Source organism: Lithobates pipiens, unplaced genomic scaffold (genome assembly GCF_037356315.1).
Source record: "Lithobates pipiens isolate NorthernLeopardFrog02 unplaced genomic scaffold, aLitPip1_a1.2 Scaffold_30, whole genome shotgun sequence".
Lineage (NCBI taxonomy): Eukaryota > Metazoa > Chordata > Amphibia > Anura > Ranidae > Lithobates > Lithobates pipiens.
Genome location: NW_027507791.1, coordinates 182,391,707 through 182,535,885, shown reverse-complemented (window position 1 = coordinate 182,535,885; position 144,179 = coordinate 182,391,707). Strand labels below are relative to the sequence as shown.

The 144,179-nt window shown below is 45.9% G+C and overlaps 1 protein-coding gene and 1 long non-coding RNA gene across 2 annotated transcripts; both read right to left on the bottom strand.

Annotated features, from left to right (window-relative positions):
- Nucleotides 1-26,310: 26,310 nt before the first annotated feature.
- LOC143942299 (uncharacterized) lies at nt 26,311-55,133 on the bottom strand. Its single transcript, XR_013264749.1, has 2 exons — nt 54,976-55,133; nt 26,311-27,097 (listed from the first exon to the last, which is right to left on the bottom strand). It is a non-coding gene; the product is annotated as an uncharacterized LOC143942299 (long non-coding RNA).
- Nucleotides 55,134-63,025: 7,892 nt separating this feature from the next.
- Nucleotides 63,026-134,296, bottom strand: LOC143943376 (receptor-interacting serine/threonine-protein kinase 3-like). The gene is made up of 10 exons (XM_077465104.1): nt 134,154-134,296; nt 117,145-117,472; nt 113,369-113,508; nt 93,309-93,358; nt 82,250-82,408; nt 77,556-77,662; nt 75,624-75,678; nt 66,152-66,231; nt 65,022-65,073; nt 63,026-64,937 (listed from the first exon to the last, which is right to left on the bottom strand). The coding sequence occupies exons 1-10, from the start codon at nt 134,285-134,287 to the stop codon at nt 64,711-64,713; spliced, it is 1,332 nt and encodes a 443-aa protein (XP_077321230.1). The 5' UTR covers nt 134,288-134,296; the 3' UTR covers nt 63,026-64,710.
- Nucleotides 134,297-144,179: the final 9,883 nt, after the last annotated feature.

Here is a 144,179-nt window from a genome sequence, read left to right as displayed (position 1 = left end):
AGTCGAGGGGGCTCCTGAGGACATTCGTAGCTTCCCTAATGAGGCACAGTGATGCCTCCTCTGTCACTGTCCCCTTCCTGGGGCTTTTTGTTTGAAGGCGGAGGGGAGGCACCTGTGATTTGGTGTGGCTCCTACTGGGCCCGGCCACCTCCTGGCTGAGACAGGGCACAGCCTCCTCCTGGCTGTCACTGGGCCCGACCTCCTCCTGCCTGCCACTTTCTACACCTTCCTCCTGGCTGGCCTCATCCTGTGTATAAAAAAGGGACATAGTTTTAGTTCTTGGTTCATCAATCATACACAATTTTCAGCTCATGAAATTTAATGTTAATACATATAAAAGAGTATCATTCTGATCCCAGCATTTTTTTAAAGCTGGTGACAAACATTTTTTGGCCACTACTGTCAATTGATATGTATACATCATTTTTTTGGATAAAATCATTAATAGGTAATCAATTATAACATCTAGTTAACATCATTAATATTAGGACACTAAATATGTAGAAAAATAATATACCTGGTTCCAGCTGGGCGCATCCGCTTATTCCTGTATGGAAGGCCCAGGTTGTTCCTCGTCAGCCTCTGATGGGGTGGAGGGAAGGCTGCAGGGAAGGCTGCAGGGAAGGGTGGAGGGAAGGATCAAAAGAGATTCCCTGGCTTCAGTCTAGTCATCAAGAATATGCAGTTTTTGGAAGTACCACAGCTTGGGTACATATACATCATCTGCTGATGCTCCTGATCTGAGGGAAGCCTGGATCTTATTGTGCTCCTTTCTGTACATATTCCTCAAGATCCCAAATGTAAGTTCCAAAAACTTCATGGTTGCTTCTGGGATCCAAGTCTGCACAAATCCCAGAAGTTACTCCAGCATTGCCTTCCTCATTTGTTTGTTCACCTCCCACAGATTGCTCAGCTTCCTGTACTTGTCAATAAATTGGGACATAAATTCAGGGTCCTTAAACTTATTATTCATATTTTCTGCAAAAGACAATACACAAGACAAAAACACTCACAATCTTATCCCAACATAGGCCTCAATCTTTAAGCAGTATAGGCCACTGATGTTCGAAAATTGTTAAAAAATTACCTTAGCTTCGGACGCTCGTGACGTTCCTCTTTCCTCCGCGCACGTACGGCACATGCCTGCTAGCTATATATACACTGTGCATGCGCGAAACTCTGCCTGCTTCGCCCGCCCTTGACATTCTTTTTCATGAATATTCCCCGCCCCTTCTCTCTACGGTGCGCAGTAGGATCAACATGGCGGAGACACAGCAGGTTAATTATTCCAGTAATGAGGAAAGCCCTGACCGGTGGTTGTGGGGGTCTGCGGGCGGGGGCTTATCAGAATCTGGAAGCCCCCTTTAAGAAGGGGACCCCAGATCCCGGCCCCCCCCTGTTTAAAATGGTAAGGGGGTACAAATGTACCCCTACCATTTCACAAAGAAAGTGTACAAAATAGTTAAAAAAGACACACACACCGTTGCAAAAGTCCTTTATTAAAAAATAAAAAAAAAATAAAAAAAGATTCCAGTGGTGGTAATCCACTCTTGCTTTCCAGTGATGGATGATCATCTCTCCGGGGTCCAGCGATGGCTGATCAGATCCAGTGATGGGTGATCTCTCCCTCCAGCGCAACGCATCCATCCTCTGTCTCCACCAGAGACACTGCGGGGATCTCGGCAGCCTGACACTTCTTATATGAGGGCAGGGCCACCCGTCACCTGACCCCATCCCCTCTCTGACGCAAGGGGAAAGCCCGGCTTCCCCAATGATGTGAGGGTGACCCCGATGTAACCTGCGTTTGTCCGGGACCAGGGGGTGGAGATGTGAGTAGTTCAGTACAGGCACTTTGTATATATATATCTTCTAATTGTTTTCAATATATTGATTTGATATTTTGTGCTTTCAGAGAGTGGCTTCCCTATAGAAGAAATGTTATGCATTATTCAAAACGCGTTGGAAAAGCCGCTCTTTTTTTTTCGCTCTATACCTATATAAATCGCATATTATACTGTGTAAACATTTTGTATGATTATATTTTTGTATTTTTTACTTTCAATAGATTTTTATTGAAAATACAATGAAATACAGAACAACAGAAGAACAGTGCTCATATTAACCACTTCAGCTCCGGACCAATAAACACCTTAAGGACCAGAGGTCTTTTTGCAATTTCGCACTGCGCTGCTTTAACTGGTAATTGCGCGGTCATGCAATATTGCACCCAAACGAAATTTGTGTCCTTTTCTTCCCACAAATAGAGCTTTCTTTTGATGGTATTTGATTGCCTCTGCGATTTTTTTTTTTTTTGCGATATAAATGGAAAAAGAGCGAAAATTTCGAAAAAAAAAGATATTTTCTTCTTTTTGTTATAAGAAAAATCGAATAAACTAAATTTTAGTCATACATTGAGGGCAAAATTTATTCAGCCACATGTCTTTAGTAAAAAAAATGTCAATAAGCGTATATTTTTTGGTTGGCGCAAAAGTTATAGCGTCTACAAACTAGAGTACATTTTCTGGAATTTACACAGCTTTTAATTTATGACTGCCGATCTCATTTCTTGAGGTGCTAAAATGGCAGGGCAGTACAATTTCCCCCCAAATGACCCCATTTTGGAAAGTAGACACCCCAAGGAAATTGCTGATGGGTATGTTGAGCCCATTGAATATTTTATTTTTTTTGTCCTAAGGGATTGAATAATGACAAAAAAAAAAAAAAAAAATTTTTTTTACAAAAAGTTGTCACTAAATGATATATTGCTCACACATGCCATGGTTATATGTGGAATTGCACCCCAAAATATATTCCGCTACTTCTCCCGAGTATGGGGATACCACATGTGTGGGACTTTTTGGGAGTCTAGTCGCGCACGGCACCCCGAAAACCAATCACCACCTTCAGGACTTCTAAGGGTGCAAATTTTTGATTTAACTCCTCACTACCTATCACAGTTTCGAAGGCCATAAAATGCCAAAATAGCACAAAACCCCCCCAAATGACCCCATTTTGGAAAGAAGACACCCCAAGCTATTTACTGAGAGGCATGTTGAGTCCATGGAATATTTTATATTTTGCCAAAAGTTGTGGGAATATTATAAACTTTTTTTTTTTGCACCAAGTTGTCACTAAATGATATATTGCTCACACATGCTATGGGCATATGTGAAATGACACCCCAAAATACATTCTGCTGCTTCTCCTGAGTACGGGGATACCACATGTGTGGGACTTTTTGGGAGTCTAGTCGCGCACGGCACCCCGAAAACCAATCACCACCTTCAGGATTTCTAAGGGTGCAAATTTTTGATTTAACTCCTCACTACCTATCACAGTTTCGAAGGCCATAAAATGCCAAAATAGCACAAAACCCCCCCAAATGACCCCATTTTGGAAAGTAGACACCCCAAGCTATTTACTGAGAGGCATGTTGAGTCCATGGAATATTTTATATTTTGCCAAAAGTTGCGGGAATATTACAAACTTTTTTTTTCGGGGGGGGGGATCGGGGGGGGGTTTGTGTGCCTGTGTGTACCTACATGTCAGTGTAGTGTTGGTGCACACTTACTATTAGTCTTCTCCTCGTAGTCCGGTCAAAAAGACCGCCCCGAGGAGAATGACATCACTTCCTCCTTCCTGTGTAAACAATACACAGGGGAGGAAGCTTCTCATTGGCCAGGAGCGATCCAGAGGGGGTGGCCGAAAACCAACGGCCATCCCCTCATCACGGAGCGCTCCTGGACCGAATCGGACCGCCGTAAACAGCGGGAGGGGGTCCGATCGGACCCCCCACCCGCTGGAAGGCAATCACGTAAATCTACGTGATTGTGCCTGCCTGTGCCATTGTGTTGACGTACAATGGCAATACGGCGGTCCTGAAGTGGTTAATAGCTTACAACAAAGTTTCACATAGACCGAAAGCAAAGCATGAGTTTTGCTAAAATAATCTATCATAAAGGAGATAACTGAAGTAGGCTAATAAGATAGTAATCAAAAACAACATCTCGAGAGATACCTGCAGGGATGCATAACATCACTTGGGTTTATGAACCTATATTACCTTCAGTGAAACAATAGTGGCAAGATACCCGCATCCGGCACCCCAAATGGGATCACGCTGTGCCGGACACCTGAAGGCTCAAATCCTGTTTTTTCTTGAACCATAATCCAAGATATCTTTCTTTTAACCAATCGCAAGGAAACAGTGGGCTGCTTCCAGGCTTTAGCAATGGTAAGCTTGGTACCGATGAGAATAAATCTAATGAGGTTTTGTGTTAATTTTGGGACACCCTGTAGGGAGAAATTTAGTAGGGCTATTTGAGGCGTTTTGTGGATAGGCAAGGCTGTGATCTTACGGATAATATGGAACACCTTATTCCATAGATTTCAAATTTTGGGACACTCCCACCAAATGTGTACCATAGAACCAATATGACCACAGTCGCGAAAACAAAGGGGAGAAGCGTTTGGGTATATTTTTGCTAGTCTCAGAGGAACCATATACCACCTCATAAGAACCTTTAAGTTAGCTTCAATTAGAGTTGCATTGAGTAAGCCTTTAGATGCCGCACGAGATGCCGTGTGCCAATCCCCTAAAGACCATTGCTGGTGGAGATCATTTTCCCATTCTCGCATTAAAAAGCGTTTCAGAATCTGTTTGGGCAAGCGCACGATAGATCACAGAAATCCCCCCTCTCTGCTCCATGGCCTGGCCACCCCAAAGTTCATATTCAGTGGTTGAGAGAGGAGAGCCTGATGACAATCCTAGAGATTTGAGGAAATTAGAAATTTGTTGGAATCTGAATTTTTCCGAGACTGGCATGTGCAGTTTCCTCAGATAATGACTTAGAGAAAAAGGACCAGAGGGGGAGACTAAGTGGCCAATCCTATATATTCCCTTATCTAGCCACCAACGAAAGGCCTTAATGTCCTGGCCCGGAGGGAACAGGGGGTTCCTGAAGATGTGTGAGAGGGGCTTCCAATTGGAGGTAATATGGAGTCCCAAAGAGCAATTGAGTGTGAGAGTGTAGGTGCTAGTATGGCCGGTCTAATCTTAGGTGCACACCATAGAAGATAGTCAAGTGTAAAGTTGGGCACTGCCTGTCTTTCCATATTAACCCAATCCGGGTGAGCGGTTTTTAAGTAGACAGTAGATAGTTGGGAGAGTTGTGCCGCCTGATAATACCAGAGGACATTAGGGACCCCTAGACCCCCTTGATTTTTAATACGGAACATAGTTTCCTTTGATATTCTGTGGCTTTTGGATCCCCAAGTAAATTTCATAATTCTGGACTGAAAGATACGGTCCTTAGGGACAGGGATAGGTAGAGACCGAAAAAGATACAAAATACGTGGGAGAAGTGTCATTTTAACTGAATTCACCCTGCCTAGCCAAGATAATTTAAGTGAATCCCAAAAGACGAGATCCTCCTCCAATTTGCAAAATGTCGAGGGAAAGTTAGCAGTGTATAATTTGTCAATGGAAGCCGTCAGGTGTATTCCTAAAGGGAGGGATGAGTCTGACCATGCGAACTTGAAGCTAGATTTAAGACGTGAGACAAGTGACAAGGGCAAGTTAATGTTAAGCGCAGAGGATTTAGCATAATTGACCTTAAGGCCCGAAATTTCGCCAAAATCATTGAGAAGTTTGCATAGGACTGGGAGCGAGGTGGTCGGAGAAGTAATAAAAAGCAAAACGTCATCCGCAAACAAGGCACATTTATGGGTTTGTGGGCCACACCGTAAACCTTTCATGTCTGGGTTCGCTCTAATCGCTACTGCTAGAGTCTCAATGATCATGGCAAAGAGCAGAGCAGGGGCGATAAGGGACAACCCTGTCTCGTGCCCCTGAGAATCGGGAAGGGGCTGGAATAGTAACCCTGCATCTTTATTTGGGCTTCTGGGTTCGAATAGAGGGCATGAATAATGTTCATGAATGACTGTCCGAATCCCCATCTTTCAGTGTAGGAAACAGGAAAGACCAGGATACCGAGTCGAACGCTTTCATAAGATCAAGAGAAAGGAGGCAACCCTGTTGGGGGGGTCCCCCATCCCACTTAGAACCCAGTAGCGAGATTATGTCCACTGCCCTCCTAATCTGATCCGGGCCTTGTCTTCCCGGGATAAAGCCCACTTGGTCAGCATGAACATAAAGACTGATGAAGTTAGAGAGTCTATTAGCTAAGAGTTTCGTTAGGATTTTAAGATCGTTATTGATCAAGGATATCGGTCTATAATTAGATACACAACCGGGATCTTTCCCCGGTTTAGGGATGACCGTAACGAAAGTCGAGTTCAGGGCTTTATCCAGGGAAGAACCAGACCGGAGGTGGTTAAAGAAGCGTGCTAAGTAAGGGGCCAGTGCATGAGAAAAGTGTTTGTAGTAAGGGACAGAGAATCCATCCGGCCCAGGAGCTGAGTTAGTCTTAAGATTTTTGATGACCCCTTCTATTTCCTCAGCAGAAATCGGAGCGTCCATTTCATCCCTATGGTGACCTTTTAGATTGGGGATTTGTATCGATTGTAGAAATGAGTGGACATCATCTGAGGATGAGCAGGCTACCTTGTTACCGTAAAGAGAAAGATAAAAGTTGTGGAAAGCGTCCAATATTTTACGGGGATTCTGAGAGTGAGAACCGTCTTTCAACCTTATTTTGGGAAGTGTAAACAGTCTGGTTTTAGGGGTTAGTCGTCTAGCAAGTAGTGTGCCTAATCTGTTATTGTGGTGATAGAAGCGTCCCCCTTCCCATCTGAGATCTTTTTCCGCTACAGCTGTTAGTGCTAGGTTTAGATTGGTGCGGGTAGCATTAAGTTGGTCAGCAGTGAGTTTAGAGGGATGGGCTTTGTGTAATTTGCTTAAGGAGGAGAATTCCCTCTCCAGCCTGTCTGTCTGCCTTGCGAGCCTTGCGAAGTCTAGAGGAAATTTGAATGAAAGTACCTCTGATGGTGGCCTTATGAGCCGCCCAAAGCGAAGAAGGGGAGATATCGTCCACGTCATTGAGGCGGAAATAATCCTGTATGTGTTTCTCTATCTCCGTCACATGAACCGGGTTACTAAGTATGGAAGATTTCAGGCGCCAATGAAATCCAGATCGAGGGATTGACCCACCCTGGAGAGAGAGAAGAACCGAGGAGTGATCCGACAAAGCAGAGTCCTTAATAACCGCCCGTTGAACCAGCAGAATATGTTGTTGGAGGATGAAAAAGTGATCGATTCTAGCAAAGGTTTGGTGAGGGCTAGAATAATGAGTATAATCCCGAGTTCTGGGATTAAGTTCCCTCCATATGTCTACTAGACCATAATGAAACAGTTGTCTAGCAACTTTTAGACTCTGCTTGGTCGGACGAACCCTGCCCTTTCCTGGGGGACGTGTTTTGTCAACACCACAGTCGAACGCAAGGTTAGAGTCCCCAGCATAAATGACTATACCTTCTGTGATTGGAGCTAGGGTACTGAACATGGATTGAAAAAACTGCGCTTGCCCTTTATTCGGTGCATAATAGGAAATAAGAGAATAAATTTGTTCATCTATGAGAACCTTAAAGAGGAAGTAAACCCTTCCAAACAACTTGGACCTATAGGTAAGCCTAGATTAAGGCTTACCTGTAGGTCCAAGCAATATCTCCTAAACCTATATGGTTTAGGAGATATTTGCCCGAAAATGGGCACCGCTGTCTACGGCGCATGCGCCGTAGACAGCGGCGCGCAGGCGCACTAAATGCGGCAAATCCAAGAATGGATTTGCCAAATTTGTCGACTCCCGTGCGCATGCGCGGGAGTGACGTCATCGCGGCTTCGCCGTATGACAGCGGCGGAGCTGCGAGGCGTGACTCCCGTGCGCATGCGCGGGAGTGACGTCATCGCGGTTGCGCCGCTGTGATTCGTCGGAGCTGCGAGATGCCACAAGCAACATGGATGCGGCGGACTACAGGGGACAGCGGCGACTTCGCTGGCTCCTGTGTCAGGTAAGTGACACATAATGAGCTACTATGAGATGCATAGTAGTCCATTATGCTTTACCTTTGCAGGGAAAAAAAGAGGAAGTAAACCCATCAGGGTTTACTTCCTCTTTAACAAGAAGGAATCTGCCACCAGGGTCTCTAAAGTTGGAAACCATGGAAAACTGAATCCTACTTGAAAAGAAAAGACCCACCCCTTTCGTTTTGTTGTCAGCGTTGGCTAAGAAAAAGTTGGGGAATTTGGCATGAATGAAAGATGGCTGGTACGATTTAGGGAAGTGTGTTTCTTGAAGGAATAAGATATCAATTTTTTGGCCGTGATACTGTTGAAAAATCTTTTTCCGTTTGACCGGGGAATTAAGGCCTTGAACATTATGAGAAGCTAAGCGTAAGGTAGGGCCGTCATGGGGAGTATTAGCCATGGAGCAGAGAGGAACCGAAGGCAGGAAAGCCCTGCAAGCCTACCTTCGCGCTAAATGCCAGATGCGAGTTCCAGGAAATCCATGATGGCCACCAAGCGTCATTTCGTGTGTCACAGGTGAGAGGGTCCACTTCTTGAGCTGCATAAAGGGAAGACAAAAAGGGGTAAAGAGAGAAGATATAGAGAGAAGAAAGAGATATAAAAGAAAAACGATGGACCCGAGGCGGAGGAAGGGACAGAATCCCCCCGCCTGAGGCCACCAACATCATAGTCCCCCCGAAGGAGGAAGTGCCCATCCTAGGCAAGTACAATCCACTAGGGAGTTCCTCACCCGGGATGGAGTGAGCGCGCAGGAGGTTCGCCCCAACCCCCACGACACCAAGAAATAAGCATACAGTATCTAGAGAAAAACTGAACACCAATATCCAACATTTGAAAAACTAAAAACCAAATAATTAAGACTTAAGACCGGAGATAAGGCCTGTACTGAGGTATAATAAGGAGCAACAAAAAAAAACAAAAAAAAAACAAGGGGGGGGGAGGGGGGGTTGGAAAAAAAATATATAATTTTTCAACTGGCCTTGAGGCCAATGGTCAGTGAGGACTCTGACCTAAAAACCGTGTCACAAAAATAGGAACCCGAGAAAGGAGAGTCTCAGATTCATGGAGGAAGTCCATCTTTCGCCTTCTTGTGCTTGGGAGAGATCCAGAGGGAGGTGAGCGGGCTAGATGGTGGTGGTCGCTTGGACATCCCAGAAGAGGAGGTCTGCATGGGTGAAGGAGGATCCGCGGGAAGAAGACCAAGCTTACGTAGCAAATGTTCCCCTTCTTGCAGTGAAGTGAAGCGATAAGGTTTACCGTTAAAGTCAAATTTCAGACCAAACGGGAACAGCCACCAGTATTTAATATTCTTCTGTGTCAGGACCGTCAGCAAGGGCTTGAGGGAACGCCGCTTTTGAATGGTGAAGGGGGAGATGTCAGCGTAAATTTGTATTTGATGACCCATTAAAAGAATTTGGGGTGTGGACCGGGCCCTCTTCATAACCTCTTCCTTAACGCTAAAGTAGTGAGGCTTGACCACTATATCGCACGGGAGTCCATCCTTACGAGGAGGACCCAGGGCTCTATGTGCACGGTCTAGTTCCAATCTGTGGGATCTTATGTCAGGGATAAGGGTCTTGATGAGTGAATGCACTGCTTCCTGTACATCTCAGGCAGATGCGAAAGTTAAGTCTGCGGGACCTATTTTCCAAATCATCAATTTTGGCGTACGCCCCTTCAAGTTGCTCATGTAATTCCTGAAATCGATCTGTATTCTGGTTCACTCGATCAACTGTGGCATCCAATTTGAGTTCAATATTTTCAATTCGGTTCCCCAGCATGTGGGGATCAGCTTTGATATCAGAAGTGATTACAGATGCAGTCTGTGCAAGCCCCCTATCAAGCATTTCAGCAAATTTAGAAAAGAGCACTGACATGTCCTGTGTCTGAGGAGACTGGGATGGCTGAGGGATGAGCAGGGCTGCCTCCTTATAAGCAGTTGTATTCTGAATCCTGCATGAGTGTTCCCCTCAAGGGGATAGCCCCTGAATGTCCTCCAAAGTCTGGTTTAGCAGGGAGACAGTGGTAGCAGGGGATAAAGGACCTCCCTGGGATAGGTGTGAAAGACCCCCTCCGCATACCTCCTCATGAAGCCTGTCACGCCAGGGAGAGGAGCCTGAGGAGCCTGTGTGAGCCTCGTGAGGCGGCCGCTCTGCCGTCATCTTGGATTTTTCGTCCGCTCCCGGGAGTCCCGCAAAACGGGAGCTTAGCCCTCTCCTGGCTGCCCCTCCGCTCATGAAAATGTGCCCCCGTGTCAGTGGGCACCTCCGCAATTCGCCTGGTCCCTGTCAGCTGCGGTGTTCGGCCCCTAAGTGTGCGGGCTGGCTGGGCCGATGCGGAGCCCTGTGTTCAAGCGTCCATCACAGGGCGCCACGCATGCGCACTCCTATTTTTGTATTTTTTAATTATTTTGTATCAACAAATATTTTTGTATATAAATATGAAAAATCATTGATATGGACTTTAAAATCCCACCTTTTGAGGTACTCAAATATTAGGTTATCAGTGGTGTACCCCAAGGTACAGTGCTGGGACCCTTACTTTTTAATATCTTTTTAGGCTCTGGGATAAAAGTACCATTTCAGTGTTTACAGATGACACTAAGCCATACAGTGGAATAACATCCTTACATGATGTCTTCAACTTACAAGCTGACCTCAATGCACTGGTTAGTTGGGCGACTATATAGCAAATTAGGTTTAATGTTTATAAATGTAATTTTCTGCACTTCAGCGCTAAGAAAATACATACTAGAGTGAGTACAACTGGGGCATCCATAGTGGAGAAGGATCTGGGAGTTTTCATAAGCTTAATAATAGCATGCAATGCCAAGCTGCGGTTTCCAAAGTGAGCAAAGTCCTTTCTTGAAGTAAGAGAGGTATGGACTCCAGAGAGAGAGATATCATTTTGCCCCTGTACAAATCATTAGTAGTAAGACCTCCCCTGGAATATGCAGTTCAGTTTTTGGGCACCAGTTCTCAAAAAGGATATCGGGGAACTGGAGAAAGTGCAGAGATGGGCAACCAAACCGATAAGAGGCATGGAGGAGCTCAGCTATGAGGAAAGATTAGAGGAACTGAATTTATTCTCTCTTGAGAAGAGGAGATTAGGGGGATATGATCAACATGTACAAATACATAAGGGGTCCATATAGTGAACTTGGTGTTGAGTTATTCACTTTTAGGTCATCATAGAGGACAAGGGGACACTCTTTATGTCTAGAGGAAAAGAGATTTCATCTCCAAATACGGAAAGGTTTCTTCACAGTAAGAGCTGTGAAAATGTGGAACAGACGCCCTCCAGAGGTGGTTCTGGCCAGCTCCGTAGATTGCTTTAAAAAAGGCCTGGATAATATACCTAGGTACTAATATTTATAGGGAAAGTTGATTCAGGGAATTCTTGCCTTGCTCTGGATCAAGTGTGGGTGAAGGATTGTATATATGGGATTGCATGGTTGTTGTTTTTTTTTTTTTTTTTTTATTGGTTGAAATAGATGACTTGTTTTTTTTTCAACCTGACTAACTATATAACTATGTTAAGTTTGGCCTCCGGCATTCAGTGGTGATTCATGTACAATGTACATTTGCACGTAGCTGCTCTCCAGTTAACCCTCAGGTTCCTGGGCCAATGAAAATCATCCCAAAGTAGCTTGAAATTAGGTGAGCCATGCTGAACACTGATCATAGCCCCTTGTCTCTTAGGCCGCGTACACACGCGGGGACTGTTCGCCCAACTTTGTCCGTCAAACAGTTTCGGCAAACAGTCCGCTCAAAATTAGCATGGACGGACATGGCCACACACGACGAACGAACAGTTTGCTGAAACCGTGCGCGATGACGTGAACGGCACGTACGACGGGACGAAAAATACGACGTCCTATACACTGCATTATAACTTTCGGCGTGTAAATCCTTTCTGAGCATGCGCGGAACTTAGTTTGACGAACAAGCCTACACACGAGGGGACTGTTCGCTGAAACAAAGTTTCAGCGGACCGTTTTTCGGAATTTCCGAAAAACCTTGTTCAGCGGACTGTTCGCTGAAACTGTCCGCTGAAAGCCCACACACGAGCGGACTGTTTGCCGAAACACTGTTCAGCGGACAAAGTTGGGCGAACAGTCCCCGCGTGTGTACGCGGCCTTAGCAAACAGAACCCATACATGCACCTTGGGTGGGCTCCAATGTGCACTTGACTGTGTAACTCTTGAGCTTCCTTAGCTCTGTGCAGGATGGAGAACTCTGCAGTGCAATTCTGCTCCAGTTGCTGTGAGAAACGGAATGCGGCGTAGGGAGTGTCAATAACATCTCCCTTTCAGCTAGATTCTGTTCCACCTACAACAGGTACATGCTATAGAAAGGCTGTTTGCTGACTGTAGCTCCCATGACATTTGTATTGTCTGACACTTCCACCATCCCCCCCCCCACCTTTTGCCACATACCCCCCATCACCCCCCCCTTTCCTCCAAACCCCCTCCCCCCATTAAACCAGACCAGACTGCGTTTGGAGTAAAGGGCCAAAGGCCTTGATTTATTAACCAAAATATATAAATATAAAATATAAACTTTTTTAAATAACTTTTAATAATAATAACTTGTAAACTTTTCCTTTAACACTGGAACATGGGTCATTAGCATATCCAAGACCCTACTGGTCACTGCACCATCTATTTTACCTCTTGACCTCCAGACGGCATCCCCTGTCTCGGAGGCTAAACCCAAACCAATGCAGTGACCTACCCCTTTTCTCCTCCGGTTACCCCCTTGTAACCAGGAAGTACATCAACAACCATCCCCATCCCCATGGATGGGTACAACCTAATTACCACCTGCACCACTTACCCTTCTAAACTGACCCCCCAAACAACCAGCCACAGCTCGAAAGGTGGTAAAGCCTTACCCTTTCGAGCACCGCCACACGCACAGTCCCCTCTGGATCCCCTCCTGCAGGCCTAACGCCCACAAGTCCGTCCCCACCTCATTTAAATGAACCCCGTCACTTCTCAAGTATCGCCAGGTCTCAAACTCCAATTCCCGATGCCTAATTGCCAATCCCCCATTCCTAACAAAAAAACCTGCTCACCTCCTTGTTAACCTTAACCCGGGCCCTGTCCACCTTCTTGTCAGACTGCGCCCACCTCCACGACATCCTGCCGACCATATCCGACCATATCAAGACCATGCCCGGGTAGGCAGCCTTCAACCGAAGGCTGTCGCACTTAATGTCACGTATGAGGTCCCTCATGGACCTGACCCCCATGTCATTGCCCCCCACATGTAGGATCAACACATCAGGCGGCCGGTCCAGGCGAGCAAACCTATGGACCTCACCCAGTACCCTGTTCCACCGCATGCCAGGGACCCCTATCCATCGAACCTGGGCTTCATGTCTGGGAATCCCAAGCTGTCTCCCGTTTGGACGAACATCAGCTCTCTTCGAACCCCAGAACACATATGAATGGCCCAGAATCCAGACCAAAGCCACTTCCGAACCTGTAAACAAAAACCAGTAAATACACAAAACCCAACAACAGACGTCCCATACCAATACATGTCCCCCCCCCCCCCCCCCCCGCCCAGGCCTAACTCAACAAATGAGGCCGAACGTACAGTTTAAACCTCCCCGATTCCCACCGTCCGATTCTCTTCACCACCTCCGCACTTAGCCCGGCCCTGGACGCTTCAGTAGCCGCCCCTATACGGAAAGAGTGCGACGGAAAACTGCCCGGGTCAAACCCCGCTGCCGCCACGCACTTCTGAAAAATGGCATTGAACTGAAACTTGGACAAAAAGGAACCATCCCCATGCATAAAAAAGGGGCCCGCCACCCGTGGCCGTACGCCCAGGAAAGCCGCCACCGCCCACACCGGGCATATGTCCCTCTCCGCAATGGGGGCCACTTCCACCAATACCCCTCTCCCCCCCTGATCCGTCTTAGACCTGCGCAACCAAATTCTAACCCCATCCTGACCCCATTCCACATCGCCCGCATCCAACCCCCCGACCCGATACCTGGCCGGGCAGAACAGCTCCCCAATCCGGAATGCCCCAAAAAACGACAAAGAAAAAGCCACCCTAAAGAGCCACCGTTCGTAAGAGGACCCGCACACCGCCTCCACCGCCGTGCACAGGCCCCGGAGCATCTGAAAGGAAACCGGACGCCGCCCATCCCTCTGTCTATGCGCCTTCCGGTACCCCTTCACCGCTTGCCGCAGCCAAAACTCCTTGGTAAAATCCCGACTCCCTTCCCATTTAAACAAGAAGGCCAACCCAGCCAGCTTCCTGTCTATGGAGGCCGCCGAAACCCCCCTGTCCATATCCCTGCAAAGAAAGTAAAATACAGCCTGAGCCATGCCCGCCTCACCCGGGGCCATGCCGATCGCCGCAAGACATTCCGACCATTCCTGCCAAACCTTTGAATACGCCCGCCATGTCGACTTACACACAGACATCTCAATCAACCGCGCTGCAACTCCACCGCTATGTTCCACATCCAAGCCGGACATGCGATCCCGTGACGCTCTGCCTCCGGTGCCAGCCCACGAAACCTGTCCCACTGAAAACGAGACAGAGCGTCAGCCAAATTGTTCTCCACCCCCGGCAGATGCACAGCATAGACGAATGCATTAACCTGCAAACAACGCAACACCAGGTGGCGTACAAGCCTGACCACCGGCCCAGAGGCCGCCGTCAGCCGATTAACCACGTGCACCACCCCCAAGTTGTCGCAATTAAAGCGTACCTTCAAATTCCTAAAAGACTCCCCCCAAATCTCCAAGGCCACCACAATGGGAAACAGTTCCAGCAACACCAGGTTCTTCAGGAGCCCGGCCTCGGCCCACTCCGCAGGCCACGGTGCTGCGCACCACTGACCCTTGAAGTAAGCGCCGAAACCCGACGACCCAGCCGCGTCGGTGAACAACTCCAGATCCCAATTGCTAATGGGACCCGACATCCATAGGGCGCGTCCGTTGAAGGAGGCCAAAAAGGCCTGCCACACCCCAAGATCGTCCTTGTGCTCTTGTTTCAGAGTCACGAAATGAGTAGGTGACCGGACCCCCGCCGTGGCCGAGGCCAACCGGCGGCTGAAAACACGCCCCATCGGAATAATCCGACACGCGAAATTGAGCTTGCCCAATAAAGATTGCAACTGCCGCAATTGCAGCTTGCGAACCCCAATTGTCGCCCGCACTTCCACCTGCAAAGACTCCAATTTGTCCTGGGGCAACCTGCATTCCATCCTTTCGGAGTCGATCACGATCCCCAAAAACGTAATGCAGACTGTGGGCCCTTCCGTCTTCTCCGGCGCTAACGGGACCCCAAAGCGGCCCGCCAAGTGCTGCAACGTCCCCAAGAGGACCGCGCAAACATTCGAGCCGGCCGGGCCTACACACAAGAAATCATCCAAATAGTGAATGACCGAGTTGATGCCCGACACGTCCCGCACGGCCCATTCCAAGAAAGAACTGAACTGCTCGAACAGAGCGCATGAAATGGAGCAACCCATGGGCAGGCAACGGTCCACGTAGAACCCCCCCTTCCAACAGCACCCGAGAAGCCAAAAGCTATCAGGATGCACTGGTAAGAGCCGGAAAGCCGATTCGACATCCGACTTCGCCATTAAGGCCCCCCGTCCATACCTCCTCACCCAGGACACCGCCGCGTCAAAGGATGTGTACGTCACCGCACAATCCTCCGGCGAGATGCCATCGTTAACCGAGCCCCCTTTCGGAAAGGACAGGTGATGAATCAAACGGAACTTGTTGGGCTCCTTCTTGGGGACTACCCCCAGCGGCGAAACCACTAAATGGGGGAGGGGTGAGTCCTGAAACGGGCCGGCCATGCGGCCCAACGCCACTTCTTTGCTCAACTTGTCCGTCACCACCTCCGGGTGTTGCATCGCGGACTTCAAATTGTTGGCCACGGGAGGAGGGGCCGCCAACGAACAGGGGATCCGAAAACCCACCGTAAAACCCTCCTCCAGCACCCGCGCCCCCTCCCGGTCCGGATATCTATTGAGGAAAGGTCGCATCCTTTCCACCCGCACCGGGGTCGTCCCTCTTCGGGACAGCATCTCCCGCGCGCCCCTTTCCTTTTTTTAAACATCTGGTGAGGGGGTGGGACCCGCCGCAACCCGAGCACAAATTCTTGAAGCGGCAAGTGGATCCGAATTTACAGGTGCCCTCGTTGAACTGCCAGCAATAACCCCAGCGCTTCTCGGTCGGCTGTCCGGGGGTAGCTGAACCTCCGACCCCTTGCTGAAAAAACGGGTTGGGAGCCCTCGCAGCCGTCATCAACTTCATCCACAGGCTGATGTCCTTATGGTCCCAGCGCAGCGAGGGTCGAACCGCCATCCGTTGTCGAAACTGTTCGTCATACCTGAGCCACGCCACCCCGCCGTACGTCCTATGTGCCTCACTGATGGCCTCCAGATACACGAACAACGCGGAGCAATGTTCCGGCGCCTTCTCCCCCACAACGCTCGCCAGAATGGCAAACGCCTGGAGCCAATTCGAAAAAGTACGCGGAACAACCTATACCTCCGCTTCTCCTCGTCCTCCTTCTTCCGTTCCTCAGGCTTCAACCGGTCCAGGTTGAACTTTTCCAGCGGAAGCAGGGTAAAGATCTCGATGTACTCACCCTTCCAAATCTTCTCCTTCACCTCCTGCTTCAAGTGCGCCCCCAAGGGTCCCTCGAAGCAAACGTACACCTCGCTCTTAGCCGCGTCCGCCAGCCTGACCAGGTCGGCGCTCTGTTCCCCCGACTTCGCTGAAACCCCGTCAGCCGCGGGGGCCGCCGAGCCCGCCGGCGCTGCCCCCCCAGCCGCTGGGACCCCCAGGGCTGCCGCCGGAGCGGACTCCACGCCAGACGGGCCCGCCCGCCAAGCCCCCCTCAAATTTCTGAACCAGCTCCTTCAGGCCCGCCAACAACCCCCCCCCAAGGCCCTCCTGCCTCCCACCCGCCGCCGGCTCCGCAGGTTTGGACACGCCCGCCAATCCCGCAGACCCACCGCCGGCCGCCGGCCCACCCCGCAAGCTACCCTGCCCCAACAAGTCAAGCAACAGTGTAGATATAGAAAAAGAAGTGTCACACTCACCGGGCTGTCCAGGACTGGGCCTTGCAGCCGCCGCACAGGGACCCATCGCCGACTCCGCGTCATGGACATCACCACCATCAGACTCCGACAGCTCGCCCTCCGATCGGTCGCTGGCCACGGCCGACACCGGTCCGGAAGAAGGACGCCCAGACGGGCCCGCTCCGCCATCCGGGGTTCTGCGATGAACATCTCTGGGGGCCCGGCCCACCCGACCGCCCGCTCCTCCCACATTGCTAAGTGAAGGGCTCCTGCGCCTCGCAGCTCGCCGGCTCTTCATCCCCCGCCCCGCGGCCAGGCTGTGTCCACTGTCCAGGCCGCCCCCGGAAACCCCGCCATCTCCCCTGGGACTGGGGGCCGCCACGCCGGGCCGTGCCCCCACCCGCTGTTCAGCTGACCTCTGCGGACCGACCTCTCCATCCCCCCGGCCTGGCCCATGCATCTGCGCCGAGCAGGGGGCGCTGAATCCAGGGGCGATGCCTCCCAGCCACGCTCCCCAGTCCCCTCCTCCTGGCCCCGCTCCTGGCCGAGTACCTGCTACTCCCTTCCCCCGATGGGGTGGAGGTCGGTGGCTCTGTCCTCCGCTGTGGATGCCGCTTGATGTCGCCCCCGCTCCCTGCAGACGTGAGCGCCCCCCGCGGCCCGCTCCAGGACTGTACCGTTCGGGCGGCCTGGAACACCGCGCCCGAGGAGTCACCGGCGTCCCCCCGTCCGTCGCCGCCTCCCGTTCTGCCGCCAAGGCCGCCACTTGCCCCTGTAGCCATGCGGCGCCCTCCTGTGCGATAACGGCCCTGAGCTGGGCCAGCACGTCCGCGGACGCCATCTTGGAAAGGTGGAGGAGCAGCGAGGGTCCGTCTAATCTCTTCCTACTCCGCTCTCCAAGTGGCCTGGCTTCCGCTCGGCTTCCCGGCCGAACGTGTTAGCTCCGCCCCCTGGCCCCGCCTACCCGGCTTCTTAAAGCGGCCCCACGTAATGTTAAATAAAGCGGCAACAGTGCATGCAAACAATTGTCATGCTGTCCCTCCACTTAGCATCCTTTGGCTGCTGCTCCGTGGCCTCTCTTTGCTCATGGCAATCAAATGGCTAACTTACATTAAGGTGACTTCAGTATGTTAACTCTTCATACCCCAAGTGCTAATGACCCAAGTTGTAGACTCAGATTGGAAAAGTGCCGGTTACTTGCATTGTACTTTTTTCAATAACTTCAGACCACACACATCTGACTGCTGGACTCTGGTTACAGCTGACTATCATGGTTCCAGGCCACTGTTCCGTTTTATAGCATAGGCTCAGTGGGCCAGATCCACAGCTATCCCACCAAAGCCAGAGACCCGGGAGAGCACCTGACTAACTTTGACCTGCTTACAAACAGATTAAAGTATCTCTCATTCAATTTACTGTTTCTTTTAATCTATTTTAGCACAAATTAGGCTTACTCAATCCATTATACAGGGGTTAAGGGTGAGAAAATGTTGTCTGGGTTTAGTTTGCGAGCAGTACCAATCACTTGCATGTGATGGCTGCATGAGCAATTACATGTGAGTGACTGCGATTAGCTGTGGGAGCCGGTAGATTCCCATTGCTTTCAATGGGGGCTGACTCCTGCAGCAAATCGCAGGAACCTGCGCTGGGGTTGTGGCATTTAATCTGAATGTGGGTGCGTTCGCATCTGTGAATGTACCCTTAGGGCCCTTTCACACTGATCAGTTTTTGTTGCGCTTTGTGTTTAAAAAGTGGAACAAAAATTCATGAAAAAAATGTATCCCTTTAAATCCTCAGGAACTCATCCCACAAATGCACTACTGGACTACATGCAAGTCCTACATGCTGCATTTTTAAAAGTGCACCTCCCCATTGCAATGATTTTTGGTGTGTTTTTTCAATCACATGCCCGAGTTTCACAGGTTCATGCTAGGAGACAGGAATCCAGAAAACCGCACAAGAGGAAATGCAAATAAAATACGTTAAACATGAGGTAAAAAAAAATATGCGTTTAGTAGAGCAGTGTGAAGGGGCCCTTTATTGCCGTACCTGGGCTAAATTTGCAGGCTTTTCTGGGTCCTGTGGTATTATAAAAGGGACAAGGGTTAGGGTCCTGAGGGTTACAGAGAGAGGAGTCAGAGCAATCTCTGGAAACTGCACACTATGTAGAGGGATTGCTGACACTTGCACTCTGCTCTGAAGACACCATCATCTGAGAACCATCAGAATGGACTACCACCATCTCGGACTTCTACTAATAATGGACTCTTCCTATGCAGGTATGCTGAGGCAACCACAGCCAGAGTTAGTTAGGTAAAAGACTATTTGCCGGTTAAACTGTTATTCTGGGCATTATCAGTAAAGCCTTTGAACGTTGTCCTGTCTGGTCCCTAGTTATTTTAAAGGTATGTATGAAAGGAACCTGGCACACTACACATAGACTTCTGCTGCTCGGGTCAGTTAAAGCACATTGGGGTATGAAGTCAGTCTCTACAAGAGTTAAAATGATGCAGCATACACAGGGCCGACTTTAATATTGATTGGGCCCTGCGCACATTTTTTTTAGGGCCCCGCCCCCTTCCCCCATGCAATTTCGCTCTCCACCTTCTCTGAGACATACAATAAATAGCAGCTAGACTTAAAATCAGTTTACTGTATCAGATCAGGCAGCGATTGCGATTAGTTGCCAGAGGTTACAGCATATCATTACTGCTTACTGACTGGTTGCTAGAGGTTACAGCACTCCTTAAGGCTCACTGAGTAGTTGCTTGTTGATTGGCTGCTAGAGATTACTTACAGTAATACTGCTCACTGGTTGTTGTAGATTACAGCACATCATCTCCTCACTGCAGGGGGGCATGATATACATATGAATGCTGCCTTTATTTACATATCAATGCTGTTGGCCTCAGCTATTTACATATGCATGTCACTGCTATTTACATATGAATGCCGGTTATTTACATGTAAACACAGGGTCTGCAGGTGAGTCATCTGTACACAACAATAGGGCAGAGCTAGGCAGCATTAGTAGCAGCACTTCACACTGAGATATCAGGACACAACACAGGACTAAAATCTCAAGGGACAAGGGAATGTAAACTGGGATAGTTGGCAAGTATGAAGCAGCTGCTTTGGTCCCCACAACAATGACATGGCCCGGCGCAGCTGGTCCCTTTTGCCCTGCCTTAAAGATGGCCCTGAGCATACAAGTCAATAGTTTCCAAGAATAATGGAAATCTAATAACCAGTACAAGCAGCCTATCGTGAAGCGTGGTACCTGTGCTAGGTGAGGTGTCCTCCAGTAGCCAGGGGATTGCTTCTTGGGCTCTCTTTAAAGTGGTCCATCTCCCATAGCAAGGTACAGTAGAGCAAGTGGAACAAAAGGCATGCATGAGGTTCATGCTAGGTGTACAGAGGGATCCCATTCTGTCACTGGGAGTGAGGTGACAGAAATATGCTGGACGGGTGGATTGAGCAAAATCTGCCCCTTCTAGATGCCAATAGTTACAGTTAGGGTGTGCAATGACAGGGGACCAGAGGGTTAACTGCAGTCCAGTTTATTCACTCAATGTACACAGTGTATGGCTACATCTAAGTGGGAAGACTGCCCTAAGGTTGATTTTCCCTGAAAGCAGTCTCTGCCTTGTCCCTGGGCATTGATGAGCACAACACAGCATGGGTACCTCATGTGCAGGGTAAGTGACCCTGTCCATGGTTCCTAGAGTAGCCCAGAAGAACCCACCCTGGGGTAGGCCTCACCTTACAATCTGGCGGTCAACAAAAGGGAGACAGAGAGGCCGCTTACCGTACAGCCCTTACAGTGTATGCTTCGCTTCATGTTTTATCAAATGAAGGGTTGGTTGGCTGGCTGTTGTGCAGGAGACTGCAGGTTAATGGACTGACACACCCTGGTATACCTGATTGATAAACTGGAGTCATGAGGGTCTAGACCAGTGTTTCTCAACTCCAGTCCTCAAGGCGCCCCAACAGGTCATGTTTTCAGGATTTCCCTCAGATAAAATGGCTGTGGGAATAACTAAGGAAGTGAAACTGATCAAATCACCTGTGCAAAATAATGGAAATCCTGAAAACATGACCTGTTGGTGTGCCTTCAGGAAAGGAATTGAGAAACACTGGTCTAGACTTGAGAGAAGCATTCAACCTGTGTCTGGAACAAGCTGAGAGTGGGTAGTGGCTGCTGATTAGATGGATTAGCAAAGAGCTAGCAGGCTACAAGACCTCACCTACATTCACATGGCTCCAGCTGACAGCAAGAATCGGTAGATTGTCGCCGATGGTTATAACTGCTTCGCTCAGCAGCGGATCCATGAACAGATCCTCTGCTGATTCAGAACAGGATGAATGTCACTTTTGTTTTTTTATATCCATGCTTTGACAGCAGACATTTGAAGATCCGTGTTGGCTCTATGGACTACCAAATTGAATTGCACTTGTGTCCATTTACATGAGGCTGCCACCGGTCCGTAATTTTTTTATTTTTTTTCTTGGACAGACTTGGAGGTAGGCTGATGTAAACAGCGGACACATGTCCTGTCCATAGACCTACATGAAGCTTACGATCAGATTCTCCTGAAAAAATGACCAGCAGATCTGATCAGAAAGCCAGTATGAAAGGGCCTTTATATTGCAGGTTGGTTTTCTGGCATCTCCTTCAAGGGTGGACTTTCCTTGTTCAATTTGGTCTGCAGGGCAATACAAGTTGGGTAAGAAGCCCTTAAAGTGCTGAGGCTATCACTTTAATGGATATTCACAATGCTAAAGGTGTAGTTTATTTTCATTTTGGGATATAGGGATAATGCACTTTTATGTTTAGGAGTGCTGGATATTGAGACATGTATTATCTGAGCACAAATAATGTGGTATGCAGCCAGATCCATTGCAAGCATTTTTGTCTACTCAGACGAAGGTGCATTTTGTGAAAATTGCAATTCACTATGTTCTATCATCTATCATCAGTGGGAGGTTCCTTTTTTAGACATCATCATCGAAAGAAAATACAGAAGGGTTCCTTTCTACTGCCATGTTCTGTAAGCCCACAGTGGGCAACACTATATTACATGGCAGCAACAGAAAAGACACACGCCAATGCAGGCTAGAAAGTGCTGCTCATCCCCAAAGTACAAGAAAAGATTTGGGAAAAGCTCCCCCAGAAATGGGATTTTTAGGCAGCAGAATTAAGGGTCAAATCCTATTTATAAATATTCCAAAGTTTATTGATAAAAAAGAAAAGAAAATGTAAACATAGGGATTTAAAAAATGAGCTCCAGTAGGACAATAGTGTTATAGAAAACTATATTACATGTAGCAAGGTCCCAGGCCCCAGAGGCCCAATGGTGACCTCAAGGGTTAGGGAGAGCTGACATCCTTCCTTGTAGAGTGGGTTAACAGGCATAGTGAGTGTGATGCAAGAAGAAATGATGGGCGCCAGTCACTTTTGAACAAAATATTTATTGTCTCTTAACAGAACTGTGGGAGAGAGGGTTAGGGCCAGGACAACCTTGAGTAGATACAATGATAATTAGCAAACTCTGAAACTTCTATCGTTAGACAGCTATACAGTGGAAGGCCTCCAGCTGGATAACACTTCTGTATAGGTAGGACCGCTGTCTTCTATGGGAACTAATCTTGCAACAGTCACTAAAGGTAGGTGTACATAACCCTTGGTAACACAGAACAGTCCTTTACTTATCTCACAGTATCCCACTGTACATCTTCACTTTCGCTTCACTTCCTGAAGAATTCTGAAATCCAATTGAGATTCTTCAAACGTGCGAGCCGTGGTATATCCACCACCACCAACTATATAGAGATTGGCTCCTTACCAGAAAGACATGACCCCCTGTTACAGAGGGTCACAACAGATGTAAATATGGTATGCAGGCTCTCACGCCGTCAGACCATCCCTCTGATCTTGTAACTTCCACAACATGGAATTAGCTCAGTCCTTCACAACTCCTCCCCTCCCGTGCAGAGCTCTCCACTCGATACAATAGCACATAAAAGATAGGAAGGCTCCAGATAGTGTAAAACCTTTACTGAGAAATGGCCATAAGGATGGAGTTGAAGAGGAAGCTCATGGTTGGTTGGTATGTAAGTCTGTTGATTGTCCTGATTGCATAGACCCCGCAGTCCAGGGGAACTTCAGTAGAAGTGGTGGGTGGGATCTTCACATGTCGGGTCCAATCCTTGCATGGCACTAGGGATGAGCTCAGGCGTGTTCGCATGGAACACGTGCAGGGAAGTGAGCGCAGCGCTGCGCTAATCACAGGCAGTGAGACATTGCCCGATCTCTGCAGCCACGCATCGGGGCAATGTCTCACTGCCTGTGATTAGCGCAGCGCTGCGCTCACTTCCTGGCGGGCTCTGCACGTGTTCCATGGGAACACCCCTGAGCTCATCCCTACATGGCACTGATCCACACTGTCACTTCTGCCCTTCCTCTCCCAACAACCACATTATCCTTCCTCAGGATATCTAAAAAAAAAAATTTTTTAAGCACAATTATTGCCTTTGGAGGTAGGGTTTGACACAATACCAGGTGAGGGGTTTAGGACACTTGATTTTGAGTTATTTATGTGACTGGTGATATCAGAATTTGTATATTGCAGAAGCACAAGGTAAAATTTGTGATTTATTTGCATTTTCATATTATTTATATAATTCACTATTTTCCCTATTCTTTTTTCTGTATAATTGGTGTACAGCAGAGTTGCGGCTTCCAAAAGGTATTTTTAGATCTTTTTAGAAATATCAATCCTGTAGCGCAGTTTGTTTTACCTTTTTTTTCTCTGACCCTATCGAAGGCCTTTTCCACATCTGTATTCACAAAGATGCTCAGCAGCTTCCTTTGATTTGCATATTGGATTAAATTCAAAACTTTAATAGTGCTATCTCTAGCTTCAAACCCCACTTGGTCCAAATGTACCAGCTGCATCAGCAAGGGTTGTAGGCGAGATGCGATTATCTTTGTGAATATTTTAAAATCCGTATTCAGTAATGATATTGGGTAATAGGTACTACATACTGATTGATCCTTTCCATCTTTTGGAATTAATACGATATGTGCTCTAAATGCTTTTGAAGGGGGAGCCGATACTTGTCCTAGTGATTTAAATGTTTTAACCATATGTGGGCCTATTAGTGGAAATAGACTTTTAAAATATTGCAGAGAGAACCCATCTGGGCCAGGTGCCTTCCCATGCCTCATCATCTTCATTACTGTAGATCCTTCTTATATTGTTATTGGTGACTCTAGTTTTCTTCGAGGCGGAGACGGCAGTCTCGCTAAGTATAATGATTCCAAATATTTTTCCAACGATGATGAAGACTGGGAGGGCAACGGGAGATCATACAGTGAAGTATAGTACTTTCTGAATTCCTCTGCAATATCTTTCGGTATTAAAGATTTTAGACCACCTTTTTGTTTTAATATAAGGTATATATGAACGTGATTGTTGTTTTTTTAATTTTCTAGCCAACACCTTGCCACACTTATCTCCCGATTCGTATATTACCTTCTTCCCTTGTTGTAATATTGCCGTTGCCTTATACCGGAGATCAGAGAGTTGTCTTCTTAGGTGTGCTAATTCTGTTCCCATTTCCTTCCCCAATGTCTTCTTGTGTGGTATCTCTATTTCCCTTATCCTTTCCAATAACCTACTTATCTGCTCTTCTCTGGCCCTCTTTAATCGAGATCCATGTTTTAATAAAATTCCTCTAATTACCGCCTTATGGGCTTCCCATAGTATCCCCACGTCAGTCTCCCCATTGTCATTGATTTGAAAATGCAAATCGATTTCTTTAACCAAATCTTCTCGGATTTCAGGACACTGCAATAGGCTTTTGTTTAACCGCCAGTTCCAATCCATCTTATGGGTAGCACCCTTCAAGGAAATACTGATTATAACTGGCGCATGATCCGACCAAGTTATATTTCCTATTAGGGTATCCTGTACTAACGGGAGCATTTGTTGTGGTAGTAAAAAGAAATTGATTCGTGAGTATCGTTGGTGGGAGTTTGAGAAATATGTAAAATCCCTCTCTTCTGCATGAAAGGCCCTCCAGGCATCAAACAATTGGAATTCATCCAGCTTCCAAAGGATATTTTTTCTAGTTCCCCTAGGAACAGAAGATGTCCCATTGGAGGTATCTAATTTAGGATCTAGGGGGACATTAAAGTCCCCCCCCCCAGAATCAATATTCCCTCCCTGAATTCCATTAATTTGGATAAAGCTTTATTCAAAAAGCTATCTTGATGTACATTTAGGACATAGACTGTTGCTAGAGTCGCTTTGACATTTCCTATCAGCCCTTTAAGGAATATATATCTTCCCCCTGGGTCTTGGCATTTATCCAGCAGAGACCACGCAATACAGCTGGAAATTAATATGGCCACTCCCTTAGTTTTAGCCTCTTGATTAAAGGAATGATAAATGTTTGGAAAATATCTGTTTTGAAGATAAGGGAATGCTCCCACCTTCAGATGTGTTTCTTGAACCATACCAATGTAAATTATAAGACGTTTTAAATCATTTAGTGGCATTTTACGTTTTTCAGGGATATTAAGTTCTCTAGCGTTTAATGTCACATGTAATCCCTCCAGCTTGTCCATAGTTGTTATACTGGCCTTTAAATGTGTATTATACATTTTCCTTGGGGCACCTTCAAGTGTGGCAACTGCAACTATTGTAAATGTATCAATACTGGCAAGAATGTCATTCTCCTTAATGGAAAAAAGCTACATCCTAGACATTTTGTTAACTGCAATATTCAGGCAGTGGTCTATCTTTTTCTGTGCGAGCGTTGTTCATTCTATGTTGGTAATATGATCCACGAACTATGGCTTATGCTGCGTAAACATGAGCGGACTTTCCGTCAGAAAAGGTCAGACGGAACGATTCCGTCGGACATTCCGCTCATGTGTGGGTTTCATCTGACTTTTTTTCCAAAATTCTGACTGACCTAGATATAAAATATGTTTCAAATCTTTCCACCGGAACTCTGCCAGAACCAGTTCCTATCGAGAAAAGCAAAGATGACGCATGCTTTGAAGCAAGTACGAGATGGAAGTGATCGGTCTGGTAAAACTAGTGTTCGTTTTGGAGCTAGCACATTCCTCACGCTGCAAATTCTGTGATCGTTTATGCAGCGCATTATTGTCTTCTTGGTGTCCCTTGTTAATTTGACATTGTCTTTAGAAATGTATTTGAATAAAAACACATAGGCAAGTATTTTCAGAAAATAAAATATCAATTTATTCTGGTTAACAAAATAAAGATGAAGGCAATGCTGGAGAAACTGCTGAAATTTTTGGAGCCTTTTGGCCCCAGGGCACACATCAAGTCTGTGGAAAAGAAAATTTGGATCTTGAGGAGTTCATATCATAGGGAGCACAATCTGGTCCAGGAATCCCAGAGATAAAGACCAGCAGCAGATGACATATATGTCCCCAGGCTGTGGAACCACGCCAGCCTGCGTCTTCTGTCAGACCAGACTGAACCCAGGTCATCACTTTCTTCTCTTGGCTGAAGCCTTCCCTCCACGCTGCCCTGCAGCCTTCCCGGCAGCCTTCATTGGAGGCTGTGGCTCTGGTGGGGGACTTGTGGCAGGAGGAGGAGGAGGGGCTTGCTCAGATATCTGTCTGGTCTCAGTTAGCTGGCCCCTCTGCCCCTTCTGAAAGGCATAAAAAATAATTCTCTCACAGAGGAGGCGTTGGCCTTTCTCCAATTCAAGCAATCTGGTGGCTACATAGAAGCCATAGGCTTCTTCAAAGTCGAGGGGGCTCCTAAGGACATTCGTAGCTTTCCTAATGAGGCTCAGTGATGCCTCCTCTGTCACCGTCCCCTTCCTGGGCCTTTTTGTTTGAAGGCAGAGGGGAGGCACCTGTGATTTGGTGTGGCTCCTACTGGGCCCGGCCACCTTCTGGCTGAGACAGGGCACAGCCTCCTCCTGGCTGTCACTGGGCCCGACCTCCTCCTGCCTGCTACTTTCTACACCTTCCTCCTGGCTGGCCTCATCCTGTGTATAAAAAAGGGACATAGTTTTAGTTCTTGGTTCATCAATCACACACAATTTTTAGCTCATGAAATTTAATGTTAATACATATAAAAGAGTATCGTTCTGACCCCAGCATTTTTTAAAGCTGGTGACAAACATTTTTTTTGGGTTCCGACGCTCCAAAGACTAATTAAAGAAACGCTGGTCCGACCTTAAACTGAGGTAGCAGGATCAGTACAGAAGAATAAAGAAAGTGCTTCAAAAAAGTAAGTACTTTTCGTGTGTTTGTCACAGATCAGCTGGCACCTGTTGTTCCACTAGCTGGTGTTCAGCTCTGTGCACTCTGCAGCCAGGGCCGGTGCTACCACTAGGCAAACTAGTACTGCTGCCTAGGGGCACCCGGCCGCCTGTTTCCCTCCGCATCTGCATTCTCTGCAGGCTGCAGCATGTAACGAACTCAGTTTCAGGCAGCTGCTCTATCCAACAGGTAGTATAACTAGAGGCGCAGCACTCGAGCCAGCGCTAGAGGAAGCAAAGCCGATGCTTCCTGTATAGCGCTACCCTCTGTCACATAGGCAGGGCAAAGGGGGGTGGAGTCAGGGGTGTAGCCAATGGGGGCAGCAAAATTAGGTTTTCGCCTAGGGTGTTAAAAATCCTTGCACCAGTCCTGTCTGCAGCTATCGGTTTAGCCGCCCGCACCTGTTGCCTAATATATGATTCCTTCCTGCTACTTCCTGTCCAGCCTCTTATGTGCTTCTCGATTTAAATCCCTTTCAAACTAGTTACAGGTTGCTTGAGCAACATTTGTTTCTGAGCTCCCTTCGTGTAACCTGTTTTACCTGACCTCTCGTGAAATGATCTCTTGTGTACCGACCCGGCTTGTTCTGATTACGTTGTCTGAAGCCCGTCCTGACCTTGGCTCACTATCCGGCTCTCCTTTGCTTCATCCATCCATCCATCCTTGTCTAACAGTGTCTTCTGGTAGTTCCCTAGCGAGCAGGGTGAACCCGGGGGTTGTGACCTGGGGTCAGCATGCAGCTAAGCCCAAACCCTCGTGAGGGGGTCCCTGGCAGAATACCGGCTGGCCCTTCGACTCCACTCCCTGGGGGATCCCGTGTCACCTGCTCGCCTGTGGGCTCACTGTAATTAGTACCGTGACAGTTTGCTCAAGCCATGAGCGCCTCTGAGAATTGCCCACTGACCGAGGATCAAATGCAACATCTAGTTCAGAGACAACTCCCAGCAAGCAAATCAAGAGCAAATAATGCTGGTTCTTCAGGATCTTGCCTCCCGTCTGGATCGTCTTGAACTTGCTGCAACTTCAGCACCTCCTGTTCCTGATCCTGCTTCAGTTGCTCCCATCTTACCTTCTACACATGGCAATCCCTGCCTCCCTCTGCCGTTGCCACCTTGTTTTTCTGGCAACCCTAAGGCTTGTCGGGGCTTCATTAATCAGTGTTCCATCCACTTTGAACTTTCCATCCACCATTTTCTAACTCATCGTACAAAAGTCGCATATATCATCTCTCTCCTCTCCGATGATGCTCTAGCTTGGGCCTCTCCACTCTGGAAATCACACGATTCTATCACCTCAGACCTCCAGCTCTTTTTGGATGCATTCTGGAAAACTTTTGATGAGCCTGTCAGAGTGTCTTCGGCTGCTGGGGCCCTCCTTCGTCTTCGTCAGCAAGGAATGACAGTCAGACAATACGCAGTTCAATTCCGTACGCTGGCTGCTGAACTCAAATGGAATAAAGAGGCCCTTACTGCTAACTTCTGGCAAGGCCTATCTGACTGTGTCAAGGATGAACTCGCTGGACGCACCATTCCTACCACGTTGGATGACTTAATCGTATTGAACATTCAAATAGACATTCGCTTCCAGGAGCAGGCCCTGAAGAAATCCAGAAACAGTCATCCCCCTGGTGGCCGTCCAGCACAGGTAGTCCAAAGACCTGTGCAATCCTCTCCGTCTTCAACCTCTCACACGTTGGAAGAACCTATGCAGCTTGGACGAACCCGTCTCACTCCCGAGGAACCTGCCCGACGCATTGGGATTGGGCTTGTGTCTTTACTGTGGCGATAAAGGACATCTTTTGAACTCCTGTCCAGTCCGTCCGGGAAACTCCAGGGTCTGCCTCACTCGGAGGGAGGTGATCTAGACCGATCCGTTAATTTTGTCCGCTTCCCTCGTTTCACCCTTCCCGTGGCTATCCACTGGGCTCAAAATGCCTATCAACTCTCTTCATACGTGGACTCTGCTGCTGTGGGGAATTTCATTGAACAATCTTTAGCTTCCGAGTTGGGCATCACCTTTGTTGCCTTGGCTATATCCCTCTCTGTGACTGCAGTAGATGGCTCCTTCTTGCCTATGAGTCCCATACAGTTTAAAACCCCTCCTATTGAGTTACGCATTGGGGTTTTGCATGGTGAGGAGAACTCTTTCCCAATTTTGCCTAAATCCTTCAGTCCCATCATCCTGGGCCTTCTATGGTTGCAGAAACACTCCCCTCATCTTGACTAGAATTCTGGACAAGTATTGGCTTGGGGTCATCCATGTCAGCAACGATGTATTTCCAAGGTGCTACCTCCTCCTTCCATTCCTCTTGCTGAAACCCCTCAACTCCACAACTCCTATGTTGCCTGCCCAATGTCAGTCCTTCTGAGATGTTTTCTGCAAAAAGTCCGCTGATCGCCTTCCTGTTTTTACTAAACTGGATCTTAGAGGGGCCTACAATTTAATAAGAATCCGGGAAGGAGACGAATGGATGGCCACCTTTAACACCAGGGATGGACATTATGAGTATCTTGTGATGCCCTTTGGCTTATGCAATGCCCCAGCGGTCTTCCAAAATTTCGTTAATAAGATCTTTCGTGACCTTCTGTATGTCTGTGTTATGTCTGTGTTATTGTATAGCTACATGACATTCTTATTTTTTCACCAGCCTTACTTACCCATCGTCTTCATATGAAAACTGTGCTACAGCATCTATGAGACAATTGTCTATATGCAAAATTGGAGAAAGGTCTTATTTGAACAAACACAAGTTCCATTTCTGGGCTACATAATCTTGTCACAAGGCCTCCTCATGGACCCAGCCAAACTTTGGGCCATTTCCGATTGGCCCCAGCCCTCTGGTCTTAAAGCCGCCCAATGTTTTTTGGGATACACCAATTACTATCCCCAATTCATTCGTAACTACTCCACTTTGGTGGCCCCTATTACATCTCTCACCCGCAAAGGTGTCATTGCTCGGGTCTGGTCCCCTAAAGCCATTGATGCTTTCCTCAAACTCAAGGCAGCCTTCTTTTCCGCCCCAATTCTTCTACGTACGGACATTACTAAACCCTATTCTTTGGAGGTAGATGCCTCTTCAGTAGGAGTCGGTGCTGTCCTACTCAAAGCTCAGCAGGGCAAGTCTCAGCCTTGCGGATTCTTTTCCAAGAAGTTTTCTGATGCAGAGAAGAACTATACCATTGGGGACTATGAGCTACTCGCTATTAAACTAGCTCTTCAAGAATGGCGACATCTTCTAGAGGGTTCTCCCCATTGTAATAACATCTATACCAGGGATATGCAATTAGCGGACCTCCAGCTGTTGCAGAACTACAAGTCCCATGAGGCATAGCAAGACTTTGACAGCCACAAGCATGACACCCAGAGGCAGAGGCATGGTGGGACTTGTAGTTTTGCAACAGCTGGAGGTTCACTAATTGCATATCCCTGATCTATACTGATCATAAAAATCTGCAGTATTTACAATCCGCGAAACGCTTGAACCCACGTCAAGCTCGCTGGGCCCTCTTTTTCGCCCGCTTCAATTTTAACATTACTTTTCATCCAGGTGCCAAAAACCCTCAAGCCGATGCCTTGTCCAGGTCGTTTAATGTCAATGATTCTGAGAATCACCTAGATCCTGGTCCCATCATCCCTCCACATCGTATTTTAGCCACTACTCAGCTCTCTCAGCACTTTTGTAGTTCCCGCACTTCGTCCGAAACTCCTTGCTTGGGCACATGACGCCAAGTTCCCTGGACATCCTGGTATACCTCGTACTTGTGATCTTCTTCAGCATCATTATTGGTGGCCATCTCTTCGTAAGGATGTCAAGGAATACGTTCAAGCTTGTACGATTTGTGTACTATCCAAATCTTCCACGTCTGACCCTGCTGGGTTGCTTTTGCCCATGTATTTCCATGGATTTTATCTCAGATCTGCCCCCCTCAACAAGTTCTACAGTCATCTGGGTAGTGGTGGATCAGTTCTCCAAAATGTGTCACTTGATTCCTCTCCCAGGCCTACCTTCTGCTCACAGTCTTGCCACAACTTTCATTAAGGAGATCTTTTGTCTTCATGGGATGCCTTCACATATTGTCTCTGCCAGAGGAGTTCAATTTACTGCTCGGTTTTTGGGAGCCTTGGCCAGCTCCTTTGGGATTAAATTGAATTTTTCATCTGCATTTCATCCCCAGTCCAATGGGCAAATGCAACTTGTCAATCGAAGTGTAGAACGTTTTCTCTGTGCCTTCATCTCAGCCCACCAAGATGGCTGGGTGGACCTTTTGCCTTGGGCAGAGTTTGCCTTAAACCATCACTCCAATGCCAGTTCTCCTTTCTTCACTGTTTTCGGCAGCATCCATCTGTTCCCTTTCCTGTTTCCATTTCTCCTCTTGTACCAGCAGCATCTGAGACCCAAAGGTCCTTCAACTCAATCTGGGAATCTTCATCTAGCTGCTTCCAGGCATAAAACGGCAGCAGATCGTCATCACTGTCCGGCTCCTAAGTTCCTGCCTGGCGATAAAGTTTGGCTCTCTACCAAGCACATCCGAGTCTGGGTGCCCTCAATGAAATTTGCCCCTCGCCTCATTGGTCCATTTCCTATTCTCCATCAGATCAATCCAGTTGCTTTCAAGCTCTGTCTGCCCTGTCATCTCAGGATACCCAACACCTTCCATGTCTCCCTGTTAGGCCACTGGTCCTCAATCGCTTTTCTTGCCCTTCTTCTCACCTCGCTCCTGTGGCTGATACCTCGGATCAGTATCAGGTAAAAGAAATATTGGACTCCAAGTACTCCCAGGGGAGGCTACGCTATCTCATTGATTGGAATGACTATGGTCCGGAGGAGAGGTCTTGGGTTCCTGCCACCGATGTCTCAACCCCATGTTTGGTGACCAGATTCCATTGGAAATTTCCCTCCAAGCCATCCCCCAGAAGTGTAGGGGGAACCTTGTAAGAGGGGGGGGGGGGGGGGTACTGTCAAAGATCAGCTGCAGAGCTGATCTGTGTCTAACCTTTACCGCTGTAGGTCGGCTGGCACCTGTTGTTCCACTAGCTGGTGTTCAGCTCTGTGCACTCTGCAGCTATGGGTGTCGCCGCTTCTCACCTGTTGCCTAAATATGATTCCTTCCTGCTACTTTCTGTCCAGACCCTCATGTGCTTCTCTGTATAAATCCCTTTCAAACCAGCTACTGGTTACTTGAGCAACATTTGTTTCTGAGCTCCCTTTGTATAACCTGTTTTTTACCTGACCTCTCGTGAACTGTTCTCTTGTGTACCAACCCGGCTTGTTCCGATTACATTGTCTGCAGCCCGTCCCGACCAGGCAACTGCAGCACTTACAGTGGGTGTATAGAGCCTCCTGCACCGTATACATCTGAAGCTACCCCCAATTGCTGGTGTTGTTCTGTTTCTAAGAGCAGGAGGGGTAGGTCGCGCTATGGAACTATTAGATATAGTTTTAGTAAGAGCGGCCTCTATTTAAATTTCAGCCCAATGTGGGTGAAACAATGAAATTAAATGGGGGGGAAAAATAGACTTGGCGCTATACCATTTGAGATTCAAAATAATTATAATTTACATAAAATTTCCAGCGTGCTGGTAAGTAATAAAAATTTAAAATTTAAGAAGTATACGAATAACAGTGGAGATCTCTCTGTGTGATACCAAATGGTAGTCTATAGTAATTGTTCTTAAATATATATATATATATATATATATATATATATATACACGCTTATCAATAGATGTCATCAAACCATATTAATCAATAAACCATAAAAATCAATGAGCCATAGATAAATCAATGTAACATGCAGTTCCTAAATTACAATATTAAGGTGCAAGTGCCAGTGAACAAATATGTGCCAGTGTCAAAATGCACAAAAAATCAATTGCTAAAGATATAGAAAATGAAAAAAATATAAAATGAAAAATAAAAATCAATAGTAATATAAAAATGAGTAACCTTTCAATTTATCTATTTTGCATATCAAATATTCATTTGTGCATCTGTGACTAAAAGTCCGTGAGTGAATGGTATATGAAATTGGATAAAGTAGAAAAAATGTAAAATTAATGATGAATATAAAAATAGAAATAGAAAACTGTGATAAAAATTGATTAAAAATTTGATAAAAACAGTGAAAAAAAATAGTGAAAAAAAGGTGAAAAAAATAGTGAAATTTCTTCTATAAGTGGGGGGGAGAGGGGGTGACTTCAACTGTTGCTCCCGGTGCTCGGTGACCACTTATGTAATTGCTCTCACCAGAGGTATAACCCCGTCCGGGGTGGATCAGCCTTCACAGTATGAGCCACTGTGTTGCTCTCTGGCTTGCCTCTGTTGTGGTTCTGGGAGTCCCTCGTTCCTCCGTTTGTATAACGTGCCCGGTTATATGCAATAAGGAAGAGGCATATCCATGGTGTAGTACGTTTAAAATTTCAATTTTTATTTAAATGAACGGAATTACTCACAAGAAATCAATGAATGCAAACTCGTTTGTTTGTGCTGCTTGGTTTTTTTTTTGAAAGGAGGAAAGGTCCCGCTCAGCTGCCTCGCCATTTGAGTTAAAGGTGTATGCTGTCTGGCCACGCTCTACGCGTTTCGTCATCAAGACGTCATCTGGAGCGGCCATCTGCATGCACCTTTTTCTTTATATAGGGTGTAATGTGCCAACACGCATGCGCGGAAAACCGTCGCCATTTTTATTGATGGAATGCCCTCTATTAGCGGTGATATAAAACATATTGGGCTAAGCAGGAAATTGTTTAATGCGCCTGCGTTGATACTGTTGTTTGGTGCCGGAATAAGGGTTGGACATTACTCCTGTATATACAGAATCTGTGTATATGGGACTGTACTATAAAACCACTAACACTTCATAAAGCCAAAACGAAACATAGGTAAACTCTAATAAAAGCATTAAGTAAATACATTAGTAAACTTAGATAAATAAAAACATAGTGAGCTTAGATGAATAGAAAAGGAAGGGAGGGGAATACAGCAGAATAGATGTAGCAGAATAAAATATAAAAATTATGATTGCATGGACATGAACTTTTTATGCGCAAATACCCCTTAGTAAAAAAGTGAAAAAAAATTCATAGGAAGTAGTGGGAAATATTAAAATTAGGTTGTGGAGTGTGTGCCTGGGATGTTGTCCATTTGTTTATACATTAATTGCAATATAAAAAATATTTTTAAATTGATGAACTTCGAATAAAAATAAAAATGAGAATAAAAGTCTGATGTTAAATACCATAAAATGATTAATTTTTGGGACTAATTCATATCTGGACTTCATAGTTATAATATTTATTTTTTGCCAGGGAGATGATAATTGTTTTATGGGAAGAAAAAAATCCTAAACTTTTATGTTTGTCATTAATTAAAAGAGGATGGTTTATATATTATTTATTATTTATTATTATTATTATTATTGGGAACTCTGAATAACATTCGACCCTTGTATGATGAAACTGCCAGTGCAAAAAATATATAAATAAAGATAGAAATAGTAAAAAACTGTAGAAACAACAAGGGTGGAACGTAAGGGAGATAAGCAGTGTTGACGCTTTCCCCATGTTTTTACCCCTGTGGGTGAAATAGATGAATAAAAATATGGAATTAATATAAATATAAAAGTTTGGTATCGATGCAAGATGGTAGTAGGAAGAAAATATACTGGCTTATGGGTATATTCTAGACCTTTGCCTATATATACTTTAATTACTGTCTTTATCTATGGGTATGGTTCTTTTTATTGAATGTATTACATTCGATCTATATAGAGTATTGGATATATTATTGTTTAGAAATTAGTTAGGAAGCAGTTAAGATCTAGATCAATGTTCATTCCTGCGGGATGTAAAGTTTCCATGTTGAAAATCCATCTGGTTTCATTCTGTGAAACTTTTATGGTCTTGTCTTCTCCTCTCCAATGTCCCTTGATCTTGTCAATTGCATAAAATGTCATTTGTTTGGGGTCCTGATTATGAAAGTCTCTGAAATGCCATGAGACACTGTGTTTGTCATATCCATTTTTAATGTTTTTAATATGTTCCCTAATTCTTTCATGTAGTTCTCGCGTGGTTCTTCCTACATATTGTTTATGACAGGGACACTCTATGACGTATGTGACATGGGTGCTCTTACAGGAGATGAGTTCTTTTATGGAAAATTTCCTTCCATTGGTAGTAGAGATAAAAGTTGTAGTTTTTCTGTTGGTTTTCTTGCTTTGGCGACAGGGAAGGCATTGACCGCATTTGAAAAATCCTTTTCAATTTTTAGCAATCCTAATGTCTCTTGGGGGGTCAGTTGTGTTCTTGACTAGTTTATTTCTTAGGTTGGGAGCCTTCCTATAGATAAAAGAGGGGTTGTTGGGTAAAAGTTGTTTCAGTGAATCATCTGTTTTTAGAATAGGCCAGTGTTTTTTTATAATTCTTTCAATTTCCTTATGCTGTCTGTTGAATCCCGTGAAGAAAGCAGTCTCTATATTCTTTGTTTTTTTGGTAGTTGTTTTACTTTCTAGCAGTTTTTTTCTTTCTATTTTTGTTATGTTTTCTTTGAGGGCTCATAGATGTGATTCTTTATATCCTTTCTTTATGAATCTTCCAATAATCACTTCAGCCTGAGTGTTGAAATCATCTCTATTGGTGCAATTCCTGTATAGTCTCAGGGGTTGCCCTTTGGGTATGTTGCCAATCCAGCGTGGATGGTGGCAACTTGAAGTGGGTATGTACCCATTACGATCCGTGGCTTTGAAGAAAGTTCTTGTGCCCAAGGTACCCTCTGATTTGAAAATCTGTAGGTCCAGATAGTCTATACTCTGGTCATCCCAACTTCCTGTGAAGGTGAATCCATATATATTATGGTTAATCTCCTCTAAAAAGGACTGTAATTCTGAATGTGTGCCTCCCCAGATGATCATAATATAATCAATGTACCTTTTGTACATCTTGAGATTTTTCCTCGGTACGCCGTAGATCTGTTCTTCTTCCCAGTGGTCCAAGAAAAGGTTTGCCACACTGGGTGCATATTTTGCCCCCATGGCTACCCCTTTTGTTTGGACATAGTATTTGCCTCTGTACCAGAAGTGGTTGTGGCTCATTGATTATATATTAGAGGGATTAGATTTGGCAATCTGTTCTTGCTTGAGTTTAGACTTTTTATGGAGGGCCCACTCAACCCCATTCAGTCCATCCTTCTGTTTGATATTCGTATATAGGGAGTTTACGTCAATCGTTACCAATATGTCCTTCTCTTCTATGTTGATGTCTTGAAGTTCCTTCAGAAGCTGTCTACTGTCTTTCAAATATGATTTACCTTCAGCTACTAGTGGTTGTAAAAATCCATCAACGTAAGCTCCCAGTTTTGAAAATAAAGAGTCTATGCCACTTACTATAGGTCTTCCCGGGGGGTGTGTTTGACTTTTGTGGATCTTTGGGACATAATATATTACTGGGGTTTTTGATACGTTGGGTGTTAGATACCTCGCTTCCTTTTTATTCAGTATTCCTTTGGTAAGACACATATTGACATAATTTTTCAACTTTTTGTTGTATTCTTCTTTTGGATTTTTCTTTAGTTGTTTGTATGTATCTGGTATGTTGAGCAGATTAGCCATCTCTTCTTCATAATCTGTTTTGTTTAGTATGACCGGTCCTCCTCCTTTATCCGCCGGTCTGATTACTATATCTTTTTTCTTTTCCAATTGTTTGATAGTCTTCCATATTCCCTTTCTTTTTGAGGTTTTAATTGTCAGGTTCCTTAGATCTTTTTCTACCATCTTCTTGAAAACTTTGATTCCCTCATTCTGTTATTGATTGGGGTTAAAAACAGAGTTATTTTTCAATTGAGAGTGTTTAAACTGTGACTCCTCTTTCTCCTTCTTGGCCAAATTCTTGGAGGCAAAAATCTTTTTGATATTTAATTTTCTTATGAATTTTTGTAGATCAATAAAAGCTTCGAACTTGTCCAGGTCCTTGTCTGGAGCAAATTTTAGGCCTAGGTCCAGTATTTTTAGTTCTTCTTCGCAGAAGATGGCCTGGCTCAGATTGTAAATACCTTCCCCTAGTATTCTCTCCTTCTTTTTCTTGAGGCCTCCTCTCTTTCCTCTCTTTCGTTTTCTTCTGCCCATCTTGGGGGCCTGTATTCCCTCCTCTGGTTCTCTCGATGTTCTGGGTATTCCGCGTGTTCCCTTCTCATGTTTGCTGGCCCTGTCCATCTGGGGTTCCAACCTCCATTTCTTCTGGGTTGCCCCTGATGTTGATTTCTTATTGGGTACCGAAATGGTCTCCATTCTCCTCTCGGACCATATGGGGGAATTCCTGGTGGTCTGTGTCCTTGACCTCTGTGAAAAAAATCCCTTTGGTATCTGTTGTTATATGGAGCAGCTCGTGGGTATTCCCTAAGAGGGGAATATCTGTTTTGATGTGTCGGGATATTAAATGGGTCTGGTCCCTGATTTTGATTCCCTCTGGGGGTATCCCATTCTCTTCTCCTGTGATTTCTATTATTACTTGTTTCAGGCCTTCGATAGGTCGGCGTTTGTGGTTCTACTGTTCTTCCTATTCTATTAGGTATTGGTGTAGGTTGTTGCCATATTTCTTCTGTTCTGTTGGTGGGATCTTCTTCTGAGTCCTCTCCCATGGATATGTAATTTTCCTCTTCTGTATAGGTGGTGTCCATCTGCCATTTATACACTTGTTGATTAGTTAATTGCTAGTGGATTGCTTGTGAGTAATTCCGTTCATTTAAATAAAAATTGAAATTTTAAACGTACTACACCATGGATATGCCTCTTCCTTTTTGCATATAACCGGGCACGTTATACAAACGGAGGAACAAGAACCACAACAGAGGCAAGCCAGAGAGCAACACAGTGGCTCATACTGTGAAGGCTGATCCACCCCGGACGGGGTTATACCTCTGGTGAGAGCAATTACATAAGTGGTCACCGAGCACCGGGAGCAACAGTTGAAGTCACCCCCTCTTCCCCCCCCCCCCCACTTATAGAAGAAATTTCCCTATTTTTACTTTCAATAATTTTTATTTGATGGAAATATGTATATTACAGTAGAAGAAGGTTACATTCACAGAGTATCTGTAGCAGTACAACATATGCTATCAAAAATTACAGATTACCATAAAACATGTAATAAACAGAGTATGATGTCAATACAATCGTAAGATCAACATGACAGACCAGAGATGTTAAGGGAGGTCAACACCTTGCTCCGTGTACCCCAAATGGGAACTCACTGTACACAGGAACAAGGAGATACTCCTATGTAAAAGGGTAGCAATGATGTCGAACATAGTAACATCTCCAGTATATATAATAGGTGCGATGTGAAAGGCAAATCGCTTTATGGAAAGAAAACATGAAATAGTAACAGTAAAACCTGAGGGTTAATGGGGGGGGAAGAAATGTCTGGATGTGAAGAACCGGTAATGCCCAAGATATATATTTAAGAGGAAGGGGGAGGGGGAGGGGAGGAGAATGGCGAGAGAGAAAAGGATGAAGAAGAGAAAAAAAAAAAAAAAAAATTTGGGAAAGGTACATGAGGCCGTGTGTGATATGCTTCTCTCACTAAACGGTATGAAAGTTTAAGGGATTACAGGCATGGTTGATTCGTACCATTCTAGCCAGGGTTTCCAGCGGTTAATTGATTTAGGCAATAGACCTTCTGCGGAGGCATACATACGTTCATACATGCCATGTAGGTGCGTTGCTCTTATGGTTTCAGTGTGTGATGGGAGGTCAGGGGATTTCCAATTGCGTGTAATGGTCAACCTAGCTGCTAGACAAATATGTGTAACAATGCATTGGAGATGATGTGGATAATTTTCAATTCCAATATTCAGGAGCGCCAGTTCCGGATTAGGTGGGGAGGCAATGTGAGTAAGAGCAGATATTATTAGAAATAGGTCCTTCCAAAACTGGGTACGTTTCGGGCAAGACCATAGAATGTGATATAAGTTGCCAGGGAGACCACATAGTCTCCAGCAGGCAGGATCTGTTGTGGGACTGTATCTGTGCAACTGCATTGGAGTGATGTACCATCTAAGGTTTATCCTGTATGTGAGGTCCCATAGGTTTGCCGACTTTGTTGCTAGGAAAGTGGCTCGTAAAGCAGTCTGCCATTGTTGTGAGGAAAATGAGGTACCCAATTCTGTTTCCCATTTTAGCAGAGGGGGTAATTTCTCAAAGGTGTCTTTGCCGTCTAATAGTGCATAGAAGAGGGAAATACCCTTGGTGGATGATGAAGCATTAGAAAAGTATGCCCAAGCCACTGTAGGTATAGTGCGACGTATGGAGGGGGTTTGAATTAGGCAGTGTGATATTCTAATATAGGTAAAGTATTCCTTAGCAGGGAGTGAATATTTATTCTGTAGGGAGGTGAAAGAGTGAATGAAGTCGCCATCGTATAGATCAGTGATGTGTGAAATACCCTTATTCTTCCAAGAAGATACCTGTATGTCTTGGGTTAGAAGGTTAATAATTTCAATGGGGAGGGGAATTGTGCAGGTGGGAGCCGTAGTATGAAAGTGCGTTGCGAAATAAGAGAATGCCGCTACCGATGCTTTTATGGTTGGTGACAGTGAGATGTCAGATAATTTAATTTTGGGGTTAGAGATTAACCAGTTACGTAAATTATTTCCCACCACCTGAGAAGCTTCTATGGCACTCCAATGAATGTGAGGATCTGGAGTAAACCAGGCCTTGAGTTGAGCCAAGATGGCTGCAAAGTAATAATCTCTAACGATAATATATCCCAGACCCCCTACCTTCCTATGTTTCATGAGTATACGTTGCGCCACTCTAGATTTCTTACCTTGCCAAATAAATTTGTGAATTATTGTCTGAATCTGCCTGAAAAAGGAGGTTGGTATAGGTATGGGTAATGTGCGGAACAGGTATATCAATTGGGGGAGCTTGAGCATTTTGAATGCTGCAAGCCTGCCTGAGCTGGACAGTGTAAGTTTGGAGATGGTCGCTAGGTCAGTAGAGAGTGTGGTGAGAAACGGAATGAAATTCGATTTGTATAAATCCTTGGTAGTGCTTGTCAGGTTAATGCCCAGATATGTGATTGAATTTGTAGACCATGTATAGGGGTATTGGTCGCTCAGATGTTGTTGCTGTTCAGGAGATATCGCTAAGGGCAGTATGTAGGACTTGGATGCATTAATTTTATAGTAAGATACACAACTAAATTCATCTAACAAATTTTGTACTGAAGCCAGGGAAGAAGAAGGGTTGGACAATGAAAGGATCACATCGTCGGCAAAAAGACTAATTTTATGTTCATTATCTCCAATGGGAATACCTGAGATGCTTGAATGGGATCTGATTTTAGTTGCAAGGGGTTCAATTAGTAAGTCGAAGATTAATGGGGAAAGGGGGCAACCTTGGCGAGTGCCATTAGATATATGAAATTCGGTAGATAACATGGAAGAGCAGTATACTTGCGCTGATGGGGAGGAATAGAGGGCTAAGATTGCCAAGAGAATATGGCCTCGGAATCCGAATTTTTCCAGCGTTTGTTGGAGATATTGCCAGTGAACCCTATCGAATGCCTTCTCCGCATCCAAAGATAGAAGCAGAGAAGGCATTCGATGGGTCACCGTGTAGTGGATGATATTGATCATACGGCGGGTCGCATCAGATGTTTGGCGCCCTTTGATAAAGCCGGATTGATCAGGGTGTATCAGTAGCGGCATTAAGTCGTTAAGCCTGTTTGCTATTACTTTTGCATACAATTTTACGTCATGATTGAGCAAGGAGATAGGTCTGAAATTTTGGGTCGATGTGGGTTCCTTCCCTGGCTTCGGTATTGTGACAATTAATGCTTTCAACATTTCTTGGGGGAAAGAGGCCGAGGAGGCAGCAGAATTAAACATTGGGGTAATATATTTGGTGAGAATATAATCAAATTTTTTGTAATACTCTCCCACAAAACCATCAGGGCCCGATGCTTTGTTGGCGGGTAGCGATTGGATAGCCCTTTTAATTTCTGTTTCTGTGAAAGGTGCATTCAGGTCTTCTAACTGAAGAGGGGTTAAACTAGGCAGATCAATCGAATCCAAAAATGTTTTGATTTGTGCTGATGAGGGTTGGGGTTGAGTCGGGTCGTCTTTCAAGTTATAAAGTGAGCTGTAGTATGCACTAAAGGCATTGGCAATGGCTTGTGGATTGGTCAATTTAGTGTTAGTATGAGGGTGGTAGATAAAGGGCGGATGGGTTTTAATGGAATACCCTTTGATCCGATGGGAGAGAAATCTACCGGGCTTATCGCTCTCAGCATAGAACCTCATTTTAAGCCGTCTTTGGTACTTGTCATGAGTTTCTAAGAGTAGGGATCTAAGGTCCAGTCTGAGAGCGATAAGTCGTGATTTAAGCGTTGGTGTAGGATTTTGCTTGTTAAGGAAATCGGTGGATTGTATGTCTGCTAGCAGTTTGTTCATTCGCTGCCTCCTCTGTCTCCTATCTTGAGCACCCAATTGTATAAAGAGTCCGCGCATAAACGCCTTATGCGCGGACCATAAAACAGCCGGATCATCAACTGAGTTTTCGTTAAGTTCGAAAAAGGATTTTAGATTGTCCGAAATGTCCCTATTTTTGTCACCATTTATTATAATAATTTTTTTCACAATATTTTCACAATTTTTTTCACTGTTTTTATCAAATTTTTAATCAATTTTTATCACAGTTTTCTATTTCTATTTTTATATTCATCATTAATTTTACATTTTTTCTACTTCAATTTCATATACCATTCACTCACGGACTTTTAGTCACAGTTGCACAAATGAATATTTGATATGCAAAATAGATAATTGAAAGGTTACTCATTTTTATTGCATTTTTATATTACTATTAATTTTTATTTTTCATTTTATATTTTTTTCATTTTCTATATCTTTAGCAATTGATTTTTTGTGCATTTTGACACTGGCACATATTTGTTCACTGGCACTTGCTCCTTAATATTGTAATTTAGGAACTGCATGTTACATTGATTGATCTATGGATTTTTATGATTTTTATGGTTTTATTGATTAATATGGTTTGATGACATCTATTGATAAACGTGTGTGTGTGTGTATATATATATATATATATATATATATATTTATATTTATATATATATATATTTTTTTAAGAACAATTACTATAGACTACCATTTGGTATCACACAGAGAGATCTCCACTGTTATTCGTATACTTCTTAAATTTTAAATTTATTTTTATTACTTACCAGCATGCTGGAAATTTTATGTAAATTCTTGTTCTGTTTCTATACCACAGGTATCTGCAGCAGTTACAGTCGGTGTATTGTGCCACCTGCACAGAATACCCCTGAAGCTACCCCCAATTGCTGGTGTTGTTTTGTTTCTATACCACAGGCATCTGCAGCAGTTACAGTTGGTGTATTGTGCCACCTGCACAGTATACACCTGAAGCTACCCCCAATTGCTGGTGTTGTGCTGTTCCTATACCAGAGGCAGCTACAGCAGTTACAGTGGGTGTATTGGGCCTCCTGCACTGTATACACCTGAAGCTACCCCCAATTGCTGGTGTTGTTCTGTTTCTATACCACAGGCATCTGCAGCAGTTACATTCGGTGTATTGTGCCACCTGCACAGTATACCCCTGAAGCTACCCCCAATTGCTGGTGTTGTGTTGTTCCTATACCAGAGGCAGCTGCAGCAGTTACAGTGGGGGTTTGGGCCTCCTGCACCGTATACACCTGAAGCTACCCCCAATTGCTGGTGTTGTCCTGTTCCTATACCACAGGCCGCTGCAGAAGTTACAGTTGGTGTATTGTGCCACCGGCACAGTATACACCTGAAGCTACCCCTTATTACTCGTGTTCTTCAGATCCTATACCACAGGCAGGCAGCTGCAGTAAATACAGTCGGTGTACTGTGTCATCTACTCAGTGTGCACTTAAAGCTACCCCAATTGCTGGTGTTCTCATCTCCCTGCAGGCCATTAGTATGTCTGGAAGGCTAACAAGGAGACGCAAACAGTCACGAGCCAATAAGAGGGCAAGCAGGCTCTGTGTCTAGAGGCATCCTCATCAGCACGTGGCCATGGGACACGCTTGTCCTTTTTTTCGGCAGCTGGACACGTTAAAGACTTGGTAGATGGGATGACCAAGCCGTCCTCATCCTCCTTATCCCCTCTCACCCAGGCTCAGGGTACCGGCAAAGCAGCTGCCAACGCGTCCTCTTCCCTCATCTCAATGTCATCAGTCACTCCTTCCCTAGACCCACCATGACCGCCTGAGGAGTCCCCCGAACTATCTGAGCACAGTGTTGGGTACATGCTCCAGAAGGATGCCCAGCGTTTTGAAGGCTCTGATGATGATACCCAGCTAGAGGAAGGCAGTAGCGTGAGCCCAGAGAGAGGGGAAGCTCAAGAAGGACCGCAATCTGGCAGTCATGTTCCACCAGCTGCAGCATACTGCCAAGTTCGCTCCAGTGATGAAGAGGGAGGGGATGATGAGGTCACTGACTCCACGTGGGTGCCTGATAGGAGAGAGACTTTGACTGCAACGAGGCAGGATGCCCTCCAGGGGCCAGCTTAAGGGCATCACACCGACTGAATCACACCGCAGAGCTCCACCTGTGCAGGGCGCTGCCTCTGCACGTTATTCCAAAAGTTCTTTGGTGTGGGCCTTTTTTGAGACGAGTGCATCAGATCGCACCGCTGCTATTTGCAACATATGTCTCAAGCGTATCTCACATGGCCAAAACATCAGTCGCTTGGGCACCACATGCTTGACCAGACATATGTTGACCTGCCATGCAGCTCATTGGCAAGAGTACCTTAAAGACCCACACCAAAGAACAAAGCGGACCTCTCCTTGCTCCTCATCAGCTGGGATCTCCAACCCCACTATACCTTCAGTCCTCTCTGAAACCTGCACTGAGAGGAATGAAGGTGTAGAATTAGGTGTGTCACAGCCAAGTACTTGTGCCTGACGTCCGATTGCACCAGGCAAATGTCCCTGCCCCAGCTGCTGGACCATCAAAAGAAGTTCACTCCCAGCCATCCACATGCCCAGCGGTTGAATGCTAGCTTGGCTAAATTGCTAGCACTTCAACTGCTGCCTTTTCAGTTGGTAGACTCAGCCCCCTTCCATGAGTTTGTGCAATGTGCGGTTCCTCAGTGGCAGGTTCCCAAACGCCACTTTTTCTCACGGAAGGCAATTCCGGCTCTCTACCGGCATGTGGAAGGCAATGTCCATACCTCGCTGCACAGTGCAGTCAGCAGTAAGGTGCATATTACCGCTGACTCATGGTCCACCAGGCATGGACAAAGATGTTACCTATCTTTCAAGGCCCATTGGGTCACTCTTCTGGCAGCTGGGAAGGATGCAGGACAAGGTGCAGTAGTGTTGGAGGTTGTTCCGCCACCACACCTCCAAAATGCTACTACTGATTGTGGGACACCTCTCTCCTCCACCCCCTCCTCTTCTTCTTCCTCCATGGCCTCTTCCTGTGCTTTGTCCTCAGAAACCAGCAGTGCTCCGTAGGTGTTCAAGGGGCTACGCAAGTACGCAGGCAAAAAGATGCCATGCCGTGCTTGAGCTGGTGTGCTTGGGGGACAGGAGCCACACTGGGGCAGATATTTGTCAGCTCTGCTGGGGCAGGCTGAGAGGTGGTTGATGCCACACCAGCTTAAGCCAGGAATGGTGGTTTGTGACAAGGGCACCAACCTCCTCTCCGCCCTCCGACAGGGACAACTGACCCATGTGCCCTGTGTGGCTCACGTCCTTAACTTGGTGGTGCAGCGGTTCTTGGGCAGATACCCGAGCTAACAGGATGTCCTGAGGCAGGCCAGGAAAGTCTGTGTGCATTTCCACCGATCATATAATGCCAGTGCTCAGCTGGCTGAGCTCCAAAAGGAGTTGAACCTGCCCAAGAACCGCCTTATCTGTGACATGCCCACCAGCTGGAACTCAATGTTGGCCATGCTGCAGCAGCTGCACACGCAGCAGAGGGCCATCAATGACTACCTGTGTGACTATGGCACCAGGACAGGGTCAGGGGAGCTCTTTTTATTTTCACCACGCCAGTGGGGCATGATCAGGGAAGCATATACTGTCCTGTCACAATTTGAGGAGGCCACGAGGATGGTGAGCAGTGACAGTGCATGCATCAGTGACACTGTACCTCTTGTCCACATATTGGAGAATACGCTGCGGGGAATAATGGATAGGGAACTTGAAGCAGAACAGAGGCAGGAAGAGGAGGACTTCCGTTGCCTCTCAAGGCCCCCTTTATCCAGACAGTGTTCCTGCTGTCCCGCCGATCACACAGGAAGAGGAGGAGGAGTGTGTCAGCATGGAGGTGGAGCCTGGCACTCAGCATCAGCAGCAGCAGTCTTTAGGAATGATTTACAGTCCCAAGAAACCCATGGACTTGTACGTGGCTGCAGATCATGTCGTCCCTAGTGACCCAGAGGACTCCGGAACGAATGCCTTAGCTAACCTACACTGCATAGCCTCCCTGATCCTGCAAAGCCTGTGGAAGGATCCTCGTATTCTTCGGATCAAGGAGAGGGATCATTACTGGCTGGCAACTCTCCTTGATCCAGGGTACAAGGGTAAGGTTGCGGACCTTATCTTGCCGTTGCAGAGGATGAGACATCTCCAGGAGGCCTTGCAGAAAGGTCTGTGCAATGTATTCCCAGAGACTGGGAGGTTACAAACTCCTGGTCCTGGACAACGTGTTGCTGAGGCTTCGGTCTGTCACAGAAGGAACGATGGAGAAGATGGCCGTCTGACCGATGTGTTTAATAGTCCGCAGCCCCCAGGTATGATTGGTTCCAGCAACCATCGCCAGCATCTGATTTACATGGTGCAGGAATACCTAAGAGCTTGGTCAGACTTGGACCCCTTTCCCACAGAAAATACCCTGGGTTACTGGGTCTTGAAGATGGATCACTGGCCAGAGCTTGCACAGTATGCAATTGAGCTACTGGCCTGTCCTGCATCCAGCGTTCTTTCGGAATGCACATTCAGTGCTGCTGGAGGCTTCGTAACCGATCACAGGGTGCGCCTGTCTACCGACTCGTTTGATCGATCGACTGACCTTCATAAAGATGAATCCGTCTTGGATCACCATCAGCTACCAAGCACCTGAAGCTGATGTAACTGAATATATTTTTTTTGAAACGTCACATCCCTTCAAGACTGCCTATGCTGATGCTGAGTTACTATCTGTCAGAAACCATGAAACAGACTGAGACAGAAGTACAATCAAATCACACTTGTTTATTAATAAAAATAAAAAGGTAAATGGAAAGAAGCGTAGTCAAGCATAGCCAGAGTCCAGTAGCCAGATAGGGTAGTCAGCCAGGCCAGAAGTCATGGACTGTTGTGATCAAACTCTGCACAAGGTAATAGGTCAGACCAGTTGTTATGATGGTCAGAAATATAGCAAAGTAGGAATTGCTCCAAGGACTGATTGGCTCTTTCTGCGGCCCCATTAGACTGCGGGTGATATGCAGAAGAGAACGCAAGCTGGATTCCCAACTGTGCACAAAAGGCTCACCAGAACTGGGAGACAAACTGACTGCCCCTATCCGAGAATCACCTTGGGTAGCCCATGTAAGCGAAAGAACTCCCGAGCAAAAATGGAAGCCAGTTCCTTAGAGGTGGGCAACTTCTTAAGTGGAATACAATGACACATCTTTGAGAAGCGGTCAACCACCATAAGGATAACAGTGTTGCCTTGGGAGTTGGGCAATTCCACAATGAAATCCATAGACAGGTGAGTCCAGGGCCGCTCTCCATTGGGTTCTTACTCTGAGCACACACGGGACAGGCAGCGAAGAAGGCATTAACATCAGCCTGTAGACTAGGCCACCAGAATTGTTGGGAGATGGCCCAAATTAGTTGATTCTTCCCGGGCTAGCTACCTTGGGAGAATGGTAAATCTGGAGCACTGCAGTACGGAGACAAAGCAGCGGTCACAAGGTTTATCAGGAGGAGAAAGGACCTGAGCAGCAAGAATTTTGTCACCCAAAGGAGAAGTAAGACTGGTGCGAACCATAGCCAAGATACGATCAGGAGGAATCATAGGAACCGGAACCGACTCAGACTTGTAAGTGGAGGAAAATTGTCGTCACAAGGCATCAGCCCTTACATTCTTAGTACCGGTTAAGAATGAGACAATGTAATTAAAGCTCGACAAGAAAAGAGCCCATCGCGCCCTTCTGGGATAGAGTCGCTTAGCCTCAGACAAGAATGTAAGATTCTTATGGTCAGTAAGAATAAGAACGGGCACAGTGGTACCTTCAAGGAGATGTCTCCATTCTTTCAGGGCTAAAATGATCGCCAACAGCTCTCTGTCACCAATCTCATAATTGCACTCAGCAGGTGACAATTTCTTGGAAAAGTAGTCACACGGATGCAAAGCGCTCTCAGATTTAGGACGTTGAGACAGAAGGGCGCCAACTCCAGTCTCAGAAGCATCAACTTCTAGGATAAAAGGCAACGTAGGATCAGGATGTGCCAACACAGGAGCAGAAACAAAGGCAGCCGAGAGTCTCAAAGGCCTTAATGGACTCCGGAGACCAACTCTGTGGGTTACCGTCCTTTCTGGTCATATCAGTCAGAGGCTTGACCAGAGACGAGAAGTTACGAATAAACTTCCGATAGTAGTTGGCAAAGCCCAGGAAACGCTGCAGAGGACGTAAACCCTCAGGTCGAGGCCACTGTAGGACTGCCGACAGTTTCTCTGGGTCCATCGAAAAACCAGCAGTGGAAATGACAGCCCAGGAATGTAACCTGTTCACGATGGAACTCGCACTTCTCCAGTTTACAATAGAGATTGTTCTCTCTTAGTTTCTGAGGTACACGACAGACATCTGTGTGGTAGCTCTCCAGGACTTGGAAAATATGAGGATATCATCGAGATAAACCACCACGCACAATTGCAACAAATCTCAGAGGACATCGTTAATAAATTCCTGGAAAACTGCTGGGGCGTTACAAAGGCCAAAAAGGCATTACCAGGTATTCATATTGACCTGTTCTGGTATTAAACGCAGTTTTCCACTTGTCGCCTTCCTTAATGCGCACGAGATTGTATGCCCCTCTCAGGTCAAGCTTTGTGAAAACCGTTGCTCCCTTGAGGCGGTCAAATAACTCTGTAATCCATGGAATCGGGTAGGCATTCTTAATAGTGACACGATTGAGACCCCTATAATCTATGCAAGGTCTTAGTTCACCGCTCTTCTTTTTCACAAAGAAGAAACTAGCACCAGCAGGAGACGAGGACTTTCGGATGAAACCTCGAGAAAGTGCGTCAGCAACATACTCCTCCATGGCCTTATCCTCCAAGACCGACAAAGGGTAAACCCGGCAACAAGGAGATATGGCACCAGGTTGAAGGTCAATTGCGCAATCATATGACCGGTGTGGAGGCAAACTACCGGCTTGACCTTTATCAAAGACATCGCCAAAATCACGGTACTCCTCCGGCAGGGAGGGGAGTGAAGCGGTGCACAGGACCTTGGATACCTTCAGGAAGCATGCCTCACTGCATTGTGGTGACCAGGAGAGAACCTCAGCACGGAGCCAATCAAAAGAGGGGTTGTGCCTCTGTAACCAAGGATAACCAATAACCAGCGGAAATCTGGGTGAGGAAATAACTTGAAATTGGATTATCTCATGGTGAAGAGCCCCTACGGCCATGGACAACGGAACCATCTCATGAGTCACATGGGTAGGCTGTAAAAATCTCCCGTCAAGAGCCTCAATGGCAAGTGGAGTGTCACGCAGCTGCAGCAGAATTGAGTGCTGCAAAACAAAATGCAGCATTAATGAACAGGCCTGCAGCCCCAGAGTCGATTAGAGCCTGTATCTCGATGGACGACTCAGCCCAAGAAAGGGTGACCAAAACCAGGGGCTTATCCTTCGGGATAACTGGGGATGAAACAACGCCACCTAAGGTCTGTCCATGACAGGACCTCAAGGTTCGGGCATTCCCTGGACGGGTAGGACAAGACTTCAAAAAGGGACCTGCCTGGCCACAATAAAGGCACAATCTCTCCCTCCTCCTAAAGGCTCTCTCATCCGCAGAGAGACACATGAAGCCCAGGTGCATGGGTTCATCCTCAGTGACCAACTCGGTACCAGGAGGCATGGGAGGTGAGGGAGGCATGGGTGGGACTACAAAGCTTGGAGGCAAACATACAGGAGGCTTCCGCAAGCGCTCCTTAAGAGAGAGTCTTTCTCTGAGTCTGGAGTCAATGAGGATGGCAAAAGAGATCAAGCTCTCCAGCTCTCCAGCGGGTATATCTCGGGCTGCTTTCTCATCCTTGACGGAGACCATGAGAAAAAGCAGCCACGAGGGCCTCATTGTTCCAAGCAACCTCTGCTGCCAGAGTATGGAATTCAATGGCGTAGTCAGCAACAGTTCTCGTACTCTGTTTAATGGACATGAGGCACTTGGCAGCAGAAGCGGAGTGTGCGGGAATGTCAAAAACCCTTTTAAAGGAGGCCACAAACGGAGGGTAACTCAAAACAACAGGTTTGTGCGTCTCCCATAGAGCGTTAGCCCAGGCGAAGGCTCTCTCAGAAAGCAAAGATATCACAAAACCTACTTTGCTTGTGTCCGTGAGAAACGCCTGGTGCAGCTTTTCGAAGTATATCTCAACCTGATTGAGAAACCCTCTGCATTGAACTGGATTGCCCCCAAATCGCTGGGGAAGCGGAGCAGAACCAGACATACCTCTTATAGAGGTAATACTCGAGGCAGGTGCATGCAGAGAGACTGGCGCAGCAGCAGGGACAGCCTGCAACTCAGGTTGTACCGGAGCAGCCACCGTGGGGGATTCCAGGTGAGCCGTGCGATTCAGGGGCGTTTGTAATGCCAAGACAAACTGATCCATGCGGTGATCTTGCTCATCCAATCTGGAAAAAATATTACCAACAAGTGGATTGACTGTATCTTCTGAATTCATGGCCTTCGCATACTGTCAGAAACCATGAAACAGACTGAGACAGCTGTACAATCAAATCACACTTGTTTATTAATAAAAATAAAAAGGTAACTAGAAAAAAGCGTAGTCAAGCATAGCCAGAGTCCAGTAGCCATATCGGGTAGTCAGCCAGTCCAAAGTTAATTAACCAGATCGGGTAATCAGCCAGGCCAGAAGTCAGGGATCCAAGGAGAGCAACTGCAAGCAGGATAAGAAGCCAGGAGGGATGTCAGCAAGCCAGTCTTGAAACAAACAGCAGGAGATGGTTCCTTGTGATGTGACCAATGCGAAGGCAAAGGAAAAAGGGAGCTGGAAGGTTTTAAATAGGCAGGTCAGACGAGCATCATCGGGAACAGCTGATAACTGTGGAAAGAGAAGAGAGCTGGCAATTAGCCGACAGCTGAGCGGCCAGCCCAGAGGAGGAAGGGCTAAGCCAGCCCTGACACTATCCTGTTATGTTGACCGACTATCCTCTTCCTCCTCAATAATCCTACTGATAGCTTGGAAGAAGATTTTTGGTTCTGGGCGCCGCCACCAGTGGCTAAGGCCCAATTTTTCAGCACCTGTTTAACAGGGGCGTGTAATTAAAATTTTTGATGCAATGCTTTGCAGCAGGGCTCATTTCTGCATTCCAACTAGAGTATCTGGGAGAGGTTGCAGTGTCATGGCACCAACACCAGTGCCTACGGCCCAAGTTTTCAGCCCCTGTTTAACGGGCATGTAATTAAAATGTTTGATGCAATACTTTGCAGCAGGGCTCATTCCTGCGCTCCAACTAGAGTTTCTGTGAGGTGTTGCAGTGTTGTGGCAACACCAACACCAGTGCCTAAGGCTCAATTTTTTTGCCCCTGTTCAACAGGGACATGTAATTACAATTCTTGATATAATATTTCACAGCAGGGCCCATTCCAGCGCCCACCAAGAGTAACTGTGAGGACTTTCAGTGTTGTGGCACCAGCACCACCACCAAAGGCCCAATTTTCCTACCATTGTTCAACAATGGAATGTAATTACAATTCTTGATATAATAGTTCACAGCAGGGCGTTCCAGCACCCACCAAGAGTAATTGTGAGGGCTTACAGTGTTGTGGCAACACCAACACCTTAGGCCCAAATTTCTTCAGAGCATATAGGGCAAGCCCCTACTTTCAAACATCCAACTTACAAACGTCTCCTACTTACTAAACGGAAGGAGACAACAGGAAGTGAGATGAAAAAAGATGGACGGCCAAAAAAAAAATTACAGGGGTGAAAACCCTTCCCTATGTTTTCCAAAAAGCTTAAAAATTGATTTTTTGACTGGAGCTACACTTTAAAAATGTACCAGTTCAAAATTACAAACAGATTCTACTTAACACAACAAACCTACACAGTCCCCGTGTTGTTTGCACCGCCTGTATACTGCTGTTCTGAGTATATAGGGCCTGGGGGCCCCACACCTTTCTTTTTTTTAATTTGGGTACGGGGTTCCCTTCAATATCCGTACAAGACCCAAAGGGGCTGGTAATGGTCAGGGGGGGCTACCCATGCTATTTTTCTCAATGATTTTCATCCATATTGCTGGAACCAGATATTAAATTAAAAATGCAAGCAGTTTTAAATTACTTTTTTTCCGTTAAATGTCATTTTGTGCAGGGACTGTTCTAAACACGGCAAACACGTGACACTTCACATGCATACTATAGACACCCCCCAGGCATGATATTTAAAGGAATTTCACTTTTTTTTTCACTTTAATCGTCATTAAAATCAGTGCTCCCGAAAAAAAACGTCACCAAAACCAAACCCTTTTGAGGACAATAACTTGCATATTAGCTTTTAAAATGAGCACTTTTGATTTAGAACATTCGAGTCCCTCAGACTTTAATGGGGTTCTAAAGTTCGTACAAATTTTCGGTCCGTTCGAAGGTTCTGGTGCGAACCGGGGGGGGGGGGGGGTTCAGCTCATCCCTACAGTATGTGGGATACCAGAGAACATAAAAGAAAAAATGGTGGTGCTGTGCTTCCAAAAAAATGGGACCTTACACAAAAATGTTATAGAGCTAATTATTCAGATGGAGATATGTCAGATGGTGTATATATTCAAACTAGTATGGTAAAGTAGTAAGGGAGAACTCTTATCCTAATGTAGAAATTCTTCTATCAATAGTGCCTGCAACAGTGTGTACACAATAATAACTGTCACAATCCCAAGTGCAACTTATATCTCTATGATATAAAAATAGTGCTAAGTGCAAAACCACATACAGTGGTCTAACTATAAATCAGACTATAAATTGGACTATATCCAGCTGTTAATGACGTGAACACAGTCCCGTGATGATGTCACATAAACAGGGGCGGACTGACAACTCATGGGGCCCCCGGGCACTAGGGAATCATGGGGCCCCAGGTTTAAAGATGACCACCACACGGCAGCCATCTTTCTGATGCAACATTAATGTGGAAGGGCCTCATGAAGGGGCACCTAGCTTGGCGACATGCAGAGTGGCAGGAGACTGTTATAGGCCTAACTGTAGGTACAAGTGGTAGTACAGAGTTTACTACCACTTTAAGTCAGATTTTTTACAATAGTTTTTTTTAATTCAATTTTTTTTCACAACTCTGTTGGGGGGAGGGGGGATTGGTGAGATATCAGGGGTCTAAACAGACCCCCTGAAGTCTCACTTTTGAGACAGAGATAGGTATTGAGGACATAGATTCCACAGTCCCTTTCTCTGCAGCCTCAGTTGCACTGAAAATGAATGATCAGGAGACAGAGGCTATTGCCCATTCATAAACTGAAGAATAATAAACATAGTTTACTATGCTCAGTTATGAATGAATACAGTATCCATCACTCACTGTGTTCACTTAGAAAAGAAAGGGGCTGGTAAATTACATATTTACAGGCCCCTCCCCCACTCTCCATCCTGACAGATACCCCTATGTGCCTGCAACTGCTGCTGATGGGAGAGAAAAGGAGGGAAGTAGGCAGTGCTGTGGGTGGCAGGGTTCAGGTAGTGAGAGAAATCCATCTTTCAGCTGCTGCAGTGAGAGCCACAAAAGATCAGTTTCAGTTATTCCCCCCCCCCCCCCCCCTTGCTGCAGTGATTACCTGCTCTATCCACACATGATCCTCCTAGTGGGAATAACTGCGGGTGTAGGGGTGCTCCCAAGCACCAGTGGGATGGAGTTGTGATACAGTTGGTGGGGGTGAGTTAGTTGTGGAGGGATTTATTTCAGTGTCTGTGGGGTGACCAGGAAGCGATGTTAGGAAGGTAGAGAATGAAAAGTGACCATGGAATAATGTCCCTGGGGGGTAGGAAGTATCTCAAAGTGATGTCTGTCAGCTGGATGTATGAAGTGGCCTGTGGGTGATGCAAGCTGGGGGGAGGCAGGGGGTGAGAAGTACTCAGATAAAGACGTCTATAATCAAAAAATGTCTGTGCTCATCTGCTAATAGGTAAAACAATAAATAATACAATGGTACTGCTCAAAGAGAACAACCTTCTGTTAGAAGAGATATATGCAACCCCAATCACTCTGTGTATATCTAGATAGCAGTTCTATTATTGTTAATGGCACCACCATGCATCTGCAAACGTGCCCATCAAACTGGACTCTTTCATGACTTTTCCATGTTGCTTGCGTGTAGGGCAGCCCATTGAAATGAATGGGCTGCCCTACACGTGACATGTGAAAAACATGCCCATGCTTGGTTGCACCTGCAGGTGTGAACCAAAACTGTTAGGCCTCTTTCACATGGGGCACATTTGTTTTAACGGGCTCTGCTTTGCTCAGCGGGGGATTGATCTGCTGATCCCCTCTGAACAGGTGGATGACAGATCATTCTCCACTCACTGTGCAGAGACGGACCTGTCAGAGCCCCGCTCTCCTCTATGGGGAGATTGGATGAAAACGGGACTGCCTGTCCGGTTTCATCTGATCCGCCAGATGGATGGAAAATAGGACCACTGTCCACCATCCATCTGATTTGATGGACAAGATCAGATTGGATAGCAGCGAGTGTAAGCGGACATGTCACCGCTGACATCCGCCGCTCCATATGGGAGACTGGAGGGTCCAATCAGTACCACCTGAAAAACTGACAGGTGGACCTGATCGGAAAGCCCGTGTGAAAGGGGCCTTAGTGCATAAAAAAAAAACAATCCTCCTTAAACATACATGATTCTCTAAATGATCAGTGTTCATACAGTTGTCGTACCATGCAAATAGCCATGAACATTGTGCTCTGGTATGTTTATTGATGAATGTGGTTTTCTATATAGTGTGTATAGTTTATGTGGTGAGTGTACACTTCATTATACAGGGTGTGCATAACACAGGAGTAAATGGAAAGGTCATAATTTAACTTCTCCTTATCTGGGACATACAGAGTGATGGGGGGATGTTTATGTAGATAGATAGTGAGGAGTCTGTCCCGATGACTGTCAGCTATGGGGAGGGGGTGGAGGGGCTGCAAACTCTGCCAGCTCAGACACACACACACACAGTTCCCTGCCAAATTAAACCCTCCTTAACACCTTACTTAACCCTTCACATGTTGCCATAAACATTTCCTCCTGAGTCCTGACATGAAACCTTCTATTGTGTGCACCGCAGCAGCTTACCTCCATGAAACTTTCCTCACTCGCTCAGCTCCGCTTCCTCTCTACATACAGTGTGCAGTAGTCTGCAGTAGCTACACCGCTCCTCCGGGTTCTCCCATTACACTGCACTGAAGGGGAGATCTGACTGAGGGAATGCAGAGCGAGTGTGCAGGAGATCACTGAGGGGTGAGACAGAAAGAACTCAGAACTTCTAAATACATAAACCACCAGGCAGTGTATGTATTTAGAAGCAATGACACTACTACTAACAAATCCCGGGATTGAGCTGTAATGGAACACCTATTTACAGAGTGTGACTGTCCCTGCAGATGGGGCCCCCTACTGGCCATGGGGCCCTCGGTCGGTGCCCGAGTGCCCTAATGGTCAGTCCGCCCCTGCACATAAACATCTAAAGTGATTCTGTGCTGGGAAATATCTCAGAGGTTCTTCCTCCACATAAGTGATTCCACACATAAGTGTGCACACTGGGTAATTACCTTCCCGCTATATAAAATATAGCGTATATGCAGCCTCCTCTTGGATATACCAGGAGTCCCAGGAAAGGGGGTGGAAGGGGGGCCTCAGGGGGTCACTCTCAGATTTCCGTCACAGTATAAAACAAAATGGGATAAATAGGCAGCATTAGCAGCAAAACAGTTCAGATCGACCGCTCTGGTGCGAGCGTCACTTCCGGTCTCCGTATCCTACGCGTTACATCACTTCCAGTGACTTCAACTGGGATAGAGGAGCATAGGGCAGGAAGTGCAATATAAAGGAGGACTGGGCGGGGACGAACCGCCCCACAATCGAATACTGACGCCCCTTCCCGGAGTGTCAGCAAGATATACATTAAAAAAAAAAAAAAACACACCAGGCATTAAACATAATCACTGGTTATATATTCGCTATACCACCAACAGCGATGGGCGGCTGTGGTATATTATGAGGCAGGCCATTTATTTGGTTATCTACCGGCCGTATTAGTATATTAGTCTCCATAATGTGTGTAGTCTGACCACAGACTGGAAGAGGGGAAAGAAAATTAATTAAAAAAAAAAATTGACCAAACAATTTTTGTTATAATAATAAATGTTAATTACACTACTTGTATAGTAAAATCATTCAAATTACAATCAAATAGAATATAAAAAAATATTAATATATATAAAAGAATATATATAAAAATTATTTATAAAAAAGGGGAAAAAATAAAAATTTAAAATTTATTTTTCTTATCATTTTAATTTCTTATTGCTTCTTGTACTTAGGATCTATATCATGGATCTCGGAAGTGACGTTTGCATTACAATAAAAATATATACATATTCCAAGGAAGAGAGGCAATTGAAATATTATCTTATCTTATTCAAGATCTCTGGAGGGGAGGGGGGGGGGGGGAGAAGGGGAAATTATCTAATTAGGGGAGGACATTTTTTTAAAAATCACTGATAAAGCAGTTCAGATCGAATTCTATATTTAACCCTTTTGGGGTAAAATGTATCCAGAGAAAATATCCACTTGGATTCGATCTGACTCAATGTTCTCACCTTATGCCCACCTCTCCAGTGCTTGACATGAGGTACAATCCCCCAAAATTTAAGATCACGGGGTCCTTTTTATGGTGTATCGCGAAATGCTTTGAAACACTGTGCTTGTCAAAACCCTTAATGATGTTCTGCACGTGTTCCTTTATTCTAACCCTCAATGGTCTTTTTGTGCGGCCTACATATTGTAGGCCGCAACTACATTCAAGCACATACACGGCTCCTTGTGTGTTACAGCAAATAAAGTCCTCAACCTCATAAGTATTGCCTGTGCTAGTGGCTGTGATTCTTGTGGTTCTTGTGCAAGCGAAACAGCGCTTGCAAGGGTAAAAACCCTTACCCGAAAAGAAAGTATAATTCTTTTTAGGTGGATCTGGGATGCTCTTAACTAGTCTATCCCTCAAAGTGGGAGCACGTCTATATATGAATTTTGGTATCTTGGGTAAAACATTCTGTAGGTCTTTGTCATTTAATAAAATGTGCCAGTGTTTTTTAATGATTTTTTCTACGCTCTTATATTGGACATTATAGTCCAAAATAATGGCTCCTTCATTAAAACGTTTTCTTGTTACTTCTTGTCTGGTCTTATCTTTTACCAAATCTTGATGATCCATGTCTTCTACTTCCAATATTTTATCCTCAATAAAATCCTTTTCGTAGCCTTTGTCCTGGAATCTTTGACCCATCAGTCTGGCTTGTTCTCGGAATTCCTCCTGCTTACTGCTGTTCCTCCGCAGTCTCATGAACTGACCCTTTGGAATATTGTAAATCCAGTTCTGATGATGGCAGCTGGTCACCGGGAGATAACTGTTCCTGTTGTGGTGGCGATTTTGAAATATCATATTTATAGCAAGGTGTTTAAAGGAAACCATTCTGAATGCAGGACTTAATATTTTCAGAGGTTTTAATACAGCTAATGGGAACCATTGAATGACCCCAGGTGCTCACTGTTCAGCATATTTCCCTTTGTTCTGTCTTGTACCTGTGTAGACAGTAAGGCTCCATCCCAGCAGGGGACATTGACATGCTAATGTCGGAACTATTTGGGTTTAAAGATCAAAGGAGGTGACATTCAGGCCTGATCTATGAACATTTCTTGGGACTTGAGAATCGGCCAATCAGAGGTTGATGTAAACTCAGAGCCAATGGGTGCGTTCCATCTTCTGATTGGCCCAGAATGCATATAAAATAGGGCTAGAATTAGCTGATCTGCCCTCTTGAATTCCAGACCACCGGAAGTCCATGTAACGTATACTTGTATCTCTCTTCCTCTCTTCCCCTCTCTCTCTCTCTCCCTCTCTCTCCCCCCCCCCCTCTCCCTCTCCCTCTCTCTCTCTCTCTCCCTCCCTCTCTCTCTCTCTCTCTCTCTCTCTCTCTCCTTTTTTATCATGTCTCTTCTATTTCTAATTATTTCTTTCTTAGGACTTATCTTGAAATATTGATAAATATATTGAAAGTGTATGTTTGTTGTAAGCATATGACCTAAATCATCTTGGCAGCTCTGTACTTGTAACATCACTTGAGTTATATGATAAGTTCTAATTATTCTAAAGTTTCTTTTCTGTATAAATAAATGTAATTGTTTATCTTTTCGCACTGTTATCGTTCATTTTTATTCTTATGTAGACAAAGGTTTAATCACTTATTTCTTGTATCGTTAATCATTTAAGTGAGATATAAAAATCGCCATAACACTGTCTACATTCTTGAAAAAAGTTTTTGTATGAAGTTTCCCCTCTTCTTGTGAGATCCCTAAGTCCAGGAAGGTGACCTGTGTTTCACTGGAGTCCCATGTGAGCACTATATTCAAGTTATTCTTATTGAGTTTCTCTTGAAATTCATCGAGACTGCTCTTGCTGCCTTTCCAGAGAACTATAATGTCATCTATATATCGTTTGTATATGACCAATTCGACTGGTGGGTTGGAAAACACCATCTTATCCTCCCATTGAGACATGAATAGACCCGCTACGCTAGGGGCAAACTTGGCACCCATAGCGATGCCTGTAGTCTGGTAAAAGTTTTTGTTATACCAGAAATAGTTGTTCTTTAGACAAAAGTCCAAACACTTAACCAGGTATTTTCTTTGAGCACAGATCAAGTTAGAATGTTTTCTAAGACCCCATTTGACTGCTTCACAAGCCTCATAGTGAGGGATGATAGTATACAATGAGGCTACATCAGCTGTAGCTAAAATATATGGACCTTCATTTGAGCATTCTTCCAGAATTTGTAGAATGTGTTTGGTGTCTCTCAGATAAGCTTTAGTATTTTTCACCACCGGTTGGAGAAAATTATCGATATACGCCCCCATTCTTGAGGTAAGCGAATCGATACCGTTCAACAATCGGTCTTGGCGGGGGATTGTTCTTGTCTTTGTGAAGTTTAGGTAGATAGTAAATGACTGGGGTCCTCACCGACTCTGGTATCAAAAATTGAGCTTCCTTTTTATTTAGTATAGATTTTTTGAGACCTAGATGAACAACTAGTTCCAGCTCCTTCCTACCTCTAAACACCGGATTCTTCGGTAGTTGTTTGTAGGTGTTAGTGTCACTTAATAGATTTACCAAATTTTCATTATATTGCGATTTTGACAAGATCACAATTCCACCACCCTTGTCCGCTGGGCGAATCACTAAGTCCTTCCGTTCATTTAGCCATTTCGTTCCACATCTTATGTAATTTAACTCCCGTTTCTTCTTTATGTCCAGTGTCTTTAAATCTTCTGTTACAACTTTTTTAAAAACATCTATAAATTTATTATTATTGATCTGAGGGTTAAAAACTGATTTGTTTCTCAAAGTGCTGTGTGCGATTTCATTGGTTGTTGTTGCATGAATATTCATAGGGTTATTGGTTAGATATTTTTTAATATTCAGGCCTCTTATGTATTTTTGAATATTTACGTATGTCTCAAATTTATCCAAATTCTTCTTAGGGGCAAATTTTAGGCCTTTAGCTAACACAGCTATTTCTTCTGCTGATAACGGAGTAGGGATAGACTAGTTAAGAGCATCCCAGATCCACCTAAAAAGAATTATACTTTCTTTTCGGGTAAGGGTTTTTACCCTTGCAAGCGCTGTTTCGCTTGCACAAGAACCACAAGAATCACAGCCACTAGCACAGGAAATACTTATGAGGTTGAGGACTTTATTTGCTGTAACACACAAGGAGCCGTGTATGTGCTTGAATGTAGTTGCGGCCTACAATATGTAGGCCGCACAAAAAGACCATTGAGGGTTAGAATAAAGGAACACGTGCAGAACATCATTAAGGGTTTTGACAAGCACAGTGTTTCAAAACATTTCGCGATATACCATAAAAAGGACCCCCGTGATCTTAAATTTTGGGGGATTGTACCTTTATGTCAAGCACTGGAGAGGTGGGCATAAGGTGAGAACATTGAGTCAGATCGAATCTAAGTGGATATTTTCTCTGGATACATTTTACCCCAAAGGGTTAAATATAGAATTCGATCTGAACTGCTTTATCAGTGATTTTTAAAAAAATGTCCTCCCCTAATTAGATAATTTCCCCTTCTCCCCCCCCCCCCCCCTCCCCTCCAGAGATCTTGAATAAGATAAGATAATATTTCAATTGCCTCTCTTCCTTGGAATATGTATATATTTTTTTTGTAATGCAAACATCACTTCCCAGATCCATGATATAGATCCTAAGTACAAGAAGCAATAAGAAATTAAAATTATAAGAAAAATAAAAAAATTTTAAATTTTTATTTTTTCCCCTTTTTTATAAATAATTTTTATATATATTCTTTTATATATATAAATATTTTTTTATATTCTATTTGATTGTAATTTGAATGATTTTACTATACAAGTAGTGTAATTAACATTTATTATTAGAACAAAAATTGTTTGGTCAATTTCCTTCTATAGAATTAATTTTCTTTCCCCTCTTCCAGTCTGTGGTCAGACTACACACGTTATGGAGACTAATATACTAATACGGCCGGTAGATAACCAAATAAATGGCCGCCTCAATGAGAGGAGACAAGTATACATCATTTAGCTGCATAACCTCCAATAAAATGGCTGCCGCCATAGTAGGAGACACTTTTATTTCACCCCCGAGATAATAGATATGGTTAACAGATTTGTCTTAATATAGTGTGGTATGGCACACTCATCACATGATAATATGCCACAGCCGCCCATCGCTGTTGGTGGTATAGCGAATATATAACCAGTGATTATGTTTAATGCCTGGTGTGTTTTTTTTTTTATGTATATCCTGCTGACACTCCAGGAAGGGGCGTCAGTATTCGATTGTGGGGCGGTTCGTCCCCGCCCAGTCCTCCTTTATATTGCACTTCCTGCCCTATGCTCCTCTATCCCAGTTGAAGTCACTGGAAGTGATGTAACGCGTAGGATACGGAGACCGGAAGTGACGCTCGCACCAGAGCGGTCGATCTGAACTGTTTTGCTGCTAATGCTGCCTATTTATCCCATTTTGTTTTATACTGTGACGGAGATCTGAGAGTGACCCCCTGAGGCCCCCCTTCCACCCCCTTTCCTGGGACTCCTGGTATATCCAAGAGGAGGCTGCATATACGCTATATTTTATATAGCGGGAAGGTAATTACCCAGTGTGCACACTTATGCGTGGAATCACTTATGTGGAGGAAGAATCTCTGAGATATTTCCCTGCACAGAATCACTTTAGATGTTTATGTGACATCATCACGGGACTGTGTTTACATCATTAACAGCTGGATATAGTCCAATTTTTTGAACTCAGCACTTTCTGTTTATGGAGTTTTGTTCTATAGTTCGATTATTATTATTTTTTTTTATTCCATAATATTTTATTGAGAAATCAAAAAAAAAAAAAAAAACATGGAACAAGGTTTACAACATCTTAGTTATATAGACAAAAGCAATACAAAGATATCACAGAAGCGATGAGTGGAAATGATCAGCAATATCAGACGTAGGATATTATCTATTTCATGTTATTATTAGTCGAACACGTCAAAGGCCTGAGGTGTAATTGTCGATGGTCTAGTAAACTTTTAGGACCATCTGTTGCATAGAACTGCTTGTGGATAGTCAGCGTGTTCGTTACGAGGATCTGATTGGGCAATTGCTGGATCTGAGAATATTAGCCAACTTTGACTAGGTAGCTTTATCTAGGGGCTAAGCCGTCAAAGTCGGTTACATGACATTGCTTGGGAGCAGGGAGTTTTGTCAGATGGGGGAGATAGATGGTGGTGTAAACCCAGAGGGGGAAGAAGTACAGAAGGGGGAAGAGAAGGAGAGAGGGGGAAGAGTAAAGATAGCGAGAGAGAGGAAAAAAAAAAACAAAAAAAAAAAGGGGGGGGGGGGATCTCCGCCACCAGTCCCGGGGGATTGAAAGGACGTATGTAGAGGAATCTAGTCTAAAGATACTTGGATGTTCTTGAGGATAATTTGACAAGGGTCCTCCCTCTGTCTCCCCTTGTTTAGGTGAGGGAGGTCACTTGTCTCGTGATTTGCTGCGAATACTTCCTAGATAAGGTGAGGAAATCATTGGGGGTCGTCATCATTTTGGGATGTGCTGTTGGAAGTGGTTTGGCTTGTCAGTAGTTTGTATTGGTCAGTAGTACGGAAATGGGTCCAACAGGCCCATGTGCGGGAGAATTTAGTTGGACAGTCCTTGGCTATGGAGATTAATTCCTCCATTTCCGCAATTTTCCCCACACGTTTGAGCCATTTGGGGATGGTTGGGGTATGCGTTGTCCCCCAATGCAGCGGGATACATAATTTGGCTGCGTTTAATAGTGGAGGAATCAGCGTTTTACGATAGTGGTGTGTCGGTATATCTGAATGGTGCAAAAGAAGTTGTGCTGGGGTGTGTTCTAGAGTGTATGAGGAAATTGTGGACGTCAGTTCTCTTAATTGAGTCCAGAATGGTTGGATAAGAGTACAGGACCACCAGATGTCTTCTAAAGTACCTGTAGTTCTGGCACATCTCCAGCATTTCTCTGAGACGGCAGGGTTATATTTGTTGAGAATTGCTGGGGTTCTGTACCAGCGCATTAATAGTTTATAGTTGTTTTCTTGAATTGAGACATTTAGGGAAACGCTCCTGCTGGCTCAGCCCTGCCTCCCACTCCTTCGTCACTGGATTTGATTGACAAGAGAGGAAACCATCTACTCCCACTGCTATCAAGCTGCCCAGTGAGAAGGGACAAAGCCAATAGAGCCCCAGCTCTCATGCACAGCACTGAATTGCAATGAGGCTGAAGTATAAGGGATAAGGGGGGTCGGTGAGGGGTGAGACTGTTTCACAAAAGGTTTTTTACCTTAATGCATAGAATGCATTAAGGTAAAAAAAAAAAAAAAAAACTTGAGGCTTTAGGACCACTTTAAGATCTTCTCAGCAATGCAATTCTAGGTAGGAGTGGCCATGCCCCTAAAATTAACATTTCTGGACATGACACTCAAGTTTAGTAACACTAAAGTGTTACTAAACCCAGGACTCTGCATTCACTCTATCTGGTCTCCCAAAGTACACAGTATATATAGAAATGTAATTATTTTATTAAATATGAACTGCTAAATACCTTTTCTCATGAGCAGTATATAGCAGTCTTGTGACTATCAGTGTTTGGTTAAAGCTTGTAGGAGGAGTTTTTCATTTTGCACTGACTGTCCTACCAGGATGCAGGACCCCTGACCCTCTATCTGGACAGTGCTGAGTGGCCCTGTTCTATAAACATGCACCCTGGCAGTGGAAGAAGGGGGGGGGGGGATCAGAGAAGACAGGATCAAACAGCCTTTTTAGACAATGCAGATGACTAACCCCTTATGCTCCACAGTGAGTATAACAAGCATGCTTTACTGCACATACAGACAAATTTTACTACACACCATACAGGCAGAAAAACAAATGGAAAAAACACAGATTTCAGATTACATTCGCTTTCATGAGCGTTTCAGTGACTTTTAAACACGTTGTGGATTCCTGTGCAGAAAAAAATCTGTATGTGATACTAATGTTGTGGTGTGAACATAGAACAATGGTTTTCTTTGTGCCCTTGCAGAACATATGCAGAAAAACTCACATCTCTCTCAGCAAATGGTGTGAATGAGGCCTTAACCCCTTCCCAACCAGCTGCCGCAGTTGTACTGCAGCAAGTTGGCTCTCCTGAGCGAACCGACATAACTGTACATGGGTTCCCATGCACACGCGACGGTAGCGTGCCGCTGCAGCTGATGCGTGTGCCCCACGATCACTCCACACAGAGACAGAATGGAGATCTTTCAATGTAAACAGACAGATCTCCATGCTGTCAGGGGTGAGCAGAGCAATCTGTTGTTCATACTAAGTATGAACAACGCTCGCTCTCCTCACCCAGTCAGTCCCCCTCCCCCCACGGTTATAATCACTCCCTAGGGAACACAGTTAACCCCTTGATTGCCCCCTAGTGTTAACCCCTTCCCTGCCAGTGACATTTACACAGTAAGCAGTGCATTTTTATAGCACTGATTGCTGTACAAATGCCAATGGTCCCAAAAATGTGTCAAAAGTGTCCGATCTGTCTGCCATAATGTCACAGCCCTGATAAAATTCGCTGATCACTGTCATTACTAGTGAAAAAAATAAAAATTCCAGAAATCTTTCCCCTATTTTGTATATGCTATAACTTTTGTGCAAACCAATCAATATATGCTTAATGCGATTTTTATTACCAAAAATATGTAAAATACATATCAGCCTAAAGTGAAGAAAAAAATTGCCTTTAAAAAAAAAAAAAAAAATGGGGATATTTATTACAGCAAAAAGTACAAAATATTGTGTTTTTTTCTCAAAATTGTCCCTTTTTTGTTTATAGTGCAAAAAATAGAAACTGCAGAGGTGATCAAATATCACCAAAATAAATCTCTATTTTTGGGAAAAATGGACGTCAATTTTGTTTGGGTATAACGTGGCACGACCACACAATTGTCAGTAAAAGTGACGCAGTGCCGTATCGCAAAAAAATGGCCTGGTCATTGAGCAGCCAAATCTTCCGAGGCTGAAGTGGTTAAAGAGAAAAGTCAAAAGAAATACCTTTTTCCCCATGGAGAAACCTGTATGTTTTCTAACCTTAGAAATAGTTATTTGCAGATTAATTCTTTTAGTCTTAGCAAACTGTAGGTCATGGCTTCTTCCTTTCAACCACTTGGCCATTTAGCAAATGTGCTTCTGTAACATTTAGTGTAGATTATAAATTCAAGATTGATTTGAGCACAGGTAAAAAGTGTTCAGGATTTTGTGTCAGTTTTTCCCCAAATACTTTTGCTGCGTCTCTAAAATCTTTTGCGTTCTGAGAGGAATTTAGCTTTTGTTGATCTTCTTCTGAAAGGACACCTTCGTTGTTCAGCTGGCCAATGAACTTTTTGTAGCCACCAGAGTTCTTAAGCACCTCTACAAATGTATCCATAGTGCATCCTGAAGGGAAGACAAGACATTGTTAGAATGTCCTTTCAATGACTTCTACTACCTACACTCTACTGTACATAAAAGTTTACAGACCTGGACTGGAGGAAATCTTGTGCTTATTGGTTTCTCCAGCAGTCTCAAGAGTCTACAAGGAAAATGAAGGTAGCATAAACATTCAGTGCGTTTATGTTCTCTATTTTTAGCAAAATATCAGAATGTTGTTACCCCAATTTTTACTATGAATGGACATTGCTAGTGTGCTAAAAAGACTCAAGGCACCCATGGTACTTGAAGCACACCATGACAAAAAGTGGTGGAGACAGAATTTTTGTTCCCCATCCCATCTCTTCCTAGTCCCTTCTCATTCCTTTTTTCTGTCTTCATTCACTTAAGTCTCGTTCCCGTTTATTACTGCACTCCCTTAAACTTGAGCTGATAGAACTCTGGCTTTTTTTCTGACAGGAGTCCCAGACCCAAGGGAAAAAAAGAATACCCAGACCTTAGAATGTCACGTAATCTGAAGCTTTGGAATCCTTGCCATTGGTCTTTGGGTCAGATCTGGGTCCAATAAAAATGTTTATTCTGAAAAAACGCTTTGGTAAATTTTCAATGCTTATAAAATAAATTTTAATCTCTATATACAGTACATACACGTTCAATTTCAAAAGGTATATTGTGTACTGAATGGATATACAAGATACAATCTTTGAACCAAAGTTCAAAGACTGAAATTTAATTGCCATCAAGCCAGGTATTATTCTGTTGACAAAGGAGACCTAGGGCACTTAGTAACAGACCATGGGTAGATGCTTTGAGTGCCAGAGTCTAGCAACCTGCCTGCAATTCGGCTAACATAACACTTTACTATATTATTTATATGCGTGTTTGCAAGCCAAAAAAAGAGCCAAATAAGGTAGGCTACCATTACTAGTACAGAAAATTGTCCAAGTAGTCTTTGGCTTAAAAAGACTATTGATATTCCTTTTGTGATCCTAGCCAACAGTATCTATACATAGCGGACATTGTAAGTTCTCTCTTGCACGGTTGAACCCCTTCATGCTAAAGCTGAATAGATTTTTACACTGAGTATCACAGCTTCTACTTTACTTTTGGAAGTCTGATTCCAAAAGGTTTAAACTAGACCCCAACAGCCTTCCTATAACCTACTATAGACTCCAAAAAGATAAAGTGCCTGCAAGAATTCTCAATGAGTTTTAACTTACCATAGGGGGCTTTGGATCTTCTCCAGCTGCTTCCAGGTCTAACTGTTGGAACTTTGGACCCTTTCCTCCATTTTCTGGTGCTAAAATGTGAACGAATATACATGACATGCTAAATTGTGCAATAGGTTTCCAGGAAGATAAGTAAATATACTGTAATAACCAAATAATTAACTTTGTAAATCTAAAACCATTTTTTTTGTTTAGGATAGTGTTAGACCCTAAATGTTTATTCCTGTGTCCCAGCTGGAGACATGTATCCTTTTATTTGTCCTGGTAACCATTGTCACTGAATCAAAAAGTAAGAGGAAATTCAAAAATTTCACTAGTGATGGGCGAACTTCCGATGGGACGTTTCGTGAACGTGACCAAAAGTTCGCGAACCGCAAGATTCGAGGCGGACCCCATTGACTTTAATGGCAGACAAACCTTAAAAATCTCCAGGTCATATTTTCAGCCACAAAATACTTACTAGCTGTGCACACATAGTCCCACAACATGGACACTGGCATAACAAAAGTAATAAGTGAATCTGAGATCGACAACGACAAGCATTCTTTTTTTTATCTGTGAAATATTGAAAATTCAGGAGCGCATGAAGGCCATGGAGGAGAGGCAAGGTCAGGCCAGGCTATAAAGGGGGTGCAGGAGATGATCAGTGCCACAGTCAGGGCAGTCCTGTGCCAGTGTCCCAGTGTGCCAACCTGTGCTTGAGCCCCTCTCTCTGCCCGGCCCTTACCCCCACTTATGCAGGGCTCCACTGCGGTGGTCCGGATGTGCCAGTCCAGTGCTGATCCTCAGCCATGGTGCTGGCACTGCCTGCTGATTGGCTTCTCCGCTGCTATCTCCCTCACTGTCTGAAACCAGCACCAGGATAGAGACTGAGCACTGACACCAGCACCGAGATAGAGAGCACTGACACCAGCACCGAGATAGAGAGCACTGACACCAGCACCGAGATAGAGAGCACTGACACCAGAACCATGATAGAGAGCACTGACACCAGAACCTTGGTAGAGAGCACTGACACCAGCACTGTGATAGAGAGCACTGAGACCAGCAATGAGATAGAGAGCACTGTACCAGCACCGAGATAGAGAGCACTGACACCAGCACCGTGATAGAGAGCACTGACACCAGCACCGAGATAGAGAGCACTGAGACCAGCAATGAGAGAGAGAGCACTGAGACCACACCAGCACCGGGATAGAGAGCACTGACACCAGCAATGAGATAAAGAGCACTGACACTAGCACCAAGATAGAGAGCACTGACACTAGCACCAAGATAGAGAGCACTGACACCAGCACCGTGATGGAGAGCACTGACACCAGCACCGTGATGGAGAGCACTGACACCAGCACCGTGATGGAGAGCACTGACACCAGCACCGTGATGGAGAGCACTGACACCAGCACCGTGATGGAGAGCACTGACACCAGCACTGATACCAGCAACTCGCTGCGGGAGCCAAAAATATGACACTGCTCAACCTCTTCAAACAGGAATAGTACGGTGTGCTTTTTTTGTACAAGGAAGTGAGCCAAAGGTAGAAAAAAGGTCCGTGTGCTTAGATTAAATAAATCATTTATAGAGTTAAGCATATACATGGTCTACTGGTCACGCGTTGAATTCCTCCGAGATCCATGTCTCATTCATTTTTATAAATGTGAGGTAGTCAACACTGTCGTGAGCTAGGCGAGTGCGCTTATTGGTCACGATCCCCCCTGCTGCGCTGAACGTCCTTTCGGACAGGACACTGGACTGGAGGGGCAAGCCAACAGTTCCATTGTAAATCGGGCAAGCTCTGGCCAGAGGTCAAGCCTGCCCACCCAGTAGTCCAGGGGTTCATCACTTCTCAGAGCGTCCACGTCGGCCGTTAACCCGATGTAGTCGGACACCTGTCAGTCTAGGCGTTCCCTGATGCTGGATGCAGAAGAGACCTGTCGATGGGTCGGCTGAAAGAATGACCTCATATCAGAATTCACCAACACATCTTCAAACCGCCCTCTTCTTTCAGGCGCTGTTGGATTGGTACCTGCAACTCTTTCTCTGGGAGTGGGAATTCCTCCTCTGCCAGCGCACACAAAAGCAGAATGCAGCATTTCTCAAAGTAAGGCTTGTAAGTTCTCCATTCCGACAGCCCTCTGTGATGGTGCTAACATTTCCGCCATTTTGTGTTTGTACCGGGGGTCTAAGTAGGTTGCCACCCAGTACTGGTCCTTGACCTTTATGCTTTTTCTTCCTGCTCCTGCTCCTCCACGGCTTGATCAATGACACAACGCAATGCACGCTCCATAAAGAAGGCATAAGGTACGATGTCACTGACTGACCACTGGCGGGGAAAAAAAACAAGCTCCCTAGAACCTGTTCTTCCGCAGAGTTCGTACAGGTAGTCGTTAACTGCACGTTTCTGCTGGAGCAGCCTATCAAGCATTGAGAAGGTTGGGAGTTCCATCGCGTCGGGCAATCGCAAATAAGATGTCTGACCAGCAGATTGTGTCGCCGCTGAATGTCAGCAAGGCGAGCCATGGCCGTGTAAGATCTTCTGAAATGGGCCGAGATTTTCCTTGCCTGCCGCAAGATTTCCGGGACCCCAGGGTATTCGACAACAAATTGCTGCACGACCAAGTTTAAGACGTGTGCCATGCATGCCACGTGTGTAAATCTACCCTGTTTCAATGCGCTAAGCAGATTGGCACCGTCGTCACACACCACTTTACCAACTGTCAAATTGAGCGGTGTTAGCCACTGATCTGTCTGTGAACGCAAAGCTGAAAGGAGTGCAGGGCAAATGTGGCTCTTGGCTTCCAGGCACAACAGACGCAGCACAGCATGGCAACATCTCACCTGGCATGTCGAATAGGTTCCGGGGATCTTGGGCGGCGCAGCGGAAGAGACGCTAGCAGCGGAAAAAGAGTAGTCAGCCGAGGAGGAGAGGGAGGAGGATGGAGTAGGAGGAAGAGAAGAAGAGCCAGGCCTGTATGCAATCCGTGGTGGTAAAACCAAATCTACACGGGTGCCACGGGTTACATGCTTGACGGCCGTCAGAAGGTTCACCCAGTGGGCAGTAAAAGTTATATACCTTGCCTGCCAGTGTTTGCTAGACCACATGTCTGTGGTCATATGTATCTTGGCACCGACACTGTGTGCTAGAGATACATTCACTTGCCGCTGAACATGGCCATATAGCTCTGGCATGCCCTTCTGTGAGAAATACTTCCTTCCTGGTACCTTCCATTGTGGTGTTCCAATGGCCACAAATTTTCTAAAGGCCTCCGCGTCCACCAGTTTATATGGTAGTAGTTGGCGGGCCATCAGTTCTGACAAGCCAGCCTTCAACTATTGGGCAAGAGGGTCATCCGGCGTTATTGGCCCACGGAAGCCTGCCTTTTTCGAGAAAAACATGAGGATGGCATGATGGAAGGTGGAGTGGAGGACAATTGTGAGGAGAGAGGAGAAGTAGAAGATGAGGCTGGATGGTGAGAGCTTGGAGTGTGGCTTTGTGGGTTCTGTTGCTCCCACTGGGCTCGGTGATGGCAGCTCATGTGCCTTCTTAAGGCGGTCGTCCCTAGGTGAGTGTTGGGCTTACCGCGACTTATGCGTTGACTGCAAATATTGCAGATGGCAACACTATTGTCAGCAGCGGACATGTTAAAAAAAGCCCACACTGCGGAGCCATGTGCCAGCGTCCTGGGAACGCCAGATGTGACCGTACATGGTTGATGCCTCGCTCCTGATACATTAACAGTCTGGTTTGTCCCTCCTGTGCAATGTAAATTCCTCCTGCTTATCCTCCCTATCTGCTGGTCCATATCTCCCTCTGAACTCCCCTCTTCCTCTCTTGTGGGCACCCACGTGACATAACTAGACACGTCATCATCGATGTCACCTTCCCCACCGCTATAATTAGAGATCTCGGAGTAGGCAGCAACACCGGGGACCAACCTCCTCCTTGGGCTGATGTGGGTACTGTCGTCAGACTGCTGAGTGGCGGTTGTTGCTACCTCCTCTTCCTGATCCAATGCCAAGAGTGGCTGTGCATCAGCAATGTCTTGTGATGGATCGAAAGTAATTCCTGTGACTCAAGCGGAGGGTATATGGTGGTAGTGGTGGTGTTGGTGGTAGTATCTTTGGGGGTGCACATAGCAGAGAGTGAAGAAGAGGGTGCAGATCGAGAGGATGATGAGGGTGCAGAAGAGTAAGGCTGAGTGAGCCACTCAACCAAGTCTGGTGCGTCCTTTGACGTAATCGAACGCACCTTCTGCAATTTCCCACTTTGGCTAAAGCCTGTTGCTCCTACCCTACTCCTACCACCCCTGCGGAAGGGCCTGCCTCTTCCTCTGCCTGTCATTTTTTAAATGACCCTGTGACAAAAGTCTCTAGAGAAGTGCAGTATGTATGTGGAAGAAGGTATATAACACCCCGCTTCAATCTGTCATTTTGGGGGGCCACTGGTCTATCACACCAGTTATAATACTTTTTTTTTATTGCGTTTGTCACTCTTTGTAGTATCGCTGCAGAACCGCCCAGCAGTCACAATGCTGCACAGTGGAAATGCACTATACTATGCTTTCTATATTTGCAAGTATTTTATACGTGTATTACACCCCTATATACTGCACACCAAATAGTTCACATATACCAGTCCTTAAAAGGACTTTTGTGGACCTAATAGTAGCTAGCTAGTAGCTAGTGAATTGCAGACTGTCCCTGCTCCAAACACCAAACTGTCCCTCCCTACACTGAGAAACGACAGCTGCAGAATCGGTCAGCAGCACAGCAGTGCAGTGCACTATAATATGCTTTCTATATTTGAAAGAAAGTATATTATACGTGTACAACCCTATATACTGTACACCTATACCAGTCCTTAAAAGGACCTTTGTGGACCTAGTAGCTAGTGATTTTCAGACTGTCCCTGCTCCAAACACCAAACTGTCCCTCAGTACCTGCACTGATAAAAGACAGCTGCAGAATCGGTCAGCACTCAGCAGCACAGCAGTCAGCAGTGCACCATAATATACTTTCTATATTTGAACGAAAGTATATTATAAGTGTATTACAACCCTATATACTGTACACCTATACTAGTACTTAAAAGGACTTTTTTGGACCTAATAGTAATAGCTAGTGTCCCTGCTCCGCACAGTGTCCTTTCCCTACACTGACAAAAGACAGAATGTAAAATGGCCGCCAGATCAGGTCTATTTATAAGGTAGGGGGTATGTCCAATTGTCCATGTGCTGAAATGTCTCAATTGGCTGTCCTGTACCCCATGATGGATGTGTCATGGGTCAAAGTTCTTCACAATGTAAACGCATATGTCTGCCGCGCGAACAGAGCCAGAAGTCCACCGGTTTGGCGAATTGCGAACGACCAAAATTCGCCATGAACCGACCGCCAGGCGAACCCAACCCTAGATGGCACTACAGAAAGAGATGTGTTTAAATCTTCAAATGGGGACACCATTTCAGGTGAACAATGTCTAAGCCCTTGTACACACGGTCCGAGAATCCGTCGGAATGTGTCCTATCAGACCGTGTTGTCGGATAATCAGACTGTGTGTGGTATGCATCGGACTGATTCCGTCGGAATATCCGTCGGACCCAATTTTCCAACTTGTTGGAAATATTTTCCGACAAACTGGTCCGATCGGACATACTCTGATCATGTGTAGATAATTCCGATCGGACAAAGTGTCACGCATGCTCAGATCAAATTCCTACACCAAAGCTATTGGCTACTAGCATGAACGTAGTCCCGTCGTAACTAAATAAAGTTCATCACGTTCTGAATGATCGGATTTTCTGACAACTTGGTCCGACCATGTGTATGCAACAGTTTCGGACACAATCCGTCGGACAAAATCCGTCGGACAACATCCAACGGATTTGGTTGGCAGAATGTCCGACCGTGTGTACAGGGGCTAAGAGGGTAATTTCCATAATTTTGTAGTGATTTCCTGTCACTTCCTGTTTCACCTCCAGTGTAAGCATTTAAGTGAAATCTCCCCAATGGGACACAGACAGCAAAAACATTCAGACGTGGGTATTTAATACTTTTGTTTTTAAGCAAGATTAACCACTTGCCTACTGATGATCAGTACCCTGATTACATGTTTAGATGTCCCCCTGCATAGAGATCCGGCTGATCGGCCCTCCTTGCCATTCACTGTCAGTGTGAGGCGAGGAGCGGCAATTACCGGCATTTCCGTGTTTACATGTGGCCGGCTGTGATTGGACACAGCCAATCACATGGTTAAAGAGCCACAGATGCAGCTCTTTACAGAGATCGGGGTCACGCCATGTCCTAGCAACACGGCGCGATTGAGAACCGCACAGCCCTGCTGTCATTTGATGGTGGGCTGGCTAAATGCATTCGGATAAAATTTTTGCAGTGTAGATGTTTTTTTTTTTATGCTCTTGTGGGTTTAAGGAAAGGGTCTAATCTTCCCTCCAAACCGATTTAGAGCTTACAAAAAGCTATAGACCCCTTCCCTGTCTTCATGTGACACGAATGGGCCAATTCTGAGGGACCAGTGCCATCAGATGTGAGAAAGGGCAAGGGTCGGGTATTTCACTCCTGTCAGTTGAACAGTAAGTATATGATAATAAAAAGGGGTGTTGGAGCAAGTTAAATTATCTTTTTAGTTTTCCTTCCATGAGCAAAGAAAGAATTATATTAAAGTGGCAGTAAAGTCTCCTGCAATACTGTTCCAGTAGGGCAGCAGACATTGTCTGCCAGGCAGTGGATGGTGTCAGTAGTTTTTATTTTTACATTTTGTTAAATGTTACAATATTTTTTACAATTCTTTTAGAAGCCCTGTTGGGGGGGATTTTAGGCACAGTAGTGTCCTCTGCCCCCCCCCCCCCCCAACACACAGTAATGACCTGTGTCTCTATACAGCAGTGTCCTCTGCCCCCTTTCACATCAACACCCCCCCTTCCGACAGTTGTGTCTTATGCCCACCCCTCCATAGCAATGTCCACTTCCCCCTTCACATCACCCCCCCCCCCCCCACACACACACACACACATTACTGTCCTCTATCCATTTGCCCCCTCCATAGCATTGTCCTCTGCTCCTTTCACACCACCCCCTCTTCCCCCACAGTAGTGCCCCCCACCCCTCATAGCAATGCCCTCTGCCCTTTTCGCAACATACCCTCCTTCCCCACAATAGGGCAGTCTGCCTCCTGCAGCAATTTCCTTCCCCCCCTTTACATCACCCAACACACACACACACACACACACAGCAGCAGCGTTGATGTCACAAGAGCAGTGGATGTGGACGTTAGTGTCAGTAGATTAATTCTCTTACCTATAGAGGTGTACGCAGAGCAGAAGCGGGAGGCAGTACAGATCTGGACAGAGGGCGGGAGCCAAAGATTCCAGAGTCAACTTTCCTTATTAAAAATTTGGCGACTGATTGCTAGGACTGCCTAGCAGCTAAAGTTTACTTGGCCAGCTCCCGCTCTGGCCCTCTGTTCTGAGCTGTGCTGCCTCATTATTTCTTCTGTGCTGTGAGGAAGGATGAGCATGGCGGAGAAGGCTGCAAGGAAAGACTGGCTCCAAGGAGTGTTTACAATCTACAAGTCACCCACCCGCGTTTGATGGGTAGATTGCGATAGATGGGTTGCCAAACTCCGATCTAAAGCATTATGACAGTGTGCCGTCAGTTCATTCACAAAGCAGCCGTGCCTATGTCATCTGTACTCAGCAGCATTGCATTGACATCCTACAAGAGTAGTAGCCCATTGAGAACTTCCTTAAACACCTCATGTGATGACTGCGCATGTGCGAGATTATAGCCATAACACTGTAGAAAGTAAACATGTCCAGAACGTAAAAATTTGTTTTGTTTTGGATATATTAGTTAACTTACTAATTTAATTTTGTAGTGGAATTTGTTTAGTTTGGTTTCTGAATTGAATTCCCCACTGAGAGATGAATGTAAAGAAAAGAATGCCGCCTCCCACTCCATACCTGGCTCCTGCGGGTCTGATATGGACTTTAAGGGGAACCCCATGCCAAAATTAAACAAAATAAAACGGCATGGGGTCCACCCAAAATCCATAACAGACCCTTATCCGAACATGCAGCCCAGCAGGTCAGGAAAAGGTGGGGGGGGGGGGGGGGTGAGCGCATCCCCTCCTGAACCATACCAGGCCACATGTCCCCACCCCAAAGCACCTTATCACCATGTTGATGTTGGGGACAAGAGCCTCATCCCAACAACTGTGGATGGTGGTTGTGGGGGTCTGCGGGCAAGGGGTTTATCGGAATCTTGAAGCCCCCCTTAACAAGGGAACTCCCAGATCCTGCCCCCCCCCCTCCTTCCATGTGAATGAGTATAGTACCCCTACCCATTCACAAAAAAGTAAAAAGAAAAAAAAATACAGACAATTCCTTTATTAAAAAATAAAAATCCATTGTAAATCCCACCGCCCCCGGGACTTTAAAAATAAAAATTAAAAAAATAACCCAGATCGATGAAGGCCGACCGCCTACTGAGGGCTCTGCCATTTGACAGTTCCTTTATAGGGAAGGGACGGGGCCATCTATTGACGTCACCAGATGGCACCACCCCCCCTTGCGACATCACGGACTGGTGCATGCTAGGCCGGCGACATTGCAAGGGGGCAGTGCCACCAGTGACGTTTCCAGATGGCCCGTCCCTATAAAAAAGAGCTGTCAAACAGAGGAGCCTGCAGTAGGCAGACAGCCTTCATGGATGGCGGGACCATTTTTTTAATATTTTTTTGGGTGCACTGGGCGGCATGAATGACAATGGACTTGTCAAAAACTATTTTTTTTTAATTTTTTTTTATTTTTTTTACTTCTTGGACACTTTTTGGTGAATGCTATGTACTCCATACTCATTCACATAGTGGAGGGCCCAGGATCTGGGAGCTCCCTTGTTAAAGGGGGCTTACAGATTCCGATAAGCAGACACCGACACCCACCGGCCACCATGTCTAGTAGAAAGGGCGGAAAATTTACTCTGGGCTGGAGGATGATGCCAACAGCTAATATGGTGCAGGCTGCAACTGGGAGACATGGAAAAGAAAGTTGTCCTGATATTTTTCAGGACCAGTTTTCGGGGTATGTCCCAGAATTACTCTGCGGTACTGCTGGAACCTTGAAGGGTACATACCCCAAAAGCTTGTCCTGAAAAACTCTGTTATTGCAAATAAAAAAAGTATCATAGACAGTACTGAATTGTTTCTAAAGTAATTTGTAAAAGCAACAAAAAAAAGATGCTAAGGGGAGAAAAAAAACATTGTAGTGTGCTGTTAAAAGGTTTCAAATATTGATAATATGATAAATGAGGATTCTGGTGGCTGAGTTTAATTCTGCTTTAAATAAAATAGTTTTAATTTTTGGGTAAAGAATTACAAATCTACAGATTCACAAATGATAATTTGCACAGAAGCACAATGGTGTGTAGGTGTGTTAATCACTTTACTTACCTTCCAGAAATTCATCCTTATCTCTACTAATATCATCCAATTCAGGCTCAGCTTGCTATAAAAAAAAGTAACGTTAAATGGTTCACTGTTGTTAATAACATATGGCAATATGACATATTTAACCCCTTTGAACTGCCCGCCTGCCCTGTACTCATAGCTGGAACCTGCTGCTCAGCAGGGCTGAAAATCAACAAAGGGCTCTGTACAAAGGGAACAATCGCTCTGTTTCTCATGCTTGCAAAGCAGAGATAAGAAACAAAGAGATCTCAGTAAAAGCAGCAAACTGTACACATATTACACATTCTTAGGCACACATTTAACCCCTTGATAGCCCTAGATGTTAACCCCTTCACAGACAGTGTCATTAAACAGGGACAGTGTATAGTATTATCACTGATCACTGTCACAGTTTCCAACAGTCCCGGAATTTCCAAGACCCCGCCCTTTGTGATGTCACTACCCCATCATGCCCTGGGTGGTGATGCCACAAGGGAGCGTGGTGACATCACCGGATGGCCACGCCCCATGGCTATATAAGTAACGGCACATACCGGACCTAACACAACAGTGGGAGCTAGTGTTGGGAGAAAACATCAGAGGAAGGCAGCAGAAGAACCAGAAGAAGAAGACAGCGGAAAAAGACAGTGGAGGGAAAAGACATTACCGGAGGAGGAAAAAGAACCAGAGAGGGGAGAAGATTGGAACGTGAAGACACGTTGGACTTTGTCTAAAACCTGTGTACTGTTTTTATTTATTTTTCATACCTTTCTGGGTGAATGAGTAGGGGTACAATGACACCCACAGACCCCCACAATCATCGCCCAGGGTTGTGGGGAATAGTCCCTTGTCCCCATCAACATGGGGACAAGGTGTGTTGGGGTGGGGGGGGGGTGTAGAGCCACCCATGTTGAGGGCATGCAGACTGGTATGGTCCAGGAGGACGGCCACTTGCTCATCCCCCCCTTTCCTGACCTGCCGGGCTGCATGCTCAGAAAAGGGTCTGGTATGGATCTTGGGGGGGACCCCATGCCATTTTATGGGGTTTTTTTTCAATTTGACGTGGGGTTCCCCTTCAAGATCCTCAGCGCACAAGTCAGATCATCATGATCTGACTTGGATGTGACTCCTATTCAAATAAATGGGCTCTCATAGGAAACAATTGATTTTGACATTTAAAAAAAAGCCTGGCACGGCTTAACATTGTTTCCAGCATTAAACCGCGTTTAGCAGTGTCATACGTTTTTACAGCTGTAACGCTGGTCCTCAGAACGCGCTGGCCCTGGGGTTTTTTTTTGCAGCTCCTAAAAAGCCTGTGTGCGCATGAGGTCATAGAGTAACATGGAGAGGTGTTTTTGAGCTGCAGAAAAATAATAAATAAAAAGTATGATGCTGCTAAAAGCAGCTGTAAAAATGCCCTGTGTGCATGAGGCCTACATTTTAAACTTTGATTGAATGAATGTAGGGGAAAGATAGATGCAGATAATCAGGTACAACTTATGTAGGAGCATGTGTTTCATCTCTGTGCATCTCCTGGAAACCAGTCACATCACTGGGTATATGAGAAGATTTACAACCAATTAAGGGCAGTTATGCGTGTGCGGTGTGTTTTTTACAGAACATATGACTCAAAAAACGCATCAAAAATGCAGCATGGGTGCGTTTTTTGCCTTCTTTTTCAATGCATTTCAATTGGGAGGTGTGTTTTTTGGTGCAGTTTCTTTACCACGCCAAATCTGCACCAAAATGCAGCAAGCAGGATTTTACCAAACACAGTGGAACCACAACAGATCAATGTGAAGTGTTCCATAGGATTTCATGGCACACATTTTTCTTCTGCTTTTTTTAAAAGGCAGAAGAAAAACGGATCAGTGTGAAATCAGCCTTAAGGTATACAAACACATGGAGTGCAGCCATTGTGACAATATGGAGTACCTGATCTGAAGAACCTGTATTTAAGAGATGATCTTTAACATTTTGAACAGCACTTCTGACCTCCTTCTGATGAGCTTCATTCATCACTGATGTACATTCACTGCAGTCTTAAAAAAGGAACCATTATAAATCAATCTCCATGGCACTGCACAGAACATGCTAGAAGGTTTATAAAAATAAAATAATTTTATTCAGTAACTGCTTGCTGATCTTGTTTTGTAAATCTACAGCTACAGTGCGGGCCGGCTGTGCAAAATCTTGTGTGTGTATATTATATTTATATATATATATATATATATATATATATATATATATATATATATATATATATATATATATATATATATATATATATATATATATATATATATATATATAATATATATACATACATATACGTGATTCTGCTGTAACAGGTAGAGGGCACATGTGTATGTGACCGCCGGCACGCCTGTGCTGTGATTCGTCACAGCACATGCCAATCACCAGGTGCCGGCCAATGATTGACTGCAGATGCCCAGTGCTCAGCTCTGATCTTACCCGAACACAGCTGTGTGAGTTACAAGTCGTTATAAGTTATAAGCCATTACAATGAGCAAAAAAAAAAAAAAAAAACACAATTCCAGTATACATCCCTTTGTTTGTAGACACTATGGGGTTAATTTACTAAAGGAAAATCCACTTTGCACTACGTTGTAGTTCTGAGGGGGACATGCAAGGAGAAAAAAAAACAGCATTCTTGCTTTTATATGATTGGATGATAAAATCAGCAGAGCTTCCCCTCATTTCAGATGTTCCCCTCAGATCTAAAGTGACTATACTTCCAAGTGCACTCGCAGTGCACTTGTAGTGCAAAGTGGATTTGCGTTTAGTAAATCAACCCCTATATCTTTCATGCAAACCAATCAATATACACTTATTGGGATTTTTTTTTTTTTACCAAAGACATGTAGCAGAATACGTTTTGGCCAAAATGTATTAAGAGATCTATTTTTTTTTAACCACTTGCTTACTGTGCACTTAAACCCCCCTCCTGCCAAGACCAATTTTCAGCTTTCAGCACTGATGCACTTTGAATGACAATTATGTGGCCATACAACACTACCCAAATGAAATTTTTATAATTTTTTTCCCACAAATAGAGCTTTCTTTTGGTGGTATTTAATTACAGTTGGGAGTTTTATTTTTTGCTAAACAAACAAAAAAAGATGCAAAAAAAAAAATCATGTTTAATAGTTTTTTTATAAAATTTTGCAAACAGGTAATTTTTCTCCTTCATTGAAATGCACTGATGAGGCGGCACTGGTGGGCACTGATAAGCGGCACTGGTGGGCACTGATAGGCGGCATGGTGGGCACTGATAGGCACAGTTAAGGCGACACTAAAAGGCACAGATAAGGTGGCACCGATAGGCACAGATAAGACAGTACTGATGGGCACAGATAAGGTGGCACTGATGGGCAAAGATGGGCACTGATGGGTGGCATGGATGGGTGGCACTAAGGGGCACTGATGGGTACCACTGATAGATGGGACTGATGGCAGTGGCGTAACTAGAACCTTCAGGGCCCAAATGCAGGAAACCATGGCGGGCCCCCCCCAGACCCCCCCCCCCGACCTCCGGACAGGGCTCTTTTCTCCGAGCCCGATGGTGGAACACCAGGGCCCAGTCCCAAGTGGGTGGCTGCATATAAAGGAACCGATTTAAAAAACATCAATTACAGCCACTGTGCCCATCAAACGCCACCACTGTACCATCTAATGCCACCACTGTACCATCAAATGTCACTACTGTGCCCATCAAACTCTGTCGCTGTGCCCATCAAATGCCACCGCTGTGCCCATCAAATGCTGCCAGTGTACCCATCAAATGCTGCTACTGTGCCCATCAAATGCTGCCACTGTGAATCCCCCCTGCCCGCTCACTGTCTGCCCGCCACTTACCCTGTCTTGGTGGGGCAGCGGGTAACGGCCATGAGCGGGGTCCTCCATGCAGCTACTGCCATCCTCATCTCCCGTCCTCTCCTCCTGATGGTCATCCAATAGCTGCACCTATCGTTTCAGCCAATCTGGTGATGGGTAAAAGACCCGCACACCTGATTGGTGGAGAGGTGGTTCAGTGTTAGGAAAGTGAATATTAATTCACTTTTCTAACACACCTGGGTAGACTGTGAGCGTCAAGCATGGCGCTCGCAGTTCACCTATTTTGAAGCCTATTAGAGCCCATGGCTCTAATCAGGTGCTGCAAAAACACCCCCCGCTGCTGTAATTCAGGCACCCGGCACCCCAAAAGGGACCAGACACCTAAATATGGGGGTGGCAGCGGTGGCCATGGATAGATTCCTGCTATGCTATGCATGAATCTATCCATTGGTCATAGAGGGGGTGGAACCTGTGCACCCTTTTGGATGCACCGCCACTGATAAACACATGCACACACACATGCATACATACACATACATACATACAAGCATGCTCACACACACACATACAAGCATGCTCACACACACAAGCATGCTCACACACACACACACACGAGCATGCTCACACACACATACATGCATGCTCACACACATACAAGCATGCTCACACACACACACACAAGCATGCTCACACACACGCACACAAGCATGCTCACACACACGCACACAAGCATGCTCACACACACGCACACAAGCATGCTCACACACACACGCACATACAAGCATGCTCACACACACACGCACATACAAGCACGCACATACAAGCATGCTCACACACACGCACATACAAGCATGCTCACACACACGCACATACAAGCATGCTCACACACACGCACAAGCATGCTCACACACATACAAGCATGGTCACACACATACAAGCATGCTCACACACATACACATACAAGCATGCTCACACACATACACATACAAGCATGCTCACACACATACAAGCATGCTCACACACATACAAGCATGCTCACACACACACATGCTCACACACATGCACATACAAGCATGCTCACACACACACACACACACACACACACACACATACAAGCATGTTCACACACACATACAAGCATGTTCACACACACATACAAGCATGCTCACACACACACACACACACACACACAAACACAAATACAGTAGATAGTCTTATTTAAAAAAAAACAGCAGACATTTACCTTTTGCTCTTCCTGCCGGGTACTGCACTCTAGGGGGAGACAAAGAGCACACACTGTGCTTTCACTAAGCCTAATGTGAGGAGCTCCCGCACAGTGCCGATTTCAGTTCGGCTGATGATCGGGGAGCTCCTCTCAGCCTCCGCTCCTATTGAAGAGTACAGGGGGCCCTCGGGCCCCCTGCAGCAAGGGGCCCGGTCGCCATGGCGATCTTGGCGACCCCTATAATTCCGCCACTGACTGATGGGCACTGATAGGTGGCACTGCTGGGCACTGATGGGCACGGATATGTGGCACTGAGGTGCAGCAATGTTTTTGAGGCAGATTGTGGGCACTGATAGGTGGCACTGTGGGCACTGATGTATGGCACTGTGGGCACTGATGTATGGCACTGCTGGGTGGCCCTATGTGCACTGATGGGTGGCACTGCTGTGTGGCACTTTTTTAATCATCTGGGGGTTACAGGCAGGAGGCAGGTGGGCACTGATACGCTGGCCGTGATTGGGACAGATGTCCCGATCACGGCCGCCGGTGACCGGCTTTTTTTTTCTCTCCTCGCGCTGTCAGCGTGAGGAGGAAAAATAGCCGATTACCGGCTCCGTTGTATCACATGATCAGCTGTCATTGGCTGACAGCTGATCATATGGTAAGGGGTCGGGATCGACCCCTTGCTCGGATCTGTGATCAGGCAAGTCTCATAGACTCGCCGATCACAGAGCGTGCCGCACGCGCCCCTCAGGGGGCGCGCAGGCCGCTCGTGCATGGGACGACGTCAACAGACGTCGTCCCGGCAAAGCAGGTCCGCGCTGTAGCCGTCATTCGGCTATAGCGCGGATCTCAAGAGGTTAATGGATATGTTTTATAGCAGAAAGTAAAAAAAATTTTTTAGTTTTTTTTGGTTTATACTATAAAAAAAAAACAACACCAAAAGAAAAAACTCTATGTTGTGAAAAAAATGAATAAAAATTTTGTTTTGAGTACAGAGTTGCATGACACAATTGTCACTTAAAGTAGCACAGTGCCGCATAGCAAAAAATAGCCTGGTCATGAAGGTTTAAAACTTTCCGGAGCTCAACTCCAGCAAGACATTTTATTGCTGTCCGAGTTCATTTTGAAGATATTTCCTCTCTGTCCCTACCTGTATGTTGGTGGGATTTTCTGCCTCTGTCAGGGCTACTGTGTACTCTCTATTCACTCCTGGCATTATACTAAAGCCTCGTTCGGATTGTTGGCCAACAAAACCGTGTTTTTTTGAGAATTAACCAAAAAAAAAAATAAAGGTTAATTAAATCCACAAGGGCTTTTTTTTACCACTACTATTCCTTTATATTGGCTTTTAACATTTACACATGCAGCAATTTAGAATTTGGATGAAAGGTTTAGCACTGGTAAAAACTTTTTGAAAGATAAAAAGTGCATTTTATATACTATATAGCACAGACAAAAATGAGGAGGAAAGAGGGACAGAGGGACATTGCTCCAAATCAGGGACAGTCCCTCGAAATCAGGGACAGTTGGGAGCTATGCTTACCATGGAAGCTGGGTCTGTTCTCTGCATTTTCATCCCAGCATCTGATCATTAACTCTTTGGCTTCAGCTACCATTCTAACATCACTGTACTGGTCTAGGACGCTCACATCAGGCCTCTGACCATCAGTTACACAGCGCAGAATTACTGCTTGATGAATACCTAAGAAACAGAAGAGATGTAGGATATTGACATCCCTTTGTGTTTTTATAAGGGCACCAAACGCTTCTAATCAGTAAAATTCGCATTAGACTGTAGCTCTCCCATATAATTGCAACTCTAATAATATGCATGTGATTGCATGCCAAGTTTGATAGGTTGTACTCAGCTGATCTTCTCTCCTTACAAACCTGGCATGCCGTCATCATGTCATATAATATCATATCTATAATAAATGGCTGCATTTACTGATCTTGGATTTGTGTTTGGTCATCCTAAATGTTGCATGCAACCCTGAGACTGAGCCAGCCAAGTAAATACACTCCCAACAGTGTCCCAACAAGGGAGCTTTGCAGACACAGATAGTAATATCGGAACTGGATACATTTCTACCTCTAGAACCCAGGTTACACAAGACATACCTTGATTCTAAACCCAATAACAAAATAGTAATGTACTACAGCTCGCCAGTCCTCAGATGTAGTGGCTGTATTCTTTTTTTCTTTTCCTTATTAATAACAATCTCCCTGTCCTAGTTTGACAACACTCACACATGTATTGTAGGTGTAGGGGAGCAGTGTTGTCACCATATGACCAACAGTGCTTTATGATTACAGAACTTCTCCTCCTCCCCTCATCTGTAAACATAGGGAAGTGTTCTGTAGTTGACAGAGGTAACCAGTGTGTGGGTAGGTGCAGCGTGTTGTGGCAGCAGTACTGACAACTTGAAACTTGTATTGAAGGGAATGCCAAAGTAAAAACAACCCCAGCAGCATAGGTGTGCGCAGGGGGTGTGCCACGTGTGCCTGGGCACACCCCGATCACTACTTGCAGTGCAGATTCCCCCTACTGCCCATGCTTCCCCGTGTTTCCCCATCTACCCCGCAGTGTTGATGGCTTTCCTCTTCTCCTCTCAGCTGCTGCAGGGGATGTTGTGTTTGTTTATATGCAACTCTATGATGCATCTCTGTTCCTCCTTCCTCTCTTGTGTTTCCAGTTCCTGCTGGGTATTAGTCAATGAACATGGCTTCTGTGCAGTAATGGCTTGTGTTGTGTTCACCTATATCACATGAAACATGGTGTCAGAAGTATCTAAATCTGTACGGTTTCTACACATTTGATGCTGGGAGCCTGCTAGCCTTGATGTGAGAGTTCTTAGAACTGATTGTGCCTCTTCTAACAATTGCAGTCTTGTTCTGGAAGCCAAGTGTTTATAGCAATGAAAACAGCATCATGGCCGCTAATAGCATTCCACTGCCTGAGGCTGTGGGTAACTGGCGATATTATCAGTAACTGGGACAATTTCAGGGCTGAGTTTGAGGACTCTTCCCTAGCCACAGGGTTAAATTAGAAGCCTGCAGTGGTGAAAGCAGCCACACTTAGAAGGGTGATGGGCAGTGAATGCCTCCATGTTTACAAGGATAATCTGAACCTCACAGAGGAGCAGAAGAGCAACACTGAAGCCATTATGGATGCATTAGTAGCTTTCTTCATCCCTTTTAAAAATGTCATATGAAAAATATATATTTGGCTGCTGCAAATGTCACAGATCAGCTGTGGTGCTGATCTGTGTCTTATCTTTTACTGCTGTAGGTCAGCTGGTTCCTGTGTTCAGCTCTTGCTTGTCAGGGCTGTCTTAGCCCTTCCTTCTCTGGGCTGGCTGCTCAGATGTCGGCTAATTGCCAGCTTTCATCTCTCTCCACAGTTACCAGCTGTTCCTGATCATGCTCGTCTGACCTGCCTACTTAAGGCCCCTTTCACACATGCGGATGATATGTCCGTATTTCATCCATCCGTTTGCGGATGAAATACGGGCATACATTCATCCCTATGGGATAGCGGGTGTCTGCGGATGAACATTTCCTCCGCCTCCGCAACAGTCCGATTCTGCAGACGGAGGAAAATCCTATTTTTCTATCCGTCTGCAGAGCGGATCGGATGAACACGGACACACGGTCCGTGCTCATCCGATCCTCATAGAGGAGAGCGGAGAGCTGACAGGGCGGTCCCCGCACAGTGTGCGGAGCCCGCCCTGTCCGCAGCCGGCTCAGCGGGGACAACGGAGCCATCCCCGCTGAGCGAGCGGATCATCACGGGGCGGATCATTACTGATCCGCCCCGTGTGAAAGAGGCCTTAAGCTGTCCAGCTTACTTCATATCTGCCTTCGCCTTGGACACATCACAAGAAACCATCTCCTGCATTTCTGTTTAAAGACTGTCTTTCTGACATCCCTTCTGGCTCCTTATCCTGCTTGCTGTTGCACTACTTGGATCCCTGACTTCTGGCCTGGCTGATTACCCAATCTGGTTATTGAACTCTGGACTGGCTGACTACTTGATCCGGTTACTGGACTCTGGCTATGCTTTGACTACGCTTTCTCCATTTACCTTTTTATTTTTATTTAATAAACAAGTGTGATTTAATTGTACTTCTGTCTCTGTCTGATTCATGGTTTATGACATTGCTGCACTCAGCAGTTATGGGTGTTGCCAGTTTTACCGGTTACCTTTTACATACTTCCTTTCTGCTACTTCCTGTCCAGCCTCCCATGTGCTTCTCTATTTAAATTCCTCTCAGACCAGTTTCTGGTTGCTTGAGCAACACTTGTTCCTGATCGCCCTTCGTGTAACCTGCTTACCTGACCTCTCGTGAATCTCTTGTGTGCCAACTCGGCTAGTTCTCCTGATTATGTTGTCTGCTGCCCGCCCTGACCTTGGCTCGCTATCCGTCTCTCCTTTGCTTTATCCATCCATCCGTGTCTGACTGTGACTTCTGGTACTCTCCTTGCGAGAGGGGTGAACCCGGGGATTGTGACCTGGGATCAACACGCAGGTAAGCCCAAACCCTCGTGAGGGGGTCCCTGACAAAACACCGGTTGGCCCTTAGATTCCATGCCCTGGGGGATCCTGTGTCACCTGCTCACCTGTGGGATCACATCAGTAGCACCATGACAGTTTGCTCAAGCCATGAGCTCTTCAGAGAGTCGGGCCACTGACCGAGGATCAAATGCAACATCTAGTTCAGAGGCATAACTCCCAACAAGCAAATCAAGAGCAAATAATGCTGTTTCTACAGGATCTTGCCTCCCGTCTGGATTGTCTGCAAGTCGCTGCAACTTCATCTCCTTCGGCTTCTGCTTCTGCATCACCTGCTCCCGTGTTACCTGCTACACCTGGCAATCCCTGCTTGCATATGCCGCCACCATCTTGTTTTTCTGACAACCCTAAGGCTTGTCGTGGCTTCATTAATCAGTGTTCCATCCACTTTGAACTTTCCAGCCACCATTTTCCAACCAATCTCACCAAAGTGGCATATATCATCTCTCTCCTTTCTGGTGATGCTCTAGCTTGGGCCTCCCCACTTTGGAAATCACACAATTGTATCACCTCCGACCTCCAGGTCTTTTTGGATGCATTCTGGAAAACTTTTGATGAGCCAGGCAGAGTATCTTCTGCTACTGGGGCCCTCCTTTGTCTTTGTCAGCTAGGAATGACAGTCGATCCATAAACAGTTCAATTCCGTATGCTGGCCGCTGAACTCAAATGGAACAATGGGGCTTTTACCACTACCTTCTGGCAAGGCCTATCTGAGCGTGTAAAGGATGAACTCGCTGGATGCACCATTCCTACCACGTTGGATGATTTAATCGCATTGAGCATTCAAATAGACATTCGCTTCCAGGAGCAGATCCTGGAGAGATCCAGTCATCCCCCTGCTGGCCGTCCAGCACAAGTATTCCAAATACTTGTGGAATCCTCTCCGTCTCCAACCTCTCAAACTTTGGAAGAGCCTATGCAGCTTGGGAGAACTCACCTTACTCCAGAGGAACGTGCCCGGCGCATGGGTTTGGGCCTGTGCCTTTATTGTGGCAATAAAGGACATCTTTTGAACTCCTGACCAGTTAGTCCGGGAAACTCCAGGGTCTAGGTCACTTGAAGGGAGAGGATCTAGACCAGTGATGACAAACCATGGCACTCCAGATGTTTTTGAACTACATTTCCCATGATGCTCTTTCACTCTGCAGTGTAGTTGAGCATCATGGGATATGTAGTTCCAAAACATCTGGAGTGCCAAGGTTTGCCATCACTGATCTGGACCAATCCTTTAATTCTGTCAGCTTCTCTAGTTTCACCCTTCCTGTGGCTATCCACTGGGCTCAAAATGCCTATCAACTCTCTGCATACGTGTATTCTGGAGCTGCCGGGAATTTTATGGAACAATCTATGGCTTCTGAGTTGGGCATTTCCTTTGTTGCCCTGGCTACACCCCTCTCCGTGACCGCAGTAGACGGCTCCTTCTTGCCTATGAGCCCCATCTGCTTTAAAACCCCCCCTATTGCTTTTTTTCGAATTGGGGTTTTGCATGGTGAGGAAATCTCTTTCCTAATCAAGCATAAATCCTCCAGTCCCATCATTCTGGGTCTTCCGTGGTTGGAGAAACACTCCCCGCATCTTGATTGGAACTCTGGACAAGTATTGGCTTGGGGCCCTCAGTGTCAGCAACAATGTATTTCTAAGGTACTACCACCTCCTTCCATTCCTCTGGCTGAAACCTCCACTGCTCCCATGTTACCTTCCCAATATCAGTCCTTCTGACATGTTTTCTGCAAAAAGTCAGCTGATCGCCTTCCTCCTCACAGAGACTATGACTGCTCCATTGATCTGTTACCTGGGACCTCTCCTCCCGAAGGCCGAGTCTACCCTCTATCTATCCCAGAGACACAAGCCATGTCTGAATACATTCAGGAAAATCTGCGAAAGGATTTCATCAGGACATCCAACTCACCTGCCGGAGCCGGGTTTTTCTTTGCATGGAAAAATGATGGTTCAGTTTGTCCATGTATCAACTACAAGGGCCTTAACGCCATCACCGTAAAGAACCTATACCCTCTTCCTTTAATTTCAGAACTCTTTGACAGACTGTGGGTTTCTCATGTTTTTACCAAATTGGATCTTAAAGGGGCCTACAATTTAATAAGAATACGCGAAGGAGATGAGCTGAAGACCACCTTTAACACCAGGGACGGACATTATGACTATCTTGTGATGCCCTTTGGCTTATGCAATGCCCCAGCTGTCTTTCAAAGCTTGGTTAATGAGATCTTCCGCAACTTTCTGTATGGCTGTGTTATTGTATATCTGGATGATATTCTTATTTTCTCACCAGACTTACTCACCCATCGTCTCCATGTGAAAGCGGTGCTACAGCGACTACGGGACAATTGTCTATATGCTAAATTGGAGAAGTACCTATTTGAACAAACACAAGTTCCATTCCTGGGCTACATAATCTCATATAAGGGTCTCCTCATGGACCCAGCCAAAGTTCGAGCCATCTTTGAGTGGCCCCAGCCCCCTGGCCTTAAAGCCATCTGACGCATTTTGAGCTTCACCAATTACCATCGCCAATTCATTCGTAACTACTCCACCTTGGTAGCTCCTACTACATCTTTCACCCGCAAGGGTGTCAATTCCCGGCTCTGGTCCCCTGAAGCCATTGATGCTTTCCACTAAACTCAAGGCAGCCTTCCTCTCTGCCCCAATTCTCCTACATCCGGGCATTGCGAAACCCTTTTCTATGGAAGTTGATGCCTTTTCAGTAGGAGTCGGTGCTGTCCTACTCCAAGCTCAGAAGGGCAAGTCTCAGCCCTGCGGTTTCTTTTCCAAGAAGTTTTCGGATACGGAGAAGAACTATACCAGTGGGGATCATGAGCTATTGGCTATTAAACTAGCTCTTCAAGAATGGTGACATCTTCTAGAGAGTGCTTCCCAATGTATTACCATCTATACTCATCATAAAAATCTGCAGTATTTACAATTCGCGAAACGCTTGAACCCACGCCAAGCTTGCTGGGCTCTCTTCTTCGCCCGCTTCAACTTCAACATTACTTTTCATCCTGGTGCCAAAAACCTTTATACTGATGCCTTGTCCAAGTCATTTGATGTCAACGATTCTGAGAATCACCTTGATCCTGGTCCCATCATCCCTCCGCATCATATTCTAGCCACTACTCAGCTCCGATCTACGCAGCCTCCTCCAGGTAAAACTTTTGTAGTTTCCGCACTTCATCCCAAACTCCTTGTGTGGGCACATTAATCCAAGTTCTCTGGACATCCTGGCATACCTCGTACTTGTAACCTTCTTCAGCGTCATTACTGGTGGCCTTCTCTTTGTAAGGATGTCAAAGAGTACGTTCAAGCTTGTATGATTTGTGTACTATCCAAGTCTTCCACGTCCGCCCCAGCTGGCTTGCTCCTGCCCTCCCCAGTTCTTGATATACCTTGGCGTTGTATTTCCATGGATTTTATCTCAGATCTGCTCCCTCAACAGGTTCTACAGTCATTTGGGTAGTGGTGGATCAGTTCTCCAAAATGTGTCACTTGATTCCTCTCCCAGGCCTACCTTCTGTTCACAGTCTTGCCACAACTTTCATTTAGGAGATCTTTCGTCTTCATGGGATGCCTTCACATATCGTCTCTGACAGAAGAGTTCAATTAACTGCTCGGTTTTGGAGAGCATTGGCCAGCTCCTTTGGGATTAAATTGAATTTTTCATATGACTTTCATCCCCAGTCCAATGGGAAAACAGAATGCGTCAATCAAAAGGTAGAGCGTTTTCTCCGTGTCTTCATCTCAGCCCACCAAGATGACTGCGTGGACCTTTTACCCTAGGCAGAGTTTGCCTTAAACCAACACTCCAATGCCAGTTGGAGTGGAAAATCTCCCTTCTTCGCTGTTTATGGGTAGCATTCTTCTGTTCCCTTTTCTGTTCCCATTTCTCCTCTTGTACCAGCAGCAGCTGAAGAGGACCTTCAACTCAATCTGGGAAGAAGTCTAAGAATCTTCATCTGGCTTCTTCCAGGCATAAAACGGCAGCAGATTGTCATCACCGTCCGGCTCCTGAGTTCCTACCTAGCGATAGAGTTTGGCTCTCTACCAAGCACATCCGAATCCGGGTGCCCTCAATGAAATTTGCCCCTCGCTTCATTTGTCCCTTTCCCATCTTTGTCAAATAAATCTGGTTGCTTTCAAGCTCCGTCTGCCCTCTCATCTCAGGATCCCTAACGCCTTCCATGTCTCCCTGCTCGGGTCACTGGTCCTCAATTGTTTCTCTCACCCTTCTTATCACCCCGCTCCTGTGGCTGATACCATGGATCAGTATGAGATTAAAAGAAATATTGGACTCCAAGTACTCTTAAGGTAAGTGACTCTATCTGATTGATTGGAAGGGCTACAGCCCGGAGCAGAGGTCTTGGGTTCCTGCTACAGATGTCTCCAAACCACGCTTGGTGACCAGATTCCAACGGAAATTTACCTCCAAGCCAGGTCCCAGGTGGGGGGGGGGGGGTACTGCCACAGATCAGCTGTGGTTCTGATCTGTGTCTTACCTTTTACTGCTGTGCTGTAGGTTGGCTGGTTCCTGTGTTCAGCTCTTGCTGCACTCAGCAGTTATGGGTGTCGCCAGCTTCACCTGTTGCCTTTTATATACTTCCTTCCTGCTACTTCCTGTCCAGCCTCCCATGTGCTTCTCTATTTAAATTCCACTCAGACCAGTTTCTGGTTGCTTAAGCAACACTTGTTCCTGAGCGCCCTTTGTGTAACCTGCTAACCTGACCTCTCGTGAACCGATCTCTTGTCTACCAACTCGGCTAGTTCTCCTGATTACGTTGCCTGCTGCCCACCCTGACGTTAGCCCGCTATCCGGCTCTCCTTTGCTTCATCCATCATCCTTCATGCCCTGAGGATCCTGTGTCACCTCCTGTGGGCTCACATCAGTAGCACAGTGACAGCCTGACAGGAAGACTATCAATAGACACGTTGGTCACATGGCTAAGAGAAAAAGCTGCCCCTTTTCTAAATGAACACAGTCAACACACTCACTCACTGTGTTGATTCATAACCGAAGCATAGTACACTGTGTTTACTATGCTTCAGATTATGAATGAACAGGAAGCCGCTCAGCACAGAGCACTTCCTATTCATTCACTGTCCTGTGCAGCTGAGGCTGCAGAAAAAAGCATGTGTTTTTGAACTTTGGGGGGCACACCCTAATGCAATAGGCAAAAGCATGATAGTGTTGAGTGCAGTTGTTTTAAATATTAAAGCTGCTCGGCTTAAAAGTGCAGTGTGCTAACTTTAAATGTTGAAGTGGTAAGTGGTAGGGGGCACTGATAAAGTGCTAACGAAAAAGTTATTTACTAAATGGTATAAATTCGTGACAAACCAAGTACAATAAAGTGCATAGTGCAATTACATGAATCAAACTAAACAATTGATAATAATAGTGATAAATTCATGAATCCAATAATCAATCTACAGTCCATTAATACTGTTCACCGTCACCAAAGCAAATCTTTGTGAATATCACCCGATAAAAAAAAATAGAATAAAAAAAATGTAAGCAGCCAATTGGCATTGTTTTAATATATTATTCTTAATAAACTTATCATGCTATGGTCCCTTATTATTAATGGTTTACCTATGGTGAGAGGGGGATCCTAAAGGTTTTCAGATACAGATTCATTGGTAGACCAACAAGCCCACTAATTTTTACATACAGCCTGTTGTGACCTTTTTAGTTAAAGATGTCATGTTTATCTGGTGAGTAGGCAATTTACTCACACTCATCGTGTTATATTCACAAAGATTTGACTTGGTGATGGTGCATGGCTTAGATTCACAACAGAAACAATATTAATGGACTTAGGATTGATTATTGGATTAATGAATTGATCACTATTATCATCAATGGTTTAGTGTGATTCATGTAATAGCACTATGCACTTTATTGTACTTGGTTTGTCACTAATGTATACCATTTAGTAACTAATTTTTTCTTTGGTACTTTATCAGTGCCTCTACCACTTACCACTTCAATAGGCAAAACCAAAAACACAATGTTCACCTTCGTTGGCATTTTTCGTGTTTTGTTGCCTCACAACCTGGAATTAACATGGATTGTTTGAGGATTTGCAGCATTTAATTTACAGAATATGCCCACAACTTTGAAGATGTTTTTTTTTATTGCGAAGCAAACAACAAATAGGACAAAATAACAGGCAAAGTCAATGTGCAGAACTTTTCACCCCCCCCCCCAAAGTCAATACTTTGTAGAGCCACCTTTTGCGACTATTATAGCTCCTAGTCGCTTTGGATAAGTCTCTATGAGCTTGCCACATATTACCACTGAGATTTTTGCCCATTCCTCCTTGCAATCCACGGTTTGCGCTTGTGAACAGCAATCTTTAAGTCTGACCACAGATTTTCCATTGGATTGAGGTCTGGGCTTTGACTAGGACATTCCAACACATTTACGTTTCTCCTTAAACCACTCAAGTGTTGCTTTAGGAGTGTGTTTGGGGTCATTGTCCTGCTGGAAGGTGAACCTTCTTCCTAGCCATCCGAATGTCCGAATAAAAAAATAATGACTTTTAACTAATACAAAAGAAATTATAGAAAATATAATGAATGGATTTGACATGTTTCGGTAAATCGTTAAAGATCTAATGAAACAAAAGGTCAACTCAAAGTAAATCTTAGAGTCCAATCAGCTGATTCATTTTGTGCTGGAGGTTGGATTACTGGATTACTTAAAGTGCATTCCTGAGAACTGAGTTAGAAGGGTGTTGTATTGTATTTGAGCAGAGGAGAACAGACGTTGTCATTGTGTGTGTTAATAGATTAAATAAACAAACGACTTTCCAAACTACGAATCATTATCACGAATATATATATATATATATATATATATATATATATATATATATATATATACACACACACATAAATATTGAATTTCAACGAATACAAAAGAAATGATAGCGGGTATAACAAATTAATTTGACATGATTCGAGATTCATTATAATGAATATCGACACTCTACAAATAATAACAAATTATCAGAAAACAAATTAACGTAACATAACAAGTATAACAGAACGAAATTATGTATTTTACAAATGACAACGAACCGAAACGAAACAAAATTTCCTGTTGTGCACAAGTCTAGAAGACAGCATCAGCCACATGCTCCTTGACGGTACACAGCCATTACTTGATTTAGATTTTGGTTCTGAGGTTGAGGAAGGTAGGAACATGAGCCTACAGAGAGGGGAGAACACTGGTAAACAGCAAATTGGCAGTCAGATTCCCTCAGCTGCAGCGTATTGCCAAGTTATTTTCAGTGATGATGAGGGTTAAGGGGATGATGAGGTCACTGACGTGACTTGGGTGCTGGATGTCAGAATGTATCCAAAAAGTCTCTAATCTTGTTCCGAGTGCACTAAATTGTGTCCTCATCCTATAGACCGGCCCCCTAAGCCATTGTTTAAAAAATAAAGAAAGCTTGCAGGAAAAATGTCATTTTTTGCGCTTTATAAATGTCATTATTGCTGCAGCAGGTTCTATACATGGTACAGATGTGCGACTTTACAAGCAGGCTAAGGAGACCCCCCCCCCCCCCCCCCGGCACTACAGTAAAAGGAATTTTAAATTTTTTTATGCTTTCACTTTAAACATTAGTAAATCAATGCTCATCTAAAAATGATGTCCCCCCAGGGCAGTATGCAGACCCCCATAACCATTGTATGGTTATACAATTACTTGCATATAAGCCTTCAATTGGGAATTTTTTATTTTTCCAGGTTGGGTCCAATAGACTTCAATGGGGTTCGTTATCCAGTTCCCATTTTCCACGTTTGAGATGTTCGAATGTACTGCTGCAAACCAAACAGGGTGCTGTTGGGCCCATCTCTAGTGCTGCAAATGTATGCCTCTGATACTAATTAGAGCCCAAAATACATCTTTGATGAAAAGAAAAACATATTCTACTTTACAGAACAAGTCCAGTTGAATGTAACTATTGTAAAACATAACAAAATAACAGGGTCTAAAAAGACTTACCTGAGTAAGGCTCTCTCCCTGAAAAAACTGTCCACACTAAGATTCCGAAACTAGAACACGGGAAAACATAGCAAAGAGTTAGAGTCTAAAATATGGTAAAAACAATATAAAACACTATTCAATTTATTCTCTTTTTTTTGTCTAAAAATAATAAACATTCTATACTTATCTGCTCCGTACAGTGGATTTGCACAGAGCAGCCCAGATCCTCCTCTTTTCAGGTCCCTCTTTGGCGCTCCTGGCCCATAAAGCCACTTTCACACTGAGGCGCTTCTAAACTGCCAGTAAAAACACTGAGCGCTTTTGAAGAGCTTTTCAGGCGCTTTTCATTCATTTCAATGGAGAGGGGAGTTTTTTACAGCCCTGCCAGCGAACTGCCCCAGTGTGAAAGCGTTCATTGATTTTAATGGAAATACGTTTTTGTGAGCGTGAAAGCGCCTGAAAAGTGCCTCAGTGTGAAAGTGGTCTAAAGCAAGCAGTTTGGAGCACCCAAGCCAAGCTGCAGCTCCGTGTGTCCATTCAGACATGAAGCCACAGCTCAGCACCGCCCCCTCTATCTCTTAATTGGCTCACTGATTTTGATTGAAAACAGCGCGAGCCAATGGTGAGGGAGAGTCCCGGACAGCCGGGTCTCTTGTGCAAGATCGATGGATCAAGATGGGGCTTAGGTTAGTATTAGGGTGGCTGAGGGGGAGCAGCACACAGAAGGTTCTTTATCCTAATGCATGAATGCATTAAGATAAATAAAAAAAACAAAAAAAAACCTTCTGCCTTTAGAACCACTTTAAAAATAAAACACCAACTTCCAGTTAAGGCTATTATTCCTAATTATTCATGGAATACCAAGTTAATTTTTCCTAAAACAAGCTCAGAGTTATGAAGAGGAAATGCACTGCAATATGGAAAGGTCAATTCAACTTCCATAAACTATAAATTAAGGAGGACCTTCACCCCATGATCCTTGTGTTTATGTGCTCAAGTTTTATCCTGAATTCACATACTCGCTAATCCAACTAATATGATTTTAACACTTTGTGTTAGAGCCTCTCTGAATAAAACCATTATATGATATAGTATTGCTCTAATTTTAAACTATGAGTTTAATTCTCAGATAGAATGGAATGCAATGGTCGTCTTGGAGGTGTGTTTGGGGTCATTATCATGTTGGAATACTGTCCTGCGGCCCAGTCTCCGAAGGGAGGGGATCATACTCTGCTTCAGTATGTCACAGTACATGTTGGCATTCGTGGTTCCCTCAATGAACTGTAGCTCCCCAGTGCCGGCATTCCTCATGCAGCCCCAGACCATGACACTCCCACCACCATGCTTGACTGTAGGCAAGACACACTTGTCTTTGTACTCCTCACTTGGTTGCCGCCACACACGCTTGACACCATCTGAACCAAATAAGTTTATCTTGGTCTCATCAGACTACAGGACATGGTTCCAGTAATCCATGTCCTTAGTCTGCTTGTCTTCAGCAAACTGTTTGTGGCCTTTCTTGTGCATCATCTTTAGAACAAGCTTCCTTCTGGGACGACAGCCATGCAGACCAATTTGATGCAGTGTGCGCCGTATGGTCTGAGCACTGACAGGCTGATCCTCCCACCCCTTCAACCTCTGCAGCAATGGATATGACGCTGAGCACGTGCACTCAACTTCTTTGGTCAGCCATGGCAAGGCCTGTTCTGAATGGAACCTGTCCTGTTAAACTGCTGTATGGTCTTGGCCACCGTGCTGCAGCTCAGTTTCAGGGTCATGGGAATCTTTTTATGGCCTGGGCCATCTTTATGTAGAGCAATAATTCTTTTTTTTTTCAGATCTTCAGAGAGTTCTTTGCCATGAGGTGCCATGTTAAACTTCCAGTGACCAGTATGAAAGTGAGAGCGATAACACCAAATTTAACACACCTGCTCCCCATTAACTCCTGAGACCTTGTAACAGAGGAAAAATTTCTAATTTCACCCAATTTGGACATTTTCAATGTACTCACTGTACTTTTGTACTCACTTTTGTTGCCAGTGGTTTAGACATTAACCGATTCAGCCCTGGAAGATTTTACCCCCTTCCTGACCAGAGCACTTGTTACAATTTGGCACTGCGTCGCTTTAACTGACAATTGCGTGGTCGTTCAATGCTGTACCTAAACAAAATTTGCATCCCTTTTCCCCCACAAATAGAGCTTTTTTTGGTGGTATTTGATCACCTCTGCGGTTTTTATTTTTTGCGCAATAAACAAAAAAAGAGCGACAATTTTGAAGAAAAAAAACAATATTTTTAACTTTTTTCAATAATAAATATTCCCAATTTAAAAAAAAAAAAAAAAAAAAAACGTATTTCTTCATCGGTTTAGGCCAATATATATTCTTCTACGGTACATATTTTTGGTAAAAAAAAAAAATCTCAATAAACGTATATTGATTGGCTTGCTCAAAAGTTATAGCGTAGGAAAGATATATGGAATTTTTTTTTTTTTTTTACTAGTAATGGCGGTGATCTGGGATTTTTAGCACTACTGCGACATCGCGAAGGACAGATCGTGACGTTTGACAGTTTTTTAGAACCATTGGCATTTATACAGCGATTAGTGCTATAAAAATGTACTGATTACTGTGTAAATGTCACTGGCAGGGAAGGGGTTAACACTAAGGGGCAATCAAGGGGTTAAATGTGTGTTCCCTCAGCATGTTCTAACTGTGTGGGGATGTGAATAACTAGGAGAAGAGCCATATTGTTTTTTCCTACTTAGCAGGAAGAAACAATATGTCTCCTCTCCTCTGACAGCACAGGGATTTGTGTGTTTACACACAAAACTCTCTGTGCTGATGCTCGTGCACACTATGGCCGCCAGCGGCGCGCATCAGGTCCCCCGCCTTGCAGGTAAAAAAATAAAAATAAAAAAAATAAATCGCCAGCTGAATATTACCACTTTAAGGCAGCAGGTCCTAGCTCTCAGAGAGGACACTTACCTTAAACCAAGGACCTTTTTGGGCTACAAACACAATAAGGCTCAGTAGAGCAGAAGTTTATTTTCTTATAAGGTATGGCCAGAGATCTCTACTTTCTGTGTGTTACTATCCTTTGGGATTAAGCATAACACTTTTGTGAAAGAAACTGTGAGTTGGTCACTGCCTTGAGTCTGATCCCCTTCAACAGTGGTTCTTAACCTCAGTCATCAAGTACCCCCAATTGGCCATGTTTGCAGGTTTTCCTTTATCTTGCACAGGTGCTTTAAATCAGAGTCACTGGCTTGCAGAGGTGGGGGACTTGAGTCACATGACTTGACTTAAGTCAGACTTGAGTCACCTATTTGGGGACTTGCGACTTGCTTGACTGAATTCAATAAATGACTCGACTTGACTTTGACTTGTCACTACTGACTTTGCGACTTGACTTTGACTTGGGCTGTATGACGTGCAATGACTTGGCAAGTTGGCACCATAACACTACCACCACTAACTAACACTACCCCTAACCGTAACCACCACTAACACACTAACCGCAAGCCACTGTCTGCCTACCTGATCAGCGTGTCATGCAGACAGATGGCGGACATTGCACTGTTCAAAAGCCGCACCTCCTAATCTGTGATAGGCGGAACACTTAATTTCACAGAAAGCAGTGTTCAGCCTATCACGGACATCCTCTCATTCTCGTCTGTATTATGAGGATGACCGGATGTCAGTGATAGGTGGAACACTGAATGCTGGGAACTTGAGTGTTTCGCCTATCACAGACGAGGAGGAGGCACGGTTTTTGAATACTGGAATGGCCGCCATCCGCTGGGACACTGCCGATCAGGTACACGGCTGCCTGACCATAAAGTTTATAATATACTGTATAATTTAATATAAAGTAATTTAATATATATATATATATATATATATATATATATATATATATATATATATATATATATATATATATATATATATATATATATATATATAGTAATTTAATATATAATAATATATATATATATATAAAACTAGTGAGAAGTAATTTAATATATAAATAAGTAATATATATACTAGTGAGAAGTAATTTCCTTGTTCCTCATCCTTGCCATTTTTATATGGACAACAACCTCTACATATCCTCTTCTTTAATCGAGAAGATAATATATCTTGTCAATACTAGGTTTAGTATATTGTATACGCATAGTATATTTTTATATAGTATGTTTTTTAATTCTGCTGTAGTACAATGCACAATCAAAAAATAAAGCCCACATTTTTGGTTCAAAAAGAATCTCACTCAGAATTGTCCATTATGTCACTTGTTTTACATATCTTAAAAATTGTGTTTTTATATGAAACTTGTACATAAGTGCTAGCTGATGCAATCCTAGTGATTATCACATGGACTTGCACTGTAATTAAATGTTATTTTATCAGGGCATAATGCAGAGGATACAACTACCACTGACTATAAATGTATAGGGTGCTATTTACAAAGTATATTAAAATCCTAAAACTGATCCATTGCACACCCCCATATCTGGCATTTTAAGTGGCTATTCTCATCACCATTCAAGTATGCAGATGTTGGCATTGTGTCCACTGATTTATATGTTAAAATACTTTGTTATTAGTTTGAATTTCAAACTTTGAACTAAGTTATTTTCCCCTTCAGCAAGAACTATATTTTTTCAGGCTTATTGGCCATTTAATTGTGTTCTGCTCCTTGTCTGCTGTTTGGGCATTCAAAGTGTTTCTTTAACCACTTCCCGACCGGCGCACGCCGATGTATGTCAGCAGAATGGCACGGGCAGGCATATTGGCGTACAGGTACGTCCAGTTTTAAATGCCGCCCTGCCATCGCGAGTGTGCCGCCGCCGGCACGCTAGCATGCCGGTCGGGACCCTCGTGAGTCGGTCGCGGGTCCCGCAGACTCAATCGCCACGGGGATACCCACGATCGTCTCACGGGGCGGCTGAACGAGGAGATGCTGTTGTAAACATTGTTGTCCCTCTTCATCCCCTGCCGGTGCAGGTATCTTCTTCGTGGAAAAAAAGGACAAGACTTTAAGACCATGTGTGGACTACAGGGAATTAAATAATATCACCCTTAAAAACCGCTACCCACTTCCGCTCATCCCCGAACTCTTCCAAAGATTCCACACTTCACGTATCTTCACCAAACTTGATTTACGTGGAGCTTACAACCTTGTCCGTATCCGGGAGGGGGAGTGGAAGACGGCGTTCAGAACGAGATTTGGGCATTTTTAATATTTAGTCATGCCATTCGGATTGTGTAATGCCCCGGCAACCATTCAGCATTTCATTAACGACATCTTCCGGGAGCATTTAGACCACTTTGTTGTCGCTTATCTTGACGATATTCTTATTTTTTCAACCACTCTGGAACTTCACAGAGTGCACGTTAAGAAAGTACTATGTATCCTTAGAACACATGGATTATTTGTTAAGGCCGAGAAGTGCGATTTTGAAAAGGAATCCATTCAATTCTTGGGACTCATCATCACCACAGGTGGAATTGCCATGGATCCCCAAAAGGTGAAGTCTATCCTAGACTGGCCCGCTCCTTCTGACAAGAAGGGTGTTCAGAGATTTATTGGTTTTGCAAACTTCTACCGAAGATTCATAAGGAACTTCTCCACCATTGTAGCACCCATTACTCAGACCACTCATCAACATACCAAGTTCCATTGGTCCACAACAGCGCAGTCCGCCTTTGACCAGCTCAAGACCCTCTTCACTACCGCACCAATCCTGCAGCATCCAGATCCCGCCTTACCCTACGTGCTGGAGGTTGACGCCTCAGAGGTGGCCACAGGGGCGATTCTATCCCAACGTCAAGGTTCCAAGGCATTACTGCATCCTGTAGCTTTTTTCTCACGAAAAATTAGTTCCCCAGAGAAAAACTACGGTGTGGGGGATCGGGAACTTCTAGCGATTAAAACCGCTCTAGAAGAATGGAGGTATCTCCTGGAAGGTGCCGCTCACCCCATCCTAATTTTTACCGATCATAAGAACTTAGAATACCTCCGCACGGCCAAACGTCTGAGACCCCGACAGGCCCGATGGGCTTTATTCTTCTCGAGGTTTAATTTCCACATAACCTATAGCCCAGGATCAAAGAATAGCAAAGCAGATGCTTTGTCCCGAATGTTCCCAGATACCCCGGAAGGAATCCCACCCAGTACAATTTTGTCCCCCCAAAATTTCCTACTAATTCAACCGGATCTAAGATCTTCAATTGAGCAGGCCTCTAGCCAGTGTACGGAAACTGAAGTTTCTTCCCTGAGAAGCCAAGAAGGGCTTCTATGGCATCAGGATAAGATTTTTGCTCCCCAGCAAGCCAGGTTACTTGTATTAAGAACTTTTCACGACCATCAACTAGCTGGCCACTTTGGAGTCCGGAAGACAATTGACCTTGTGCAGCGGTCCTTATGGTGGCCTACCCTAAGATCAGACTGTAAAAAATATGTTGACTCCTGTACAACCTGCCAGCGTAACAAGGGGTCTAACGCCAGATCCTGGGGCCTGTTAAGGCCGCTGCCAGTCCCGGAAAAACCTTGGAAAGAAATCTCCATGGATTTTATTGTAGAGTTACCTCTCTCAGAAGGGTTTACGACCATCTTGGTGGTGGTAGACGTCTATCCAAAATGGCGCATTTTTTGCCGATGAAAGGAGTACCTGACAGCATTGTATCGGATAGAGGGGTACAATTTACCTCCAGGTTTTGGAAAGAGCTATGTAAGTTACTTTCAATTGGAATAGGTTTATCCTCGGCCTATCATCCACAGAGTAACGGTCAAACTGAAAGAACCAACCAGACGCTTGAACAATATCTACATGCTTCTGTTCTTTTTCCCAGGATGATTGGGTTTCCTTGCTACCTTGTGCAGAATTTGCATATAACAACTCAGTACACGCCTCTACCAACCAATCACCTTTCTGGGCAAATTTACGGATTCCATCCTTCGTTTTTGCCTAATACCATTCCTGAAACCTCCGTCCCGGCAGTTCAAGATAGAGTGAACCTCATTCAAGCAAACTACCAAATGCTTCAGGATACCATGAAGAAGGCTCAGGAAGAGTACAAGAGATATTACGACAAAAGGAAGAGAGTTAACCCTTCCTTTAAGATAGGGGACAAGGTGTGGCTCTCAGCAGCGAATCTTAAACTGCCATGTCCATCCCGGAAATTGGGACCTAAATTCTTGGGCCCTTTCGAGATTAAACGTGAAATTAACCCCGTAGCATTTGAACTTGTTTTGCCTGAATCTTTCAGAATCCATCCAGTGTTTCATGTTTCTCTTCTTAAACGTGTCATCTTCAGTCCTTTTTCAGGGAGAGAAGAAGTGCCCCCCCCTCCAGTTCAGGTTGGTGATGAAACTGAATTCGAAGTTGAGTCTATCCTTGACTGTCGTCCGAGAGGTAGGACAATCCAGTTTCTAATTAAGTGGAAGGGGTATTCTGCTGAAGAGAATTCTTGGGAACCTGCAAGTTATGTACATGCTCCTAGGCTTATACACAGGTTTCGCAGCCGTTATCCCGAAAAATGGGCTCGTTTAGGCATTCGGAGGCTGCCCCTTGGGGGGGAGGCACTGTCAGGGAAATAGGCGCAACCTCGCGAGGTACGTTTGTGTTAACGCACGTCAGCGCACACGGAGGCGCAATGTGTTTCCAAGACGAACGCCCGACGCTACGTCTGATCAAGCGCGCGTACGCGGTGGTGATACGAACGCATAACGTACACGTCGTAGGCGTATGAATGCTATGGCGCGCACACGACGTGACCTAGGCAACTTGCCTATTTAAACGTTCACCTGACAGTGCTGCATCGCTGGATTATCGTCAGCTTCTCCTGTGTACCTGTGTCCGTGATTCCTGCTGTCTGATCTCCTGTGTACCGACCCGGCTTGTTTGACCTGCTCCTGTTCTCCTGGCTCTTACCACTGGCTTGTACCCGACGTCCCTTGTCTGCTCCCTGCACCCGATCTCGGCTTGGCTTAGACTCCTGCTCTCCGGTCTTCAGCTCAGGATCCGTTGCTCTGATCTTAGGACTGATCTTCTGTGTTTGACCCTCGGCTTGGCCTTGACCCTGGTATTGGACTTCTGTTATCCCTCTCTTGGACTTCCTAGCACGGTTGCCCCCAGAGGCTTGTTTATTCAGCTCTTCTCATCTGCTGCTGCTACCAGGCAACCTGTGCTACTGTGGGCACTGCATCCCTGTGTCATCTTCAGGGTTGTGCTGCACTCGGCCGCAAGGGGAGCCCTCTCAGCATCTCGGCCTCCCTCCAGATCCTGACAGGTCCCAAAAATGTGTCAAAAATGTCCGATGTGTCCGCCATAATGTCACAGTCACAATAAAATAAAATAAATCGCCGCCATTACTAGTAAAAAAAAAAAATTATTAATAAAAATGGCATAAAACTATCCCCTATTTTGTAAACGCTATAACTTTTGCGCAAACCAATCAATAATCGCTTATTGCGATTTTACCAAAAATATGTAGAATAATATGTATCGGCCTAAACTGGGGGAAAAATGTTTTTTTAATATATTTTTGGGGGATATTTATTATAACAAAAAGTAAATAATAATGTTTTTTTTTTTCACAATTGTCGCTCTATTTTTGTTTATAGCGCAAAAAAATAAAAACCGCAGTGGTAATCAAATACCACCAAAACAAAGCTCTATTTGTGGGAAAAAAAGGACATCAATTTTGTTTAGAAGCCATGTCGCACGACCACGCAATTGTCAGTTAAAGCCATGCAGTGCCGAATCGCAAAAAGTGGTCTGGTCTTAAGCCAACAAAATGGTCCGGTCTGAAAGTGGTTAATATGCCAAGAAAAATATAAGAAATAAAACAAAACCTTTCCTAAACACTGACTTTTAACTCATTTAAAGGTGGAAATGGGGTAGATCAGTATTTTGACTTAATTTGTGACTTGATCAAAATAAATGACTTGACTTGACTTGCTTGACTTCTAGCAGGGACTCGACTTGACTTGCTTGCTTTTTGCCACAATAACTTGGGACTTGCTTGAGACTTGAGACTTGCTTGTGACTTGCACATGTGTGACTGGCTTGGTATTTCGAACAGCTAATTTACCTAATGCCACGTACACACGATCAAATTGTCCGGCGTACTTAGTCTGCCGAAACGCATTTCACCAGACAATCCGATCGTGTGTGGGCTTCAGCTGACTTTCTCAGCGTAAAGTTTACGCTGAAGCCCACACACGATCGGATTGTCTGGTGAAATGCGTTTCGGCGGACTAAGTACGCCGGACAATTTGATCATGTGTACGCGGCATTAGATAAATTAGCTGTTCCAAATACCAAGCCAGTCACACATGTGCAAGTCGTGTGTGGGCTTTAGTGGACTCTCTCAGCGTAAAGTCCGGCGGACTTAGAAAGTAGTTTTGCAGTCCAATCTTTCCGCCGGACTTGGGTTTTCAGTGGACAGTACGTTCGTGAGTATGCTATTCCGGCGGACTAAGACTGACGCATGCTAAGAAGCAAGTACGAGAAGGAAGCTATTGGCTACTGACTATTAAACTTCCTTTCTCTAGTCCCGTCGTGCGTGCTGTAAGTCATCTAGCTAGCAAACGCCGGACTTTGTGTGTCCGTGTGTGGCCAAGTCCGTTCGGTAGAAAGTCCTCCGGACTATCCGCCGGATTGTTTGCCGGACTAAGTACGCTGGGCGATTCGATCGTGTGTACGCGGCATTAGAGAAATTCCCGAAACATGGCCTGTTGGGGGTACTTGAGGACTAAGGCTGAGAACCACTGCCCTAAAATATATACATATACAAGATATCCAGGCTCCATCATGATTATTACCAGGTTTTATAGGTGATTGCAATCTTTACAGAAAGAAATGTGTGTACTTCATTATTTTATCAGATCAAACCATTGATACTTGTGGGCTCACTTTTTGTAAAAGGCTATCAGAGGGAACATCACTGTTTTCATATATATAAAAATGATATACAAATTATTGTAGGGTGTGTAATTAATATTTTAATGTAGATGGTTGAATGACATTACACCTCTTTGGAGCTGAGGTTTCATGTTTAGATGCAGTTATGCCAAAAGTTGGTACAATTAGGGTATCGACGAGAGGGAACTAATCATTGATGTAATTTAATATACATATGTTGTAGTAGATAATTTAGAACTCATTGTGAATATAATCTTGGTGTGCGTGTCACAATCTCAATTCCACTTTTATTATTGGTGTTTGTAAGTGACTTCTTGTAAAATAAATCTTAATTTATTTTTCTTGTTTCGTAGTCCGTATTCACACCCCATTTAATTGTGTTTAAAGAATATCTGCATAGACCAAATAATCTCTGGAATATTTAATTAGTCAGCTTAATTATTTTTAGTAAATAGTTTTTGTATTAGAGGCACTGTTATCTATTGATCAATTACATGATTGATAGCGTTCGATTCAGTGGCATGGCAGTTTTGTCCTCAGTCCTGGTAGTTATGGGTTTTGGAGTAGAATTTCGTAAATGGATTACTGTTTTATATAAGGAACCATCGGCGCAGATTAAGATTGGTGGTGCTTTGTCAGCACCCTTTGCTGTCAGAAGAGGAACGAGGCAAGGTTGTCCACTGTCACCGGCTCTTTTTGCCTTGGTGATGGAGCCACTTGCCTCAGACAGGCGGACAAGGTTAGAGGGATACAGGTGGGATCCATACAAGAGAAAGTAGCTTTGTGTGCAGACGATCTTATCCTTTTTTTAAGTGATCCTGCCCAGTCCCTCAGAGAGACACTAATCATTCTTTCTAATTTTACTAGCTCTTCGGGACTGAAGGTAAACTGGGACAAATCTCAAATTATGCCGATAGATAGGGAGGCAAAAGCTGTAGTGGATCCCAACCTGCCATTACTGTGGACAGACAAAATTAAATATCTGGGTATTCATATTTCCACTTCTACCTCTGAATATTGTGCCCTCAACTTGGAGCCACTGGTGCAGAGGATGAGGACCAGACTGAAGGCATGGGCACATCTCCCTCTCACCTTGATTGGGGCGGATCAATTTATTTAAGATGAAGCTTTTGCCTGCCTTCCTCTATGTTCTCAGACATGCACCAGTCTGGATCCCAAAAAGAGTATTCCGCATGATAAATTCCATCTTGGTGTCCTTTCTCTGGGGCACGGTCAGCCGAGATTTAACCACTTAACAACCGCCCTATAGCCGAATGATGGCTACAGGGCGGTTTCTTAACTCTGGGAGGCCGTCATATGACATCCTCCCAGAATTCCGCTCTCGCGCGCCCCCTGGGGTGCGCACTCGAGAGCATCTGTGACCGCCGGGTCCACAGGACCCGGCGCATCACGGTAAACGGCCGCTCATAGCGGCCGTTTACCACGTGATCGCTCCGTCAAATGACGGAGTGATCACTTGTAAACAAACTGGCGTCATGTTATGACGCCGGTTCCTCCCTCCCCCTCTCTGTACCGATCGGAACAGCGGAGGGGGAAGAGATCGGTGTCAGCATCGATGTGGGCTGCATCTGCAGTGCCCACATCGCTGCTCACCGAAAATGAACCCCTCAATTCCCTGCCAACACCCTGCAACACCCTGCAACACTCGCCAATGCCCTGCAACACTCGCCAATGCCCTGCAACACTCGCCAATGCCCTGCAACACTCGCCAATGCCCTGCAACACTCGCCAATGCCCTGCAACACTCTGCAATGCTCTGCAACACCCGCCAATATCCTGCAATGCTCTGCAACGCAATACTCTGCAACGCCATACTCTGAGATACCCAGCCATACCCAGCCATAGTCGGCGATACCCTGCAATACCCAGCCATAGACACCCCCCCCTCCCGCCGCCCTCCGGTGCTTCTACCGACTCGCCAATACGATCAAATCCAGAATCTTTTTTTTTTTTTTTCAGGCTTCCCAGATTAGAGGTGAGATGCGGGGTCTTATTGACCCCATATCTCACTGTAAAGAGGACCTGTCATGCCATATTCCTATTACAAGGGATGTTTACATTCCTTGTAATAGGAATAAAAGTGATCAAAAAATGTATTTTTGGGGAAAAAAATGTCAAACTAAAATAAATAAAGTAAAATGAACAATAACATTTTTTTTTTTTTTAAAGTGCCCCTTTCCCCATGTGCTCGCATGCAGAAGCGAACGCATACGTAAGTCCCGCCCACATATGAAAACAGTGTTCAAACCACACATGTGAGGTATCGCTGCGAACGTTAGAGCGAGAGCAATAATTCTAGCCCTAGACCTCCTCTGTAACTCAAAACATATAACCAGTAAAAAAAAATTTAATCGTCGCCTATGGGGATTTTTAAGTAGCGACGTTTGGTGCCATTCCACGAGCCTGTGCAATTTTGAAGAGTGACATGTTAGGTATCGATTTACTCGGTGTAACTTCATCTTTCACATTATGCAAAAATTGGGCTAACTTTACTGTGTTTTTTTTTTTTTTAAGCACAAAACTGTTTTTTTTCCCAAAAAAAAGCATTCGAAAAATTGCTGCGCAAATACCGTGCGAGATAAAAAGTTGCAACAATCACCATTGTATTCTCCAGGGTGTTTGCTAAAAAAACATATATAATGTCTTGGGATTCTATGTAATTTTCTAGCAAATAAATGATGATTTTTACATGTAGGAGAGAAATGGCAGAATTGTCCTGGGTGCTCCAGAACGCCTGATGGCGCTCCCTGCATGTTGGGCCTCTGTATGTGGCCACACTGTGTAAAAGTCTCACACATGTGGTATCGCCGTACTCGGGAGTAATAGCAGAATGTGTTTTGTGGTGTAATTTGTGGTATGCGTATGCTGTGTGAGAAATAAACTGATAATATGACAATTTTGTGAAAAAAAAATAAAAATTAAAAAAAAGTAAAAAAAATCTTGATTTTGCAAAGAATTGTGGGAAAAAATGACAACTTCAAAAAACTCATCATGCCTCTTACTAAATACCTTGGAATGTCTTCTTTCCAAAAAGGGGTCATTTGGGGGGTATTTGTACTTTTCTGGCATGTTAGGGTCTCAAGAATTGAAATAGGCCGTCAGTACTTCAGGTGTGATCAATTTTCAGATATTGGCACCATAGCTTGTGGACTCTAACTTTCACAAAGACCAAATAATATCCACCAATTTGTACTTATTTTTACCAAAGATATGTAGTAGTATAAATTTTGGCCAAAATTTATGAAGAAAAAATTACTAATCTGCTAAATTTTATAACAGAAACAAAGAAAAATTCATTTTTTTTTTACAGAATTTTCTGTATTTTTTCTTTTATAGCACAAAAAATAAAAAACCCAGCGGTGATTAAATACCACCAAAAGAAAGCTCCATTTGTGTGAAAAAAAGGACAAAAATTTCATATAGGTCCAGTGTTGCATGTCTGAGTAATTGTCATTCAAAATGTGAGAGCACCGAAAGCTGAAAATTGGTCTGGTTATTAAGGGTGTTTAAGTGCCCAGTGGTCAAGTGGTTAAGTTGATGGTGCTGCAGAGGCCTTGAGGAGAGGGTGGTCTGGCTTACCCGGACCTACACTCCTATTTCTTGGCGGCTCTCCTGTCCCACGCCCACAACTGGCTGGTCTCGGATGAGTCCAATGCAGAAGTGGTCCTGGAAGCAGCGCGTTTGGGATCATATGAGGCGCTACGAAACATACTTTATCGAGGCCCTAGAGTTCCGTTCCCTCTCACCTCTGCAATGAGAGCGGTCATAAGGGCAAGGTCAGTAGCTAACTCATTACGCCCCGTACCCTCGGGACACATCTCCCCGCATAATCCTCTTTGGTTTAACCCAAACTTATCAGAATTTGGATCCATTCCCGACCCTAACGTGTAGGCAAGTAGGGGTATCAAGTATATTGATCAGCTCTGTTTCGAGGTCAAAATACAGACTTTTGACAGGCTGAAACAACAATATGCCTTGCCTAACTCACACCTATTTAGATTCTTACAACTTAATCACTCTTTTCAGACGCAGTTTAAAAATGCCCCAGTGGCTTTTTATACCTCGCGGTTGGAGACTCTACTCAGAGATGAGAATCTATCTAAGCCCCTATTCACCATATATAAAGCATTACTCCCCAACGTTCATACGGGTCTGGAAAACCTTAAGGCAAAGTGGGAGGTAGATTTCCCTACACTAGACACAGAGGACTGGGAAGACATATGGGAGTATCCATTCTCACAGTTAGTGTCAGCCAGAGATAAATTGGTGCAATTTAAAATAGTACATAAGGTATACTACACACCTGCACGTCTTCACAGAATTTATCCTTCTGTCTCCGCCTCTTGTTGGAGATGCAATTCGCATTCGGCGGATTTCATACACATGTTCTGGAGCTGCCCTCAGATAGAAATCTTTTTGGTGGAAGTGACCAAATTTATTCTGACAGTCACCACCGTTTCTGTACCATTGTCTGTAGAGATATGTCTACTGGGATTGGTCAGGCCACTGGCTCCACGCCGGGCGATCAGAACACTGCTAGGACTATTATACTATGCCCGTAAATCTATAGTACTCAAATGGAAGGCCTTGGCCGCACCCTCAATTAATTTCTGGAAGAGTTTAGTGAATGCGGCTCTACCACTGTATAAGGCTACATACCTGTCCCGTGGCTTGGCACCAAATTTCATAAAATATGGGATATATGGACGGAGTCGCAGGACACCAACGCAGACTCAAACGATGATTAGCACTATTCTATTAAGCATTGGGAAGGAAGTGGGGGCATCCCTGATGTATTGACATTCCTGAGGTCCCAGGTAAATACTTAATGGGGAGGAGCGCGAGTAGCAGGTGAAGTTTATTAATTGTATATTTCATCCTAGGAATTATCAAAGGAGGCAGTAGGGTATGGGCAAAATTGGAGGTTGCTCTGCATGATATGCATTGGTGGTAGAGCGTACAGTGGGTTTGTTAGACATACATACCAATGAATGTATGTCGGTTGGGTTTTTTTTTTTCTTTTACTTTTGTTGGTTTTGTTTGTTTTGACTTAGCCCACGTACACACGGTCGGAGATTTTGCCAACCAAATCCGTCGGATTTTGCCCGTCGGATTTAGTCCGACGGATTGTGTCCGAAACTGTTGCATACACACGGTCGGGCCAAGTTGGCGAAAAATCCGATCTTTTAGAACGTGATGACGTAATTTCATTATGATGGGACTACATTCAGGCTAGTAGCCAATAGCTTTGATGTAGGAATTTGATCTGAGCATGCGTGGCACTTGGTCCGATGAAAATGCTCTACATATGATCGGATTAGGTCCGTCCGGCCCAGTTGGTCGGGAAATCTTTCCAACATGTTGGAAAATTGGGTCGGACGGAGATTCGGATGGAATCAGCCCGATGCATACCACACACAGTCAGATTATCTGAGGACACGGTCCGATAAGACTCATTCCGACAGATTCTCCAACCGTGTGTACAAGGGCTTAGGGGTGTATAGTAGTGACCAGCCTGGGTATGCCCAATAGGCTGTAAGTTGTTTTATGTTTACCTTGCAAAGCAATAAAAAATAAATAAATAAATTACATGATTGATATAGCTGACTCAATTATTCATTCAATATGACATTTGCAATATGGGGAGCTAGCCCACCACCTACTACTTTCTGCACCTTCCAATTGCCCCATTATGGCTAATAGTAAGGTGGGGGAGACAGAATGGTACTAGCTAGCTCTCAGCACTGCTAGAAAGTGTCAATTTTCGTACTAGAGCCTCCTGGATACTGTCGTTAACTTGTGACCCCCGCCTCTGTTCCAGGGGGTCTGGGCAGCATCCTTGTCACATTAAACTTTATGCTAGGCATCATGGCCGACTGTAGTCCGCATGCAGCTTGTACCGGCCAGCACTCTATTCAAACCTGCTGTGCCTCCTGTCCGCCTCACTTTGTAAGGTAAGACAGGGGTGGGGTGGGGGAGCCAAGGCCTTTTTTTTGAGGGAAGGCTGAGAATATTAATGGAGGGGGTGGGCTGAGGCCATTAAAGGAGGATGGGGCTGAGGTCAACAATAGAGGAGGGCTAAGGACATTAATGGAGGGGGAGCTGAGGATTCATGATGGGGGAGCCAAGGACATTCATTGAGGGGGACGGGGTGAGAACATTTATGGAGTGGGACTGAGGACATTAACCACTTAAGGACCACCGCATGTAAATATGGGTCGGCAGAATGGCATGGACAGGCACAATCACGTACCCGCACGTGCCTGCCTTCCAGCGGGTGGGGGGTCTGATCGGACCCCCTCCCGCTGGCTGCGGCGGTCTGTTTCGCTTCAGGAGCGATCCGGGATGAGGGAATGGCCATTGGTTTCTGGCCATCCCCTTTCGATCGCTCCTGGCGAATGAGAAGCTTCCCCTGCCTATGTAGTGTAAACACAGGCAGGAGGAAGTGATGTCACTCTCCTCGGGGCGGTCTTTTTGACCGGACAGCGAGGAGAGAAGACATAGTAAGTGCACCAACACTACACTGACATGTAGGTACACATAGGCATACTGTCACCCCCTGATCACCCCCCCCCCCCGTCACAGTGTCACTGATTGCAGTGATCATTTATTTACTGATCACTGCATTTAGTGTCAGTTGTGACTGTAAAAAGTGTCAGGGCAGTTAGTGTTAGGTCCTGGGTAGCCCCCTACCCCCCCAATAAATGTTTTAACCCTCTGATTGCCCCTAGAGTTAACCCTTTCATCCCCTTTTGCCAGTGTCGCAGCGATCAGAAAAACGATCGCTTAGTATTAGTGTCACTGGTGCCGCTAGGTAGCTAGTTATTTTTTAGGTTCACCGCCAGGTTTTTATAGCGTTAGGTACCCCCATATACTACCTAATAAAGGTTTTAACCCCCTGATTTCCCCTAGAGTTAACCCTTTCACCAGCGATCGCCGTATAGGTGTCACTGGTGACGCTGGTTAGCCAGTTAGTTATTTAGTTATTTAGGTTCCCCGTCAGGTTTTTATATAGTGTCAGGGACCCCCATATACTACCTAATAAAGGTTTTAACCCCCTGATTGCCCCTAGAGTTAACCCTTTCACCCCCTTTTGCCAGTGTCACTAAGCAATCGTTTTTCTGATCGCTGCATTAGTGTCACTGGTGCCGCTAGGTAGCTAGTTATTTTTTTAGGTTCACGCCAGGTTTTTATAGCATTAGGTACCCCCATATACTACCCAATAAAGGTTTTAACCCCCTGATTGCCCCTAGAGTTAACCCTTTCATCAGCGATCACCGTATAAGTGTCACTGGTGACGCTGGTTAGTTATTTAGGTTCCCCGTCAGGTTTTTATATAGCATCAGGGACCCCCATATACTACCTAATAAAGGTTTTAACCCCCTGATTGCCCCTAGTTAACCCTTTCACCAGTGATCACCGTATAAGTGTTACGGGTGATGCTGGATAGTCAGTTATTTAGGTTCCCCGTCAAGTTTTTATATAGCGTCAGGGACCCCCATATACTACCTAATAAAGGTTTTAACCCCCTGATTGCCCCTAGTTAACCCTTTCACCAGTGATCACTGTATAAGTGTTACAGGTGACTCTGGTTAGTTTGCTTTTTAAAGCATCAGGGCACCCACCATTTAATACCAAATAAAGGTTTAACCCCCTGATCACCCGGCGGGTGATATCAATTAGGTTTTAGGGTCAGATAGGGTCTGCGTCGCCCCAGGCAGCGCTAGGTTAGTGCCAGTACTGCTAACACCCACGCGCAAAGCATACACCTCCTGTAGTGGTATAGTATCTGAACAGATCAATATCTGATCTGATCAGATCTATACTAGCGTCCCCAGCAATTTAGGGTTCCAAAAAAAAATGCATTGTTAGTGGGATCAGCCCAGATACCTGCTAGCACCTGCGTTTTGCCCCTCCGCCCAGCCCACCCAAGTGCAGTATCGATCGATCACTGTCACTTACAAAACACTAAACACATAACTGCAGGCTCCCACAAAGTCCCACATGTGGTATCCCCGTACACAGGAGAAGCAGCAGAATGTATTTTGGGGTGTAATTTCACTTATGCCCATAGCATGTGTGAGCAATATATCATTTAGACAACTTTGTGCAAAAAAAAAATAAAAAAGTTTGTAATATTCCCGCAACTTGTGTCAAAATATAAAATATTCCATGGACTCAACATGCCTCTCAGTAAATAGCTTGGGGTGTCTACTTTCCAAAATGGGGTCATTTGGGGGGGGGGGGGTTTGTGCTATTTTGGCATTTTATGGCCTTCGAAACTGTGATAGGCAGTAAGGAGTGAAATCAAAAATGTGCACCCTTAGAAATCCTGAAGGCAGTGATTGGTTTTCGCGGTGCCGTACGTGGCTAGGCTCCCAAAAAGTCCCACACATGTGGTATCCCCGTACTCAGGAGAAGCAGCAGAATATATTTTGGGGTGCAATTCCACATATAACTCTGGCATGTGTGAGCAATATATCATTTAGTGACAACTTTTTGTAAACTTTTTTTTTGTGTCATTATTCAATCACTTGGGACAAAAAAAATTATATTCAATGGGCTCAAGATGCCCCTCAGCAATTTCCTTGGGGTGTCTACTTTGCAAAATGGGGTCATTTGGGGGGGGGGGTTGTACTGCCCTGCCATTTTAGCACCTCAAGAATTGAGATAGGCAGTCATAAATTAAAAGCTGTGTAAATTCCAGAAAGTGTACTCTAGTTTGCAGACGCTATAACTTTTGCGCAAACCAATAAATATACGCTTATTGACATTTTTTTTACTAAAGACATGTGGCTGAATAAATTTTGGCCTAAATGTATGACTAAAATTGAGTTTATTCGATTTTTCTCATAACAAAAAGTAGAAAATATCTTTTTTTTTCAAAATTTTCAGTCTTTTTCCTTTTATATCGTAAAAAATAAAAATCACAGAGGCAATCAAATACCATCAAAAGAAAGCTCTATCTGTGGGAAGAAAAGGACGCAAATTTTGTTTGGGTACAACACTGCACGACCGCGCAATTACCAGTTAAAGCAGTGCAGTGCGAAATTGTAAATAGACCTCTGGTCCTTAGGCTGACAATTGGTCCGGGGCTTAAGTGGTTAATGGTGGACTGAGGACATTAATAGGGGAGCTGAGGTCGTTAATGGAGGGGGGGCTGTGGACATTAATGGAGGCAGGCTGAGAACAGTAATGGGGACACTAAGGACATGATGAATGGGGGGCTGAGGACAGTAATGAGGTTACTGGGGACATTAATGGGGGGGGCCGGGGAAAGTAATGGGTCACTGAGGACATTAATGGAGGGGGGTTGAGGATAGTAATGGTGGGGGCACTGAGGACAGTAATGGGGGGGCTGAGGGGAGTAATAGGGGGTTTAAGACAGTAATACGGGGGCTCAGGATGCTGATGTAAGAACGGGATTATGATATGAGGCTTGGTTCACCTCTGAGCAGCCAGTTCATTTTAGTTAATTACATTTTTTTTTTATTATGCCAAACCAAGCCTCAAGGTGCTGCAGCACCATGTGGTTTGGCATGCAATAAAATGTGCCCTAGGTGCTGATGTGTGGGGGTGCTATTAAGAGGTCAGTGTGTGACAGCTCCAGGCCCCACAGGGTTTGTGGAGCAGTAGTCAGTCAATCTGTGGAGGGTCACTGATGTAAGGGGAGACACTGAAAGTTCCCCCCTATATCAGTGTCCTCACTCCCCTCTTGCATCAGTGAACCCCTTTACCTTAGTGTATTCACTATGCAGACTCTGGTGTAAAAGGGAACTCTCATGTAAGAGGCTCCCTGGTCACCAGAGCCCACCCACATCAGAGTTACAGGAAGGGGCTCGGTTTAGGGTGCCCTTTCATGGTTTCCTGCACCAGGACCCTGAGGGTTCTAATTATGCCTCTGCTCCTGGAGTTCAACTAGGTACCTGCACATTTATCCTTGGTCAGTTTAGTGATAATTTATATGAAACAAGTGTTTTAAGAAACCATTTTTATGTGTAGTTTTTAACTATTGTATGTTTTACATGCAGTGCAGTCATTATGAATCATTATGTACACAGATTTAAAATACAGTGCAATTCATTACAACTCAGTACAATCCAAGCCATCTTCTTCTTACCTGTAAACATCATACGATTTTAAAGGCTTATAGTTAATGTTATTTAGAGCTTCGGGTGGCATGTAGGACAATATCCCTGCAAACGATGGAACTCTAGAAATAGCAGCCCCTATAATCTTGGACAATCCAAAATCTGTGATCTGTTAAAGAAGAATTATAATTAATTTTATAGGAGTTGTCAAATACTGGCTTCAAAGAAAACTTTCAGATAGTTTCATATTCAAAGATGAAGGTGGTGTGGGGAATTACATTTTCCTTACCATTTCCATTCTAAAAGAGCAGTAAAAATGGTACCTGATGCACCTCGAAATTCAGGGTTTGTTTTTAAAAGTATGTTCCCCATTGTAAAAGTTTTAGTTTAGAGTACCCTCTCGTCACCACCCTTCTACTTTCCTCAGATAGGCTGGTGACTTGCCCTGTTGTGGCCCAACTTCGTATACCGTGAATGTGCAGCGTATTTTCCATAAAATATACACTGTGGCGCACTAGTTTAGTGAAGAGGACTAGAGCAGCCCGAGCTGGGGTAGGTCACAGCAGATAGAGCAGGTTAAAGGCTTATTTGAAGTGAATGAAAGGGGGTATGTGTGGGATAATGAGGGTAGGTGGGCATTTAGTAAGGTTGAGTGTAAAAGCACAAACATCCTTGAATACAGTGGGCACAAATGCATTATTTTTTATTTAGACATGCAGTCACCAACAACAAATATTGGTGGTAGAATTGCTCACACCTCAGTGATTTGTTGGAAAGTTGCCATCTGATAAGCCAATCATCTAAATTCTGCCCTGTAAAAACTGCCCTGGTTGTTTACTGGGAGTAAAAGAACCTGATTGTTCTTCACAAACCCCAGACCTTAACCCGACACTCATGAATGAACTAGAATGCCAACGGAGAGACAGATTTGAATACTTTACATTTTTGTCAACCTAATGGATGCTTTTGTGAATGAATAGAAGCGAATCCTACTGGCTGTGTAGTAGTATCTGGCAGAAAACTTTCCAGAAATAAAAGAGAGGATCAACTTTCTATTAATAACCTTGGTTTCAGGATGCGACGCTGAGAGGCAGGTGTCTCAATGCTTTTGACCATATAGAGTAATATTTAGTGCAGAAGGTGGACCCATGGCTAAAATATAGAACAGCATTGAAGCAATACTAAACTCTGCTCATTTCGGGCGCAGTAATAGATACATTACTATCTGCTGCTAATATATACATTTTCTTTGCTCTAGCACTGTAGCTGTATGAGCTATGGGAGGGCTTGCAACTCACTCCCTTTCTTTTCACAAATCAGCATTGAGTCTGCCCTGGGCCCTGTCATTGTTATGGGGCCCAAAGTAGCTGCCTCATACTTGCCAACTATCCTGGTTTAAATTCCCTCGTCCCTTGAAGTTTTAGTCCCGTGCTGTGTCCCGATATCTCAGTATGAAGTGATGGTACTAATTCTGCCCAGCTCCTATTGTTGTGTACAGATGACTCACCTGCAGACCCTGTGTTTACATGTAAACAACCGGCAATCATATGTAAATAATGTCAGCATTCATATGTAAATAGCAGCTGAATTCATATGTAAATAGCCGAGGCCGACTGCGTTGATATGTACTTAAAGGCAGCATTCATACGTATATCATGCTCCCCTGCAGTGAGGTGAAGATGTGTTGTAACCTATAGAAACCAATCAGTGAGCAGCATTACTGTACAGTAATCTCTAGCAACCAATCAGTGAGCAGTATTACTGTACAGTAATCTCTAGCAACCAATCAATAAGTAGAAACCATGTGCTCTAACCTCTAGCAACTAATAAGTGAGCCTTAATGTGTGCTGCAACCAGTCAGTAAGCGGCAATGATATGCTGTAACCTCTGGCAACCAATTGCGATCATATACAGTAAACTGATTTTAAGTTTAGCTGCTATTTATTTTATCTCAGAGCAGGTGGAGAGCGAAATTGCATTGGGGGGGCCCAATTTTTATTTTTTTTGCCCAGGGTCCAATCAATATTAAAGACAGCCCTGCTCATAGCACTGCTGTAACTTTTACATGGATTTTGGAGGTGGTGAAACAAAGCAGTGTAGGCGGAAAGCAATCCACTGAATATGTTGGCCTGTCCGTAATAGGAATATACAGGTATGCTCTAAATCTGCACACAATCCACATTACCCCACCCTCAGGAGCATAAAACCACGTCTCTGATGCTGCTGTATACATTCCCTGGAATGCAGTGGCGTAACTAGAACCTTCAGGGCCCCAATGCAAGAAACCATGAAGGGCCCCCCTGAACCCCAGCCAGGGCCCTTCCCTCCGAGTCCGGCGGTGGAACTCCAGGGCGTGGTCACAGGTATGACCTTTGTGAGCCCTGTAGTTCCACCACTGGTATCAGTATTTTTATTTATTTTTAGGTGCCCCATTGGGGGACTGTCCCTAGGCAGGATGGGGTCCCCGTCCCCAGAAGAGATGAGGTCCTTTTCTCCAGGGCAGATGAAGTTACTGCCCCCAGGTGAGAAGGGGTCCCTGTCCCCAGGGGAAGTGGGGGTCCCTGTCCCCACGTGAGAAGGGGTCCCTGTCCCCAGGGGGAGATGGAGGGGGTATGTAATGGTGTGTGCGGGATGGGGTCCTCTCACTCACCATGACCAAGCTGTAGGCCATGCACGCATCCATGTTGGCCTGGGCTCCATCCAGTGTGCTGCACGGGCGATCAGCATATCTCCCAGAAAGACCTTTCATCATCTGTGTATGACGGGGAGGAGGGGGGGCTGGCAGACAAGCCTGCAGTGTCCTCCGGGGAGCCGGCTCTCATAGGGCTGCACTGCATCTGTGTGCTTAAAGTTTGTTTACCCGGGAAAAGTTTGCAGTGCAGAGTGGGCCGGACTCGGGGTGGGCGGGACTCTGGCTGGGGAGAACAGACATCGGACTGAGTGGCAATGCATGGAGCAGGAGAGGGGTACTCTGAGGAGCCGGCTGAGGACACAGGTCATGCGGGGAATGCACAACTAAAGAGCAGCCATATGTAGAGAGGGCTGCATGGGCCCCCTGCATCACAGGGCCCGGTTGCGGTCGCAACTGCTGCACCCCCTATAGTTACGCCCCTGCTGGAATGGTTAGGACCAACACACTCTTATGCATGCGTACGCACGATCGAATTGTCTGGCGTACTTAGTCCGGCAAATAATCCAGTGGATAGTCCAGCAGACTTGGCCACACACGGACACACAGAAAGTCTGGCGTTTGCTAGCGCGATGACGTACAGCATGTACGACGGGACTAGAAAAAGGAAGTTCAATAGCCAGTAGCCAATAGCTTCCTTTTCGTACTTGCTTCTGAGCATGCGTCATTCTTAGTCCGCTGGACTAGCATACTGACGAACGTATTGTCAGCTTTACGCTGAGAAAGTCCGCTGAAGCCCACACACAATCTAATTGTCCGGTGAAATGCGTTTCGGCGGACTAAGTACGCCGGACAATTTGATCGTGTGTATTACTCTTCTTGGACCCTCCCAGTGGTCCACTAGAACCCAGCACATCCACCAAGGGTGTGCAGGAACTCATTATGGGCAATCAAAATGGGCAATATTACACTTAGGTTAAATGTAAACTGTATATTAAGGGAAAACTTTTTTTGTAAGTTTTGAATATAATGTTCAAGGGGTTAAGCCTTTTGTCTAGTTCACTACTGCTTTTTTACCTGTGGGGAAGAGTGTTCTGTCTATTGCTACTGAGACAGAAAGTGAGGACACCTCCCTATTACATATACTATATCATTCATCTGTCACGGGTCACTTACCTGAACATCTAACTGCTTATTTAAAAGCACATTGCAGGGTTTGAGACACAGATGAATTATTGGGGGATCCAGACTGTGAAGGTAGTTCATTCCAAGGACCACTTGATGAAGAATCTGGAATCTGAAAGCCCATGGGACATCTGGAATATTGTCAAAGAGAGTGCGTAGAGAACCATGGGGCATATACTCCATGACCAGTCCATGTTCTACAAGACTGCCTTCCACCTTCTCATATATGCCAAGGAGATGGAGAACATGGGTGTTGCTCGCTTTCTGCATCATCTCTCGTTCCTTCATTAGATCCTTCATCTGCTTTTTCAGGTTGGAACTGAAACAAAGAATCCCAAAGCTATTGTGAGCCTGTTACTGATGATTACTCTCTAAATAAAAAGGAAGATTGCCTGGATAGCTAGAAGCCAAAGACTTCTATCTAGTGCTGGAAGCAAAAGAAACCGTGATAGCATCAAAGCCAAGCTCATCTCTGCACCATTCTTAATATGAACTTGAATTTTTGGATAAAAAGGATATCAGGGAGGAGGGTGGCAAGAGGGTCACCCACTGATCGAATTTCAGACTGTTCATCAGGCAATTCACACCCTCTTCTATTGGATTGAATTGTAATTGTACTGTCTGTCTGCCTTTGTATTATAAAGCGCTGCTGATACTGTTGGTGCTATATAAATCCTGTATAAAAAGAAGATTAATAAAATAAAATCATCACATACAGTCATCTAAAAAAAAAAAAAACACACACACACACACATACATATGCTCAGCATAAATGAGTACACCCCAACAGATTTGTCAGAAAACCTGTACTTTTCTTTCAAAATCAACATTTTCTATGGTACACCAGTGGTGGCCCGTCCATAGGGGACGCCTGGGCTCCGCCCCGCCCCCCCCCCCCCCCACTCCAGGCAGTCAGTCACAAAAATAAAAAAAATCTTCAAATGGCCCTTTAAAAAAAAAAAGAAATGAAAAAAAGTGCTTAAGTGCACTGTGTTCGAGCGCCGGACACAGTGCACTATGAGAAGCGCCACCTCAATGCAATCACAAGATTGCAGATGCGGCGCTTCATTTGCAGGATTTTAACCCGCCTTGTGGCGCAATGTAAAGTGACGATCTGCATCCGCCCGGCACCCATAGGATTACTATAGCTGTGTGCTTTGAATGACAGACTAGTTAGTATGTCACTTCCGGTTTCCCCTGTGTCAGACCAGTGCGCCCGAGCGGAGGAGCAGAGTAGCGGACTCCTTCACTTGCCTCTGTCTGAGACAAAACAACAAGCACCTAGTAGGAAATCCACAGGAGGGGGCAAAGCAGAATAATTCCACTGACACAGCCAAACCGAGACACAGCCAGTGGAGATAATAGAAGCATTGTTGATCAACACAAGGCCGGTCTCCTTATTTCTACAGGATGGATGGATGGGGAGGTTTCACACGGGCTGTGTGTTTAGCAAGTGCTGATCCTCAGTGCTTCCATTATCTCCACTGGTGTTGCTGTGTCTCGGTTTGGCAGTGTCAGTGGAGGCTCTTGTTAAACACACAGCCCATCCTGTATATATAAGGAGACCAGCCTTCTGTGACTGACTACACACTGAGATAAGACCACAGCCAGTGTATGGGGCAGAGGAGGAGTCACAGCTGCCTATCACTAGCCATTTATTCCTGCTCAGGACAGAGCCTCATTAACAGACATGTAAGTCCTCATCACTGATCTGTGTGTCCATCCATCCATCCATCCCACTCACTGTCCATCCATCCATCCATCCATCCCACTCACTCACTGTCCATCCATCCATCCATCCCACTCACTCACTGTCCATCCATCCATCCATCCCACTCACTGTCCATCCATCCATCCCACTCTCTCACTGTCCATCCATCCATCCATCCCACTCACTGTCCATCCATCCATCCCACTCACTGTCCATCCATCCATCCCACTCACTGTCCATCCATCCATCCCACTCACTGTCCATCCATCCCACTCACTGTCCATCCATCCCACTCTCCCACTGTCCGTCCATCCATCCATCCATCCCACTCTCCCACTGTCCATCCATCCATCCATCCCATTCACTCACTCACTATCCATCCCACCCACCCACTGTCCATCCATCCCACCCACTCACTGTACATCCATCCCACCCACTCACTGTACATCCATCCCACCCACTCACTGTTCATCCATCCCACTCACTCACTGTTCATCCATCCCACCCACTCACTGTCCATCCATCCCACCCACTCACTGTCCATCCATCCCACCCACTCACTGTCCATCCATCCCACCCACTCACTGTCCATCCATCCCACCCACTCACTGTCCATCCATCCCACCCACTCACTGTCCATCCATCCCACCCACTCACTGTTCATTTATCCCACTCACTCACTGTCTATCCATCCCACTCACTCACTCACTATCCATCCTTCCCACCCACTGTCCATCCATCCCACTCACTCACTAACCATCCTTCCCACCCACTGTCCATCCATCCCACTCACTCATTGTCCATCCATCCCACTCACTCACTATCCATCCCACCCACCCACTGTCTATCCATCCCACCCACTCACTGTCCATCCATCCCACCCACTGGCCATCCATCCCACCCACTCACTGTCCATCCATCCCACCCACTCACTGTCCATCCATCCCACTCACGCACTCACTGTCCATTCATCCCTCCATCTCACTCACTCACTGTCCATCCATCCCTCCCACTCACTGTCCATCCATCCATCCCTCCCACTCACTGTCCATCCATCCATCCATCCCACTCACTGTCCATCCATCCATCCATCCCACTCACTGTCCATCCATCCATCCATCCCACTCAGTGTCCATCTATCCATCCATCCCACTCAGTGTCCATCTATCCACCCATCCCGCTCAGTGTCCATCCACCCATCCCGCTCAGTGTCCATCCACCCATCCCGCTCAGTGTCCATCCACCCATCCCGCTCACTGTCCATCCCCCCATCCCGCTCAGTGTCCATCCATCCATCCCGCTCAGTGTCCATCCATCCATCCCGCTCAGTGGCCATCCATCCATTCCCTCCCACCAAGTATCCATCCATCCCTCCCTCCAATATCTATCTATCCATCCATCCCCCCACCCAGTGTCTATCTATCCACGTGTCCATTTATCTAATTTCTCTGTCTATTTATCCAACTATCTGTAGGCCCTATTGAGGGCGAGTGAGTGACCAGCGGGAGGGGTCGTCGGGGTGGGGGTCCTAACTGGTTCGGGCATTCTTTGCGCCCCCCCCAAAAAAATGGATCACCAGCCAACACTGTGGTACACTGTACTACAAATTACTCCCACAAATGCGGACCATTGATTGCAGCCAAGATTTGTTAATTTGCACAAACAAAAAAGGGTGTTACTTAACAAAGAGAACTCCTTCCCATTTCATGCTGTCAGCTATGGCACCACATGGAAACGAAATGTTGCAAGGCCTGAGAAATAAAATAATTTCTTTACACAAGAAAGGGGAAGATTACAATAAGATTTAGCTTTATTTATCAGTCAGAATCAGGGGCGGATCCAGGGGAGGGGGCAAAGGGACAATTGCCCCCTCCCCCTGAGAATGCGGGTGAGTGAGTGGGCTCCGTGTGCAGCTCCGCGGATGAGATAGTGGGCGGGTGAGAGCAGGTGGCTCCGCGGGTGAGAGAGCAGGAGGCTCCGTGGGTGAGAGAGCAGGCGGCTCCACGGGCGGGCTGCCAGATGGCTCAGTTGGTGAGCGTGCGGGAAGATCGGCGGGCAGGTGACAGAGTGGGTGAGCAGCTGGGTGGCTCGTGGGTGAGTGGGTGGATGGCCAATCAGGGAGAAGGTGGGTGGGGGAGCAGATAGATGACATCATCTCTTATTGCCCGGCGCCCGTCCTGCATCCCTGCAGTTCCACCCGCACTGTGCAGGCAGCCGCGGCAGCAGATAGATTATATCATCTCTCTGCTACCTGACTGGTAATCTGCTTCCTGACTCTGGGACACAGCAAGAGACCACCTTAGCAGGAAAGTGACACAGCAAGTGACAATTGTAGAAGGCAAGTGACACAGCAAGTGACAATTGTAGCAGGCAAGTGACGATCCGCAACATGTGGCAGGTGACATGGCAAGTGACAATCTGCATCTGGTGACAGGTGACGTGGCAAGTGACAATTCACAACGTGTGGCAGGTGACGTGAAAAGTGTCAATCTACATCTGGTGACAGGTGACGTGGAAAGTAACAATTCGCAATGTGTGGCAGGTGACATGGCAAGTGACAATATGCATCTGGTGACAGGCGACATGGCAAATTACATTTCACATCTGGTGGCAGGCGACGGTGGCAAGTGACACACTCAGGGCTCCCACTGATTCTGCATTATGGTGAGTTGAACGATTTCATTTTATATAACAATGTAATAGAAATAATACTCTTCAATCATCCTGACACCATAACAACTGGTGTCGTGATGACTGAAGCTCCAACACCAGCCATTTCCCAGATAAATTGCCCCCAAAAGAACTTATTTTCTTGCAGTGCCCCTCCTGAGACTAGACTTTGGATCAGAATACTGTAGCAAAAGTGATAAAAAAAAATGTAACAAAGTTGGAACTGCAACCATCTCACAGAGATGTCCAGACCATCCACAGAAGTTAACACCTCAACATTAGCGTCTTCTAATGAGAAAGGGAAGCCCGGAAACGCAGGCTGGACGGAGGTGCAGGGCTGGCATGACAGATGCTAGGTAACCCCCTATAGGGTTAAGCCTAGAGAGAGGAAAGAGGAAGGGGTGGAGCGGCAGGAGAGAAAGAGGAGAGGGCGGAGCGCCATATAAGGAGGGGGAGGAGCTACGGCAGGAAGCTTGGGGTCACAATTAGGAAGTTGGCCGGCGGTGAGGACGCACAGGACGAGCTCAGGCTGTACGGCGGTATCTCGGGCGGGACGGGTGGGTTTTTACACACGGGGGCTTCTGCTGGACTTTAAACACAATGGGGGACGTAGCAGAGCTTGTGGAGCGGCTCCGGGCGGCGGCTGGAGCACGCGGGATGGACTGGCTGCAGGAGCAGGTGGCGGCCATTACACGTGTGGCGGCGGGGGGGCCTGTAGAAGGGGGGGATGGCACACCACGCGCTCGGCGGTCCAGGCCGCCGGAGCGCTTCTCGCCTGGCCCCTCCACCAGAGTCCAGCGCCCTACCAGGAGCCCGATAGCGTACCCGCCGCCCCCCCCCCCCCCGCAAAACGGTCTTCAGCGGGGGCTCGGGGGGGGGGTCCGGGCGGAATCCTCTTCGTGGGCGGGGCTCGGGGAGCGGGGGGTTGGAGCCAGCGGTCACCCCCTCCCCACCGGCGCGGTCAGGGGACGGACGGAGCACGGTTCCCCTTGCGGCCGCGGTGCTGCCGCCGCAGGGGGAGACACGGCGGAGGAGATCCAGTGACACACCTGCGCGTCCGCTACCAGACGTGGCGGGCAGGTCGGAGCGGAAGTGGAGCCATGAGGGTGGACGGGGACAGGCCCACGGGGCCCGCACGTGGACGCGGTGCGGGCGCCTTGCTCAGCAGGAGGGTCGGTCGGGCCTATTGCGATGACGGAGCATCTACCAGCACCGCTGACGCACCCCCAGGCTGCCCGGCGGCCGGAGGGTCTGCTACGCCTATGCCATCCGCGGCAGATGTGCGTTCCGAAGGGGAGCTGTCGGGTTCCAAAGAGGAGGTCCTTGGTCGAGTGGAGGCGGCTGGAGGTTCCGGAGGGACGGCTGACGGGAGGGGACCCACGCAGCCAGGTAAGGGTCTTCACTTTACTTCTAATGCTTTTCCTGATGCTTTGGGGTGTCTGTCGGGGGGAGTGGTTGGGGGCGCTGCGTGGGGCCGCCCGGGGGAGGTGCCGCGGGGGGCAGGCGGTCGACCTGCCTCCAGCGGGACCCAGGAATCGTTGCAGGCGTTGTTGGGGGGTTTGAAGGATCTGCTGCAGAGGTTTGCTGACTGGGCTTCCGCGGGACCCCCGCAGGTTGCACCTTGGGTAGGTGGTCTGGGGGCTGGGTCGGGTTCGAGTTCCCTTCTGGGGGACGGGGCGTCCAGTGGGGGTGGGGCCTCACAGGGGCCAGGGGCTGGGGCATTCGGGTCGCTGGGTTTGGGCTCCCCCTCGGGGTTTCAGGTGCAGGCGTCCGGGAGTGTGGAGGTAAGTTCGCAGCAGGAGGCGCCGGTGGCTGGAGCATCCTCGGTAAGTACGGGGGACGACATGGCGGCGAAAGAGGCTGCGGCTCGGGTCGATTTGGTTCGGCTGGCTGACGCGGCTAGGTGTGAGGTTTATGTCTGTTATGAAGGGCCATTGGGGGCGCATCTCAAGCAGGAGGTACGGGACAAGATCAAGAAGGGTGAGTATGTGGAGATCTTTTCGTTGCTTCCCTTGGAGAAGTTCAATTTGGATAGGGTCAAGCCTGATAGCTCTAAGAAAGATGATGAGGAGAAGAGGTGGTATCGGCTGATACCGCGGACTTTCCCTAATTGGCTGCAGGCGTTTGCCATTCTGGCCAGCGTGATTGGCGAGACGGCGCCGGAGCATTGCTCGGCCCTGTTTTGTTACATGGACGCTATCGGGGAAGCGCATAGGGTGTATGGGGGTACGGCTTGGCTGCGTTACGACGAGCAGTTTAGGCAACGGCGGGCGGTGCGGCCTGATATTCGGTGGGATCACAAGGATATCAGCCTTTGGATACGGTTGATGGCGTCGGCGCGGACGCCTTTGCAGTTTTTTCAGGGGGGGGGCCGGGGGAACCCCCGCCTCTGGATTTCCGGCCGGAAAGAAAATGGGCGTGTGCTGGCAGTTTAACGAAGGGGCCTGCAAGTTCGGGGGGTCCTGTCGATTTAAACATGAGTGTTCCGGTTGCGGTGGCGCTCACTCCCTCTCCCGTTGTTTTAAAAAGGGCAAGCGTGCCGGGGAACCTGCGTTCAAGGGGAGCAACCCCGGTGAGGGTGGGAAGGATGCGTCCTTTTCTAAATAGGTACCCGGACAAGGGGGCTGCGCGGGTGCTGGGGGAAGGGTTTGCGGTGGGTTTTCGGATTCCGTGTTCGTTGGAAGTGGTTCCTCCGGTGGCTAAGAACTTGAGGTCCGCCTTGCGGCATCCGGGGGTGGTCAGCGACAAGTTGGCTAAGGAGGTTTCCTTGGGGAGGATGTGTGGCCCGTTCATGGAACAACCGTTGCCGGTTTTGGTGGTGTCGCCGTTAGGGGTGGTGCCTAAGAAGGAGCCTAACAAGTTCCGGCTTATCCATCATCTGTCTTTCCCGAAAGGGGGTTCAGTGAATGACGCCATCGATCCCGAGGCCTGCACGGTGTCTTACACATCGTTTGACGCGGCGGTGGGCTGGGTGCGGCGTTACGGGAAAGGGGCCCTTATGGCGAAGTCTGACATTGAGACGGCGTTTCGGCTGTTGCCAGTGCACCCGGAGAGCTTTTGGCTCTTGGGGTGTTGTTGGCAGGACCGGTTTTACGTGGACCAGTGCTTGCCCATGGGCTGTTCCGTGTCCTGTGCCTTGTTTGAACTGTTTAGTTCATTCTTGGAATGGGTGGTGCGCGATGTGTCGGGCTGGGCGTCAGTGATTCATTACCTTGATGACTTTCTCGTCGTGGGCCCCCCGTCCTCCAATGTGTGTGCGATCCTTTTGGCCACGTTGCAGCACATTGCGGATCGCTTTGGGGTGCCGTTGGCGGCCGACAAAACCGAGGGGCCGGCCACGGTCTTGAGTTTTTTGGGCATTGAAATAGACACGGAGGTGATGGAGTGCCGCTTGCCGGCGGACAAAGTCGAGGGACTGAAGCGGGAGCTGCGGGAGTTGGTCGGCGTACGGAAAGTGCAACTGCGGAAGTTGCAGTCGGTCCTGGGTAAGTTAAATTTTGCTTGCCGGATCATTCCGATGGGGCGGATATTTTGCCGCCGGCTGTCGGGGGCTACGGCGGGTGTTCTGGTTCCGACCCACTTTATTCGGTTGACGAGGGAACTTAGGGAGGACTTGTGGATTTGGCAGACTTTTTTGGAAGGCTTCAATGGACGGTCGGTGTGGATAAAGGGGCCGGTGAGTAATTTTGACGTGGAGTTGGTAACGGATGCGGCAGGGTCCACGGGCTATGGGGCCTTTTTTCAGGGACAATGGAGCGCGGAGGCATGGCCCCGGTCGTGGGTGGAGGCGGGGTATACGAAGAACCTGGTGCTGCTGGAATTGTTTCCGGTGGTGCTGGCAATGGAGCTTTGGGGGGGGGGGGTCGTGCCGGGATCTGAAGATCAGGTTGCACTGTGACAACATGGGAGTGGTGCAGGTGATCAATCGGATGTCGGGCGTCTTCGCAGCCGGTGATCCGGCTGCTGCGCCACCTGGTGCTGAGGTGTTTGCAGGCGAACATGTTTTTGTATGCCGTTCATATACCGGGGGTGGACAATAACGTGGCTGATGCCTTATCTCGATTCCAGTGGGAGAGGTTTCGGGCGTTGGCTCCGGAGGCGGCGAGAGAGGGGATCCCCTGCCCGGAGTGGCTCTGGGAGGTTGCGTTGGAGTCGCCTCGGAATGGATCAGGAGGTCGGTGAGCGGTGCGACCTGGGCGGCATACAGTAAGGTGTGGACGGAATGGATGGATTTTACACGGCTAGCGGACACTGAGCTGGGTGGGGGTGGCGATCAGGGGCTGTTGGTGTTGTGCTTTGTTTCTAAGGTCATGGAACGCGCGGGGTCGGTGTCCTCGATTGAGCGTAAGCTTGCGGCGCTGGCCTTTTGGTTTAAGTTGCGTGGGGAGGTTGATCACACAAAAGGTTTTTGGGTCAAGCAGGCGGTCAAGGGGTACAAGAAGGGCAATCCGCGGAAGGATATGAGGAGGCCGGTGACCTTCCAGGTCCTGCAGGTTATCTGCGAGCGATTGGGGGAACAGTGCACTTCTGGTTATGAGGTGCGGTTGTTCCGAGCGGCCTTTTCGTTGGCGTTCTTTGGGGCTTTTCGGGTGGGGGAGTTGGTCAGTCCGGCAAAGACTGTTGGGGGGGGACTGTTGGGTCAGGATGTGACCTTGGGGGCTGATAGGGTGCGTTTGCGGCTGCGTAGGTCCAAGACAGATCAGACTGGGACTGGGGTGGACATATGGTTGTTTGCGCTGCCGGGATCGGGGTTATGCCCGGTGAGGGTGGTATCGGAGTTCCTGGGGGTTAGGCCAAAAGGGGTGGTCCCGTTTCTGGTGCATCAGGACGGCACCTTTTTATCCCGTTTTCAATTTGTGGCTGTGTTTCGGAGGTGTCTGCGGGCGGGGGGTTTGGATTGCTCTCAGTTCGCCTCCCACTCCTTCCGCATCAGGGCAGCCACTGAGGCGGCCAGGTGCGGGTTGGACGAGGCTGTGGTCAAGAGGATTGGGCGCTGGGAATCACGGAGGTTTAGGTCGTACGTGCGGCCACACTTGATGTAGGCGGGTTCGGGGTTTTGGTTCATGTTTTACAGGTGGCAGGAGGGGGGTGGATGTTTTGGGGGGTCGTGGTCGGGTTTTTGCATAGTTGCTTTAGTATTTGTTTTTTCCTTTCAGATAGAGGTCGCGAACGCCTCGTCTGGATATTGGGGCACTCCTACGTTTTTTGGGGTGCCAGGAGAGCAGATGTCAGGCCGGAAGGAAGGCAGCTGGGGATTTCCCGGGGGGAGGCGAGCATAAGGTGGTTGGGGATCCCCGGGCTTAAATGGAACAGGGTGGTGCCGGAATTTCATCGGTACGCCAGACTGGATAGGCCCCCGGATGTGTTGGTGTTGCATGTGGGGGGTAACGACTTAGGGGTCCGGTCCACCAGGGACATCGTTTCGGATGTGAAACGGGACTTTCTCATGCTTCGGAGGGATTTTCCGAGTATGGTGGTGATCTGGTCGGACATCGTTGCGCGGACCGCGTGGCGTATGGCTCGCTTTGTGGTTCGACTCAATAAAGCTAGAATTAAGGTTAATAAGGCCCTGGGGAGGTTTGTGTCCTGGAATGGGGGATTGGTGATACGGCACACGGAGTTGGAGGTGAATGTGGGCATGTACCTTAGGGGGGATGGCGTGCATCTCACGGCGGTGGGAACTGACCTTTGGACCCTGGGGGTGCAGGGGGGGATTGAACGGGCTCTGCGGGTGTGGAGGGGCCCTTAAGGCTAAGGTGGTCATCCTTGCGGGCGGTGGCGGTGTCTTTGGTCTTTGACGGGGTAAAGGAAAGTAGGTGATGGAACGGTGTGGGGGGCTCATAGGTGGTATGTGCCCCTTTTGGTGTATCCCAGCGGAAGGGTAGGCTGGGATACGGGTTTGGTGACACTGCGGGAGGGTGGGGTTGTCTCCAGGCTGTTAAACGGCCGGAGGCCTTATATGGTACAAATTTGGGTCCCGCAGTGGTTTTTGGGAAAATGGTAACGTTAAATGGAACTGAGGTACCGTCAAAGACCAAACGACTGGGAGTTGTAATTGCTGTTGCAATATATATAAGTATGTTTCTATTATAACATTAAAGTTATTTATTTTATTTTGGTTAAAGTTTTGGTTAAATAAAAGGCTGCTATGGCCAATTTATACTCCAAACTCCGGTGTGGTCTATTTATTGGGAAAGGGGAAGGTAAAATGGAATGGTACAGGTAAGGGTAGTAAAAGGGAATATTTCGGAAGGGGTAATTACCGTATGCATAGGTCAGGGTTGAAGAAAATCACCATGTAAGTTCACTGTAATTAGCTAAAGAAGTAGAAAGCCAAACAAGGTGATTGTTTCCCATGACACAATATGGTGCACTGCAGAGAAATGGCATGCATGGGTGTCATCCATGAAGGAAGCCTCTCCTAAAGCCAATGCACAAAAAAGCATGCCTAGAATTTGCCAGGGCCCATGCTGAAAAAGGAGAAGACTACTGGGACTCTGTACTCTGAAGTGATGAGAGCAAGATAAATGTTCTTGGAACTGATGGCTTCAAAACTGTATGGTGTCGCCAAGGTGAGGAGTATAAAGAAAAATGCATGGTGCCTACAGTAAAACATGGTGGTGGCAGTGTCCTTCTGTGGGGGTGCATGAGTGCTGCTGGTGTCGGGGAGCTGCATTTCATTGATGATATCATAAATTCACAGATGTACTGCTCTATATTGATAGAGAAAATGCTGCCATCACTCCATGCCCTTGGTCGTCATGCACTTTTCCAGCATGACAATGATCCAAAACACACATCTAAGGCCACTGTTACACTTCTGAAGAACAAGGTGAAACTGATTCAGTGTCCAAGTGTGTCTCCTGATCTGATCCAAAACAAACACCCATGGAGAATTCTGAAGAGACAAGTTGAGCATTAGGCCGCGTACACACGGGCGGATTGTCTGCCCAACTAAGTTCGTCAGACAATCCGACAGACAGTCCGTCCAAATTTTGAATGAACGGACTTGACCACACACGATGAACAGACAGTCTGCTGAAAACTTGCGCGATGACGTGTACAGCACGTACGACGGGACTAGAAAAACGACGTCCAATACACTGCAATGCAACCTTCGGCCGTGTAAATCCTTTCTGAGGATGCGCCATACTTAGTCCGTCCAACTTGCCTACACACGAGCGGACTGTCCGCTGAAACCAAGTTTGGACGGACAAAACCAAGTTTGGACGGACAAAATTACGGAAATTCCGAAAGACTAAGTCCGTCAGATTGTCCGCTGAAAAAGTCAGCTGAAGCCCACACACGAGCGGATTGTCCGCTGAAACACGGTTCAGCGGACTAAGTTGGGCAGACAATCCGCCCGTGTGTACGCGGCCTTAGTCTCCATCCAGTATCCAGGATCTAAAAGAGGTCATTGTTGAAGAATTGAAAAAAATAGATGTTGCAATATGTCATCAACTTGTTTATTCCATGCCTAGAAGACTTGGTGCTGTCCTTACAAATCATGGAGGTCATACAAAATACTAGATGTAGTAGTTTGTGGGGTGTATTCATTTTTGCATCAACTAATTTGAGATTTATATATATATATATACACACACACACACACCAAAAGTATTGGGCCGCCTGCCTTTACACGCACATGAACTTTAATGGCATCCCTGTCCTAATCCATAGGGTTCAATATTGAGTTAGCCCACCCTTTGCAGCTATAACAGCTTTAGCTGTCCACAAGATTTATAAGTGTGTCTATGGGAATGTTTGACAATTTTTCCAGAAGAAAATTTTTGAGGTCAGTCACTTATGTTGGACGAGAAGGCCTGGCTCGCAGTCTTAACATTAATTCGCCAAGGTGTTCTATCAGGTTAAGGTCAGGTCTCTGTGCAGGCCAGTCAAGTTCCTCCACCCCAAACTCGCTCATCCATGTCTTTATGGACCTTGCTTTGTGCACTGGTGCGCAGCCATGTTGGAACAGGAAGGGTTCCCCGTGACGTAAGGGTTCCCCGTGACGCATGGGTGACCCCGCCCCCTCTGATGTAACGGAAACCTGCCTGTGTTACATCAGAGGGGTGCGGGGTCACCCATACGTTACGGGGAACCCCAGGTTTCCCCTTGCGTCAGAGGGGGCGGGGTCAGGTGACGGGTGGCCCCGCCCTCCGCATATAACAAACGTCTGGCCGCCGGAATCCCCGCAGTGTCTCCTCCGTGGAGACAGAAGATGGATGGATTCGCTGCGCTGATTCAGATGAGCCATCGCTGGACCCCAGAGAGATGATCGTCCGTCGTTGGATAGCAAGAGTGGATTACCACCGCTGGAATCTTTTTTATTTTTAATAAAGGAATTTTTCAAAAGTGTGTTTGTCTTATTTAACTATATTTTACACTTTCTTTGTGAAATGGTAGGGGTATTTTTGTACCCCCTTACCATTTCAAACAGGGGGGCCGGGATCTGGGGGTCCCCTTGTTAAAGGGGGCTTCCAGATTCTGATAAGCCCCCCGCCCGCAGACCCCCACAACCACCGACCAGGGTTGTGGGGATGAGGCCCTTGTCCCCATCAACATGGGGACATGGTGCTTTGAGGGGTCACAGACCCCCAAAGCATCCTCCCAATGTTGAGGGCATGTGGCCTGGTACGGTTCAGGAGGGAGGGGGGGCCGCTCTCTTGTCCCCCCCTCTTTTCCTGCGGCCTGCCAGGTTGCATGCTCGGATAAAGGGTCTGGTATAGATTTTTAGGGGGACCCCCACGTCAATTTTTTTTGTTAATTTGACGCGGGGTTCCCCTTAATATCCATACCAGACCTGAAGGGCCTGGTAATTGAATTTGGGGGACCCCCATGCTTTTTTATTTATTTATTTATTTTATCAATGGCTTTCAATGAGTGTTCTCTGTATTACGGAGCCGACAATTCATAATAGCTGCGAGTGATTTTAAAGGACTTTTTTTCCTGCATAAATGACACTTTGTGCAGGGACAGTTTTAAGCACGGGAAACATGCGCCCCTTCACAGGCATACTATAGACACCCCCCCCCCCGTACGAAATTTAAAGGAATATTACACTTTTATTGTTTCACTTTAATCATTATTAAAATCACTGCTCCCAAAAAAACGTCTGTTTTTAAAACTTTTTTTTGCATTGATACATGTCGCCTGGGGCAGGACCCGGGTCCCCAAACACTTTTTAGGACAATAACTTGCAGAATCTTTTCTCTCTGTCAAATCTTTTTTCTCTGTCGAATATTTTCTCTATATAATCTTGGACTAATAGAGGTAAGGTTAGGCACATTCGACCACAGGTTCTACAGACACAGATTGTTATTGTCAGTCACGTTGAATCTCCTATTCTATATCGAACTGTTGTAACAATGAAAACGAAAATAAAGCATTTATTTATGTCGGATCTTTAGTTTTTCGGATTCTGTGCTTTTGTTATCGTTTGTCAAAACGAAAATAGCTGAAATTCGGACAAAAATACATTCGGACGAAAACGAATGCACATGTCTACTTATTAATATTCAGTCCCCATCGGCTCTTCTTTACCTTTAACTCTCTGCTTTGTCCCCCACCCCCTCTACCTACTAACTCGCTCACTGCTCAAGAGTTTGCCAATCATTTCAAAGACAAGATTGATGCAATACGTGAGGGCATTTCCGCTGTACATTCATCTTCCCCATAACCTCCAAAATAACCTTCTTGACCCATTACAGTCTGTCTTTCGATTGCAGCAGTCCACAAAAACTGCCTTACTGAAACTCAGTAATGATTTACTAACTGCTGAAACCAATGGCCATTACTCCACACTCCTACTACTTGACCTCTCTGCAGTCCTTGATACTGTTGACCACCTGCTTCTTCTCAATAAACTCCACTTCCTTGGCCTCCAAGATTCTGCTCTATCCTGGTTCTCCTCCTACTTATCACAGTTCTCCTTCAGTGTTACCTACAACTCTGTCTCCTCCTCTCCGTTTCCTCTTTTTGTAGGGGTCCCCCAAGGCTCTGTCCTTGGACTTCTCTTCTCTATTTACACCTCCTCCCTTGGTCACTTAATAACCTCTTCACAGCTTCCAATACCATCTCTACACCGATGACACCCAAATCTGTCTATTCCTCACCTCACTCATTCGGTCTCCCCTCGCATTGCTAACTGACATAGCATGAATGTCACACCACTTCCTTAACCACCGTATATGTGCATTGGCCGGGTGGGAGCCGCCTACTCCTGATATGACGTTCAGGAACGTCATTCAGGAGTAGCGGGATCGCGCGCGCGCGCGCAGCGGCGCGATCCCGATGCGCCCGTGTCACCCGGACACGGCGCATCTCAGATCGGCAGGAGGGCTCTGTGATTGGCCCTCCTGATCACATGACGGCCGTGTCCAATCACGGCCGTCATGTGATGTAAACAAACAGCCGGTTGCTAGGCAATCGGCTCCTCCTCTCCTCACACAGAAGTCATCGCTGTGGAGAGGAGAGCAGATCGCTGCAGCCGGCTGCTGATCAGTGAGTATGGGCTGCTTTTTACAGCTTTTTACTCACTGATCACCAGTCTAGTGTACACAGTAAACACACCACACAGTAAACACATCACACAGTATAAACACAATGTCCCCACACATGTCCCCAAAACATACATGTCCCCAAATAATAAAAACACATGTCCCTAATAATAAAAACATGTCCCCCACATATGTCCCACTAAAATCACATGTCCCAATGATTATCTGCACACATATGTACGTGATCACCTGCACACATATGTACATGATCATTTGCGTACATATGTCCGTGATCACACAAACCAATTATTATACACTTAACGGATTTTTTTTTACCAAAAACATGTAGCAGAATACATTTTGGCTTAAATTTATGACAAAATTTGATTTTATTGGATTTTTACTGAAGTAGAAAAAATAAAATATTGTTTTTTTTTTCCAAATTTCCGCTTTTTTGCGCTTATATCGCAAAAAATAAAAAACGGAGTCGTGAATAAATACCACCAAAATAAAGCTCTATTTGTGCGAACAAAATGATAAAAATTTCATTTGGGTACAGTGTAGCATGACCGCGCAATTGTCACTGAAAGCGCTAGAGCGATGAAAGCTGAAAATTGGGCTGGGAAGGAAGGGGGTGAAAGTGCCCTGTATTGAAGTGGTTAAACTGAATCCCATCCTCTGGAACTCTCTACCTCAAACTGTCTGGCTATCTCCTACTCTGGCTACCTTCAGGCAATCCCTGAAATCTCATCTCTTCAGGGAAGCCTATCATGCCTCCAACAAATCTTTTATCACCTCCATAAGCTCATTCCCTACAGTTACAACCTTTCATACCACTTGCTGCACCCTATTAGATTGTAAGCTCTTCTGAGCAGACACCTCACCTGGCAGGTGCTTCTGGGTGAAGGGGAGGGAGAAGAGCATTTAGACCCTGCATGTCTCATTAAAGAGAACCTGTCACTTAAAAATCACCACATAAGGGACTTTTTGTCCCCTATGTAATGGAAAAATAAAGTTTCATATAGGCACGTGCAAACATAAACACATGCATGGGGGGCGCTTACATGTAAAAACATTGTTTGCGATACACATGTTACATACACCGGCGTGAGAGCAATAATTCTACAACCAGACCTCCGGTGTAATTGATGACCTATATGGGGGCCTTTGAAGCATCACCTATAGAAAATATAGGGTACTGAAGTTTGGCGCCATTTCACAAGTCCACACAAATTTAAGGTTTGACATGTTGGATATTTACTCAGAACAACCTTGTCTTTTATATTTTACCAAAAATGTGGGTTAGTATTGCATTTGTGTGTCCTAAAATTCACTTTAGTAATAATAACAACAATGTACTGTTATTGTTTATTATTATTATTATTCAAGATTTATATAGCGCCAACAGTTTGTACAATGCTTTGAAAAATAAAGGAAGACAGTACAGTTACAATACAATTCAAGTAAAGAGAATTAGAAGGACCCTGCTCATGAGAGCTTACAATCTAAAAGGAGGGCCAAGTGATACAAAAGGTAATAAATGAGGGGATAAGTTAAAGTATAACTAAAGATAATATTTAGTTGAGGATATTGTAGAGAAGGGTTAGAACCCCCATCAGGTTGTTTATCTCTATCTGTGCCCCTATTAGGGAGATTCACCCTTTCAATTAAAAGCACACACAAAGGTTGGACTTGATGGACTTTTTTTTAACCTCACCTACTATGGAACTATGTAATTTGTCCTGTTAACCATGATCGTCAAAGGTGAAAGAAAAAAAAACACATTTTGGATTGACACCAAAATATTAATAGAGGGGAAATCTTCCAACATGGACACTAGTTCTGGTGTCAACCAGGGATTCCCTTTTGGAGGGATTTCCTCTGACTTCTTGTTTTGGCTATGGGCCATGAAGTGAAGAAAAATCTCCCCAATGGGACATGAATGGCATAGATGGTTAAAACCCTTAAAAAAAAATGTTTTGCCTTTAGTTCTACTTTAATGGAGAAAGTAGAAGTTCAGTTTTTAGGTGGAGGTAGGATAGGCTTCCCTGAAGAGATGAGTTTTTAGGGATTGCCTATGAAAAACAGTGTTTTAGAAGTATCTTGGTGTTAGTACATACCTATGGGCTCCTTGAACCACTTTGAGAGCTACCTCCATGTTCAGCTTCTGGCTCCATCCTCTATAGACGTTCCCAAATCTTCCATGTCCCATTAGCTGCAGGCCCCCCAGATCTTCGAATGGGAGATGCTGCATGTTGGAGCTCAGCAGACAACACAATTACTGAGCTGTTACAGGTGTGGAAGGCTTTATAAATTGCTCGGGGGGTGGAGATCAGAGCCCATAGAGGACGTCACACTGTGTGCATAGGATTACACTGCAGACAAGGAATTTCTGTCCTTGTTTCACTTTTGTTGATTTGCTTATTCAAAGTAATTTATCACTTTCCTAAGGGCAGATATGCGATGACTGTGCTTCCTTGTCTTTTGTGTGCGTGTAAGATGGCAGTACAAGATATAAATAAACCAGAGGGCTAGCTCATGGGGCAGGTGTTACTTTCCTCCGTGTTTTCTCAATTAACTCGTTAAAGGGTAGGTCCATCCAAAAATGGAACTTCCACTTTAAGTGAAGGTGACCCCCTGACATGCCACATTTGGCATGTCATTCTTTTTTTTGGGGGGGGGGGAGTGGATACCCTATTTTTAGAGGCACCCAGCTCCCACTTCCTACCAGGGCTCCAGAAGTAAGTTCACCTCTCCCCCTCCCTCCATGCAATCTTCTGGGACATGTCACAGGTCCCAGAAGATTGCTCAGCCAATCACAGAGCGGCTCACGCATGAGCAGTTCATGACCGGCCCCCACAGTCAGAATGCCAGTGCCGTGGACAGGAGGGAGAGAGGAGCGGGGCTTTGTTCCTCCGTATCGCTGGACCATAGGACAGGTGAGTGTCTGATTATTAAAAGTCAGTAGCTACACTTTTTGTCTAGCTGCTGAAGAACAGAAGAGTGACACAGCTTACACTTTCCCAGCACTTCCTCTCTGTGGTCACTGATCCCAGCACCACTTCTTCAGGCACTGCCAGCCCACCTGGCTGCAGCTGCCCCTTTACTAGCCCTCCAGGCCAACTTCTCCACACAGTTTTCCAGACTGACACTCATCAGCCCACCCGGCTGACTCTCAGGAGATCTCCCAGTAGTGCTGACCTGCTCTCACTGTCCTCTCTCCTTGCTCCCATGCCTCCAGGAAAGATTTCCTCCATGTGTTGTGGCAGTGTCCTCCTAGTACCTGAGCCCCGGCCCAAGGTCACCGCCCCCAGACTAGGGGGCACCCTTGAGGGCAATCACCAGCCTCCTCAGCACTCCGTCTTCATCTTTCACCCGACTGGCCCTGATAGCATGGCCCATTTACTTGGCTCTCATAAATATTCCAACCCAGATAGCAAGGATAACTTGGCATACATTTGTGGCAGTGTTTAATTGTAAGTCTGTTAACATGCTGCACATTTTCACTGGCAAATTGTGCACTTGCAGAGCACTTGAAGCACAAGTTCTAGTTGCCACTTCTGAAATTTGTAGCAAGTTTGCATAACAAGTCTCTGGCAAGAGCAAAGTTGCAGTGGTGAGTCTACAGCAAGAACTCTGCAAGTCACAGTGACCCCTGTGGTGGGATGACTATTGCACAACGTAACAGAACCAGAACTTGCAGCAGAGTTGCAGAATGTTTGCCATGAAAGTTGATCTGGAGTCATGCGATGCGGACTTGCTGCAATTGTGCAACAAACCTGTGAAGCCTGGCAAGTCTAGCAATAGCTTAGCAAGTCATTTTCAGACTTGCAGCTCAGTTGCTTGCTATCTGGGAAACAGCCCCTCCTCACCTCCACCCATCAGCTCTAAAAGTTTATACAACCTTATAGACCAGGGGGAGGCACCAGAATAGCTGTCAGGATGAGTCACCCAGCTCTGAGTCACTGAACCCAGACCCAGATTCGGAGCTAAACTACATTTTCCAACACTAACAAACGTTCACTAACATCTAGCACACACTAGAGCAGGGGGTCTCAAACTGGCAGCCCTCCAGCTGTTGGGAATTGCAAGTCCTATCATGCCCCTGCCTGGGGGAGTCATGCTTGTAACTGTCAGCCTTGCAATGCCTTATGGAATTTGTAGTTTTGCAACAGCTGGAGGGCTGCCAGTTTGAGACCCCTGCACTAGAGGGTGCTACATGGGGACCTTTACTTTTACTGCTATTTTCATCAATACCATGAGACAAGCCTGAAGCTGCTGTGGGGGAATACTCAACCCTAAGGCAGGCCTCCGACATTAGAAGTGACCGATACACTGTGTACACTTGCACAATAACTGTTCTCCAATTGCTCTCAGGTCCCCATGTGAATGTACATCTTGACACTGTAACCTGCAATTAGGCGGGCCATGCTGAACTCATACCATAGCCACCTGTCCAGCATTTCCACTACAGATCCCAGCAGCAGAATGGAACACCGCTATGTGCCTAGCATGGACTCCAAAATGCTCGTGACTGTAACTCTTGAACTTCTGTACCTTAGTACAGGATGGGCACCTCTGCAAGGCAGGTTCATTCCAGTTGCCATGGGAGATAAACTGCTGAGTAGGAAGTGCTAGCAATATCTCCTTCGCAGATAGAGGCAGTTCCACCTATAACTCCACCCTTTTAAAGGACTTCAGCCCAGGCAGAAGCAAAGTTGGAATAAAGTGTAGAGTAATACATAGTCCAAAGAACGCAAAGTCCAGAGAGCAACAGGACCTTTCAAAGTATTTTCCAACAACAGCCATTGTTCCTAATTCCCTATTCCCTACACTTATGTACTGCCTCGGCACACTTGCAGAGCTAGATTCTGTGTCCTGTGTCCGTCTATTGATGACAGGTTCTAGAAGTTGGCATCTTCAGGTAGAATCCCCAGGCTTTTGGCTCTACATCATCTGGGCCTAACCACCTGCAGCAGGATTTTTCAGCTCTTATACCGACATTGGGAGCTCTGACACAGACTCTCCGGGGTTCATGATTCCAGCCGTGGACTGAATTCACCACTGTCCCTTCTTATAGGCACAGGACCAGCTGGTTGGACCCAAATGTAGTGCCGGCTCCTTAAGAGCACGCGCTATGTGTTATTAACCATTTAACCCCCGGACCAATTGTCAGCCTAAGGACCAGAGGTCTTTACAATTTCTCACTGCACTGCTTTAACTGGTAATTGCGCAGTCATGCAATGTTGTACCCAAACAAAATTTGCGTCCTTTTCTTCCCACAAATAGAGCTTTCTTTTGATGGTATTTGATTGCCTCTGCGATATTTATTTTTTACGATATAAAAGGAAAAAGACTGACATTTAAAAAAAAAAATTATATTTTCGAATTTTTGTTATAAGAAAAATCGAATAAACTAAATTTTAGTCATACATTTAGGCCAAAATGTATTCAGCCACATGTCTTTAGTAAAAAAAATGTCAATAAGCGTATATTTATTGGTTTGCGCAAAAGTTATAGCGTCTACAAACTAGAGTACATTTTCTGGAATTTACACAGCTTTTAATTTATGACTGATTTATGACTAATTTATGATCTCATTTCTTGAGGTGCTAAAATGGCAGGGCAGTACAACCCCCCCAAATGACCCCATTTTGGAAAGTAGACACACCAAGGAAATTGCTGAGGGGCATGTTGAGCCCATTGAATATTTTTTTTTTGTCCCAAGTGATTGAATAATGACACAAAAAAATAAAAAATAAAAAGAAGGTTTACAAAAAGTTGTCACTAAATGATATATTGCTCACACATGCCATAGTTATATGTGGAACTGCACCCCAAAATATATTTTGCTGCTTCTCCCGAGTACGAGGATACCACATATGTGGGACTTTTTGGGAGTCTAGCCGCGTACAGGACCCCGAAACCCAATCACTGCCTTCAGGATTTAAATATAAAACGCTACCAAAAAAAACTGTTATGCCGCGTACACACGACCAGACTTTTCAACATCAAAGGTCCGACGGAACAATTCCGGCAGACCATTCGATCGTGTGTGGGCTGCAGCGGACTTTTGATTTGCAAAAATCCGACAGACTTTAGAAATGGAATATGTTTAAATTTTTTCCGCCGGAACTCTGCCGGACCCAGTTCCTACCGAGAAATCCGCTCGTGTGTATGCTAGTCCGACGGACAAAAACCGACGCGAGGGCAGCTATTGGCTACTGGCTATGAACTTCCTTATTCTAGTCAGGTCGTACGTCATCACGTTCGAATCCATCGGACTTTGGTGTGATTGTGTGTGGCCAAGTCCGTTCATTCGGAAAGTCCGTCAGAACTCTGTCAGAACTCCGTCGAAAGTCTGTCGGACCTAGTCCTTCGAAAAGTCCGGTCGTGTGTACGCGGCATTAGCGATCGCAGGGATCAGGCCTGACTCTGCGAACGCTGCAGTTATGTGTTTAGTGTTTTGTAAGTGACATCGATCGATCGATACTGCACTTGGGTGGGCTGGGCGGAGGGGCAAAACGCAGTTGTTAGCAGGTATCTGGGCTAATCCCGCTAACAATGTGTTTTTTGGAACCCTAAACTGCTGGGGACGCTAGTATAGATCTGATCAGATCAGATATTGATCTGCTCAGATACTATACCACTACGGGAGGTGTATGCTTTGCGTGTGGGTGTTAGCGGTACTGGCACTAACCTAGCGCTGCCTGGGGCAACGCAGACCCTGACCCTAAAACCTAATTGATATCACCCGCTGGGTGATCAGGGGGTTAAACCTTTATTGGGTAATAAATGGTGGGTGCCCTGATGCTATAAAAAGCAAACTAACTAACCAGTCACCCGTAACACTTATATGGTGATCACTGGTGAAAGGGTTAACTAGGGGCAATCAGGGGGTTAAAATCTTTATTAGGTAGTATATGGGGGTCCCTGACGCTATATAAAAACCTGACGGGGAACCTAAATAACTAACTGGCAAACCAGCGTCACCAGTGACACTTATACGGTGATCGCTGGTGAAAGGGTTAACTCTAGGGGCAATCAGGGGGTTAAAACCTTTATTGGGTAGTATATGGGGGTACCTAACGCTATAAAAACCTGGCGGTGAACCTAAAAAAACTAGCTACCTAGCGGCACCAGTGACATTAATGCAGCGATCAGAAAAACAATTGCTTAGTGACACTGGCAAAAGGGGGTGAAAGGGTTAACTCTAGGGGCAATCAGGGGGTTAAACCTTTATTGGCGGGTAGGGGGCTACCCTGGACCTAACACTAACTGCCCTGACACATTTTACTGTCACAACTGACACTAAATGCAGTGATCAGTAAATAAATGATCACTGCAATCAGTGACACAGTGACTGGGAGGGGGGGGCGGGGGGGTAATTTGTGTGCCTATGTGTACCTACATGTCAGTGTAGTGTTTGGTGCACTTACTATGTGTTCTCCTCGCAGTCCGGTCAAAAAGACCGCCCCGAGGAGAATGACATCACTTCCTCCCTACCTGTGTTTACAGTACACAGGCGGGGGAAGCTTCTCATTCGCCAGGAGCGATCGAGAGGGGATGACCAGAAACCAACGGCTATCCCCTCATCCCGGATCGCTCCTGAAGCGAAACGGACCGCCGCAGCCAGCGGGAGGGGGTCTGATCGAACCCCCCACCCGCTGGAAGGCAAGCACGTACATGTACGTGCTTGTGCCTGTCGGTGCCATTGTGCCGACGTACATTTACATGCAGCAATCCTTAAGTGGTTAAAGTTCCTAAAACCACAGTTGGGTTTTAGGGTTAATTATACCAAATTATGGTTTTGGTACCAGTCTAGCTGGATTGCACTGGGTTCTCCTTGGCCATAGGTGTCGCTGTCACCGCTGGCGGGTGTGAGAACTCAGTTTAGCTAGGCGTATTGAGTGCCATTCTTTCTCGGAACCAGCCCAGTGGGAGTGTTATCCTGCTGTGCATTCTGGGAAAGGGTATTTAAGGTTTCCCGACATCACGTGCTTCTGGGTTCCGGTCCAGAAGATTTTTCTGTCTGCTTGGTCCTGGTCCTCCTGACCAGCCCTCATGGCCCTCATGGCCTGGGGTGCGGATCCATCCAATTTCAAGTCTCCGGGCTGGCTAGCCCGAGGCAAAGTAACTGAGAGGGGGATTCAAAGGTGGTCTAGTGCCGTCTGATCTGTGGAGAGGCCCCACAACTGGATAAGCACCCGGGGGAGGATTCTTGGGAGAAGGCCATGCATAAGGCTGGCTTCTCGAAAAGAGCCTGGAGGCTCAGTTGAAGGACACTAAGTGGATCTACACTCGGTACGGTATCGCCGGACCGGCTGCGAGATTCTGGTACAGTATGATAGCTCTCTAAATTTATCTACGTCCCTGTCAGGGAACTCACCGTGTGAATGCCCATCTCCGTATAGCAGCGGTTCATCTTCGTTCTAGGCGCCATGCGCGGTGTCCCCGTCAGAGGCGTGCGAGTTCCGGAACGAACGGATGCACGCTAATCCAAACACGTGGATGTACGCCAATCCGAACACGCGGACGCACCCGCGCAAACTGAACATATGTACGTACTCACGCACGGACGCCCACTTCCACCAATCCTGGCACACTTCTCCCTATATAAACGGGATCCTGGCCTGATACCAGTGCTGGATCGTCTTCAGCTACTCCTGAGATACCTGATCGTTGTTCCTGTGATCTTGTTCCTGTGACCTTGTTCTTGATACCCATTCCTTTGGATACTCCTTGTTACGATCTCCTGGACTACCAGTGACCTCGGCTTGGACTTACGACTTTTGCTTGTTTCCTGATTTGTACCTCATTGCTAGCACGTTACCAGACCCTTGCTCGTCCTTGACTACGCACCTGCCTCTCGTTCCTGTACCGCATTGCCTGCCAGTTGCCGACCTTGCTTGTTCCAGACGTGCAGTGTTTCCTGTATACCTGCTGAGCCTCCGCTGTCTACCTCCGTGATCAACCTACACCTCTTCCTCCGTGAGGACCCAGTGTCTCCAGGTCTTCAACTTCCACCTGCAGGCACCTGCACCCTTTCGCTGTCTTCACGCTCCCTGTTACCACCTCCAGGGGTGTGGAGACCGGAACCGTGCAAGAGGCCACCCTCAACAGTCTGACTCCACTGTAAGGTACGTGACAGTATGATCCAGCACAGAAAAATGGAGTCCGACAGGGGGCCTCACCTTTGGAAGCCTTGTGCCAACAGATCTCCGCCCTTACCCAAGCAGTTCAGGGCCTGCAAGATGGTTATCACCAACTTGAGCAGAGAGTGGAGTCATTAACGCCAAGCACCGCTGCTTCCCAAGGGGCCACAGCATCCGGGTCCGCCAGTCGGGCAACTTCAGCATCTGTACCTGCAGTAGTGGTGCCACCCCCGAGCCTCGAGTTCCCACTCCAGAGAGGTTTTCTGGAGACCGCAGCAAATTCTGTGCTTTCCGAAATGCATGCCAATTATATTTTCTGCTACAGCCTCGTACCTTCTCCTTGGAGAGCACAAAGGTGGGATTCATCTTCTCCTTGCTTCAGGGGGAACCTCAAACCTGGGCCCACCGCCTATTAGAACAGGCCAGCCCTCTGCTTGATACTATGGACTCTTTCTTGAACGAGATGGCCAAATTATATGATGACCCTCAGCGTGGCACAACTGCTGAGGCCAGTCTCCATGCTCTGCAGCAGGGTCACAGACCCATGGAGGATTACATAACGGACTTCAGGAGGTGGAGTTCTGATACTCAATGGAACGACGCTGCCCTACGTTACCAGTTCCGTATTGGACTTTCCGAGCCACTAAAAGATGAGTTGGCCCATATCGGAGGACCTAATACAAGTATCAATTCAAATCGATCGCCGTCTCAGGGAACGGAGATCTGAGAGAATTGGCCAGATCCGTCCCACATGGATGTTACCTAAGGTCCCGAATCATCCTCCCATTCCCACACCGGCTACCACTTCCGAAGCTCCAGAGCCAATGCAAATAGAATTGCTTCGTTCACCGTTATCTCCGGAAGAAAAACAACGCCGACGTCAGAACAATCTCTGTCTCTATTGTGGGGAAGCTGGTCATTATGCAAATACATGTCCAAATAAGATCCGTAAGTTCAAAGACTCATCTCTTGAACCCAATACATTACCTTCGACAAAATCAATTCATATTGCTGTTGCTCTTTCCTTACAGCTTCCAGAAGGAACACTCCAGGTTCAAGCTATAGTTGATTCTGGCGCTTGTAGCTGCTTCATCGATCATGCTCTTGTTCTGCAACACAATATTCCATTGATACCCAAGCAACGTCAACTCTCCATATGGTTAGCGGATGGATCAAACATCAGATCGGGCCCCATTACCCATGAGACTCAACCACTATCCGCCAACATTCTATCCGATCATCAAGAATTACTCCGCCTGGATGTCATTTCTTCACCACTTTTCCCAATCATTTTGGGAATGCCCTGGTTACAAGCCCATAATCCCCAAATAAACTGGGTGACTGGTGAGGTGGTTTTTCAGTCCACTTACTGCCTCCAGAATTGCTTCAAGATCTCACACCATCTGGTCCCAGTCATTGCCTGTTCAGGCCCTACATCTGAGGCCCAGAGACTGGTCCCAACCACATATCATAGTTTCCTAGACGTTTTTGACAAACGAAAGGCGGATACTCTCCCTCCTCATCGGGTCTACGATTGCCCAATCAAATTATTGCCAGGAGCTGAAATTCCTTTCGGAACGATATTTCCCTTATCGGAACCTGAACTTCTGGTCCTCAAAGAATATATCGATGAGAATCTCAAGAAAGGGTTTATCCGACATTCCTCTTCTCCAGCTGGTGCTGGAATATTCTTCGTTGAAAAGAAGGATCATTCGCTCCGCCCGTGTGTCGATTACAGGGATTTGAATAAGGTGACGATTAAAAATCGTTATCCCCTTCCATTGATTCCGGAATTATTCCAGAGACTTCGATCAGCGAAAACATTTACAAAGCTGGATTTATGAGGGGCCTATAATTTGATCAGAATCCGTGAAGGGGACAAATGGAAAACGGCTTTTCGGACACGCTTTGGCCACTTTGAGTACCTGGTCATGCCATTCGGACTCTGCAACGCACCAGCTACTTTTCAGCATTTTGTTAATGATATTTTCAGGGACTTCTTGGATTTGTTCGTAATTGTTTATTTGGATAACATCTTGGTATTTTCAAACTCTCTAGAAACCAATCGTGACCATGTAAAACAGGTTCTTCTCAGACTAAGGCAAAACGGGCTCTATGCTAAAGCCGAGAAGTGTGAGTTCGAACGTCAGACCATTCACTTCCTCGGCCTGGTGATATCAACTGAGGGAGTAGAAATGGATCCTCAGAAGGTTTCAGCCATTCTGTCCTGGCCACCTCCAACTGACAAGAAAGGGGTGCAACGCTTCATTGGATTCTACAATTTCTATAGGAAATTTATCAGAAACTTTTCCAGTGTTATAGCGCCTATTACACAACTCACCAGTAAACAAAACCGGTTTCAATGGACTGTTGCAGCTCAAGCTGCATTCGATAAACTGAAAGGACTATTCATATCTGCCCCAATACTTAAACATCCTGACCCTGCTCTACCTTACACTCTGGAAGTGGATGCTTCAGAGAATGCTGTAGGCGCCATTCTGTCCCAACGCCAAGGGTCTAAGTCATTAATGCACCCTGTAGCTTTCTTTTCCAAAAAACTAGGAGCATCAGAAAGGAACTATGATGTGGGAGATCGGGAACTTCTGGCAATCAAATCGGCCTTGGAAGAATGGCGATATCTCCTGGAAGGGGCAACACATCCAATATTGATCTACACAGATCATAAAAATCTCGAATACCTCAGAACGGCCAAACGCCTCAGGCCTCGGCAAGCGAGATGGGCTCTTTTCTTCTCCCGCTTTAGTTTCCATATAACCTACAGACCAGGATCCAAGAACAGTAAACCTGATACATTATCCCGTATGTTCACAGAAACTGAAGCCTCATCCCCTCCGGAGACTATTCTGCAAGCTGGAAACTTTCTACTAACACAAACTAGTTTTCTGTCACAGGTTCGTCAGTTGTCCCGAGGAGCATCAGTCTCTCCAGATACTAACCTCCAAGAGAAAGATGGTCTCCTCTGGCAAGGAG

Coding starts and splice junctions, on each gene's coding strand:
- LOC143943376 (XM_077465104.1), bottom strand. CDS start 134,287: ATGCAGCATCTCCCATTCGAAGATCTGGGGGGCCTGCAGCTAATGGGA. Junction 113,509..117,144: donor ATAAGCAGTTAGATGTTCAG/GTAAGTGACCCG, acceptor CTTCTTTAACAG/ATCACAGATTTTGGATTGTC. Junction 82,409..93,308: donor AGGGAGAGAGCCTTACTCAG/GTAAGTCTTTTT, acceptor TCTGTTTCTTAG/GTATTCATCAAGCAGTAATT.